At 42.1% G+C, this 144,179-nt stretch overlaps 1 protein-coding gene across 2 annotated transcripts; it reads right to left on the bottom strand.

Annotated features, from left to right (window-relative positions):
* Positions 1-38,602: 38,602 nt before the first annotated feature.
* Positions 38,603-128,483, bottom strand: LOC140727497 (calcipressin-1-like). Of its 2 annotated transcripts, none has more exons than XM_073044858.1 (4): positions 128,226-128,483; positions 44,185-44,358; positions 41,682-41,853; positions 38,603-40,293 (listed from the first exon to the last, which is right to left on the bottom strand). In XM_073044858.1, exons 1-4 carry the CDS (start codon positions 128,451-128,453, stop codon positions 40,118-40,120), a joined length of 750 nt encoding a protein of 249 aa, XP_072900959.1. In that variant the 5' UTR covers positions 128,454-128,483; the 3' UTR covers positions 38,603-40,117. The 2 variants fall into 2 exon arrangements, with proteins under 2 accessions (XP_072900959.1, XP_072900960.1); XM_073044859.1 differs by lacking the exon at positions 128,226-128,483 and adding an exon at positions 61,271-61,565.
* Between the last annotated feature and the right edge of the window lie 15,696 nt (positions 128,484-144,179).

Raw genomic sequence — 144,179 nt, 5'->3', positions numbered from 1 at the left:
TCCTACCCCAAGTAAATGGCACAGTGTCCCAAATAAATGAAAGGGTTCCTGGCTATTTTCTCAATTAGTCTTTGTTTTTTAAGAGTTCCAAAAATGAAGAAATACTCAAAGGGCAAAATAGTACAACCATGGCTGACATTGCACTGTATGTTTCAATGTACGTGTGACGAATAAAGCTAATCTTTAATCTTCTTTAAGTTCCAAATTATCGTCTCCATGCAGCTCACTAGGGAAGAGGAGCGAAGCTTGAGCTGCAACTGCCTGGAGATTAGACCTTGAAGAGAACCAGGCAGTGGGCCCATCTGAAGAGGAAACAGCTGATAGATAGAAACACTCACAAAAAATGCTGGCAGAACTCAGCAGGTTGGGCCACATCTGTGGAAAAGAATAAACAGTCGATGTCTTGGGCCGAGATCCTTCATCAGGACTTCTTGTTTTGCTCTGAATTTCTGGCACCTGCAGAATCTCTTGTGTTTATGGGATGATAGATTGGGTGTGTTGCATAGGACACAGAACAGTAGAGTGCAAGATCAGGCCCTTTAGCCTATGGTGGCTGTGTCAACCATGATACCCATTTAAGCTGAACATTTGCCTGCCCGTGGTCTACATTCCTTCATTCACTGCCTCATCACTCGCCAGTCCGAATACCTCTTAAATGTTACTACTATACTTTGCAGTATGGAGTGGGTATAAACCAGAAAAGAAAGATTCAGCTGAGGGTATCAACGCCTGGGTTACACACACAAATTGCTGGAGGAATTCAGCAAGTCAGGCAGCATCTATGTAGGGGAAAAAACAGTTGATGTTTCAGGCTGAGATCCTTGATCAGGGCACATCTTATATTTCCTTCTTTCTCTTTGATGCCCAAAAGCCTCAGATATTTACATTGGAAGGAAATTTTCATCTGTCTTATTCAGTATGCGAAAGATCATGCTAGAAAGTCAAAATGATTCTGATGAAGTATCTCAGCCCAAATCATCAACTGTTTATTCCCCTCCGCAAATGCTACCTGACTTGCTGAGTTCGTCCAGCATTTTGTGTGTCTTGCTCATGATTTCCAGCATCTGCAGAATTGCTTGTTTATGGGATGCTTGGGGTTAGTATTTTTTGGTCAAGGTCATGGATGGTGGCATCCATTAGCATTACTGTTCCCTCTAGCTCTACTCTCAGGGAATATTCTTTAAAAATCCACCTTTCCGCAGCCAAACTGCAGTAAATAGGCCATGCATAGACTACGGTTTGTTGAATACAATGGGAACTCACCTCAATTCTTTACAAATTCCACAACCTAAGGTCACACTTTCAAGGACCCTACAACTCATGTTTTTGTCTGTCCTAATGAAGGGTCTCAGCCTGAAATATTGACTCTTTAATTCTTTCCATTGATGTTGCCTGACCTGGTCAAATCCTCCAACATTTTGTGCTTTTATGTTCTCGGTATTATTTTTTAAAGTTGTTTATTTATATTATTATTTGATCTGTTTGTCTTCTTTTGCACGTTGGTTGTTTGTTAGTCTTTGCGTGCAGTTTTACACTGATTCTATTGTATTTCTCTGTACTACTGTGATTGTCTGCAAAAATTAATCTCAAGGTAGTATATGGTGACCTTTACGTACTTTGATAATAAATGTACTTTTAACTTTGAACTTCCACTGAATATCTCAATGTTACAGAGCTTTGTGTGGTGGGGTGGATGTAAAGATCTACCAAAGGAGGTGCAGGACACCCTTGGGCAAGGTGTGGCACACCCGATCAGGGTCATGTGAAGCCATGGGATTGGGTGGTGGATGGACGTATGAGCAGCTGGTGTATATCACGTCTTGATTATGCAACCACTGACATCAGACCGACAATCTCTGAAGAGCATTGATAATGACTGTGGTCACCCATTTTGTAAAGACACTGCTCAGAAGAAGGCAGTGGAAAGCCACTTCTGTAGAAAGTTTGCCAAGAACGATCATGGTCATGGAAAGACCATGATCGCCCAAGTCATATGACACAGCTCATAATGAACGACCGAACTGCAAAGCTGGCTTCAAAAAAGTAGCAGGCCTTAATTGCTAAAGCGTGAACAAATTCAGACCTACAGTACTTCTGTTTGCAGCTTTTACTTCTGCTTGAGGCATGAAGGGGTTACTTTCTAATGCTGCTGGTAAATTTCCAAAGAACTTTGCATTCTACCAAGCAGAGAAAGGAGGAGTCATCTTAACTGGCCAAACCTGTCATGGTTTAAGAAAATCCAGTCTGCTTTATAGAAATTATCTGGCTCTGTCAAATTGAAAAAGATTGAGTATATTAAATTAAGCCTGAAAGTGAAGCTTCAAGATTTGATCCATCATGTCTAAAGTTATGTCTCCATTTACCGATATTGTATTGGTTCTGTCATTTAGGAAGGAGATATCAATGAACCTTCAAAACAATGGTGACCCAAAGAGTCTATTGTGCTTTTAACACCTTATCCCTTACAAAACAAAATAGCAAAAAGAAACAATGAATCCCCCTGTGGATTTCATGTCTTGTTTTTGTGGTGAAAGTAATATTAGGGCAGTCAGAAATTACATATGAAACTGTAGACCGAAGAATGAAATGCTGAGAATTTCAGAGCTAAGAGTTGAGGAAGCCAGCGCATGGCTCCATAATGGAAGCAAGCCCTTCAGCCCACTAACACTACACTGACCATTCACCAGCTTGTAGCACTGACTCCTTCTGCCATCTTTTGCAGTGTCTCAGGGCCAAGGAAAGCCTGCCTCTACTCCAGTTCTCTAGATTGTGGTGGGACTAATGAGACTCACCCAGAACCCACATGTTCAAAGTTCAATGTAAAATTCAAAGTAAATTTATTATCGAAGTACATGTATATCACCATGTACCATGCTGAGATTCATTTCCTTGCAGGGATTTTCAATATGCAATAGAATTTATGAAAAATGACTCTTAAAGATAAACAACCAATGTGCAAAAATGACAATTAGTGTAAATAATTAAATAGATGAATAAATAATACTGAGAGCATGATTTGTAGAGTCCTTGAAATTGAATCTGTAGATTATGGAGTCAGTCAAAATTGAGCTGAGTGGTTCAGTAGCCTGACGATTGTAGGGTAATATTGGCATCTTCTGCTACAACGTTGGCAAGTTTAGCTTGAGAGGGCAAACAGGTGGACTACTGTTGCTGAGATTTCCTGGCAGAAAAACGCAAAGCAACAGTCAGTCTGCTGGAGGAACTCAGCAGCATCTGTGGAAGGAAAGGAACCATCATTGTTTGGAGCCAATGTCCTGCATCAGACAAATGCACTCAGTCTTTTTCCAGGGTTGGCGATTCAAGAACTAGCAAGTATAGGTTTAAGGTGAGAGGGTAAAGATTTAATAGGGACCTGAAGAAAACCATTTTTACACCATGTATGGTATCATTGTGAAGTAAACTGCCTGAGGAAGCAGTTGGGGCAGTTTGAGGTGGGATCTCTTTTGGGGAAGGAACCTGTACCAAAGGGACAGGTTACACATTTACCAGTGGGGACCAATATCCTTCAGGCAAGTTTGCTATAAGTAGTCAGAGGGTTTAAACTATTTTGGCAGTGGGATGGGAACCAGAGGGATAGAGCTGAAGATGGGGCAGTTGGTTTACAAACAGAGACAGTGTCTAATGAGACTGTCTGGAAGGACAGGCAATGATAGGATAAAATTGCAGTCAGTGGGATTAGTTGCACTGTAACAGGGTGACAAAATCAAAAAGGGTGTTAGATACAGGATTGAACACATTATATTTGAATGCACGCAGTATATGGAATAAGGCAGATGAACTTGTAGCGCAATTAGTGATTGACAGGTATGACATTGTGGGCATCACTGAAATGCTGAAAGAAGATCGTAGTTGGGAGCTTAACATCCAAGGATGCAGATTGTATCGAAGGGACAGGTAGCTAGGCAGAGGGAGTGGTGTGGCTCTTTTGGTAAAAATGAAATCAAATCCTTAGAAAGAGATGACTTGGGATTGAAAGACGTAGAATCCTTGTGGGTAGAGTTAAGAAGCTGTAAGAGTAAAAAGACCCTGATGGGAGTTATATACAGTCCTCCAAAAACAGTAGTCAGGATGTGTGCTACAAATTACAATGGGAGTTAGAAAAGGCATGTCAAAAGGACAATGTCACAATAGTCATGGGGGATTGTAATATGCAGGTAGATTGGGAAAATCAGCTTGGTGCTGGATCCCAAGAGAGAGAGATTGTAGAATGTCTACAAGATGGCTTTTTTAGAACAGCTTGTTGATGAGCTCACTAGAGGATCAGCTATTCTGGAATAGGTGTTGTGTAATGAACCGGATTAGGTGGTAGTGATCATAGTATGATAGAATTCACTCTGCAATGTGAGAGGGAGAAGTTAAAGCCCAATGTATCAGTATTACAGTGGAGTAAAGGGAATTACAGAAGCATTAGAGGGGAGCAGGCTGAAGTTGATTGGATGAGGACACAGCAGCAGTGGCTGGAGTTTCTAGAAGCATTTTGGAAGGTGCAGGATAGATACACCCAAATGAAGAAGAAGCATTCTAAAGACAGTATGATCCAACTCTGGCGGACAAGGGAAGTCAAAGCCAAAATAAAAGCAAAACGGAGGCATATAATAGAGCAAAAATTAATGGGAAGTTAGTGGATACCAAAAGCTTTTTCAGATATCTAATGAGTAAAAGAAAGTCAAGTATTGCTATCAGACCACTGGAAAATGACACCGGAGGACAAGGAAAGGGCAGACGAACTGAATGAGTAGTTTGCATCACTGGAATTTCAGAAGTTTCAGGGGGCAGAAAGCAAGTACTGTTGTTATTACTAAGGAGAAGTAAGTGCTTGGGGAGTTGAATGGTCCAATAGTAGATAGATCACCTGGACCAGATGGACTGGTCCCCAGGGTTCTAAAGAGACTGCAGAGGCATTAGTAATGATCTTTCAAGAATCAGTTCATTCTGGCATGGTTCTGGAGGAATGGAAATTTGCAGATGTCACTCCACTCTTAAACAAGTGAGGGAGGCAGAAGAAAGGAAATTATTGACCAGTTAGTCCAGCCTCAGTGGCTGGGCAGACATTGGAGTCGATTGTTAAGGATGTGGTTTCAGGCAACATGGAGGCACATGATAAAATAGGGCAAAGTCAGTATGGTTTTCCAAAGGGACAATCTTACATGTCAATTAAATTGGAACTCTTTGAGGAAAAAACAAGCAGGGAAAGTCAGTGGATGGCGTGTATTTCAATTTTCAGAAGGTCTTTGGCAAGGTCCTACACATGAGGTGCTTAGCAAGATAAGATCCCGTGATATTACCATGTCCGCTGATGACCTGTGGTTTTCCACAGGGCTCTGTGCTGGGACTGCTTCAATTTATATTGCATGTGAATGATTGGGATGGCTTTGTGGCCACATTTGTGGAAAATATGAAGATAGATGGAGGGGAGGGTAGTGTTGAGGAAGCGGGGAGGATGCAGAAGGACGTAGACGGGGTAGAAGAATGGACAAAGAAGTGTCAGGTGGAATATAGTGTTGGGAAGTGCATGGTCATGCACTTTCATAGAAGGAAGAAAAGTGTAGACTCTTTTCTAAATGGCCAGAAAATTCAATAATCAGAGGTGCAAAGAGACTTGAGAGGGTTCAGCAGGATTCCCCAAAAATCTGCATTGAGGAAGGCAGATTGAAACATTGAAACATGGAAAACCTACAGCACAGTACAGGCCCTTCGACCCACAATGCTGTGCCGAACATGTACTTACTTTAGAAATTACCTAGGGTTACCTATAGCCCTCTATTTTTATAAGCTCCATGTACCTAACCAGGAGTCTCTTAAAAGATCCTAACGTATCCGCCTCCACCACCGTTACTGACAGCCCATTCCACACACTTACCACCCTCTGCGTAAAAGACTTACCCCTGACATCTCCTCTGTACCTACTTCCAAACACCTTAAAATTGTACTCACTCGTGCAAGCCATTTCAGCCCTGGGAAAAAGCCTCTGACTATCCACACGATCAATGCCTCTCATCATCTTATGCACCTCTATCAGGTCACCTCTCATCCCCCGTCGCTCCAAGGAGAAAAGGCCAACTTCACTCAACCTATTCTCATAAGAGATGCTCCCCGATCCAGACAACATCCTTGTAAATCTCCTCGGCACCCTTTCTATGGTTTCCACATCCTTCCTGTAAATGAGGCGACCAGAACTGAGCACAGTACTCCAAGTGGGGTCTGACCAGGGTCCTATATAGCTGCAATATTACCTCTTGGCTCCTAGACTCAATCCACAATTGAGGAAGGCCAATGCACCGTATGCTTTCTTAACCACAGAGTCAACTTGCACAGCAGCTTTGAGTGTCCTATGGACTCGGACCCGAGATCCCTCTGATCCTCCACACTGCCTTACCACTAACTCTTGTCTTACCATTAATACTATATTCTGCCATCATATTTGACCTACCAAAGTGAACCACCTCACACTTAACTGGGTTGAACTCCATCTACCACTTCTCAGCCCAATTTTGCATCCTATCAATGTCCAGCTGTAACCTCTGACAGCCCTCCACACTATCCACAACACCCCCAACCTTTGTGTCATCAGCAAATTTACTAACACATCCCTCCAGTTCCTGATCCAGGTCATTTATAAAAATCATGGAAGAGAAGGTGTCCCAGAACAGATCCCTGAGGCACACCACTGGTCACTGAACTCCATGCAGATTATGACCCTTCTACAGCCACTCTTTGCCTTCTGTGGGCAAGCCAGTTCTGGATCAACAAAGCAATGTCTCCTTAGATCCCATGCCTCCTTACTTTCTCAATAAGCGTTGTATGGGGACCTTATCAAATGCTTTTCTGAAATCCATAAACACTACATCTACTGCTCTACCTTCATCAATGTGTCCTCAAAAAATTCTATCAGGCTTGTAAGGCACGACCTGCCTTTCACAAAACCATGCTGACTATTCCTAATCATATTATGCCTCTCCAAATGTTCATAAATCCTGCCTCTCAGGATCTTCTCCATCAACTTACCAACCACTAAAGTAAGACTCACTGGCCTATAGTTTCCTGGACTATGTCTACTCCCATTCTTGAATAAAGGAAACATATCCACAACTCTCAAATCCTCTGGAATTTCTCCAATCCCCATTGATGATGCAAAGTTCATTACCAGAGGCTCAGCAATCTCCACTCTCGCCTCCCACAGTAGCCTGGGGTATATCTTGTCGGGTCCTGGAGACTTATCCAACTTGACGCTTTCCAAAAGTTCCAGCTCATCTTCTTCCTCAATATCTACATGCTCAAGCTTTCCAGTCCACTGTAAATCATCCCTACAATCATCAAGATCATTTTCTGTAGTGAATACTGAAGCAAAGAATTCTTAAAGTACCTCTGCTATCTCCTCAGGTTCCATACACACTTTTCCACTGTCACACTCGATTGGTCCTATTCTCTCATGTCTTATCCTCTTGCTCTTCACATACTTGTAGAATGCCTTGGGGTTTTTTTCTTAATCCTGTCTGCCAAGGCCTTCTCATGGCCCCTTCTGGCTCTTCTAATTTCATTCTTAAGCTCTTTCCTGCTAGCCTTATAATTTTCTAGATCTCTATCATTACCTAGTTTTTTGAACCTTTCGTAAGCTCTTCTATATAAAACATCCAGTTGAATTATTGACTGGGGGTCTCCAGGACTTCCCACATCTGACACTGAACACAGAATACTGGCCTCACACACATACTTCCTGTCTGTATTCTACATAGGCAACCTACCTCGCCTCGACGCATTGTCACCGAAGCCCCGTTGAACCAAAGCCTTTCTACTCTGTCTCCCTCTACTCGGATGCCCGCTCTATAAAGCTGTCTCCTTTTAAGCTCTTCTCGCTGCTCTTACTGGCTTTTGTCCACGTGCTTGCACAGTTGTGCCTCGATCAAACTGCTGAAGAGATAATGTTAGCATGCATTTCAAGAAGACTAGAATATAAAAGCAAAGATGTAATACTGAACTTTATAAGGCACTGGTGAGGCCTCACTTGGATTATTGTGAGCAGTTTTGGATCTCTTATCTAAGAAAGGATGTGCTGACATTGGAGAGGGTTCACGGGAGGTTCGCAAGGATTATTCTAGGAATGAAAGACTTAACGTATGAGGAGTATTTGATGGCTCTAGGCCTGTACTCTCTGGAATTTAGAAGAATGAGGGGGAATCTCAATGAAACCTGTTGAATGTTGAAGGGCCTAGAGTGGATGTAGACAGAATGTTTCCTATAGTGGGGGAGTCTAGGACCAGAAGGCACAGCCTCAGAATAGAGGAACATTGATTTAAAATGGAGATGAGAAGGAATTTTTTTGGCCAAAGGGTGGTGAATTTATGGAAATTTGTTGCCACAGGTGTCTGTGGAGGCCAGGTCATTGGGTGTATTTAAGGCAGAGGTTGATAGATTCTTGATTGGTCAGGGTGTGAAAGGTTATGGGGGGAAGGTAGGATAGTGAAGTTGAGAAGGAAAATGGCTCAGCCCTAATGAAATGGTGGAGTAGATTAAATGGGCCAAATAGTCTAATTCTGCTGCCATATCTTATGAACTTCTGATAGCAAATTTTAAAAAACAGCTGTGCAGATGCATTCATGGTAAAGGTTTAGAAGTTCATGGGCCAATGCAACCTGCATGCATGGTCAGTTTGGTCCATATTGACCAGATGGGCTGAGAGGCCTGTTTCCATACTGTATGAATCTATGACTCCATGATGACTGTTCCCTCCCACATATACTAGTGGACTCACTGACTTCCTCCAGCAGGTTGTCTTTTCACTCTAGATATCAATGTCTGCAGTCTCTTGTCCCAGAAAAGCTCAAAGAACCCAGTGCTTTTCTGTCAGGCTGAGCACTCAGAAAAGCCTGGGATTCCATACCTCGATGATGATGTTGCAACCATTCAAGGAGGTTCCAAAGAAACTCTTGCACGTTTTCCCTCAACACTTGGAGATTTCTTGCTGTGGTGGAGTTTGAGGAATGTGCAGAAGTGAGTGTTGTTGTCCATCCACTGGAAATGGTTGAGTGTAATCAGAGTTTCGATGCTGACAATGTCGGCGTGCAAGATGATGCTGGAGTCCAAATCAAAGTCGGGTTTATTGTCACTGGCATATGGCATCAAATCTGTTGCTTTGTGGCATCAGTACAGTGGAATACATAACAATTAATATAAGTTAGAATAGGAAAAAATAAATAAGTTGTGCGAAAAGTGAGCAAAACGTAAGGTAGTGTCCATGGGTTCATGGTCTGTTCAGAAATCTGATGGCAGGGTGGAAGTGCTGTCCCTAAAACATTGAGTGGGTATCTTCAGGCTCTTGTACCTTCTCCCTGATAGTAGTAGTAAGAAGAAGGTCTGCCCTGGATGTTGAGGGTCCTTAGTGATGGACGCTGCCTTCTTGAGGCACTGCCTTTTGAAGATGTCCTCCTTGATAGTGGGGAGACTAGTGCCCATGATGGATCTGACTAAGTCTATAACCCTCTGCACCTTTTTCCAATCCCATGCATTGGCACCTACATACCAGATGGTAATGCAACCAGTCAGAATGCCTTCTATAGTGCGTACACTTGTAGCAAATTTGCCAAAATCTTTGTTGACATACCAAGCAGCAAAATAATGGTGTGCTTCCCTTTTTATATTTCCTTAGAACATGGAGGGAGATGATTCAGCCCACTGAGTTTATACCTGACCACAAAATAAGTCCACCAATCCTATTCCACCACCTTTTCTCTCAGATTTCCATAATCTATTGCCAGATTTCCATTGTCTGCTGCCAGATTCCCATACTACCAACCTAGAGAAGGGGTAAATTATAGTGGCAAATTAAACAATCAACCAGCACGACTTTGGGATGACCTGAGCACCAAAATAAAGCTTTCAGAGTCATCCAAACACAACTCTCAGAGTTCATGTACACATACTACAGTACATGTACAGTACATGTACAGGCTCCTTGGCCCCATGACTTTATTTGATGTCTCTATTTTATATTTCCAGTATGCAGCTGTTATTTTTTAATCTTCATTTACTGTAACATTCTGACTGATTACAACCATCCATTCTGAATTGAGACCCTCCATCTCAACAGAAGGATAGAGCGATGATAGTCAGCATAAAGGGACAAAGCAAAGGGCTGAAGCAAGAGCTGGTAAGTCCTAAACACAAGAGATTTTGTAGATGATGGAAATCCAAAGCAAGATACAAAATGTCGGAGGAACTTAGTAAGCCGGGCAGAGGAATATGGAGAGGAAGGACAGAAGCCAGAGTAAGAAGATGGGGAAGTGGAAGGAGTACATGCTGGCAAGTGGTAGGTGAAACCACATGAGGAGGGAGATAGATGGGTGGCAGAGGAGGATGAAGTGAGAAACTGGGAGGTGATGGCTGTGGTGGCCAAGTCATTGGGTATATTTTAAGTGGAGGTTCATAGGCTCTTGATTAATAAGGGCATCATAGGTTACAGAGAGAAGGCAGGATAATGGGATTCAGAGGCATAATAAGTCAGCCATGATGGAATGGCAGAGCAGACTCAATGGGCTGAATGGACAATTTCTTCTCCTATGAGAGAATGGAAAAGAGGAAGGGCACCAGAGGGATGTGATGGCCAGGTGAGGAGAAGAGAGGGGGTAAGAGGGCAGCTAGAGTGGGGAACGAAAAAGGAGAGAAGGAGGAAGTGGGAGAAATTACTGGACATTAGCTGCTAAGTGATGGGTGGTTCCAGGTGAGGAGGGACTAAAGGCATATGGAACAGTGGAAATACCCACAGAGCAACACACACAAAATGCTGGAGGAACTCAGCAAGTCAGTCGGTATCTATGGAGGAGATTGAACAGTCAATGTTTACTCCCCTCTATGGATGCTGTCTGACTTGCTGAATCCTGATCAAGGGCCTGGGCCCAGATGCCAACTATTTACTCTCCTCCGTACTTGCTGCCTGATCTGCTGAGTTACTACAGCATTGCATGTGTGTTGCTCAAGATTTCCAGCATCTACAGAATATCTTGTGTTTAAAAATAATGACAAAGACTGGGTGGTGATAGTAAAATTAAATTAATGTTACCTCCCTTTATCCATGCTGAATTATGAGGGAAGTTGTGATTATCTAGTGTAGAAAAGTAGTTTGGTGAGAAAGGACAAGCTTGTGCTATTACACGCACTTTGAGCCTGGCAGTTACCCAGGTGTGGAAGTACCTATTAATATGAGACAGGTGAAAGGATTCTGTGAAGTGAGTTAGATTGACAGACAGTAAAGAGTCACCAGCATGAAGTAGAATGGAGACAAGCCAAAATTTAAGAAGTTACACATAAGGTGCAGAGATTAGTACAGTGACACTGCTGTCTTTCTTCTCTGTATGATAGTTGTCAGATAACATCCAACTTCCTGTGAGCCAGCCCTTCCATAACACTGAAAGACTAAAGGGAATGATGGGTCTCCAAACATACAGAATTCACATACATTTTACCAATGTAATTCCAAAAGCTTTGCCTGCTTGTGATTCTGTTGCCAACAGAGCTGGTTCCTGCACAGAATTGCCATGCATTCAATAGTTGTGGAGACTCTTGGTTTCGCAATCAGTCTCATCCGGACCACTTGACACTGCCTTTGCCAGCTGTGCTTTCTGTCAGCCAGACAGCAATCCGACCATTGACTGCTACGTTGGAAGCAAAACAAGAAACTCACTACCTCAGAAGAGCTTTCCAATTGCCTAACAACTATTCCTGGAAAGTTGACAATCACGATCCAAGGTAAAGGTTGAGATTAAGATGTCACTGGAATTTGCCCCTTATAACTTGCACATTGTACTCTGTTTGTGAAAGTGAAGTCAAAACAGCTGTATCAGGATCGAAGTACAAAGCAAGGCTGAGACTTTATCAGGCCAGGCTTGGAGTATTGTGAGCAGATTTTTGTCCCTTATCTAAGGAAGGGTCTTGAGAAGGTTCATGAGAGTGATCCTGACATGAATGTATAAAGAGCATTTTATGGCTCTCTGGGCCTGTACTCACTGGAGTTTAGAAGAATCAGGGGTGAACTCATTGAAACCTACTAAATATTGAAAGGCCTAGATAGAGTGGGTGTGGAGAGGATCTTCCCAGTCATAGAAGAATCTAGGAACAGAGGACCTCAGAATACAAAGATATCCCTATAGAACAGAGATGAGGAGGAATTTCTATAGCCAGAGGGTGGTGAGTCAGTGGAATTCATTGCCACAGATGGCTGTGGAGGCCAAGTCATTGTGTATATTTTAAGTGGAGGTTGATAGGCTCTCAATTAATAAAGGCATCATAGGTTACGGGGAGAGGGCAGGATAATGGGATTCAGAGGCATAATAAGTCAGCCATGATGAAATAACAGAGCAGACTCAATGGGCTAAAAGGACTAAATCTGCTCCTATTTCTTATGGTCTGCCATTCCTTTCATATTTCACATCAAGGATGGGTAATGAAGGATATGTTCTCTCTTATAATCTGGGAAGATCTTCTGTGATTCTATCAGCTCGCTTGTGGTGTAGTGGATAAGTTACAGCAACATCAGCACTCTGGAGACACAAGTTCAAATGCCACCATGGAAACCTGGATTGGGTTTGCTGTCTGTGACATTCTGAACTCAAACGAAGATATTAAGCCTTATTTGATATAAATAGCTATAGGCACCCACACTAAAGAGAGGTTATACTGTAACCACCTACTCGTCAAGATAGTTCACTTCTCCGTGAGTCCTCCATGGTGAGTTTGGCTGCCAATACCCATTATTTGCGATATGGGTACCCCCTTCATACCAAGGAGGAGATACTTACAGCTATCAAAGTAGTTTAAACACAGTTAATTTATTTTTAGTGATATACATTCAAAGTTAGATAAAATTCTTAAAACATATTTAAAACTCATAGAAGATTTCTATCTTGTAAAAGATTTCCAAATTTTAAATGATTTCTAACACAAAGGATTTCCAAAACACAGGTACAATTCCTATAAGCTAAGACATACCAATGAGTTGCAGACAAACAAGTCAACCATCACAGAAATTGAGGAATAGATTCAAGTCATTCATCTTTCGGACATTCTTCTTATCATTCCTTGTCCATTCCTAAAAAGCCTGACTTTTATACTGTCTTTTTTCTCTCTGTTATTTGGTGACTTCACATGAATGTGGTATTTTTCAGATACCTTCCTAAGAAATTCACACAGGTAGTCTAAAAGATTCTGGGGACAGAGATCCCAGACACCCAAAATTAATGGTCTCTGAGTACACAAATCTCCCAAATATTGATAGATAAGCTATTTGATGTGCTAAGTGATAGTATCAGTTTGGTCTGCAAGCTTCCTTGAACTAAATAAATCAGACAGTGTTGTCTGGTTTGGCATACACAGAATTAACATAACCTCACTGTTTTACACTACATCTCTTGAGCAGCAGGCCCCATTCTGTGGGCAAACAGCCTGGGTTCTATAGACAGTTCTGTTTGTTTGCAAAGCTATCCCTTTATCTTCAGACTGATATTGCTTGCAATTTACATTAAGAACTGAAGACTGGCTTTTGTTTACAAAAAGAAACCAAATAAATAATATTTTTTCAAAGTTTAATTTACTCAAAAAGCAATCAGCATAACCAGAGACACCACACACCCCGGCCACTCCCTGTTTCACCCGCTGCCATCCAGCAAAAGGTTCAGGATACTAAAAGTCAGAACAAATAGACTGAGGAACAGCTTCTACCCCAGAGCTGTGGCCTCCATCACACCACTCCCACAGAGCAATGACTGAAACTGTGAGCACACACATGGACTCAAATACTTGCACTAACGGCACTTTGTGCATTACTGTGATATTCTGGTGCTGCTGCAACTTATTTTCTGCTACTTATCTATTTAATTCTGTTTTTCTATTACTGTCTTGTTTTATCTACCGCTTTGTTTGACTGCCTGAGAGGAAGCCAACCAGAGTTTCATTGTACCTATGTACAAAAAGATCATTCAATTAAATTCAAAACAACTCTTTGGCCCCTGGAAGTGTCAGCTGCTGTCTTAGAAGACCAAGTTTGGCAAAAGATCCCTCCCCACCAGTGATGAACAGTGAATATCCATCACAAACAAAGGAATTAAATTTAAGCTGAGTATATAAATCTAATGTTATGATCAAATGACAGTGACTGGAGCTGTGAAAATGCATCAGGGTTTCTGGAGTAGTGTGCATAGTTCTGGTCACCTTCCTACAGGAAAGATGTCAATAATATTGAAAGAGTGGAGAGAAAACTTTCAAAGATCTTGCTGGGATTTTGAGGACCTGACATATAGGGAAAAGTTGAATACTTTAGGACTTTATTCCCTGGAGTGCAGGAGAATGACAGTCAAGATTCCAAATTCTAATTTCTTTAACACGTGTACATCCAAACATACAATGAAAAATGTTGTTTGTGTTAACAGCCAACACAACCTAAGAATGTGCTGAGGGCAGCCTGAAAGTGGCGCCACACATTCCTGCGGCAACATAGAATGTCCAGAATTCTTGGCAAAATGACACAGGACATAACCATGGACGTCCCGGGAAGAGACGTCACCTTGATGGGAACATATGTCTCTCTAAAATCCTAATATACGCCTCAGAGTCAATGGTACCTTCACATACATGCAACTCACCCATGCCGTGGGCACTGATGCACCCCCATACCATCACAGATGCTGGCTTTTGCACCTTTCGCTGATAACAATCAGGATGGTCATTTTCATCTTTGGCATGGAGAACTCGACGCCCGTTTTTTCCGAAAACTAGATGAAATGTGGACTCACCTGACCACAGCACATGGTTCCACAGTTTTTTGGTCCATCTGAGATGAGCTCGGGCCCAGAGAACTCGCCGGCGTTTCTGTATAGACTTGATGTATGGCTTTCTCCTTGCGTAATACAGTTTCAAGTTGCATTTCTGGATGCAGCGACGGACTGTGTTAAGTGACAATGGTTTTCTGAAGTACTCCCGAGCCCAGGTGGCTATAATTGTCACAGTAGCATGACGGTTTCTTAGGCAGTGCCACCTGAGGGCTCGAAGATCACGCGCATTCAACAGCAGTTTCCGACCTTGCCCTTTACGCACTGAGATGTCTCTGAATTCTCTGAATCTTTTCACAATATTATGTACTGTAGATGTTGAAAGACCTAAATTCTCTGCAATCTTGCATTGGGAAATGTTCCTTTCGAACTGACTAACAATTCTCTCACGAATTTTGGCACAAAGGGGTGAGCCACGACCCATCCTTGCTTGCAAAGACTGAGCCTTTGATGGACGCTACTTTTATACCCAGTTATGGTACCTCACCTGCTACCAATTAGCCTGCTTAATGTGGAGTCTTCCAAACCGGTGTTACTTGAATATTCTGTGCACTTTTCAATCTTATTTTAACTCTGTCCCAACTTTTGTTGAGTGTGTTGCAGCCATCAAATTCTGAATTTGTGTATATTTACAAAATACAATTAATTTGGTCAGTAAAACTATTGAAAATCTTTTCTTTGTACTTTTGTCAGTTAAATAAGGGTTCATGTGAATTAACATATCACAGATTTTTGTTTTTATTGCATTTTAGAAAATATCCCAACTTTTCTGGAAATGGGGTTTGTAATAAAGGACAAGCTAATATTAGAGAGGTTTCAAAGGAGGTTCATGAGGATACTTCTGGGAATTGCAGGGTTACCATATGAGAAGCACTTAATAGTTCTGGACCTGTACCCACTGGAATTTGGAAGAATGAGGGGGGTATCACTGAAACCTATTTCTTATGGTTTTATGGAATTTTACAATAGGAAATAACAGCAGAAATTGGCTATTTGGCCTCCATGAGTAATTGCCATATTTATGCTATCTCCCTGTCCTTGTTGATGCCTTTTGTTTCTAGAAATCTCCTTGTTCAGTATATCTAATAACCTTGTCTCCACCATCTCTGTAGTTGAGAAGGTTCATCACTCTGAGTGATGAAATTTCCCCTCATCTCATTTGTAAATATCCTGATTCCAGAACCCCCACAGCCAACACAACACCTTCCCTCTATTCAGCTTCAATGAGACCATCAACAAAGGTGTTGATGTTGAGGAGCTTGAGAGCTTCAAGCTCCTAGGTGTAAGTATCACCACCAGCCTGTCCTGGCCCAACCACGTTTGGAATGCTCAGTATGCTCACAATTGCCCTGCCTTCAGGGGGCTGAAGAATTTTATCACTGCTCCATAGAAATTATTTTGTGTGGGTACATAACTACTTGATATGTCAATAGCCCTACCCATGACCACAAAAAAATTGCAGAATTGTGGATGTAGCTCAGCACACCACAGGAACCAGCCTCCCCTCTATCGTCTCTCTCTGTATTTGTCACTGCCTCAGTAAAGCCGCCACCCTGGATATTTGCTCTTCTCCCCTCTCCTGTCAGGCAGAAAATACAACCGCTTGAAAGCACATAACCAGGCTCAAAAACAACTTCTATGCCACTGTTATCAGATGCTTGAACGGACCTCTTGCATGATACGAAAGACTACTGGTCTCACAATCTACACTCTATCTCTATGTGACCCTGCACTTACTTTTTATTCTGCCTTCTGTTATGGTTTTACCTTCAAAGTCCAAAGTGAAGCAAAGTACATCGATGTCACCATATACAACCCTGAGATTCATTTTCCTGTGGGCATACGCAGCAAATCTATAGAATAGTAACTATAACAGGATCAATGAAAGATCAACCAGAGTGCAGAAAACAACAATTTGTGCAAATGCAAATATAAGTAGATAGCAATAAATAATGACGCCATGAGATAATCAAAGGTTCAAAAAGGAACATCTCTATGGATGGGCAAATGAGGGGTAGTAACTGTTCTTGAACCTGGTGGTGTGAGTCCTGAGGCTCTTGTACCTTCTGTCTGATGGCAGCAGCGAGAAAAGAGTATGGCCTGGGTGGTGGAGATTTCTGACGATGGATGCTGCTTTTCATGTTGATGAGCTCAATAGTTGAGAAGGCTTTATCCATGACGTTTTAGGTGGAATCCTCTAGCTTTTGTAGGATATTCTGTTCAAAACCATTGGTGTTTCCATTCCAGGCTGTGATGCAGCCAGTCAATACACTCTCTGCTACACAGCTACAGAAGTTTATCGTTGCATTGTGTAGTGATCTGACCTGTCTGAACAGTAAGCAAGACAAACTTTTCACTGTATCTTAGTATAAGACAGACAGACAGACAGACATACTTTATTGATCCTGAGAGAAATTGGGTTTCATTACAGTCACACCAACCAAGAATGGTGTAGAAATATAGCAATATAAAACCATAAATAATTAAATAATAATAGGTAAATTATGCCAAGTGGAAATAAGTCCAGGACCAGCCTATTGGTTCAGGTATCTGACACTCGGAGGGAGGAGTTGTAAAGTTTGATGGCCACAGGCAGGAATGACTTCCTATGATGCTCAGTGTTGCATCTTGGTGGAATGAGTCTCTGGCTGAATGTACTCCTGTGCCTAACCAGTACATTATGGAGTGGATGGGAGACATTGTCCAAGATGGCATGCAACTTGGACAGCATCCTCTTTTCAGACACCACCGTCAGAGAGTCCAGTTCCAGCCCCACAACATCACTGGCCTTATGAAAGAGTTTGTTGATTCTGTTGATGTCTGCTACCCTCAGCCTGCTGCCCCAGCACACAACAGCAAACATGATAGCACTGGCCACCACAGACTCGTAGAACATCCTTAGCATCGTCCGGCAGATGTTAAAGGACCTCAGTCTCCTCAGGAAGTAGAGATGGCTCTGACCCTTCTTGTAGACAGCCTCAGTGTTCTTTGACCAGTCCAGTTTATTGTCAATTCGTATAAGTGACAATAATAAACCAGTACCAAGACTCTCCTAATAGCATGATACCAGCATGTAGACGTGCAGGAAACTGACTGGAAACTCTGTGAAAGGACAATGTTGTGAAACTGCTTCTGTAAGTTGTTCATGTAGAAAAATGAGGTGAAGAGAACTGGGTTGACATTGAAGCCATTGTAAACATCTTCTATTGTGTCAGTTACCACAGAAATATTTCTGTTATTCAGCTCCACCCATCGCTATGGGAGCAAACTGTGGTGTTTACTTTCAACCTTTATTCTACCTGATTCTCAATGTCCTTCATATTTGCCTGGACTCTCACTTTATATCTGAAAAATATGCTTTTCACACAAAATGACCATGAATTTAGATTTCAGCACTAAAGATATGGAGTGAAATACATAGTTATAAGACATTGGTGCAGAATTAGACCATTCGGGCCATTGAGTCTGCTCCACTATTCTATCCTGGTTGATTTATAATCTGCTTCAACCCCATTCTCCTGCCTTCTCCCTGTATCTTTGACACCCTTACTAATCAAGAACCTATCAAATTCCGCTTTAAATAAACTCAATGACTTGTCATCCACAGCCATTTGTGGCAATGAATTCCACAGATTCAGCAAACTTTGGCTAAATAAATTCCTCCTCATCTCTGTTTCAAATGGACATCCTTGTATTCCATATCCACTCTATCTAGGACTTTCAATATTCAGTAGGAAATCCAAGCAACACACACAAAATGCTGGAGGAACTCAGCAGGCCAAGCAGTGTCTATGGAAAAGAGTACAGTCGATGTTTCAGGCCGAGACCCTTCAACAGGACTGGAGAAAAAAAGATGAGGGGTGGAGTTAAAAGGTGGGGGGAGGGGAGGGAGAAACACAAGGAGATAGGTGGAACCAGGAGGGGGATGATGAAGTAAAGAGCTGGGATGTTGAATGGTGAAAGAGAAATGGTGAAAGAGGGCTGGCAGGAGAGGACAGAAGGTCATAGAAGAAAGAAAAGTGGGGGAGGAACAGCAGCAGAGGGAAGTGATGGGTAGGTAAGGAGATAAGTTGAGAGAGGGAAAAGGGAATGGGAAATAGTGAAGGAGAGGGAGGGGGTGTACTACCAGAAGTTTGAGAAATTGATGTTTGTGCCATCAGGCTAGAGGCTACCCAGACGAAATATAAGGCGTTGTTCTTCCAACCTGAGTGTGGCCTCATCACAACAGTGAAGGAGGCCATTGATAGATGCATCAGAGTGGGAATGGGAAGTGAATTAAAATGAATGGACACTGGGAGATCCCACTTTTTCCAGCAAATGGAGCGTAGATGCTTGGTGAAGTGGTCTCCCAATCTGCATCAGGTCTCACCAATATAAACTAGGCTGCACTGGGAGCACTGGACGCAGTATATGACCTCAACAGACTCACAGGTGAAGTTTCGCCTCACCTGGAAGGATTGTTTGGGGCCCTGATGTGTTTGGTAGTGGGATCCCATTGGAGGTGGCGGAAGTTTCGGAGAATTTTGTGCTGGGCACAGAGGCTTGTGGGGTGGTAGGTGAGGACAAGAGGAACCCTACTCTGGTAGGGTGATGAGAGGATGGGGTGAGGGCAGACATGTGTGAAATGGAAGAGATGCAGTTGAGAGCAGCGTTAATGGTGGAGGAAAGAAAACCCCTTTCTTTAAAGAAGGAGGACACTTCCTTCATTCTGGAATGAAAAGCCTTATCCTGAGAGCAGATGCAGTGGAGACAGAGGAATTGAGAGAAGGGGATGGCATTTTGACAAGTAACAGGGTGGGAGGAGGGTGTAGTCCATGTAGCTGTGAAAATCCATGGGTTTGTAATGGACATCGGTAGGTAAGCTGTCTCCAGGGAAGGAGACAGAGATTGAGAAAGGGAAGGGAGGTGTCATAAATGTGAGGGTGGGGTGGAAGTTGGAGGCAAAGTGGATGAAGTCGACGAGTTCCACGTGGGTGCAAGAAGAAGCACCAATGCAGTCGTCGATGTAGCGTAGGAAAAGTGGGGACGGGCACCAGAGTAGGCTTGCAACATAGACTGTTCCACATGGCTGACAAGCAGGCAGGCATAGCTGGGACCCATACGGGTGCCCAGGGCTACACCTTTTGTTAGAAGGAAGTGGAAGGAGCCAAAGGAGAAATTATTAAGAATGAGGACAAGTTCTGCTAGGCGGAGGAGAGTGGTGGTGGACGGGAACTGATTGGCACTGGTGTCCAGAAAGAAACAGAGAGCTTTGAGGCCTTCCTGGTGGGGGATGAATGCGTATAGGGACTGGACACCAATAGTGAAAATAAGATGTTAGGGTCCAGGGAACTAGAAATTATTGAAAAGATCCAGAGTGTGTGAAATGTCACGGATGTAGGTCGGAAGGGACTGAACCAGGGGAGATAAGACAGAGTCGAGGTTTGCCGATGTGAGTTCAGTGGGGCAGCAACAAACTGAAATAATGGGTCTACCTGGACAAGTGGGTTGTGGATCTCAGGTAGGAGTTAGAAATGGAGATGCAGGCTGTGAGAACTATGAGGTTAGTGGCAGTGGATAGAAGATCCTCAGAGTTAATAAGGTTGGTGATGGTGTGGGAGACAATGGCCTGGTGCTCCTTAGTGGGGTCCTGTTTGACGGGTAAGTAAGGGAAAGTGTCTGAGAGTTGCTGCTAGGCCACAGCAAGGTAGAGGTCAGTACGCCAGACTACTACAGCACCCCTCTTCACTGCGACTTCGATGGTGAGGCTAGGATTGGTGCAGAGGGATTAGAGAGTAGAGTGTTTGGAAGGAGTGAGGTGGAATTGGAGGGAGGAGTGGTGAACTCGAGATGGTATTACAACAGTATGATAAATGAATGAATGAAACTGAGCAGATAGAAATGGTTCACATAGTTAGAGGGACCAAAAACTAGGGGACATCAAATCAAGGTTTAAGGCTTCTGTAACTGCATGATTTTAAATACAATGTAGTAAATGTCTTGTAATAACTTGTGCCAAGATGGGTAAATGCAGACTTTGCAATAACATGGCAGTATTGAGTCTCAACTCAAGGCACAGAAACATTTCATGTAACTCTGAAAAGACACCAGCATTGTTGTGATTGAATTCAGCCTAACTGGTCAATGCCAGCATTGATGTTCTGCATGACTTGCCCTCCAAACTTTCTTCAAGATTCAAGATGTTTAATGTCATTTCCAGTATACATGAGTAAAGGAGAACAAAATAATTATAATTCCGGATCCAATGCAGCATAGAAAGAAACATACTATGATAAGGAACACAATAAACATAAATATATAAGATAGCTTATATACATAGACTGATCATACGTACATAAAGTGATGCTAGGTACAGGAGAGTTTGTACCTAAGGTGACTCTGACAGGACCAGACCTGAAAGGTTGGGTATAGGCTGAATCGAGGCAACCCGGCCTGGGCCGAGGAGCGTAGTGAAGTGGCAGGGCTCAGGTCCGATAGCAAGGAATGGCCTGAGGTTTGGACGATTTAGGCGCTGGGCCAGATTGAAAAGGTCAGGGTGTTGAGGCCAGAGCTGAGGGATGGGCCAGTTCATCTCACTGCTCCACGTGGTTTACTCGTCTCTGTGCTGAACGGAGGTTGTGGCCTGCAACTGATGGGCTCCTGGATCATCTGCAATGATGACTGGTCTTATGACTCTGGACTCACTTTTGTGTTTTTTGGTTGTTTGCACGATTCGGTTTTTTATCTTGCACAATGGTCTTTCTTTAATGGGTTTATTTGTTTGTGGCTGCCTATAATGAGATGAATCTCAAGGCTGTGTAATGTATCCATAGTTTGATAGTAAATGTTCTTTGACCGTGACTTTGAAATGATAAGGTAGTGGTGGTGAGGGGTATTGTGAGATGGATTAGTGAGTGGAGGTGTTGATCAGCATTACTGTTTGGAGAAAGTAACTGTTTTTGCATCTGGTGGTCCTGTTGTGGCTGCTACGTAGCTTCCTCCCTGATGGGAGTGGGACACGTCCATGAGCAGGGTGGGTGGGATCCTTCATGATGTTACTGGACTTTCACCCAGGTGTACTGGCATATGCTCCTCTCAATTAACTAACCTACTTAGGGTTGTTTTAGCCGGGGGTGGTAATGGGGACAAGCTCCCGTCACCTATTAAATGCTCCCAATGGCGTGTGCTCAAATAGCCTCTGACAGCTAGGTCCAGCTCCCGGCCTTCACGTGTGGCTTAGCTACCGAGCCTTGCAGAACTGTTTCTACTGACAGGAGAAGGGGCAGAGGGGCGTTACTGGCACCTTAAAACCAGTCACTTCGGGCAGATGGGGCTCATCCGCTGTGGCTGGCAGCTTATCTAGTAGGAGGAAAATTCTGATCTCAATCCTCCACTGCCTTGCAGCTATACCAACTCATGCGGAAGGTGTCAGGAGTAAACCCCGAGGGAAAAATCCAGAGCTGGAGTCCCTATATTGAGTTCAGTGCTGACTGGCAACTCCTGCAACGCTGCTGGCTTCAAACTGTGTCGGTCTATGCAGTTCCTTTGGGTTCATCAGATCTGTGGAGAGGGAGAACTTGCTATACGGACAACAGCTTGCTGTCCATATTGTACTGCCCAGGCTTGTGTATCTAGTCAGCTAGGATGAATTACCCATGTCTGACTCTGACCGACGGAGGCCCGCGTCTCACTCACGCTCTGAATTGGTTTATTATTGCCACATGTACTGAGTAGAACACAAATCTTGTCTTTCAGACTGTCGAACACAAAGAAGGCTCAGCAGATGTTTGTGTAGATCCGACATGTTAACTGAAACGTTGACAAACTTCTGTAGATGCATGGTTGAGAATATCCTAAGCAGCTGCATCACGGCCTGGCATGGAAACGCCGATGTTCAGGAACAGGAAAGTCTGCAGAGGATGGTAGATACATCCGAATGCATTGCAGACAATGCCCTCCCCTCCACTGGGCGCATTTGCAAGGAGAACTGCCACAAGAAAGCAGCATTCATCATCAAGAGCCCCCCACCATCTAGGACATGCTCTCTTCCCACTACTGCCATCAAGCAGGAGGGACAGGTACACACATCACCAGGCTCAGGAACAGTTGTTATTCTATCTCAGGCTCCTGACGCAGAATCAGAACGAGGTTTAATATCACCGGCATATTTTGTGAAATTTGTTCTTTTGTAACAGCAGTACAATGCAATACCTGATAATACAGAAAAAAAGGTAAGTCAATTACAGTGATTATATATTTGTATTTTAAATAGTTAAAATAAATATTGTGCAAAAACAGCAACAATATAAAAACCAAAAAAAAGAGAGGTGGTGTTCATGGGCTCAATGTCCATTTAGCAAATCGGATGGCAGAGGGGAAGTAGCTGTTCCTGAATCACTGAGTGTGTGTCTTCAGGCTTCTGTGCCTCCTCCCTGATGATAGCAATGAGAAGATGGCATGTCCTGGGTGATTCAAGTCCTTAATAATGGATGCTGCCTTTCTGAGGCACCGCACCTTGAAGATGTCTTGGATACCACGGAAGCTGGTACACGTGATGTAGCGACTGATTTTACAAATTTCTGCAGCTTCTTCACCAGTGTGGATAATGTCACTCACCTCAAAACTGAACTTATTTCACGACCGATGAAATCCTCCACCTCCTACAGGATCCCACCACTAGCCACATCTTCCCCTCCCCCCCACTCTCAGCTTTCCGCAGGGATCGCTCCCTACATGACTCCCTTGTCCATTTATCCCCCCCATCCCTCCCCACCGACCTCCCTCCAGGCATTTATCCCTGAAAACGGAAGAAGTGCTACACCTGCCCCCACACTTCTTCCCTCACCACCATCCTAGGCCCCAGACAGTCCTTTCAGGTGAGGCACCACTTCACCTGCAAGTCAACTGGGGTGATATACTGTATCCGGTGCTCCTGATGTGGCCATTTATACATTGGGGAGACCCGCCGCAGACTGGGAGACCGTTTCGCCGAACACCGGCGCTCGGTCCTCCAGCAGTGGCGGGATCTCCCTGTGGCCACACACTTCAATTCCACAGACCACTCCCACTCCGACATGTCTGTCCATGGCCTCCTCTACCGTCAAGATGAGGCCACATGCAGGTCGATGGAGCAATACCTTATCTCCCGCCTAGGTAGCCTCCTACCTGCCGGCATGAATATTCAACTCACAGACCTCCGTTGATACCCCTGCCCCCCCTTACCCCATCCCTATCTATTATTTTAGTCTGGTTCTCTTTCTCTCTCTTTTTCCCCCTCACTATAATCTCCCCCCAGCCCTACCTTTCTTTCTCTTTTATTTCCCATAATTCTCCACCTTCCCCCTAGCCCATTTCCCTTCAGCCTATCACTTCCCAGCTCTCTACTTCATCCCTCCCCCCACTTCTTATCCACCCTCGACCATCCCATGTTACTTCACTCCAGATGAAAGGTTTCGGCCCGAAACGTCGTCACTACCTCCTCCCATAGATGCTGTCTGGCCTGCCGAGTTCTGCCAGCATTTTGTGTTTTTATTTATTTCCAGCATCTGCAGATTCACTCGTGTTGTCTCATGACCGATGGACTCACTTTCAAGGCTCTATAACTGATATAACCCTATAACAATTACAGCATGGAAACAGACCATCTCAGCCCTTCTAGTCCATGCCAAACACTTACTCTCATCTAGTCCCACTGACCCGCACTCAGCCCATAACCCTCCATTCCTTTCCTGTCTATATACCTATTCAATTTTTTTTTAAATGACAAAATAAGTTACAGGGAAAGGTTGAACAAGTTAGGTCTTTATTCTTTGGAGCGTAGATGGTTGAGGGGGGACTTGATGAAGGTATTTAAAATAATGAGGGGGATAGATCGAGTTGATGTGGATAAACTTTTTCTATTGAGAATAGGGGAGATTCAAACAAGAGGACATGATTTGAGAGTTAGGGGGCAAAAGTTTAAGGGTAACACGAGAGGGAATTTCTTTACTCAGAGAGTGGTAGCTGTGTGGAGTGAGCTTCCAGTGGAAGTGGTGGAAGCAGGTTCGGTATTGTTCTTTCTTTCTTTTTCAATCTTTTTATTATTATTATTAATATCAACATAATAAGATTGATACATAGATAATGGGATTACAAACATACACATTTCAACTGAACATGAGAGAATACATAAACAATAGTTACAGTATAAATGAGTCTTCCCAAATCATGGACGATACAAGTAACCAATAAACAAGGCAAACCTAGGTATATCGTAATATGTATTAAAAAAAACAGAAAACAGAAAAAGAAAAAAAAATTTATGCAAAAAAACTAATCTAACAATCTAATAACTAAAAAGAAAAAAAGAACGAAAAAAGAAAAAAGGGAAAAAGAAAAAATGAAAAAAAGGCTGTTTATAGTATCTAACAAAGATACAAAATCATCAGTGTCGTCAACTCCGATCCTCTCAACATATAACCATATAACCATATAACAATCACAGCACGGAAACAGGCCATTCCGGCCCTCCTAGTCCGTGCCGAACTCTTAATCTCACCTAGTCCCACCTACCCGCACTCAGCCCATAACCCTCCACTCCTTTCCTGTCCATATACCTATCCAATTTTACCTTAAATGACACAACTGAACTGGCCTCTACTACTTCTACAGGAAGCTCATTCCACACAGCTATCACTCTCTGAGTAAAGAAATACCCCCTCGTGTTTCCCTTAAACTTTTGCCCCCTAACTCTCAAATCATGTCCTCTCATTTGAATCTCCCCTACTCTCAATGGAAACAGCCTATTCACGTCAACTCTATCTATCCCTCTCAAAATTTTAAATACCTCGATCAAATCCCCCCTCAACCTTCTACGCTCCAATGAATAGAGACCTAACTTGTTCAACCTTTCTCTGTAACTTAAGTGCTGAAACCCAGGTAACATCCTAGTAAATCGTCTCTGCACTCTCTCTAATTTATTGATATCTTTCCTATAATTCGGTGACCAGAACTGTACACAATATTCCAAATTTGGCCTTACCAATGCCTTGTACAATTTTAACATTACATCCCAACTTCTGTACTCAATGCTCTGATTTATAAAGGCCAGCATTCCAAAAGCCTTCTTTACCACCCTATCTACATGAGACTCCACCTTCAGGGAACTATGCACTGTTATTCCTAGATCTCTCTGTTCCACTGCATTCCTCAATGCCCTACCATTTACCCTGTATGTTCTATTTGGATTATTCCTGCCAAAATGTAGAACCTCACACTTCTCAGCATTAAACTCCATCTGCCAACGTTCAGCCCATTCTTCTAACCGGCATAAATCTCCCTGCAAGCTTTGAAAACCCACCTCATTATCCACAACACCTCCTACCTTAGTATCATCAGCATACTTACTAATCCAATTTACCACCCCATCATCCAGATCATTTATGTATATTACAAACAACATTGGGCCCAAAACAGATCCCTGAGGCACCCCGCTAGTCACCGGCCTCCATCCCGATAAACAATTATCCACCACTACTCTCTGGCATCTCCCATCTAGCCACTGTTGAATCCATTTTATTACTCCAGCATTAATACCTAACGACTGAACCTTCTTAACTAACCTTCCATGTGGAACTTTGTCAAAGGCCTTGCTGAAGTCCATATAGACCTCATCCACTGCCTTACCCTCGTCAACATTCCTCGTAACTACTTCAAAAAATTCAATAAGGTTTCCGTGACGTGCTGAGCTGTGTCCATAACTCTCTCTCTCCGGATAGGATACACTCTTACCTGAATGTTCGGCCGGGAATATTAGTGTGGAATGTCTATCCTCTTGAAACATCTGTGGGAAAACAATCACAAGAAGTTCTGAACTGAAGCAGTCGTCAGGTCTGATGAATATCTGCAGAATAATCAGTAATGGTCCTGTCATTGGGATGACTGGTGGCAGTCTGAGTCAAACACTATCTTGACATGCACTAACCCAGTCCACTTCACTGCCATCAGTGTCGACCTTGTCCTTGTCATTCTGAGATCCTGATTCCGATGGTTAGCAAGCATGTAGATTTCAATGTTTTCCTGTTACTTTTTCACACTGACAATTCAAATTCATTCCAGGAGAAGGTTAAGGTCACCTGTGGGTTACATTGCAGAATGTGGATTTAGAGCATAGGCTACTCAAAATTATGAGCCTTTCTCATCATTTCTCAAGATCAAAATCAAGTTTATTATCACTGATATACACCCAGCATCCACGTCATTGAGTACAGGAGGTACCTAATAAAGCGACCACTGAGTATATGTTCATGGTCTTCTGCTGCTGTACCCATCCAGTTCAAGATTCGACATGTTGTGCATTCAGAGATGCTGCTTTGCACACCATTGTTGTAATGTGTGGTTGCTTGAGTTACCGTCGCCTTCCTGTCAGCTGGAACCAGTCTGGCCACTCTCTTCTGACTTCTCTCATTAACAAGGCTTTATTTTCCAACAGAGCTGCTGCTCACTGCATGTCTTTTTGTTTTTCACACCATCCTCTGTAAACTCTAGAGACATTTGTGCACGAAAATCAAAGGAGATCAGCAGTTTCTGAGATACTCAAACCACGCTCTCTGGTACCAACAATTGTTCCACGGTCAAAGTCACCTAGATTGCATTTCTTTCCCATGCTGTTATTTGGTCTGAACAGCAACTCATCCTCTTGACCATGTCTGCATGCTCTTATGCATTGAGTTTCTGACACATGCTTGGCTGATTAGATATTTGCATTAAAGAGTAGATGTACAAGTGTACCTAATAGAGTGGCCAGATTGTATATTGTGATGTTTGTTGCTCAGTGCAATACGGTGGTAGGTTAATTGGTCATTGTAAATTGTTCCGTGATTAGGTAAATCGAGGGATTTCTGTGCGGCGTGGCTCAAAGGGCCTATTCCATGCTGCATGCCAATCAATCAATCAATAAATAACACAGTCCTCTGACTAATGAAGGTAAACTTCTTAACCACCCTGGCAATTTGAGTGGCAACTTTGACAGATCTATGGACATTCACCCCAAGATCCTCCTGTTCCCCTACACGGCTGGACAGCCAAAGGCTTCTCACAGTGGCTGCATCCAGCTCTCCGAACGAGGAGAGGGCATCCAGTCAGTGACAAGAATGAAGGAAGTAGGTCAACAAGAGGCGTACGGTCTGGGAGCAAGTTCCAAGGGTAGGGCATGCGACATCTTATCTCAGGAACGAGACAAGGAAAACTGTATGCAATAGGCACGTGGATCAAGGACAGTGTGCTTGTGGATGCTACATGGCAAAGTACATGATAAAACGTTATTTTGATGCTTGTTTATCTCTGGATTTATTGGCATTGTCTCGTACATCGATCGAATGTGACTTGAGTTTTTTATTACACCTGATAACAAGATCACTCAGTGCTAATCAAAGAAATCTGTCCACTGTCCTCTTTTTCACATTGGTAAATAAATAAGAGCACAGTATCGTCAGAATCTCAGCTTGTGGTGATATGAGTCTGAAAGGCGATGTGAATGAGAGGCATTGTGTTGAAGCAAATCACAAAGTTCAGTTTGGCTCAGTGTATGACTCATAATCAAAGTCATCTAAACGGATCAGGGCATGGCTTTCAACAGCTTTTTATTTTATCTCTGTTCACGCTCTTTTTATTAATCACCAGCACTTCATCAACGGTGGCATGAATTTAATTATGTAAGAACTCTTCATCGTCGGTGCAAGTGTGTCAGGCACCAGAACACTCCACCCCTTTCAAGACAATATTGTCAGCACTGTTTCTGAATGTACAAACAGTTCAGTATGTTAAAAAGAAATCTTTGTAACGTATGTTTTTAATTTTGCCCTTTACAAGGTTTGCACACAGACTACCTACAACAATGGAACTTGGAATGGTTGTGTTACAATAGAATCTCTTTGTTGTAATTAAACCCATACCAAGCTATTTTATCTAGGTCTTGCAAAAAAAAAGTTGTTTGTTCTGGGAAGTGACATTTGGGGCAAATCCCATTTGTACAACATATCATTACCCCAGGAGTGCTGCACAAAAACCCCCCCGCAGATTTGGATATGATTCTGAAAATCATCATTCTGTAACTGTAACACTATCTTCTACACTTTGCTATTGCCTTTCCTGTTGCAATACTTGTGGTTTGAAATGATCTGTATGAATGGCATGCAAAGTTTTTCAGTACATGAGAATAATAAACCAATCACATTCCTCAATGATAGCAGGGACTTTTTGCTTTGTCACATGTACAGTAAAAAGCTTGTCTTGCATATTGTTCATACAAGTCATTACATAGTATTTTGAGCTTGAACAAGATAAAACAATAACAATGCAGAATAGAATCTAAGAACTGCAGAGGAAGTGTCTTTCAAGAGAACTGCAACCTTGTTGTTGGTTTTGAAGGCTTTTGTGCCTCAATGACCTGGAGAGCCATGTTGGTTGGAGTCAGGGCTTTGTGCTTTGACTCTTGGTAGAGTCACCCATGCCAAGCGGTCAAAGGGTAGAGACCAGACTAAGAGTGGTGTTCAGCTCAGGGCTAACAACAGGCAGTGAAGGAAGCTAATGGCATGTTGGCCTTCATAACAAGGGGAATTGAGTATAGGAGCAAAGAGGTTCTTCTGCAGTTGTACAGGGCCCTGGTGAGACCACACCTGGAGTATTATGTTCAGTTTTGGTCTCCAAATCTGAGGAAGGACATTCTTCTATTGAGGGAGTGCAACGCAGGTTCACGAGGTTAATACCCGGGATGGTGGGACTGTCATATGTTGAAAGATTGGAGCAACTGGGCTTGTATACACTGGAATTTAGAAGGATGAGAGGGGATCTGATTGAAACATATAAGATTATTAAGGGATTGGACATGCTAGAGGCAGAAAACATGTTCCCGATGTTGGGGGAGTCCGGAACCAGAGGCCACAGTTTAAGAATAAGGGGTAGGCCATTTAGAACGGAGTTCAGGAAAAACTTTTTCACCCAGAGAGCTTAGGATCTGTGGAATGCTCTGCCTCAGAAGGCAGTGGAGGCCAATTCTCTGGATGCTTTCAAGAAAAGAGATAGATAGAGCTCTTAAAGATAGCGGAGTCAAGGGATATGGGGAGAAGGCAGGAACGGGGTACTGATTGTGGATAATCAGCCACGATCACTGTGAATGGCGGTGCTGGCTCAGAGGGCCGAATGGCCTACTCCTGCACCTATTGTCCATTGACTGGTCAAAAAAATTGTTATGGAAACAGCAGTGAAGAATCTGTCTACATCTATGAGAAAAAAACACCGAGGAAGTGTAGTGCAGGTAAGTAATAAAGTGCAAGATCATAATGAGGTAGACTGGGAACTCAGGTGTCCACCTAATAGTATTAGGGAACCATTTAGTACATAAATTACAATGGTGTAGACGCTGTCCTTGAGCCCGATGGTATGTGCTTTCGGACTTTTGTATCTTCTGCCTAATGGAAGGGGGAGAAGGAGGAATACCTGGGGTGGGTGGGGTCTTTAATTATGCTGCCCGCACTACTAAGGCAGTGAGAAGTGTCAGCAGAGCTCTTTAATCTTTAATCCGCTGAAATATGTCCACAATTTGCTGCAGTTTCTTGCAGTCACATACAGAGCAGTTGCTGTACTAATCTGCGATGCTCTCTGTGGTGCATAATCCCCAGGGGCATGCTAAAAATCTTTGGCATCTTGAGAAAGTCGAGGGCTTTGGTGAGTTTTCTTGGCCATGCATCTATGTGCTTGGACCGGGACAGGCTAATTGGCAAGGTTTCCTCCTAGGAACTTGGAGCTTTCAGCCTCAACACTGTTGACGTGGACATGTTGAGCATGTGCCCTGTCCACCTATCTTTCACATCCTGCAGAAAAACTCCAGATTCAGTTGCTGCTTTGTACGGATCTGCTCTCACGTGACAGTCAACAGTTAGTAGTCTACTAAATAAATAAAAAGTCTGCTTATCTGCTTCTGGTTCCTGTCCAGTGCCTACATTTCAGAAGAGTACCCCAGAATTTTAGCTGGCTGGTGGCGTAGAGGCATCAGTGCTGGACTTTGGGGCGGAAGGTCCCGAGTTCGAATCCAGCCAGTTCCCGGGCACGCTTTCCATCCGTTCTGGGTTGAGCACCGAGCTAGCAACTCCACCGTGTAAAAAAGAAATTGCCTGCTACAGAAACATGAACAGCAAAAAGTTGATGGCCTATGCTCTCTCATGAGTTGAAAGACAATTTCATTCACTTCACCCCGGAATTTAAGGACTCAGTTTTTCTTGAACGGTATGCTGACAGACTTGGGGTGAAATCTAGAATACAAAAGATGCTGATTTGGTGAGTTCATACCGGCACCTTTTACCCACCCAAAGCTTGCATCTCAAGGAGAGATTAGCACATTCAGTATAATCGGCAGGGAACAGAAGATCACAATAAAAAAAATACTGCAGATGTTGGAAATCTGAAACAAAAATGGTAAATGTAAACACTCAGCAGGTCAGGCAGTATCTGTGCAGAGGCAGAAACAAAAACTTCGTCAGAACAGGGCATTCAAGGACAATGAGACAAGAAAAACTTGTCTCAGTTTTACTCACGCATTTGCTTTGTATTAGGAGGGTTAATTTCTGTTTTGTAATGCTAACATTGTAGGAGATTCATGACTGGTTTTGAAACCTTTCTAAAGGTCATGTTACAATTGCGGAGAAATCACAGAGCGTTGTTTTCTTGTAAGACCTTGCTGATTCAAATGATGTGAAACAGTAAAGGGATTCTCAACAATTTATTGCTAGATGTGCTACAAAATTCATGGCAGTATCTCACCTCAGAAGGGGCTCTTACCAACAGTACTTTGCTGAAGTCACTTTCATATGGTATGCTTGACTTCACTCATACCAGCATAAGAAATTTGAGTTTATTTATTTGTTTATTGAGATACAGCACAGAATAAGCCCTTCTGGCCACTTGAGCCAAGCTGCCCAATAAAATCCCGACTTAACCCTAGTCCAATCACAGGACAATTTACAATGATCAATTAACCTATCAACTGGTATGTCTTTAGTATGTGGGAGGAAATTGGAGCACCCAGAGGAAACCCATGCAGTCACGGGAAGAACGTACAAAGCCCTTACAGACAGTGGCGGGAATTGAACCCAGGCCAGCTGTACTGTAAAGCGTTGTGCTATCCATTACCCTCCCGTGACACCGAGGCTGAGAAAAAGTAATGTTAGAATTTCCAAAATCAGGTCTATTCTCACTGATTATAGGTAGCAAAATTTCTTGTTTTGCAACAGCAGTACCGTGCAATACATGACTAAATTACAGTAAGACAATGTATTTAAATAAATGAAGGAATGAATGAATAGCGCATATAGAGAAGGAAATAGTGAGGTAACCTTCATGAACCATTCAGAAACCTGATAGAGTATTTACCAAAATTAATACATATGGATCAAACAGGCTTTATTAAAAATAGACAATCGGCAGATAATGTAACTCGGTTACTTAGCATAATTCATCTGGCACAAAAGGAGGACGAAACGAGTGTGGCAGTTGCTTTGGATGCAGAAAAAGCATTTGATAGATTGGAATGGGACTTTTTATTTAAGGTATTGGAAAAATATGGGTTAGGAAAATCTTTTATAAAATGGATTAAAACCTTAAATACTAGTCCCAAAGCTAAAGTAGTGACAAATGGTCAAATTTCAACATCATTCCAGTTAACAAGGTCAACTAGACAAGGCTGTCCATTATCACCTGCCCTATTTGTATTGGCGATAGAACCATTAGCTGAATTAATTAGAACTGATCCAGATATTGTGGGCTTCAGAGTTAACCAGGAGGAATATAAGATTAATTTATTTGCTGATGATGCTCTGATTTATTTAACAAACCCATTGCATAAATTATCTTTTAGATTGGAAGAATATGGGAAAATATCAGGGTATAAAGTAAACTGGGATAAAAGTGAAATTTTATCCCTTACTAAAGGAGATTATAGTCAATGTCGATTAGTAACTCAATTTAGATGGCCAACAAATGGTATAAAATATTTAGGTATAAGAGTCGATAATGATATAAAGAATTTATATAAATTAAATTATTTGCCATTATTGAAAAAAATACAAGAAGATCTTGATAAATGGATGATGTTACCAATAACATTAGTAGGTAGTTAATGCTGTAAAAATGAATATATTTCCTAGATTACAATATTTATTCCAAACATTACCAATACAACTGCCCTAGAAATTTTTTCAAGAGTTGAATAAATGTGTGAGGAAGTTTCTTTGGAAAGGTAAGATGTCAAGAATATCGTTGTAAAAATTGACATGTAAATTTGACCTAGGAGGGTTACAACTCCCAAATTTTAATTATTATAAAGCAAATCAACTTAGATTTATTGCATCTTTTTTTGATGAAGAAAAACCGGCATGGATTAGAATAGAGTTAGATAAGATAGGAGAAAATTATACCAGAAGGTTTTATATATAAATGGGGATACGGGAAAAGAAAGAATCTCTTATATTAAAACATTTGATCGATTTATGGAATAAGGTAAATGTGGATGATGAGATAAAGAAATCTTTATTAGCAAAGAGAACCCTAATTCAAAATAGACTTATTCCTTTTACAATGGATAATCAACTTTTATATAACTGGTTTCAAAAAGGGATCAGACATATAGGTGACTGTTTTGAAGGAGGTATATTGAAGTTGTTTGATCAATTAAAGAATAAATATAAAATATCAAATAACACTCTTTTCTGTTATTTTCAATTAAAGGCCTATTTAAGAGATAAATTGGGTCAAACAATGTTAATGCCAAAACCTAATGAAATAGAAAATTTAATTCGAAAAGGAAAAATTAAAAAATTTACATCTTGTATGTATAATTTGATTCAAAAACAGACAATTAAACCAAGAATTCATAAGTCAAGACAAAAATGGGAAACTGATTTGAATATTAAAATTGATGAAAAAAATTGGTCAAGACTATGTCTTGATAGTATGACAAATACAATAAATGTCCAACTTAGATTAGTACAATACAATTTTTTACATCAATTATATATTACACCACAAAAAATAGATTAAACCCAAATTTACCTGACCAATGTTTCTGATGTAATCAAGAAATTGGTACTTTTTTACACTCTTGTGTTAAGTCTTGTTTTAAAGTTCAACCTTTTTGGATAAATCTAAGACTTTTACTGGAACAAATTATTGGAATACAACCACATAGCCCAATATTATTATTATTAGGCGATATTGAAGGGATAATAGCGAAACCTAAACTGAATAAATATCAGAAACAAATAATAAAAATTGCATTGGCAGTAGCCAAAAAAGCTATTGCAGTTACTTGGAAATCAGATTCATACTTAACTATGGACCGTTGGAATAATGAAATATATAGCTGCATTCCACTTGAAAAAATTACTTGTAATTTAAGAAATGAATATGATATATTTTAAAAAATTTGGCACCCCTATCTACAAAAGATAGGATTAAATATATAGGTCCTTTGAAGATAATTAGTTATTTGGGGGGAAAAAAGATATATACTAAAGTTATTTTGAACTCCATGGAGCATGTGGGGATCCTCCGATATCCAGGCAATCCTTCTTTTTCTTTTTTTTTTACAGGGATGTTAAGGGGGAAGGGTTAAGGGGAGGAGGAGGGCTAATAATAATTTTCATTACTCTATTATTCAATTCATTTTATGTAATTCTCTTAAAAATTTAATAAAAAATATATTTTAATAAAAACCTGATGGGGGGGGGGGGGGAAGCTGTTTCTGAAACATTGAGCGTATATCTTCTGGCTCGTCTACCTCCTCCCTGATGGCGAGACATGAAAAGAGAGCATGTCCTGGGTGGCAAGGGTCTTTAATAATGGGTGCAGCCTTTTTGAGGCTTTGCCTTTTGATAGATAGATAGATAGATACTTTATTCATCCCCATGGGGAAATTCAACATTTTTTCCAATGTCCCATACACTTGTTGTAGATGTCCTTACAACCCTCTGCAGTGACCCTTCCGGATCAGTGATAAACCCAGTTAGAAAGCTCTTCATGGTCCATCTATATAACTGCTGGCATCTTCAGTGACGTACAAGATGTCCTGAAACTCAAATGTAATGAAATATAGCCATTGTGTGCCTTCTTTGTAATTGCATCAATATGTTGGGCCCAAGATAGATCTTTACAGATGATGGCACCCAGGAACTTGAAGTCATACTTTCTCATTGCAAACCCCAGGATCAGAATTTCTCCTTCATGACATCCACAATCAATTTCTCAGTCTACACTCATCTCACTTTATTCCCTGATCATTCCCATCAACTCCTCAGTATTCTGCCACTCACTCACACATGGACAATTTACAGGTGGTCAAATATCTGACCAACCCTTTTGTCTTTTGGGATTTAGGAAGACTGTGCAGGCACAGTGAGAAGGTGCAAACTCCATACAAGGAACACTGGAGGTCAGGATTGAAGCAAAGTTGCCGGAGATGAGAGGCAGCAGCTCTACTATTGGTTCTGTTGTGGCACCCACAGCTTCGCGGTAAAACTCCACGTTCTATGTACGAGCTGCTTTAGGGAAGCAGAGACTCATTCCCTTGGGCAAACCCAGTTACACGTGCAAATAAATTTAATTCTGTCCATGGCCGAAATGTTTGACTTCTTCAGATTTCCCAGCCCACTCAATTATCTGAAACCTGTGAACTAGGTTAGTGTCTGGCAGGGTAATTCACAAAATGTCCTTCGACTGTGTTCCCACCCAGACTTACTACCATCACCTTTTAGGTTTTCTTCTTCACCCTCCACCCCACTTCTTATTCTGGCTTGTTACGAAAACCCCGTAACCAGGTAACTTACCAGCAAAGATAGATGGATCAGCTGAGTCGGATGCTACTATTTTCAAACGTTTTATTCAATAAGGGCACAAACGTATGGTTAATACAAAACATTCAAATCGTCAAAACTCAATCTAAAACACCGGTGTAACCATAATCAATCAGAAATAAGCTCTTTCGTTGTCTAGGGTATATAATACTGAGTCCAATTGGAAATATAAAGAGTCACTCTGAAGTCTGCAGGCTTTTCCCTTTTTGGTTTCACGTGTTGGAGAGAGAGAGAGATTGTTAGGAAAAGATAACACTTGCCGTTGTCTTTATGAATCAAATCCTCAGCCTCAGGGGATTTGGCTTCCCTGGTGTTAAATAAAGCGATCTTCCGTTGGTTCCAGCCACAAACCCCGCATTCGGAATTTAACGCACGTGGCTTATTTCAAAATGGCTTCCCGTTCCCACGGGAAGCGTTATCGTGCTTCTTGGTGTCTCCTTGGTGCGTCTGAGGGTCGTCCTCTTTCAGACCCTTCTTTATACTGCCTCACGGGATCTCAGGTGTCAATCAGGTTGCAGGTGGTGCAATCTCTCTCTCAACCAGCCCACTTTGCCCGAGGGCTTTACAATGTCCCTGCGAGTTGGCACGTCTGCAGTCCCCAGGTGTCTCCTGAGAACAATGCCACAGTCACCAGCTTTTGTCCCAGTGGAATGTCTTTCCATTTCCTGTGTCCATTCAGCCTGTCTCTCTCTCTCTCTCTTGGGTCGTTGACCCCCCTTTTACTAGGGCTCTTGCAATTCTCACAAAGGAGGGGGCTGGTATCATAACAGGCTTCTTCCACCCCCCCTTCTTTTCCAGTCCTGATGAAGAGCATTGGCCCGAAATGTCGACTCTTTATTCTATTGCACTGACATATTTAAAGGGGCCAGTGAAGTGCTTCAAAGTTCAAAGTACAAAGTATGTATACATTATACAAACTGGAGTAGTCTCCTTACAGGCAGCCACTAAACAAAGAAACCCAAAAGACCAATTAAAAAAAAACCTTCAAACACCCAACATGCAGAAAGGAAAAAAAATAGTGCAAACAATAAAAGTAAGCAAATAGCATTCTGAACAAAACAGAAACAAAAGCTTGCAGAGGGATCTGGACCAGCTGGAAAAATAGCAGATGGGAGTTTAATACAGACAAGTGTGATGTATTGCACTTTGGAAGGAAAAACCAAGATAGAACATACAAGGTAAATGGTAGGGCACTGAGGAGTGCAGTAGAACAGAGGAATCTGGGAATACAGATACACAATTCCCTAAAAGTGGCGTCACAGGTGGATGGGGTCGTAAAGTGAGCTTTTGGTACATTGGCCTTTATAAATCAAAATATTGAGTATAAGAGTTGTAATGTTATGGTGAGGTTGTATAAGACATTGGTGAGGCCGAATTTGGAGTATTGTGTGCAGTTTTGGTCACCGAATTACAGGAAGGATATTAATAAGGTTGAAAGAGTGTAGAGGAGGTTTACAAGGATGTTGCTGGGACTTGAGAAACTGAGTTACAGAGAACAGTTGAATAGGTTAGGACTTTATTCCCTGGAGTGTAGAAGAATGAAGGGAGACTTGATAGAGGTATATAAAATTATGATGGGTATAGATAGAATGAATGCAAGCAGGCTTTTCCCACTGAAGCCAGGGGGAAAAAAAAAACCAGAGGACATGGGTTAAGGGGAAAAGTTTAAAGGGGACATTGGGGGGCTTCTTCACACAGAGAGTGGTGGGAGTGTGGAATGAGCTGCTCGATGAAGTGGTGAATGCGGGCTCACTTTTACATTTAAGTAAAACTTGTACAGGTAACATGGATGAGAGGTGTATGGAGAGATATGGTCCAGGTGCAGGTCAGTGGGACTAGGCAGAAAAATGGTTTGGCACAGCCAAGAAGGGCCAAAAGGCCTGTTTCTGTGCTATAATGTTCTATGGTTCTATGGAGTCCACAGAAACGTAGCCATAGCCTCAGCCGTAGTTCAATGCAGGGCCAAGTAAACTTCATGGAGCAGTGAGCAGAACTGGCCTGACCCTTGCCTCTGGTCCTGGTGCTTAAATTAATCAAACCTTGGTTGAGGTGGACTGTCCTCTATTCTGCCTCCCACCCATTCACTTTGACCCTTGACTCAACCTCACCTCTCCATTGTCTGCAGTGATCGTTTGCCATAAATGGTACCAGTAAAAAAAGTGTTTATTGATAAAGTATTTAGCTAAATTGTTTGCTGCTGATAAGTAGTTGCTGAGCTTCACCACACCATCTTAAACCGGATGCTACAATAACTATGCAGAGCACCTTCCTATTTCTCTCTGCAACTAAACACTTTCAGATTGATGAGCTTCCTGTAGGCAAAACAAAAACTCAATTGGTTATCAAATACAACTTTGGTTTAAAAGCCTACAAAAATACAGCACAAAAGGTAAAACACAGAAAATCTACAGCACAGTACAGGCCATTCAGCCCACAAAGCTGTGCCGAACATGTCCTTACCTTAGAAATTACCTAGGGTTACCCATAGCCCTCTATTTTTCTAAGCTCCGTGTACTTATCCAGGAGTTAGGGAAAGTAATACAATTCAGTTGTGACTATGTAGAGATTTCAACACACTTATGCAACCATTGTGGGCACCTTCTTTCTGTCTGCTGACTGATAACAGGGCAAGGAAAGATTAACAAGACTTGAGATTCTGCAGATGTTGCAAATCCAGAGCAACACACACGAAATGCTGGAAGAACTCAGCAGGTCAGGCAGCATCTATGGAGAGGAATAAAGAATAGTTTCATGCTGTGACCCTTTATTGGGACTTGAAGGGCCCAGGTCTAAAATGTCACCACTTTGTTTTAAAAAAATAATAAGGTGGGATACTTTCTTAACTAGCATGCTGATGAGGACTCACAATGGGTTTGACACAGTTCAATCTATTTTATAAAAACAAAACACTTTGTACTTAAAGCAAATGTATTTATTTGTAAACATCCCATCTGCCCAATTATTCCAATCTGTACAAATATGAACAATATGTACAGCAGACAGATAATAATTTAATTTTACTGATATTACACTTCTAGAGAAACAGCTCAAAATGTTCTAACATTACATAGGATGAATACACTCTGACGAGACATCATAAATCAGAAATTTGGTACTTTCACATCAACATAAATAATCTACGTTTAGCTCAAGTAACCAGTATTTCAGGCCAGGAAGCAAAGTTATATGGAATCAGACTGACTGTAACTTACATTTTACTCCTGCAATCAACAAAATGACTGGTCTTATACTTCTGAATACACAATTATTGATTTGACAATATAGCCACGTGTCTTTTATTCACAAACAAATGTCCACTCCAAAAGTCAAATTGATAGGCAGGAGTATTTGGGCACAAACAATACTATATTCAGACTTGATTTTTATACCATTCTATCTAATAATTGTCTCTGAGAGTTGATCTTCATTCTGTATTATGAAGTGCAATAACTATTCTCATAATCAACAGCTCTTCATGAGGTGATGGCACTTTGCAGTGCTCTCCCTTTCTGCACAAGTAAACCAGCCAGAAAGAGAAACATACCACTGGTATCCAAATCTAACTCAGACATTAGAAGGATAAACTAAAGTGGAATTGGTCATGCCTGATTAATAATGAAATAAACGATGAGTCAGTTAACTTAGAAACCATAAATGCACTTCTAAGAATTGCCATACAATATTATGTGTTTTACGACATATGATTAGTGCATGGGTATAGGTAGCTACGTTGCGGAAGATATGCAGAAAGATAAAGTGCAAGCAAGACTGTTGCCAATTATCTTTATAACCATTGTGACGCAGTTTGTTAAGAGAATGCTTACAGTATGTCACGAAGCAGATAAAAGTTTCAAAGTTAAAAAAAAACTGATCCTGGTAAGTGGTTGAATTAACTTGTGAAACAGCTACTGTTTGCAATTCAGTTTCCCTGCTTAAGTCTTGAATATGTCACAATTCACACGCTGGGCTCTGCTAGAAGGGACTATTTTAAATATTGTAGCAGGCCACTCTAATAACACCACAAATAACTACAATTTTGCAACAATATGCAAATAAAGTATAACAGCAAGAACATGGTAGACACCAAGATGACAAGATAGACAACGGAAAAAAAAAATCAGTGCCAACTGCTGGCGCTACATTGTCGTGTGTGCCATTACCACTGCTGCTTACTCAGCTGATCTACCTGTCCTCATTCAATACCTTTGCAGTTTAGACGGTTACAGCAGAAAATAATGCAAAAGCATTGATACAGTACAAATTTCCCATAGTCTTTCTGCCTATCAACACACATAGTTATGCATTTGGGAATTTTATCTTTTCCACAAGTTATACTGCAGTCCAGTATCCCCATTATAACTCAGTAGTGTGGTCATTCTCTGTATGAGGAATCCAAATGCAAAGAAATGGATAAAGTTCAAAATTTCACTTCGAATGGCTGGCAGTATAGTCTGGCCGTCTAGTTTGAATGATTTTTGGTTTGGGTCGATTCTTCCCATCGTCCTCCTCCTGTTCTTGCTCCAGCTCAGGGTCACTTTCACAGACATGAACAACAACACTTGGCGTGGTATCAGTGCCAGCATGCAATTCATATTTCTCCCCTGTAAGGAATACATAAAGAGCGGATCTTAAAAGACAAAGTGCCTTATTTCTTTTCAACTTGAATTTAGATTATATCCATAGTATATCCCAATGTGTTTTAACAGGTCTAACTTGAATTAAATTCTGCTTGAATTAAAAAAACTTGGAACTTTGTTCTCCTGCCCTTTGCAAGACATAGGTTCCAAAATTGAAAATATTTGGTGGTCACCAACTATTTTTAAATTTAAATTGATCTTGCCTCCTCTTCTTTTCAATCTTCACACATTTTGCATTATAGTACTAAGTAATTTCAGCTTTATCCAGCAGTTTTGAGTATTCTTTATACATCTGTATTCTAATCTACACCTGGGAAATTGAGACCAGAAGAGAAGGGAGCAAAATTAGGCTGTTCAGCCCTTCAAGTCTGCCCTGCCATTTGATCATGCCCGATTTATTCTCTCTCACACAACCTCATTCACATACCTTTGACACCCTTATGAAACAAGAATCTTTCAACTTCTGTTTTATTAATACCTAATGGCTCACAATACTCCAAGTGCAGTCTGACCAATGCCTTATACCTTTGTTTTTACATTCCAGTCCTGCAGAAATGAAATCTTCACATTGCACTTGCCTTCCTTGCCACTGGCTCAACCAACAAGTTACCGTAATCCTTAGGGAACCCTGCGCAAGGACTCTCAATTCCCTTTGCACCCCATTTCTGTATTTACCCTGTTTGGAAAATAGTCTTACACCTTTATTCCTTCTACCAAAGTGCATGACCGTACACTTCCCTACACTGTGTTCCATCTGCCGCTACTGGACATGTTTCTTCATCATGCTTCTTGTGAATAAATAGGGAAAGAGACTTGGGACTGGTTAGTAATTGATGAGGGCTCACCAGAGCTTGCTGTCTGGGAGGGGAAATCAGATAATCCAAGCAGCAGTATGAATTTTTATTCCATCAATCTCAACTCATCTTCTTTCTACTTTTAAGGTTCTCATAAATCTCTCTCCATTTCCCCTTAACTGTTTCCAGACCAGAACCAACTGTATCCTGTCTGGATCAATTAGAACCTCAAATATTACTAACGATCTAGCCCAGCCATCTCACCTTGTAAGAATGATCCTCTGTGACAAAGCATTCCCCTTTGCACAAGCACAGAAAACTGGCTCTACTGAAAAAGCCCTATATATTTGCATTTTACACAAAGGAAACACTTACAAAAAAATTCAGACTATAAATAGAAATATTTGATATATACTGTACACCAGCTTATTACAAGTCAATTTAAAACACCATCATGATTGTAGAAAATCTTTAAATTGGAACATCACAATAGAAAATACTTAATGAGAGAAGGAAGCTTCATTTTTGACAATCACTACAATGTTTCATTGAAATTACCTGGTCCCAGTTTGGAAATTGCATACAACAAGTCATAGTTTATAACTGGAGTGGCATCTTCTGCTTGCTTCCATCCAACGGGTGGAGATGCTGGTGGGGAAATGAGGAACTGCTTTTCTGGATGAGGTGGAGCTAGGTGTGGGCTACCTTTACTGAAAGCTTTGTTCTGGATCTGAAAAACAAACTACCTGTTTAAAAATGCAGCCTTTATACATAAAAATAAATTATACTGTATTTATCTTAAAAGTGTAGAGCTCCAACTTAATATATTGAAAAATGTACCCAAGGGCTCAAAGTGCCTGAAGTAAACTGTGAAGTAAAGTGGGTGTTTATTAATTACAGAGGTTTAGGCTAAAATTTCTATTCCATCGCCATGCTGGTTGTCAGACAGTCTGGTCTGCATAATAAGATGCAAACAGCAGTAACATTGATGTGATGTATAAAAGACCCTGTTAACCATAATGCTGGCATTTTCTCAGATGGAAATGTATCGCTAAGTCATGATAGAAAAACAGTGGATTCCGGTTAATTGGGACACATTGGGACCAACGCATTTAGGTCCAATTAAGCAGCTGCCCTATTAGCTGATGTTTCATGAAAATAGCTAAAAAGGTATATTAAAAAAAGACGCTATCAATTATCTGAGTAACAAATTATGTATTTAAATGAAATACATAACAAATTATAGAGCACAACAAATACTACTGCAGTACTATAAAAATGTATTAGTTCCTAATAGTTATCGATGGAGGAATTCATCCAGTGTATGCTGCTGTGTTCTTTTGATTGACTATAAATGAATAAAGTTAGCACAGGTAATGGATAATGGACCACAATGCTTTTGATGATTGCAACCCCCAAAACTTCACTTTCATTGCAGCATTCAAAATGATTGTCGATACCATCAAATTATTTGCAGTCCCTAACTTAAAGTGGTTTCATTTTCACTCCTGGCCATTTCTCTGAGCCTGAATGCTTAAAACCACAGTGAGCAAAACAGTTCTGAATTGTCTTACTGCTTATTTCTCCCTAACTATCAGTGACAAAATCACTGCTTTTTGAACACAAACACACAAATGACACTATTTGAAAACTGCCCATTCTAAACACAGTGTAGTGTCTAACAGCCACACAAGTGCCCATGACTGACGCCAACTGGAAACTGCTTGGCAACAGTCTCCTGTCCTAATTAAGCAACATAGCGTCCCAAATAAACAAAGGCAATCCTAGCTATTTTTGTGATTAGTTTTTGTTAAAGAGCTATCCTAAATAAGCAGCTGCGCCGATTAACCGATGGCCCAAATAACCAGGGTCCACGGTACATTGTCAATCCTTCACCAATCACTGGGTCCACCTCCCTGATAGCAATGTGGGTCTACCCACATCTCTGAGACAGCAGTGGTTCAAGAAGGCAGCTGACCAACTACTTTCTCTAGGGCAATTTGCAATGGGCAGTTAAATGCTGGTTCAGCCTGCAAAGGCCAGATCCCTTGAATGAAAAAAGAAAGCCGAGTGGCACGTTCGTTGATACTGAATTTGAAGCATTGCTGCTTCAAATATCATTGCGTTCAATCACTAGGCAGGAAATCTATCCATTTACTTGCAGGCTCCATGCCTTTCATGTCTATTTACCACTCACTTCACTCTGACCGATCTTCCTCACTGCTCTTTCGCTGCAGTCCTACTTGAAGTGCCTCATAATCTGTCCAAAGAAGTTCATTGTATTTCTCTTTAATTCCACAACTTCCTTAGTTCTGCACCCAAAGACTGTTTTCCTTCCCCAGGGCTAAAGATACACATGTACCAAAGAGTAATTATGCAGAAAATTGTGCGCAATAAGCATGCTTTAGTGCTGACTTGACAGTAATTAACAGTTAGCCACTCTAGCTAGTCTATAAAATTCATTATAAGAGTCTCAGAAATCCTTCTAAACTCTACCAACTCTAGGAAGACTCATTATCATCATTAGATGCTGTGTTATATGACACGGCAATCATTATTTTTGACCATGATTGTTCTTGGCAAGTTTTCTACAGAAGTGATTTGCCATTACCTTCTTCTGGGGCAGTGTCTTTACAAGATGGGTGACCCCAGCCATTATCAATACTCTTCAGAGACTGTCTGCCTGGCGTCAGTTGCATAACCAGCACGTGATAGGCATCAGCTACTTATACAACCATCTACCTGCTCCCATGACTTCATGTGACCCTGATCGGGGTGCTACACCTAGCCCAAGGGTGACCTGCAGGCTAGCGGAGGGTAAGCGTGCCTTATACCCCTGTTTGGTAGAGACACATCTCTACCTCACCACCCAAACAGGAAAACAATTGTATCCAAAAACTGCACCTCCACTTCAGTTAACCTCCAAATGCAATTTAATCGCAACCTAAATATAGTTTAATTTAGAACAGTGCCCTCAATAAAGTACAAGGAAATGGAGGTTCGTCCGATGCATTTTATCAATTACTTTGTTTAAAAAAATCATAACTGCAGAAAGGAGTACCTGTGCAAAGTACAGTTTCATTTTCTTCCCGTTAAATTCAGTTTCGTGAAGTTGAATTCTGGCCTCTGTTGCAGCAATGGGATTGCTGAAGTTGATTCGAACTCGCCTGAAGCTCTTAAAAAACTGGAAAGTCACATTCTTGTCATAGACCCTGAATAACGTCTCAAAGTCATCCTGCAGAAAGATATAGTCAAAGATCTATCAGTTTGCAAGAACTTGATGGAAAACTGTGCAACTTGAAATTTACTTTTAAAACTACTAGGTCCATTTTGGTACTAAGTTCCCCTCACAGAAATCTGAAGGTGAAGTAGGTTTTTAAACAAAAGTGTTGCACAATTGCAAGACTGACTCAATCATTCCACAGATGCTGGAAATCCAGAGCAAAACACACACACACAGACACAAAGTGTTAGAGGACTTAGCAGGTCAGGCAGCATCCATGAAGAATAAACACATTGACATTTTGTGCCAAGACTCTTCATTAGGACTCAATTTTGTGCATGTTACTCTGATTTATTCAAATAGAGATTGAATCTTCTTACTGCCCTGCTTGCTCCCGCCTATGTTTGGTGCAGTTTTTGCTGGCTGTTTCCAAAAAGACCATATAAATCTTATAGGGAAGGGGGGAGAACAAGCTCGCATTGATAGATCCATTTAATGTCATTCTGTACCATTGTTCTAAATGTGTCCAATATAGAAGTACACAGAAATCAGAGATACTTCAAGATTTGGCTAGGACAGAACTCCATTTGAGCAGATATAGCTGGCATTCCCCTCTGTGGAGGTGGAGAGACTGGGCCATGGCCACGGACTCTAATGACACCCAATGTATAGGAACAACTCCCAAGCTCAACTGGTGGCTTTGGCTATTGATGAAAGTGGCACCATGACAAGGGTGAAAATTGAGGAAGTGAGGCCAGGAGCCAAAACACTGATTGTCAAGAGACTGTGACATCAAAGAAGTTCATTAAAAAGGCAATGACTCAAGTATTTTCAGGGTAAAATATTTAGCATCTTGTATCAATTGTTAGTATCAAGTCTTAGTACCTTGAAGGCAAAAATAGAACAATGTGATGCATACACAAGTGCTGTTCCCTTCCTGGATTATGATGTATTACATCTCCAGGAGGGGAAAAAATTAAACTCATCTAATTTAAACACTATTAAGGATAATATTCAAAAAGTGCCATTAAAGTTTATTAAAACAAGTAATTCTACTTTATCAGGCAAAAGTTGATACCAATTGTATTGGGATTCATGACTAAGATCTTGATCAAAGCAGTAGGTCTCAAAGAATGTTTTTACAAACCTTTAGAGGGAATATTAAACCCTAGAAGTCAAGAGACTTGAGGTATTGTTGCTATGGTAAACCTAATGGGGATGTCTCAAGAAGTTTATGGAATTAAAAGGGAGTAGATGTGAAGGGATTCAAACACAAGGTCGATAATTTTATTGAAAAGGGAAATGTTGTGAAAGGAGACAATGCATTTTGGTAAATATCTGGATTAATATAAGCTGTGGTCTGGGCAAGAGCTCTGGGTGGACTGTGGAAGGACACCAAGGAAGGTAGTGGATTAACTGGGGAAGGGGGTGCACAAATACAATACAAAAGTAGCCAGAGTAGGAGTGGCCCAATATTCTGATGCTCACTATTTTTTTAAAAAAAAGTTGCTGGCCAGAACATCTTCAGTAAATATCAGAGATTCATGTCAATTCTGGAACATCGCTTTTTGCAAGGGATATTAACCAATTGTGAATGCCATAATTGGGGCCAACTCAACCCAAATTAAACCTTTGTTTGCTGCCATTAAACCTGTTAGTGCAGGGGTTAGCACATTACAGTGCCAGTGACTGACCATAAGGAGTTTGTATGTTCTCCCTATGACCAAGTAGATTTTCTCCCACATCCCAAAGACCTTCCCGTTAGGTAGGTTAGTTGGTCATTGTAAATTGTCCTGTGTTAAATAGGTAGGTTGCTGGGCACTGCAGCTCATTGGACTGGAAGGGTAGCATCTCTGATAAATAAAAATTAATCTGCTGTGTCTTGAAAGTGAAGTACTGATTTAGCAAGTTTTTTTTAAAATTAGAGATAAAATGTAACAGAAATACAAGCTACTAAGTCGCAATTCAGTCTATTCTGCCCATTCATTTTATAAGCAATCACGGAGGTCTCAAAACTCAGCATCCAAGACTCATAGAGTTAAATACTTCCTCACTAAACCAACCCTAAGCTTCACTGGCAACAACAATTAAGCCACACTTCTGACCCTGTATCCTGCATTACATCAACACAGTGACCAGACGCCTCCCTACTACGACAAACACAAGACCATAAGATATAGGAGCAGAAATCGGCCATTTGGCCCATTGAGTCTGCTCCACCATTTCATCATTGCTGATCCGCTTTCCCTCTCCGCTCCCATCTCCTGCCCTCCCTCACATATCCCTTCATGCCCTGACTAATCAGGAATCTATCGACCTCTGCCTTAAATATATGTAAATACTTGGCCTCCACAGCCACCTATGACAATGAATTCTGGATAAGGAAATTCCTCATCACTATTCTAAAAGGGCACTGCTTTGTTCTGAGGCTGTGCCCTCTGGTTAAAGACTCCCTCCACTATACAAAATGTCCTATAGGGAAAAAATAACATCTGTTTTTTTTAAATTTAGAGATATAGCATGGGACAGGCCCTTCCAGTCCAACATGCCACGATGCTCAGAGACCCACCTATTTAACACTAGCCTAACCACAGGAGAGTTTACAATGACCTACTAACAGGTATATCTTTGGAATGTGTGAGGAATCCCACATACTTACAGACAGCACTGGAGTTGAACACCCAGAGTTGTAATAGGATTGTGCTAACTACTGTGGTGCCCTCTTCTTCTTACATTACCAAATGGGATCTGCAGGAATATATAGTTGGGTCAATGGTTTGAAGAGAAGACAAAACAAAAAATCATTTGTGCATCCAAACTGCAAATCCACTCCCAGGCAAAACTGTGAATGGAACTTTCCTCTTTGGCTCAGAATCCAAATTGAGATGAATTCCTTTAAGTACTGTTTCTCCCCCCCAAAAATCTGTAGTTTGTTAAAAGCTTGGCTGTAAACGAGCAGCAGCAGCATTGTGCCAAAAAAAAATTCAAACCACATACTTCCCTGTAACTGGTATGACATTAGCAAAATTGTGCATGTACTGCAGCTCAGTTTATACAGTACAATAGTTGACAGCGTTAGCTGTTAATGTCGCCAGTTCCTATTTGGGAACCTTATCTAAAAGACGTGGTGGCACTGGGAGGGGGCCCAGAGAAGGTTTACTAGAATGATTTTGGAAATTAAAGGGTTAATGTATGAGGAGCATTTTATGGGCTTGTTCTGGTTGGAGTTTAGAAGAATAAGGTGAGATCTCAATGAGACCTGTCAAATATTGGAAGGCCTAGATACAGTGGATGTGCAGAGGATGTTTTCTATAGTGGGAGGGTCTCATATTAGAGAGCAAAGCCTCAGAACAAAGGGACGTTTATTTAAAACGGAAATGAGGAGGAATTTCATTAGCCAGAGGGTTGGGAATCTGTGGAATTCACTGCTGCAGAAGGCTGCGGAGGCAAAGTCATTGGGCGCATTTAAAGCAGTGGTTGATAAATTTTGGATTAATCAGGGCATCAAAATTTACAGGATAGCAGGAGAATGGGGTTGAGAGGGATGATAAATCAGCTATGATAGAATGGCAGAGCAGACTCAATGGCTGAATGGCCTAATTCTTTTCCCACCTGTATGTATTATGGACTTAATGCTCCTGTTCCAATTTATCCCATGTCCACTGTGGCACAGATTCAAAGGCAAATAGCAAAACAACTTCAGGAAATGTGCACACACACAAGTTTTTGCCATGACTTCACAGATCTCTCATCTCATTAGAGATCAGAACACTGGAAGATAGTCTTCAAATAGCATTGATTAGTCTTGCTGCCAGCACTGGTTTGCACCACAAACTGGAATGGATTCCACTAAACTAATACAATCAGTTGTCACTTTAATAGATACAAGAATGGAACCTGGTGTGATTTTTTGCTGGGGCAGCCCACCCACTTCAAGGTTTAACATATTGCCTGGTCAGAGATGGTCTTCTCCACACCAACGTTATAACATGTGACTATCCGAGTTACTGTCACCTTGTCAGCTTAAACCAGTGTGGCCATTCTCCTTAACATTTCATTAACCCCTTTCATTAACAAAGCATTTTCACCCACAGAACTGCCACTTTCTGGCCGTTTTTTTGTTTACCGCCCATTCTCTGTAAACTCTTTCTTTTTACAATATTTTTATTCAGAAGAAAAAAAAAGATTTATAGAGTGCAACACATATACATCTCAACATAAATTGTGTACATTCATATATTGTAATAAAATTGATCAAAATGTTATAGCATATCACATAAAGGTATACCACTCTGTAATCAAAAATTTAAAGATAGGTCATACATCATAAAAGAAATTTTTTATATAAAAAAAGTCAACCCCCTACCAACTACCAAAGAAAAAAGCTGATGGATGATAATGGATAATTAGAAAAAAAAACATTCTCTTAAGAGAAGATAAAAATATACATAAAAGTCTGTGCACTGTTAAACTTTATAAATTGGGAAAGTAATTTAGGAAAAGTCCCCAGATATCATAAAAAGATTGTTTCGAATTTAAGACTGAGCAGCTGATCTTTTCTAAATTTAAATGGAAGGAGTCTACCCCTCCTACACATCTTCAATGGCTACGTGATATTCTCTGTAAACTCTAGTGACTGCTGTGTGTGAAAATCCTAGGAGATCAGCAGTTTCTGAGATACTCAAACCACTCCACTTGCCACCAAACATCATTCCACAGTCAAAGTCACTTAGCTTACATTTGTTCCTCATTCTGATATTTGGTGTGGACAACTAAATTCTTGACCATGCTTGAGTTGCTGCCACACGATTGGCTGATTAGATATTTGCATTAACAAGCAGGTATATAGGTGTATCCAATAAAGCATCTAGGAGCAATACGGGGGGGGGGGGGGAGAAGAAGAGAGAACACACCTGTGTTCTATCTTCATCTAGAGTACCACGAGACTGGAGTGTAGCAGTCAGCACAACGCTTTACAGCATTCACTGGAAGACTAGGGTTTGATTACTGTCACCATCTGCACGGAATTTGCACGAGTGGATTTTCTCCAGGAGTTCTGGTTTCCTCTCACATTCTAAAGGCACGTGGGTTAAGGCTAGTGAGTTATGGGTGTGTCATGAAGATGGAAGCCCAGCAACTTAGTTTTGCTGTTTAAAATATACTCTATTTGACTAGGCTTTAGCTCAGCTATCATGATATCGGATGAAAGGTCTTGGCCCAAAATATCGATCCTTTACCACAAAATGCTGGAGGAACTCAGCAGGTCAGGCAGCATGTAGAGAAAGGGATACAGAATCGACAGAATCTCGTGTGTTTCTGATATCAACTCCTTTAGTTTGGTATTGAAATTTGACTTCCATTGTCCTTGTGAAGGACAATCCCACACTTTCTCCCGGTTTCAACATGGAATCGGTTTAAAATTCAGTTTTGGTGTAGTGATTGGTATTTGTGATTAGCAGAAACCTAGTGAATGATATTCCTGTAATGGTAAGTGACCCTAAAAGCTTGTAAAGGGGGCAATATAATTAGTGGAATGGTCTGAATGGCCTAATTCTGCTCCTACGTTTTACGGACTTAGAATGTAGTACAAAAATACCACAGCATTTTGGGAACTCAAAGCGTCCTCAAGTAGTTTGTAGCCAAAGTACTGTTCTGAAGTTGAATTGCTGCTGGACTGTCAGAAATACAAAAGATATTTTCATTACAATGAGGCTACACAAAAAGAATAAGATCATAAGATATAGGAGCAGAAGTAGGCTATTCAGCCCATCAAGTGTGCTCCACCATTCAATCATGGGCTGATCCAATTCTTCCAGTCATCCTCCACTCCCCTGCCTTCTCCCCAAACCCTTTCATGCCCTGGCTAATTAAGAGCCCATCTATCTCTGCCTTAAATGCACCCAATGACTTGGACTCCATGGCTGCTTTGGAACAAATTTAGATTGGTAAATCCAGGTTTACCACCCACTGACTAAAATAATTTCTCCACACCTCTGTCCTAAATGGACGTCCTTCAATCCTGAAGTCATGCCCTCTTGTCTTAAAATCCCCTACCATGGGAAATAACTTTGCCATATCTAATCTGTTCAGGCCTTTTAACATTTGGAATGTTTCTAAGAGATCCCCCTCATTCTCCTGAACTCCAAGGAATACAGCCCAAGAGCTGCCAGACGGTCCTCAACCTGATGATACTAAGTTAATCTGGCATAGCATGAGAGGTAAATATCAGCCACATTCCTCAAGGTTGTTATAGGAGGAGGGGAGGTAGTGGGGATAAGCACTGACTACCTAATGGTGTGCATCTCAAATTTCCTCTCAGCTCCAGGCCTTCCCATGTGACTTACCTACTGAGCCATTTCCACTCACAGGAGGAGCAAAGGTGGGCTACTGGTGCCTTAAAACTCGCAGCTTTGGGCTGATGGGGCTCCTCAGCTGTGGTTGGCAGCTCACCTTGAAGAAAGAAAACGCTGATCTCAAACCTCTGCTTCCTTGCGGTTATACCCACGCATGGGGAAGGCTTCAGGAGTAAACCACAAGGAAACATTCTGGAGCTTTAGTCCCTAAGACAGTCCTACATTGAATTCACGGCTCACTGGAAACTCCTGTCAGTGCCAAACTGTATAGGTCTCTGCCATTCCTTTGTATTCATCATCTGCATAGGCAACAGCATCCTCTCCATATCATAGTGCCTTGGCTTGGGCATCAGGTAAACAGCCAGGGTACAACACCCATGGTCGACTCTGACTAACGGAAGGCCCTAGAAATATTAGCCAACACACAGGGAAGTTGGTCTGACCTTTCTCCGGTCCTGTACTTTGCAGCAAGTCAAACAGAAAATGGCACAAGGTTTCCGTTTGTGTCTGCACTAACTTTTGAACAAAGTCTGTCGGAAAAATGTCATGTGAAGGTAAACAGCTTGTGCAAATAAAAACAGCTGACTCAGGAGGTCATTACAAGTCCAATCTGTCAGAACACCAGCACACCTCAGGGATAATTTCAACAAAGATATGTCGCAACCTCTTTCCCCCACTGCTGACACTGCACTCTGGGTATTAGGATGGCAATAAGACCTAAACACACAAGTGATTACATCTGTCATTCATCCAGGCTAATAGAGGTTTAAACATCTCGTCAATACAAATGCATATAAAGCTTCTCAATGTTACTCTACACACTTGAGGCAATGCCCACTGTTATTTTTAATATATCAAATGGATGTCAAACCAAGTGTGAAACAATGTAATGGCAAATAGTATAAAGAGATTAGCTTTATTTCTTACATGTTCATTGAAACTAAGTGAAATGCTTCATCTTTTTTGAATTAAACCAGCGAGGACAGCCCACAAGTATCACCATGTTTTTCAACGCTAGCATGCCCAAAACTCACAAGGAGGAGCAGGCACTCAGCTGATGTGAGGAAGACCCTAACCAGGATCAACCCGCGTAAAGCTGCGGTGTCTGGAAACATACCTGGTCGGGTGCTGAGGGATCTGACAGAGATCTTCAGCATCTCTGGAACAGTCCCTATCCCGTAGGCCTCAAGGCAGCCACCATCATCTTGGTACCCAAGAGGGTAACGGTAATCTGCCTTTAATGACAACTGTTCTGTGACACTGACCTCAACAATAATGAAGTGCTTTGAGCAGCCAGCAATGGATCACATTAAACTCTCATGCTGCTGCTACCTTGGACCCTTTCCAGTTCACTTATCGCTCAAATTGGTCCATTGCCAATGTTATAACCTCTGGCCTCCACTCCATCCTGTCCCACCCTGGCAAATGGTACCTCATACACCAGGATGCTCTTCATAGACTTCAGCTCAGTGTTTAGTGCAATCATCCCTCTGAAGCTGGCGAGCAAACTGTCCTGATTGGGTCTCAGTACCTCTCTCTGTAACTGGATCCTGGATTTCTTGACAGAGAAACCGTCGTCAGTCTGTCGTGGCAGAAACACGTCTAGCCCCATCACACTGAGCACCCCAGGGTTATGTGCTAAGCTCACTGCCAGTCATGCTGCTGATGGAAGACTGCACTGCTAGCTCCAAATCAAACTGAATCAAGTTTGCTGATGGCAACACAGTGGTTGGCCTCATCAACAACAGTGTATAGAGAGACGGAGCAGCTGCCTGTAGAATGGTGCAACCACAACTTGAGGCTCGATGTGGACAAAACCAAAGACACGACTGTGGACTTTAAGGTGGTGCAGGTTGACCACTGCGCATACACAGCTAGTAGCACCAAGTTTCTGGGAGTGCACAATAACAGATGATCTCACCTGGTCCCTCAACACCACCTTTTTAGTCAAGAAAGCAGAGACAAGTCTCCACTGCAAGGAGATCGAAATGAACGAGCTTCTTTGCCCCCATTATAACCACTTTTTAAAGGAGTACCATTGAGAGCGTTCTGACCGGCTGCAACAATCCGCAAAACGCTGAAAAGGATTGTGAGAACTGCTGAGAGGATTATCAGGTATTCTCTTCCACCCATTTGAGATATTTATCAGGAGCGCTGCATATGCAGGGCCCGTAGCATTGTCAAGGATCCCTCTGACCCATTCCACAATCTCTTTGACCGCAACCACCAGGCAGGAGGTACCGTAGCACTAGCACAAGAACTGTTAGGATGGGAAATACTTCTTCCCTCAGGGTGAGGGACTACTGAACTCCCTGCTGCCATCGAGGTCTCATTTATGGAGCACAAGTGGTGTTACACTGCTTACTTTTAAAGTTTGTCATAAATGCACCTTAAGTTAAATGTTAATCTTCCAGAATGTATATTATTATTTGTTAATTTATTTGTGGTAATATTACTTGGTGTTGTGTGTGAATTATACACCTTGTGTTGTGCATCACAGTTTAGAACTCCATTGTTTCATCTGGTGGTATCATGCACAGTTGGAAGACAATAAACTGGAACTACCTGTAACCTCTACGTCTTTGGAATGTGGGAGGAAACCGACGCAGGAAGAACGTATAAATCCTTACAGTCAGCAGTGGAAATTGGCGACAGTAGTGCTGTAAAGTGATACGCTAACCACTCTGCTATTGTGCTGCTCATACGGAAACAAAATGATAAAAAAATATTCTCACAATAACCAGGTCAGAGAATATTTAGTGAATATAATCTCTCCCTACCACTAAGACTATGTTAAATATCTAGACCATTATTTTTATAGAAATATGTAGGCTGATCTGATTGACAATTTAATATGGAATCATGGAAGGTTTTTACTTCAATGAACAAAAGAAGTTATACTCCTTGTGTTGTGCACCGATCAACACTGGTGCACCTCAGGGGTGTGTGCTTAGCCCACTGCTCTACTCACTCTACACACGACTGTGTAGCTAGGCATAGCTCAAATACCATCTAGAAATTTGCTGACGATACAACCATTGTTGGTAGAATCTCAGATGGTGACGAGAGGGCGTACAGGAGTGAGATATGCCAACTAGTGGAGTGGTGTTGCAGCAACAACCTGGCACTCAACGTCAGTAAGATAGAAAGAGCTGATTGTGGACTTCAGGAAGGGTAAGACGAAGGAACACATCATACCCATCCTCAGAGGAATCAAAAGTGGAGACAGTGCGCAGTTTCAAGATCAGAGGATCTAACCTGGTCCCAACATGCAGATATAAAAAAGGCAAGACAGTGGCTATCCTTCATTAGGAGCTTGATGAGATTTGGTATGTCAACAAATACACTCAAAAACTTCTATAGATGTACCGCGGACAGCATTCTGACAGGCTGCATCACTATCTGGTATGGGGGTGGGGGCTACTGCACAGAACTGAAAGAAGCTGTAGAAGGTTGTAAATCTAGTCAGCTCCATCTTGGGCACTAGCCTACAAAGTACCCAGGACATCTTTAGGGAGCGGTGTCTCAGAAAGGCAGCGTCCATTAGTAAGGACCTCCAGCACCCAGGACATGCCCTTTTCTCACTGTTACCATCAGGTAGGAGGTACAGAAGCCTGAAGGCACACACTCAGTGATTCAGGAACAGCTTCTTCCCCTCTGTCATCCAAATGGACACTGAACCCTTGAACACTACCTCACTTTTTAAAAATATATAGTATTTCTATTTTTTTGCATGATTAATTTTTATTCGATATGTATACGGCAATTGATTTATTATTATTTTAGTTAGTTTTGTTTTCTGCTAGATTATGTATTGCATTGAACTCCTGCTAAGTTAACAAATTTCACATCACACGCTACTGATAATAAACCTGATTCTGAAACTAGTTTTAAAAATTTTGAGTAATAAATTGGTGCTGTTCGCAATGAACTAATTATCTTCCTATGCAAATCAACAAAAGCTAACTTACATGTATGACACAAAATTATTGAAACATAGAAAACCTACAGCATAATACAGGTCCTTCGGCCCACAAAGTTGTGCCAAACATGTCCCTACCTTAGAAATTACTATGCTTACCCAAAGCCCTCTATTTTTCTAAGTCCAGACATCTTACCAAAGCTGTATGCAGCAAAGGTGAGACTCTAAGATAGAGTGAACAGGTCTGGTCTCATAAGAATCAGCAGGATAAAGCCATTCATTCAGTTTTTCACTCCTTCTCTGCCATTCAATATCACGGCCAAATCCTGATACTCATTGAATCTCAATGATACTTTGCTGCATTAGCACGAGATCCTTCCATTCCCTTAAATATCTCTACCCCTCTTTGCATCTTTCTCTCCCCTCCCCCCTTGTATCTTTCTGTCCTTGCCTCCCCCCCCCATAACATTCGCCCTGTATCCCTCCTCCCCTCTCTCGCTAGCTTACTCAGTAACTGAGTTTCAACTGTCCACCGACTTAAAAGATTTCAAAGATTTCCCATTCTTTTGGGCAAAAACATTTCTGCTCATTTCAGATGGCCCCTTATTTTGATCCTACAGAACTTGCTTCCAGATATCCCTTCAGAGAAATATCACCTACATCTAACCCTGTCTAGAACCACAAGAATTTAGTATGTTTCAAAGAGGTCACCTTCTATTCCTCCAAACTAGAATCAATAAGCCCATGTTGGTAAATATTCCCTCAAAGGTCAAAAAGTGTTGTCATAAATGGTGTTTTCTGTTTTTTTTTTACATATTACTCATTGTTAGCTTAATATTACATCTTTTGAGGTTGCTGCTCAGTCTACTTAGGCAACTCTTCATCTCATACCTTCACAATTTGCTTAGTTTCAAAGATTAGCTTTATTTGTTAAAACATAACAGTTGAATGCATTGTTTGCATCAAATCAGCGAGGACATGCTGGGTGTCCCACAGGTGTTGCCACACTTCCAGCGCCAACATAGCCTGCCCACAACTTCACTAATCCCAACGTGTACGTCTTTGGAATGTGGGAGGAATTCTGAGCACTCAGAGGAAACACGTGCAGTCGCGGGGAGAACGTAGAAACTCCTTACAGTCTGCAGTGGGAACTGAACACCAATCAGCGATTGTGGCAACTACTATGCCACCCAAATAGTAAGAAACTAGTATCTGGTTGGATTAACTTAACTCACCAACTCACGTGCTTGGAATATGGATGAAAATTGAGAGGAAACCGACTCAGTCACAGAGAGAATGTGCCAATTTCACATAAGTATCGCTGGAGATCAGGACTGAACCCGGGTCAATGGAGTCACGAAATAGATATTCAATGATCCGCACCATTGTGCCTTACATGATGGCACATTTGAGGCAGGACTAAACTTTTCTTCGGAGTGGTGGAGGTCCAGTGCAAATCTGAGAGAGGTTTATGAGATGATGAGAGGCATAGATAGAGTAGACAGGGAGCATCTTTATCCCGAGGGTACATATGTCTAATACAGGAGGGCATGAATTGAAGGCGAGAGGGGATGTGAGGGGCAAGTTGTTTCTCCTCCCCCCACAGAGTGGTGGATGTCTGGAATGCACTACCTGGCATGGTGGTAGAGGCTTTTAAGAGACGTTTAGATCGGCACATAAATATGAGGAAGATGGAGGGATATGGACATCATACACGTAGGAGGGATTAGTTTTTTTGGGATTTTTAATTTAAGTTTTAGCTGGTTCAGCATAACATTATGGGCCGAAATCCTGTTCCTGTGCTGTACTGTTCAATGTTCTAAATTATGACATCCTGACACTTTCTGAAATGATTAACAGACATCTATTGGCACAAATATACGTACATTTAAAAATGGTATTTTATTATTTTTTCTCTGCTCCCTCCAACAGGAGTTACACTATTGTTTGTTTCTGATAAACTGATTATTGTCAATGTCCCTACACTGCACTATAATTTCCCGTTAACATTCTAAAATTCCCCTGAAGAGAACACCCCCCCCCCACTCCTTTTCCACCACTACACCTACCCAGATTCCAGTGAAACCTCTGCAACACAAAAGCCACCTCTTTCCCCCAGCATTGGTCCCAAAAAACGAAAACCATTTTCCCGTCAATCTTTGACTTCAGCATTAAAACTCTGACGCTATGCTACTTTGCAAGTGGCTTAAGCAGTGATCCCATGATAATTACCTTTGTGATTTCTCTTTTTAAAAAAATTGAGAAGTTGCTCATTTTCCTTCAGCAGGACTTTACCCCATGCCTGTGGTTTCCCCACAGCACACAGAAATATATACATCTTCACAAAGTACACTGCAGATGCTGTGGTCAAATCAAGACGTACAAAAAAGCTAGATGAACTCAGCAGGTCGGGCAGCATCCGTTGAAAGAAGCAGTCAACGTTTCAGGTCGAGACCCTTCGTCAGGACTGAGTCTCGACCCGAAATGTTGACTGCTTCTTTCAACGGATGCTGCCCAACCTGCTGAATTCATCCAGCTTTTTTGTACGTCTTGATATATACATCTTCTACTGCTGCGGTGTTGGCCAGCCCAGAGATGCCCTAGCACTGGGCAAACACAGTCTTCAGGCTATATAGTTCCCCATCATTACGAGATTCCTTGTCATTCCCAAGTCAAATCGTCTACCACATCATGGTGAGGTCGTCATTCACTCACCCCCCCTTGCAATCTCTGTCCACTTATGTTATAAGAACCCTGTATGCACTGGACAAGTGCAACAGGGTTCTCATCTTTTGTATCCCCATATCATTCACTTAGTCATATCTCTTCTATCATTCCTGACCACCCAGTTCTACTGCACTTTATCCAAGGGGTTGATCAGTCTCTTGAAACAAAGTGCACTGACTGCTTCCTCCCTCCCTTGTGCATTATGGCATCCAGATTTCTAACTGAGCCGAGTTACTCTAGTTGTAGGTATTCCTTGCAGTTGTAAGCACATGAATTATAAAAATTTCCATCAGCTCTCAGTTACTGCAGCTAAAACATCTCGCCTGCTCCCAACACCTTAAGCTCTTTAAATATCTAGTCAGCTTGTTGCCCCCGTCTCACGGAATGTCTTTACTCAAAGTTCACAGTAAATTTAGTATCAAAGAACATGCATCACCACATATGTCACCATGAGATATTTTGCATTCACATGAATCAAAATACAAAATTTATTAAAAACTATACATAAAGACCGACTAACAATGTGCAAAAGACAAATTGCGCAAAAAAAATACTGAGGATGAGTTATCGGGCCTTGAAAGTGAGTCTGTAGATTGTTGAATCAATTCAGAGTGGAGGAGAATGAAGTTATCCAGGCTGGTACGGGTGCTTGATGGTTGTAGAGTAATAATTGTTCCTGAACCTGGTGGTGTGGGTCTCAAGACTCCTGTAAGTCCTTCCCAGTGGAAGCAGTGAGAAGAGAGCATGGCCTGGATGCTCAACAAATACACGCTGTGTAAATACTGCTCTCTCCCTCTCTAAAGGATATTTGTGATCAAGGGCATACGACAAAAGCTCCATCAGATTGATTCAGTTCTTGGTTGCAATCGGGGGGACGGGGAGGGAGGTTCATCCCATGAGGAACGATGGGTGCACACTCACAAGTTCAGCAGAATTACAGGTCATTGCACAGAAACACTCCGAATATTTTTTTTTTGAGAACTTGAAAGAGTAGATGAAATGATGGTTTTTTCCTCCAGCTGGTGGTTTTGAACCAGGAGTTGCAGTCTCAGAATACTGGATCAGTTTTTAGAAACAGAAAACCTACAGCACAATATAGGCCCTTCAGCCCACAATACTGTGCTGAACATGTATTTATTTTAGAAATTACCTAGGGTTACCCATAGCCCTTTATTTTTCTAAACTTTTCTCTTGATGAAGTTGGGGGGGAAAATTGGCTGTACCCAAAAGGATAATGAGCTACCCATGAGTGCTGTGGAGGTTTAGTCACTGTGTATATATGTCCTTTCTTATAAAAACAGTATAATTTATGCTCAGTTTACATTGCCTTTTGAATACTGTTGAGTACATGATGTGGCTGCAAATAAGCTTTCCATTGTACCTATACATACATGTTGTGGACATGACACTAAACTCAAACGTGACTAGACAGTTATCGGGAGGGGGGGGAAGGGGGGTTGTTACTGGATATTATGAAAATTCAGGGGAATTGGTTAGTGTAACAAAGCACATTGAAATAAAAGATTAGCCACGGTCTTACTGACGTAGGCACAGGGCCTGTATGGCCTGATCTTCTTTTAATGTTCTAGAGTTATTTCGCCCATCACTATTAAATGAATATTACTTAGATTGGTGGTGTTGTGGATGGCATAGACGGACTAAGAATACATCAGGATACAGATCCATTGCAGATATGATTCAAAGATTTAAAGTACATTTATTATCAAAGTATTTATGCAGAATACAACCCTGTGATATGTCTTCCCACAGACAGGCAAAATACAGAGAAAATCCTGGAATGCATTTAAAGAAAAACATCAAACCATTCCCCCGATCTGCAAAAAAAGTCAAGAAACACAGAATATAAAACAAATCGAAAGAATCCAGGCATATTCAGTTCAATTTAAATTATGGGCTGAGTGCGGGCCAGTGGGACTAGGTGAGAGTAAGCGTTGGCATGGACTAGAAGGGCCGAGATGGCCTGTTTCCGTGCTGTAATTGTTATATGGTTAATTCAATCTACCTCTGTCATTTGTTATCTGCAGACCGCCCTGGACGGCAGATGGAGTTTAACCTGGCCAAATGAGAAGGGTTGCACCTTGCTAGGTCAAATGCAAAGAGACTGTACACTATTACGGGCAAGATCATTATCAGTGTTGATCAACAGACTGAACTTGGGGTCCAAGGTCATAGCTCCCTGAAAGTGGCTCCACGGGTATTTGATAGGGTGGTTAAGAAAGCACAGAGCATGCTTGCCTTTATTAGTTGAGCATCTGAGATCAAAAGTTAGGATGATAAATTCCAGCTTATAAAACTCTAGTTAGGCCGTATCTGGAGTACTGCATACAGTTTTGGTCATCCCATTACAGGAAGGATGTCAAAGTTTGGAGAGGGTGCAGAAAAGGCTTACCAGGATGTTGCCTGGATTGGAAGGCATGTCTAGTAACAGCTTGGACGAACTTGGGTTGCTTTCTCTGGAGGTGTGGAGGCTGAGGGGAGACCTGATAGCAGTTTATAGGATTATGAGAAGCATAGATAGAGTAGACAGAGATTACCTTTTTAGTTCCCTCCCCCCCCACCCCCAGGGGATGAAATGCCAAATACCAGACTATATTTATTTAAGGTGAGAGGGAGTAATTTCAAAGGAGATGTGAGGAACAGGCTTTTACAGAGTGGTGGGGGTAGTAGCAGAGGCAGAAATGGACTTTAAAGAGTTAATTAGATGGGCACATGAATGAGAGAAATGGAAGAATATGGATGTGTAGGCAGAAGGGATTCATTGTCTTTCGATTACTAATTAATTGGTTTGGCATAACAGTAGGCTGAAGGGCCTGTTCTTGTGCTGTACTCCATGCTTTAGGAATGATTTACCCAGCGTGTACACAAGTAAATAAAGTTGGTTATTTCCTAATGGACATTTTGGCTTCATGTACACCAGTGTTAAGTTCCAATTGTCAGATTTAGTCATGATAACTTTTAACTTCACTTTCAAATGGAAAATATTCCTTTCACAAGTACAAAATAATAAAATCTGTTCACATTTCTGATGTATCATAATCAACATCAATACACACTACAAAATAGATGCAACACATGAAATTAAAAGTCAAACTGTAACAAGGTTAAACCAGCATTAAGTTTATACCCCTCAGGACATTTTTAAATGTAAAATAATTTTTAAGCCAATGTACATAAATCTTCAAGCTAATTTTAGATTTACTGAGGGGAACCTATTCATAATTTTTTTTAACTGGCAAATATCTTCAGCTACATTAACAATTCCAGTACTGATGGTTTTAGTTTGAATGGCTAATTTAATGAAGCAAGCTTCTTCCCGGGGAGTCTCAAGGTGCAGCTACATCAGTCTGTGAACAATTTTAAACAGGATATTCCTATTTTCTTGTCATCTCCTCGCAAACAGTTAATATTCCAACAATCACTATTCTGCACTTGTAGTATAGCCTCATTTCCACGGTCAGTACATGACCTAAACCCAACGGACAGTTTACAATCCATTGTAACCTTCTGCCTGAATTTCACAAAAAGATACTACTTTGTTTGCACATAATAAACACCACCAACAGCATCAAGACAAAATCTGCCATCTTCGTGCACAATCCCATCTTTTCCCTAAAATGGACTAAACTCACAGGAACACAAGAATTTTGCAACAGAGGATCAAATTGTCCTTCATTCCACATCAGTGATGTGCGGAGTATTAAGAAGTCAATGCAAGATATTCCTAACATCAGTTTCCAACGGGAGTACACACTGAATTAGCGCGTGGCGTACAGGTTAAATTCCAAACATTCTCACTGCCACTTGCATCTATCAGGTCCAGTTCCGGATCAGCATGATAAGTTGAAACTAGACTGTCAACGCCGAGTTGTTCTCTTGAAATATAGTTAAGCCCGCTCCTTACCCGTAAATCACCATCTGTGAAAACTTCATTGTCAGGCAAACAAGCAATCAGAATCCTGTTGCATTTAAGGCTCTGCAGATGCATGGTTTCGCTGGTCACAGCTTGAACAACTGCAAAGGAGTTTCAAGGCTGCTGATCCAATGTGATCGTTATGACTTACAAGCTGCCGTGCACTGCTCTGGCTTATATAGAATTGAGTGATTACTCTCCGGAGATTTCCACTGTGAGACAGCAAATTCTTGAACAAAACCAGCAAGTTCCAACTGGGACAAAATGAACTTCGAATGGAAAGTAGTGACATCAGCACACGGTCAGATATCTATGCTAATCAGCTTGGCTTTGCACGGGAAGATGGAAAAAACAGCTGATGCTGCCCGGCAGCTGTGTTATCATTGGTTCTGCACATAGTTTCCATCAGCAGTAATTCCATTTAACACCCACTTGATTTCAATGGCTTGCCTGAGATGGAAAATTTTACACTGTGAAAGGAACTGTTAAATAGTAACAGAACTGACTCATTAAACTGTGTGAAGATATTAGGGAATGATAGAGGAGGTAAAAAGGAACCCTTTGATCTCCTCTGCTCTCCCTTGCCATTCACACCACCACTTGAATTTAGCCACCTCTACCAAAACCGAAAATAAGCCGTTACCAACATTGCCTGTTCCATTTATAAATTTCACAGAATTGATTGGCCAAAACAGAATCACGCAAAGGCACTATTATGTTACTGTTAGTGCATACCTACCGGCGATCTGCTGCATGTGAAGGTGTCAGCAGATCCCAGCTATTCTGCCAGCTCCAAATCACGTTTCAGCCAAGGAATATTAAACTCTTTTTTGGTGCCTTTGGGTGGAGGCCAGCAACATCATGAAGAAACCCACCCACCCTGCTCACCATCTGCTTGTCCTACTTGCAGCGGGGACGAGAACCCAGGTAGCATCCATACCAGGACCACTAGACTCAACCAGAAATGTTAACTGCTCCTTTCTCTCCACTGATGCTTCTTGACTGCCTGAGCTCCTCCAACACTGGGGGAGGCGAGAAGTGGCACGGTAGCGTTGTGGTTAGCACGACATTTTACAGGGGCCAGGGTTCAATTCCTGCCGTTGCCTCTAAGGAGTTTGTACCTTTTCCCCATGACTGTGTGGGTTTCCTCCCACAGTCCAAAGACATACCGATTGGTAGATTAATTTGTTATTGCAAACTGCCCCAGAACTTGGCTAAGATGAACTTGGGGGATTTGCTGGGAGGACAGTTTGAAGGGCTGAAGGGCCTATTTCATGCTATAGCAATGAAATAAAAATATTGCTTTCCCCAAGCAGTATGGCTGATCAGCACCTTCACTTACTAACTCACCCCTCCATATACCCCACCACCACTACTTCATAATTTCCTGTCAGTCACCTATATACAGACACTCCTGTGCCTAGCATCACTTTATGGATATACAATCAACGCATACAAGCTATCTTATGTATTTATTATTTATTGTTTTTTATTATTGTGTTCTTTATCTGTTTTTTTTGGTGGTGAACTGCATCTAGAGTAATAACTACCGTATTTTGTTCTCCTTTACACTTGCATACTGGAAACGACATAAAATAATCCTGAACCTCATTTCAAAGTCTCCAAGCACAAAACAAGCAAAGGGCACGTGGGAAGGGGGAGGTGATGAGGGAGAATTACAACTGGAACTAAGCAAGCTTACTGACACACACAGAAGTGACTCCAAATGATGAAATCGGGAGCAAAGTTGCAAACTGTTGGAGCTCTGTGGGTCAAGAAGTGTCCGTGGAGACAAAGAAATGGTTGACATTCCAGGTTGAGGACAGAGAGTGGAGGGAAGATGGCCAGTACAAGGTGATGAGAGGGAGTGGGGGGTGGGTGGTGTGGCAGAGACTGGTGTTGGTGACAGGTGGAATCAGGAATGGAGGGGGTGAATGATGAGCACATTTATTGATCGAGGTTGGTGGGTGAGAGGTGTAAACAAATAAGGGAAAATATGGGGCAGATGTTGCCAGGTGGGAAGAAGTGAAGAGGTGGGGGTGTGAGATTGTAAAGTGGCAAGTGGAGACAGATAGAAAAGAGATGATCTGCAGTTGGGAGACTGGAAAGGAAGGGGAGGACAAGGAAGAAGCAACCCAGGTGGATGAGTAGGTGGGAACCAGATGGGGGAGGGTGACAAATCTAGTCAGTGTTAGCAAAATGGAATTGACAGTGTATTATTATCACATGTACAATGAAAAGTTTATACTGCATACTGTTCATATAGATCAGATCATCACACAGTAAATCAAAGTAAAACAATAACAATGCAGAATAAAATTTAACAGCTACAGAGATAGTGCAGTGCAAGTAAACAATCAGGTACAACATCCCAGTGAGACAGATAGTGATGCCAAGTTTCCACCTGATCATACTAGTGAACCATTTAATAGCTCTACTGGGGTGGGGTAGAAGTTATCCTTATGCATGATGGTACTGGTTTTCAGGCTTTTGCATTTTCTGCCCAATGGAAGGTGGTAAAGGATGAGGAGTCTGGAAAGAAATGACGAATGAAAAATGGAATTTCTAGTGGAGGAGAGGGAAAAAAGTACTAGGTGGGATGGCCAACTTCAACAACTTTGCACAAATCGACATTGTCTGTAAAGCTACAATGTGCCTACTAGGTGCTGTCCCTTACAGTTACTATGGAGTTTAGTTGGATCAGTATGGTTTAGTTGGAGGCCCAAAATCAGCCCAAAGACAAGTCAGAGCGGGAGTGAGCGAGCGATAGAAAACAAACTTTAGGGAGTTGGAAGGGTCAACTCTCGCGAGCTGGGCAGAAGTGTTCAGCGAAATGACAATCCAATCTTCAATTGCAGTAGATAACCAGGCAAGGGCCCTATGGAATTGAGAATACCAGATACTCACCACATTCTGTGAGTAGTGCCTATAACCACACTAATGGAATCATCACGATATTGTCACCCAAGAAGTTGACAAATATTCGCCACCAAATCAACAGATGCCGCGTGACCTGCCAAATTCCTCCAGCAGGGTTGTTACCCGAGTTCAGTATCTGCAGTCTTCTCGTCTCCACTGACGCCACCATGCCCCTAAAAAGGACTTTATATGCATTAATAAGATTGCTCCTCATTCCTATAAACACTAAAGTGCTTATAGTTCATTTAACTGCTTGTGACAAGACAGACCTCTCAGCCTGGAATTAGCCCACCAGAGCCATTTTGGATTACTTCCAATATGCCAGGTATCTTCCAACAAATTGCTGCACTTGTCTGCCAGCTAATATTTTGCAATTCACGTACAAGAACACCTATGTGTCTCTGTACTGTGTGCGCGCCCTTAAATCTCGGTGAAGTTGTCGGGTGTCGTCATGACAAGCTTTTTGCACCGATCTTTTTGGTGATTGCTCATCATACGGCGTGTCTTGGGCATCAGAAACCTGATCATCCCATCCCTCTCCAGGTTTTTCTTTTTGAGGTCGAGTTGACACTCAACCCAGGCATGGATGGAGAGCGTGCAAGGGAGCTGGCTGGATTCGAACTCGGGACCTCTCGCCCCAAACCTCCAGCACTGATACCACTATGCCACCAGTCTACAATTGCTCTCCATTTACATAACAGATAGCTGTTTGATTCCTTTCAAAAATGAACCATTGTGGTTGTTGAAAATCAGAAAGGAAACCCAAGAAAATCGTGATCAGGAAGAATAAAGGTCCCTCTTTGACTTAACATCTTCCAAGATGACCACAACCTTGTCGTGGTTTGGAGTTTGTGTGCCTTAATGACCCAAAGAGTTATGCTGACTGGAGTAAGGGCTTTTTGCTTTAGCTCTTGGTAGGCTCACTAAGTCAAACAGGTCAAGGGTTGAGGGACAGACAAAGAGTGATCCACCAGTCCTACAGGTTCGAGTGTTCAACTTAGGGCTAAAAACCCTGATTGGTAAAACAAAATTATTATGGAAACAACAATAAAGAATCCTTCTACATCTGAGTGCGACGGTATTCCTGAGTCTTCACCAGGGCTTGCATGGCTGACAGTTGTGAAAACTGAGAGGAAGTTACTGGTACAATGAAGGAAGTCCTAAACACGACTAAGACCATTTGAGGAACCTCATTTCTGCCCTAAACCTCATTAGCACAACAGGGAAGTAAGTTTAACTTAAGACAAGTGCCAAATTAGATCTGTCAGGCTAAATAAACAAAGTTCAGAGACATGCCATGCAATTTATTGTTTTGAGGCAGCAGTACAGTGCAATACACAAACTATAAATTACAATATATTAAAAATAAAATTAAGTATTGCAAAACAAGAGCAAAAACATTGAGGTAGAGTTCATGGTTCACTGTCTTCTTCCCCTTTCCCACCTTCTTATTTTGGTTTTCCCCTGTCCCTTCCTATCCAGTGCTGAGAAAGGGTCTTGGCCCCAAGTTCAAACACTTATTCATTTCCATTAATGCCTCCTGACTTGTTGAGATCCTCCTACATTCTGAGTACATTGCTCTGGATTTCTAGTAACTGCAAAATCTCGTGTTTTTTGCCCATTCAGAAATCTGATGGTGAAGGAGAAGGTGTTCCTAAAACTTGTGTCTTTAAGGACTTGTACCTCCTCCCTGATTGCATGGGATAATGGCCACAACCCCGGTACACCACTTCGAAAGACAGGCTAAACCAGGTGAGGGCTGCTGGTGGCCTCATACCCTGGTACGAGAGACACTTCTTCCCTTCCACCATCAGATTTCTGAACAGACAGGTGGCATTAATGGAAACAAATAAACATTGGCATTTGGGCTGAGACCCTTTATCATGACTGGAAAGGAAGAGTGAAAAAACAAAATAAGGTTCGCTGGGAAGTGGGGGAGGCAGAAAGAAAGGGGAAAATGACCATGAACCCTAGCATGTGAAGCCAGCTCTAGCAGACTGGGCAAATGGAATCCAGTGAGATCCCCAGTTTGTGATGCTTGTTCATACCACTGGACCTGGATTTTTGAAGTCAAGAGAGTGGAACTGCCCCAGTTGAAAGGCTTTTCCACTTTAAAAACTCACCCACACAGGTTTCCTGTCATTGTGAGACACAATGGACAACCAGCACCTCCTCCCTGACAGTAGCAATGAGAAGATGGCTTGTCTTGGGTGGTGGGGGGGGGGGGGGGTCCTTAATGGTGGATGCCACATTTCTGAGGCAATCACCTTTTAAAGACTTCCTCTATGCTGTGGAGGCTGGCATCCATGACAGAACTGGCTGAGCTTGCAACCTTCTGCAGCTTTTTCCAATCCTTCGCAGTGGTGTCTCCATACCAAACAGTTTTGCAAATCAGTCGGAATGCTCTCCATGGAATAGGATGGCCTGCCACTTTAATAAAGGCAGCATCGTCAATATAAACACTGGCTAGATTTGAAGGAATTAAATACAGCAATCACATTGGTATGCAGGGCATATGTATATGCATACTTGTGGGGTGAGATAAAAAAATCATGAAATTGATCTTGTCACGTTTCACAAATTAAGAAGGAAATGTAAATGCACAGAGGAACAAGCTCAAAAATATGCTCGACCTTGCCAGTAGACAAGCTTCTATTTGACTCACTTCAATAAAAATATGGAGCTGTATGTTAGTCATGCTTCCTGGTGGTGATAATTTCCCAAATATGACACTTCAAGTAACAAACGCTGTTCTAAAGATATCACTGACTTTTGTGGCAGACCCTGCTTTGAAAGTTATTGGAAAAGAGTATCCAGTAATGCTTTCCCATGAAATCCTCTGATCACTGACACATCAACGCCAAGTTGGTGTGGTCTTTCACTGATTCTATTGTGGTTATTATTCTATTATGGAATTAATGGGCATCCTCGCAAGAAAACGAACCTCAGGGTTGTGTACGGTGACATGTACTTTGATAATAAATTTGCTTTGAACGCCACTTTTTGTAGAGAAACCAGCGGCTTTGTTTCCAGAATCTCTACAAGACGTTTGTATGTTCTCCCCATGGGTTTCCTCTGGACGCTCGTTTCCTCACACAGACCGAAGACGTACCAGTTGGTGGGTTAACTGGTCATTGTAAATTGTCCTGTGATTAGGCTGGGATTGAACTGGGGGTTTGCTGGGCTGTGCAGCTCGAAGGGCCAGACGGGCCTATTCCATGCCCTTCAGAGGAACTCTGCTCCCACATGCCTCAGTGCTGTTGTTTGTTCCTCAGAACGACGAATATTGTACATCAAGAGTAACATACACAAAATGCTGGAGGAACCCAGGTTAGGCAACATGCTAGGAGGGTTCTGATGAAGGGTCTCAGGCTGAAACATCGACCCTTCATTCCTCTCCATAGATCAGGGGCCCCCAACCTGGGGTCCATGGTCCCCTAGAATTTGAGAACCCTGTCACAGATGCTGCTTAACATGTTGAGTTCCTCCAGCATTCTGTCTCGGTTACTCTGGATTGTCAGCATCTGCAGAATCTTGTGTTGATCGAAACATGATTTTATAGAACAAAAATGGATTTTGCTTAGATGGACCCATTCTGCCTGGAGCTCTTTCCGTTCTTCAGCACATAGCTGGTCTGGTAACTACACAGCACGACAACTTAGTAAATAATATGGCTTCAAGACTAATTGGCTTGATGACTTCTTTCAACATTTACCAATTCAGTGCTGTGCTGTTGCCTGCTCTGTGGTAAACTCCTGATTATCACCGCCACATTTTTAGAGAAACATTCAATGCCCGTTTGTAATTTAATTCCTTATTTGATAAGATGCAAGACTACCTGCAGGTTTCATTCAGCTTCAACAGGGCTGAAAATACATGATGTGAGTGAAAACAGAAGGATTTCATGACTTTGATATTTGGCAGGGGCACTGGTGAGACCACGTGAAGTGTGATATGTTCATTTCTCCCCCCACTGTTTACTGATTTTGTGAAGGATTATGGTGTTATGCTAACTGAATAGGAAAATGATGTTTGCCATCGCTGGCAACCCAGATAGAGTAATAAGATTACTATTCTGTCTAGAAATCAAACTTCAATCCACCACTTCCACTGGCAGCTTCTTCCACACTCCCACTGTCCTGTGAGGAAAGAGGTTACCCCTCGTGCTTCCCTTAAATATTTCATCTTCCACTCTTAACCCATGACCTTTAGTTCTTGTCTCACCCAACTTCAGAGGAAAAAATCCTGCCTGCATTTACCCTAGCTATCCCTCATAATTTTCAATAGCTCTATCAAATCTTCCCTCAATCTTGTACGGTCCAAGAAATAAAGTCCTAGCCTATTGAACCTTTCCCTGTAACTTAGGTCCACAAGTCCCAGCAACATCCTCTGCGGTCTTTCAATCTTATTGATATCTTTGGCCCATCTAGTCCATATGGACTGTTATTCTGCAATAGCCCTCCATAACCCTCCCATCCATGTACTTATCCAAATTTCTCTTAAGTGTTGTAATCAAACCCACATCTACCACTTTCGCTGGCAGCCGATTCCACACATTGAGTGAAGAAGTTCCTCCCTCATGTTCCCCTTAAATGAGTGCTTTGAGTTATCATTCAGCATTGAGCTGGGCAATGGCAAGATGGCTTTAAAACAAAACACTGTAGAAATTCAGTGGGTCAGGTAACTCTGTGGAGGCAAAGGAAGTTGCTGGTTCAGGTCAAGACTCTGCATCGGATGTACATAGTGCTCCAGATTCCATCATCTGCAATCTCTTGTCACCATGGTAACACCTGTTCCACACTTATGCATGGTTAATATCCCATCTACAGCAGAGGCAAATAAATCCCAACTTGGGCTTGCTAGTTCATGGATCAGGGCAATCCTCATCTTCTGTCTTGTTGGTGACATTTAGATGGATTCCAAAATGCTTCATACTTACCTAGTTTTGACCTAGGAGGCCACATATGCTGGTTTAGACCCTGAACAGTTCAACGGGTCACACAATTGGATCAGAGCAAGCCCAGCCCACAAACTTGGCACAGAACCTCTAACATGTCAAAGTTATTCAACTGTTAGAATTGCCTGTTAAACACTATTGTGTGTTTTGAGTGAACAGTTTTCTAAATAGTGTCAGTTGAGTGTTTGTCTTCAAAAAAGAGTGCTTTTTGTTGCTGATAGTTGCCGAGAAATAAATTTCATGACATATGCTGGTGATAATAAATCCGATTCTGATTCTGAAGACAATTCCAAACTCTTTTGCTCACTGTGATTTCAAGCATTCAGGCCTGTAGATACCAGAAATAGTTGGGAATAATTTTACTACTTCAAGTTAAGCATGACAAAGAATTTGAAGATATTGACAATCATCATGAATGTTACAATTAAAAAGATATGGAGGATCCAATTGCCGATAGCATTGCATGAAGGCTGAAAATTATCTACACTAGATGTTTGCGCTGATTTTGTTCACTTTACAGTCAGAAGAATGCGACGTAGATGAATTCTTCCATTTACGAGTATTAAGAACTAAAACAGCTTTATAGTACTGTATCAGTAATGGTAGTGTTACAATTTGTTCGGCATTTCATTTAATTACATAATTTATTACCGTTTGTCTTTATGCCTCAAACATACTGGGGTAGCTGCTTAATTGGGCCAAAATGTACCAGTCCCGATCTGTCCCAATTAACTTAAGTCCAGAGTATCTGCAAATGGCATCAAAGGATCTGGATCAATGCTGGATAAATGGAATGGATATACAAATCAACCATGATGTAACTCCATAAGCTAAATGACAGAACCTGTTCAAAAAGCTCAATATCCTGGTAATGTAGAACTTCTCTGGGTACATCTACCCAGCATGTTTATCCTAATATTCAACCTGAAAAAGTGTGCAGTGATTCACTTTGGAGGATTGAATTTGAAGGTGAAATACAGGGTTAATGCCAGACTTTAAGGAAAAGAGGGATCTTGAGGTCAACAAGATGCCATGCAAGTTGACAACATTGTTAAGAAGGGCTTGAGGTGTGCTTCCTTCATTAGTCGGGGGACTGAGTTCAAGAGCTGCAAAGTAATGTTGCAATTCTATAAAACTGGTTGGACCACACCTGGAATATTCTGTTCAGTTCTGTTCACCTCATTGTAGGAAAGATATGGAAGCTTTAGAGAGGGTACAGAGGAGATTAACCAGGATGCTGCCTGGATTTAAAAACATGTCTTATTAGGATAGGTTGAATGAGGTACGCTTATCTCTTTGGAGCAGAGGATGATGAGAGGTCATTATCAAAGGTGCACAAGACGAGAGCACAGATTGAGTAGATAGTCAGACTCCCCCCCCCCCCACCCCCCCCAGAGCAGAAGTAGCTAATTCAAGAGCATAATTTTACAGTGATTGGAGGGAAGTATGGGGGAGGATGTCAGAAGCAAGTGATTTTTTAAACTGAGCGGTGGATGTCTGAAGCATTTTGCCAGAGGCAGATACATTAAGGACATACAAGAAACCTTTAGACAGGATCAAGAATGGTTGGAAAATGGAGGTCTGCAAGAAGGGGTTAGATTGATCTTAAAGTTAAGGTTGGCACAACACCATGGACCAAACGGTTTGTACTGTAATGTAATGTTTTATGTTCTAACAGTTGCTCCATAGTAGAGAGAGTGGGAAGGAAATAAGTGGATATGCTGATGGAATATTTGATCAAACAAGGTTAACCAGGCAGCATTTGGTCTGTAAACTTGGACATCCAACACACTTGACTTGTGTTTGGGACATCCAACACACTTGACTTGTGTTTGGGACATCCAACACACTTGACTTGTGTTTGGGACATCCAACACACTTGACATGTGTTTGGGACATCCAACACACTTGACATGTGTTTGGGACATCCAACACACTTGACATGTGTTTGGGACATCCAACACACTTGACATGTGTTTGGGACATCCAACACACTTGACATGTGTTTGGGACATCCAACACACTTGACATGTGTTTGGGACATCCAACACACTTGACATGTGTTTGGGACATCCAACACACTTGACATGTGTTTGGGACATCCAACACACTTGACATGTGTTTGGGACATCCAACACACTTGACATGTGTTTGGGACATCCAACACACTTGACATGTGTTTGGGACACAAGTCAAAACTGGTTGACCAACTCAGAAAGCAACTCTAGCACAGAAATGGAAAAGGTCTCCTTTCTGTAATACAACCATGTCCACACTGCAAAGGTTGTTCAGCAGTTGTGAATTCGTTTGGGAGATCCAGGGCCCTGAAAAATGCCTTACAATGTGTGTGCTCTCTTCCTTAACCATTGGATAGTTAAGGAAAAACATTACATAGACATGGACAGGAATTTTTCTGTAATCTTATAGGAGGGGGATAAAATCATGAAGGTCATGGATAAGGTGGATTTAGCACTGCCTTTTGCCCAGAATAAAAGTCTAAAACTGAGGTGCATACATTTAACGTGAGACAGGAAGGATTTAAAAAGCGGCCGGACCAGTGGTGGGGGGGGGGGGGGCAACTTTTACTACAGTGGGTGGTGGGTGCATGCAACAAAACTGGCAGAAGCTATGGAGGCAGGTAGAACTACAATGTTTTAATGGGTGCATGGATAGAAAATGGTTTAGACCAGGGGTTCCCAACCATTTTTAAAAAAATTATTAATGCCATGGATTCCTACCATTAACTGATGGGTCCATGGACCCCATGTTGGCAATGCCTGCTAGAGGAATACAGATGGAATACAAGCAAATGGGATCTGCTCAGATAGACACCTTGGATGTCATGAATGAGCCGGACTGACAAGCCTGTTTCTGTGCTGTATATCTGACCCTGGAAACGAGGTTCACAATCCATTAAAAAACACACAATTTATCTTTGGAAACTCGATTTGTTGAATGAAACGGATGTCACATTCACATTCTGATTCTGAATTTGCACACATTGTCCCACTATCAACAGAAGAAAAGTAGGGGTACAAAACTGAAACAAACAATTGCTGCCTCTTTCCATGCTAAATGCTGATGCGAGAGTGAGAGAAGCCACTATGAAAGTGAAAGACCAGCTCCTACATTTCTGCCCTTCATTTATAAGCACAATTTTCCTACAGGATTATCGCTAGAGACATTATATATTATGGAAAAATCCAATCTGTTTACAGATATCTACACAGCCAAGTTTTACATTTTCTTTGTTCAGTTGTCAACTCTTTAGAAAGGGTGTTAACTGATAAAGGTGGTTAACTTCAGATGAGATTTAAGTGGTGTGTAGGAGAGAGGGAGGGGAGTTCTGATGTGATGACACCGAACTAAACTGATCTGTGATTTGTACTTTGACACTCCTACTGATCAACGCAAATCTGTCAAGAGATGATACAAAGACCAGTCTATTAATAATTGGCTTTCAACCAGACTGATACAATACCATTTTCCACTCCTCGTGTTAGCTACTACTGTAAATGGGTTTACATTAACCCAGAGATGGCCATTAAAAAAAAAATCAACACAAAATAATAGGTCAAACATAAAATCATGTTAAACTAATGGTGGCAAGGAAACTGCATCTGGAAGGAGTCACTTCTGCTGTTAAATGATGAAAGGGTATTTCCAAATAAAAATCTAACGCACAAGTAATACTACATTTATAGTATCAAATATCCTTTCCAAAAATAATTTTTGACAAAGGAACATGTATCTGGGTGATTTATGGAAAGAGTGGAATCACAATGTTGACCTGGGTGTTATGATTATATTCACTGATAGTAATGCACAATTGAGAAAATGGAAAAAGTTTCCCAAGGCTCAGAACAAAAAGGAGTTGACTGATGAGAGCTACCAAAACATTCAAATTTTAAACTAATGAGAATTACTTTGATAATGTTGCAAGTTATCTTACAGACAACAATATATGCAGGTTACTTTCCAATTTCCCATATCCAATGGAAACAAAAGCACAAGAGAAATCCCAGCAAACCTAGTAAAGGCGCAAGTTAAACACTGATGAAAACTCACTCTTTTTTCAAAAATATTCTGATGAAGCACCGTTTCTCTCCTTGCAGAAACTGCCTGACATTAGCATTTCCAGTACAGTGGATTCCAACTGATTGGGATACATCACGACCAGTACATTTTAGCCCAATTAAGCGGCTTCCCTCGTTAGTCAAAAGTTTCATGGAAATAGTTAAGGACATAAGAGGCAAACTGAGTAACAAACACGAGGAAATCTGCAGATGCTGGAAATTCAAACAACACACACAAAATGCTGGTAGAACACAGCAGGCCAGGCAGCATCTATAAGAAGAAGCACTGTCGACGTTTTGGGCCCAGACCCTTCGTCAGGACTAACCGAAAGGAAAGATAGTAAGAGATTTGAAAGTAGTGGGGGGAGGGGGAAATGTGAAATGATAGAAGACCGGAGGGGGTGGGGTGAAGCTAAGAGCTGGAAAGGCGATTGGCGAAAGTGATACAGAGCTGGAGAAGGGAAAGGATCATGGGACGGGAGGCCTCGGGAGAAATAAAGGGGGAGGGGGGGTAAGCACCAGAGGGAGATGGAGAATAGGCAGTGTGATGGGCAGAGAGAGAGAAAAAAAACAACTAAATATGTCAGGGTTGGGGTAAGAAGAGAAGGAGGGGCATTAATGGAAGTTAGAGAAGTCAATGTTCATGCCATCAGGTTGGAGGCTACCCAGCCGGTATATAAGGTGTTGTTCCTCCAACCTGATTTTGGATTCATCTTGACAGTAGAGGAGGCCATGGATAGACATATCAGAATGGGAATGGGACATGGAATTAAAATGTGTGGCCACTGGGAGATCCTGCTTTTTCTGGCGGACCGAGCGTAGGTGTTCAGCGAAACAGTCTCCCAGTCTGCATCGTGTCTCACCAATATACAAAAGGCCACACCGGGAGCACCGGATGCAGTATACCACACCAGTCAACTCACAGGTGAAGTGTTGCCTCACCTGGAAGGACTGTCTGGGGCCCTGAATGGTGGTGAGGGAGGAAGTATAAGGGCAGGTGTAGCACTTGTTCCAGGTGAGGCGACACTTCACCTGTGAGTCGGCTGGTGTGGTATACTGCGTCCGGTGCTCCCGGTGTGGCCTTTTATATATTGGTGAGACACGATGCAGACTGGGAGACTGTTTCGCTGAACACCTACGCTCGGTCCGCCAGAAAAAGCAGGATCTCCCAGTGGCCACACATTTTAATTCCACGTCTCATTCCCATTCTGATATGTCTATCCATGGCCTCCTCTATTGTCAAAATGAATCCAAACTCAGGTTGGAGGAACAACACCTTATATACCGGCTGGGTAGCCTCCAACCTGATGGCATGAACATTGACTTCACTAACTTCCGTTAATGCCCCTCCTCCCCTTCTTACCCCATCCCTGACATATTTAGTTGTTTGTCTGTTCTCCATCTCCCTCTGGTGCATCCCCCCCACCCCCTTTCTTTCTCCTGAGGCCTCCCGTTCCATGATCCTTTCCCTTCCCCAGCTCTGTATCACTTTCGCCAATCACCTTTCCAGCTCTTAGCTTCATCCCACCCCCTCGGTCTTCTCCTATCATTTTGCATTTCCCCCTCCCCCCACTACTTTCAAATCTCTTACTATCTTTCCTTTCGGTTAGTCCTGATGAAGGGTCTCGGCCCGAAACATCAACAGTGCTTCTCCCTATAGAAACTGAGTAACAAATTGTGTTTTAAAATATAGAATAAATTACAGCACTACCAGTACTAAAGTACTATAAAACTGTTTTAGCTCCTGATAATTAGGTGAGGAATTCATCCAATGTATGCTAGCATGTTCTTATTACTGACTGTAAACAAACAAAATCGGTGCAGATATCTAGTGCAGATAATGGACTCTCTTCAAAGTGCTTTCATGCTCCAAATCCACATTTTTGTTGTAACATTTAAAATGATTTTCGATACCTTCAAATTGTTTCATTTTCACTCCCAGCTTCTTCTGGAATATCAAAGCCAGAATCTTGAAACCAGTGAGCAAAACAGTTTTGAATTGTCTTACCATTATTTCTCACCACTGACAAAAATAATTGATCGTTGAACATAAACACATACAAATGACGCCATTTAAAATCTGTTCACTCTGAGCACAGTGTAGTCTAACATCCACACAAATGCACAACAGTGGTGTTAGTTAGAAACTGTTTGGCAACAATCTCCTGTCCCAATTATGTGACATAATGTCCCAAATAAATGAAGGGAATCATGACCATTTTCGTGATTAGTTTTTGTTTGTTGAGTTGTCCCAAATAAGCAGCTGCCCAATTAATCAATGGTCCAATAAACCAGAATCCACCGTATTTGTTGGCTCATTTTGTGTTTTACTTTCAAGACCCATTTTCTAATTTTATTTCTAGACTCATTAATTTATTGAGTAACGCCATTAATAAAATATTTAAAAGGCAACGTCCCCAATTTCCCTGGAGAAAATGACAATGAATGGGAACTACTGCACAAAGTGGATCAATAAAGGAACAGTGGAAAATTCCCACAGGAGGGTGGAACAAAAGTGTGAATGTATTGGAATTGGTTTATTGGTGTCACGTGTACCAAGATACAATGAAAAGCTTGTCTTGCATATTGTTCATACAGTTCAGATCATTACACAGTGCAGTGAATTTGAATAAGGCAAAACAACAATTATGTGTAAAAGCTACCAAATAATTTCAGTGCAGATAAACTAGAAAGTGCAAGGTCATAACAAGGAAGGTTGTAAAGCTAAGCGTTCTTTGTGACATACAAGTAGTCCATTCATGACTCTGACAACAGAGGGATAGAAGTTGTCCTTGAAAATGTTGCTTTCATCTCCTGCACAATGGGAGAGAGAAGAAGAGTACTTCTGGAGTGAGTAAGGTCTTTGATTATGCTAGCTACTTTATTTAGGCAAAGTAAGGTATAGAGATGAATGACATAGATAGTCCATTGGTGGGGGGTGGGGCGGAGAGAGAAAGAGGCTGGTCTCTGTGATGTGCTAAGCCAGGGGTGTCAAACTCATTTTAGGTCACGGGCCGGATTGAGCAAAATGCAGCTTTCGTTGCCTCCGTTTTTTCAGCCTGCTCTCATGTGTCTCAGTCTCTGCTATAACTACAAAGTGTTTCACTTTACAAATTCCGTTTCTTATGAAGAAGACTGCCGAGCAAGACTGCCGAATAAACACTAAAAACCCTGAAAACCTGGTACCTGAATAAACTCAGCATTAGCCATATCATACGCCATAGGCGCTTCGATTACTCGGGCCAGCTTTAATAGTAATTAGATATTATCTCGCGGGCCAAAGATAATTCCACCGCGGGCCGGATTTGGCCCGCGGGCCTTGAGTTTGACATATATGTGGTAAGCTGCGCCCATAACCTTCTGCAGTTTCTTTCAGTCACGCACTGTTGTCATACCAAGCCATGATCCATTGAGACAGGACGTTTTCTATAGTGGATTAATAAGAACTAGTAAGGGTTGATTGCCAAATTTCCTTAGCTTTCTGATTAAGTAGAGGCTCTGGGAAGCTTTCTTGGTCTTGACATCAATATGGATGGAACAGAACAGGCTTTTAGTGATGTTCACAAATAGGAACAAAGCTCTCAGGTTGTGTTTGTTCACGTAGACCTCAGAGTGCTGTGGAACTGTACTAATATAGGAAAGCAGTATTCTTCTATACTTTGAACTTGTGCCTTGCAGCCGGTGGAAAAGCTTAAGGAAAACAAGATGGTGGATTATTGACCTGGATTACACAGGTTACCTGCTCTTGTAAATCACAGCATTTATGGTTGGTCCAAATACATTTCTGGTCAATGGTGACCCTCCATATCAATAGTGCACTTGAAGACCAAGATCAAGTTTATTTATCATCATCTGACTATGCATATATATCAAATGAAACAACGATCTGCCAGATCATAGTGCACCCACAAAATACATAGCACTTAAATAGTACCATAAATAAGTTAATAAAATATACCTCAAAAATGTATGTAGTGCGCAGCACAAATGAACAGTTCGCTGTCTCAGTGATGACAGTAATGAATAGTGGCAGGGTATTCATTAGTCTCACAGCCTGAGGGAAGAAGCTGTGACCATCTGGCAGTCGTGGTCCTGATGTTCTTGTACCCCCTTCCTGACAGTACTGGGTCAAAGAGATGGTGGGATGGGTTGTAGGGATCCTCAACAATGAAAATGCCATTGCATTTGATGTGAGAGATTGACTCATTCCTTATTGGAAATGGTCAATGTATTGTGAGAAAATTACTCACCACTGATTACTGAAGAATTGTTGCAGCAAGGTTTTAATGTAGACATAAGACTGTTTTATCTGAGCTAAGAATGCAATTGGATTTTGCACACTTGACCTCATTAGACCATAAGATACAAGAGCAGAATTAGGCCATTTGGCCCATCTAGTTTGCTCCACCATTTCGTCTTGGCTAATCAATTTTTCCTCAGCCTCAATTTCCCCTGCATCGCTTCATGCCCTGAACAATGACGAATCTATCAACCACTGAAAATACATGAAGACCTGGCCTCCACTGAATGGCCTAATTCTGCCCCATGTCTTATGGAAGGAAGTTCATTGGTAATCCAGTTGATTACCTTCAGTCCAAGTCAATTCCTGGAGCTTGGTCGGCATTTATCTTATGGGACTCACACAACCGTGTTCTGGGGTTGGGAAGATTCCTAACAAGTACAATGTTCTTGCTTGTTATACTTGAGCTCAAACGTCCTCAGGATTTCCTAACACCACAGTCAGGTAACTGGGCACCCTGGTAGAGGAGCGGTTAGTGCAATGCTATTACAGCTCGGGGGAAATCGGAGTTTGGAGTTCAATTCCGATGTTATCTGTATGAGATCTCTAAGCCCTCCCCATGGAATGCTCCACACGGCTTTCTCCATGTGCTCCTGTCTCCTTCACACAATCTAAAGATGTACCAGTTAGTAGGTTAATTAGTCATTGTAAATTGTCCTGTAATTAGGCTAGGGTTAAAAAAAAATTGGGAGTTTACTGGGTGGAGTGGCCCAAAGGACTAATTCTGTGCTGTATCTCAATAAATAAATGTTGCCTTGATGACAAGAGCAGCCATTCTCTCCTTCTGAAATTGCAGTCACAATCATATTTAGACCAAGGATAGATTGTGGCCTGGACCACCACGGCAGACCCAAAATTAAACACTGACAAATGCAGATACTGTAATGGGTAAGAAAGTGCTGCCCAATAGCAATGGGACAACCCCACCCTCCCGTGACTTTTCTGAGATAAAAGCTAATTTGATTGATTGAATGGGTTTGGTCCATTTCTTGTGAACAAATCTAATCTGGGAAATTCTCCATTCTGTTGGTATCTGATGTACTGGTGGCTTGAGGCAATGTTGGTACTAAAGCACAAGTCTGCAACACCAAAGCTAGGATTACATTATGTTGCTCAACAAAGCAAAAACCGTTTCGTGATTAAACATGTGAAAACCCAAATGACTGATGATAGGTTTCTGTAACACTGGGACTCTAGGACAAGGCCCAGATGGATCATCCACTCAGCTCTTCTAGCTAAATGTACTTGTAAGTGTTTACACACAAGAAGCCAAAGCCATCATTTATGGTAATTGCTCAACATTAATTGCCTTCAAAGTGATAGCGGCAAGACTTTTTCCCTAAACATTTGCAAATTCCTGTGGTGATATTTCCATAGTGCTGACTCATTATTTAAAGCCACTGGAAATGAAGAAAAAGCTATACCATCAAATCTAAATGTTCAGCAATTTGGGAGATGACTTTGATACCCCCATGCACTTGCTGTCCTTGTTCTTCTAGATTGCAGAGGTTACATAATTGGTAACTGGTTTATCATTGTCCTAAGTATCAAGACACAGTGAAAAGCTTTAGCTTAAATGACATCCAGGAAAACCATTCCAAACATCATGGTAGAAAACAAAACTGTATAGAATATAGTGTCATAATTACAAAGTGCAGGAGCATTAAGTTTAGTATACAAAAGGTCTATTCAAGAGTATTATAGAGAGATAGAAGCTGCCCTTGAGCCTGGGATTTTGGATGTGCTCTCAAGCCCAATGCGGGTAGTAGAATGACCAGGGTAGGAGTCCTTGATAAAGTTGGTTGCCATGCAAGGAGAACTCAGTGAGAGGCTAAAGATATTTCTGATGCCTCCTCCTTCTGTTAGATTAATTGTACACTTACATTTATGACTATAGGCCTGACCATAAACCAATGACCCAGTTACCCATGTTGCTCAATATGCTATCTTCCATTGCAAGGTAAAGAGACAAGTCAGGAGAAAATTTAATCTCAGCTTTTCCAAAAAAAAATCAATAGAGACAATATATGTTTAAAATATCAAAAAACCACCAAACATCAGAATAGACAACTGGAATCAAAGGAATGCAATTTGCAAATCATGATGATAACTTGCTGAAATCCCTATGATTTTAACAACTGCTATTTCTGCACAAAAGGAAAAGTTTGGAAAGACCAACTTCAGATGGGAGTGACAATGGAAACTAGTATTGTTCAAATATGCTTCTTGTTTAGAACCTCAGATTAACTGAAACAAGTCTGGAAATTTAATGGCCTGTGAAATAGACATGGACACTTCACAACTAAGTTCGGGATTTACTGAAGTCCCAAGCTACAGATATTGAAATTAAAGAAATGCATCGAAATATCACTTTCACTTGTCCCATCTCTGGTTTATCCTGTTCAGAAATTCTTCATGTCCATCTCAAGAGACAGGTGCGATCTTCCTATCATCATGTGCCATATTGTATGATGTAGGCGACCATGGCTTTTGACCAAGCTTGTTTTCAGCAAATTTTCCTAAGGAAGTGGTTTGTCATCGCCTCTTTCTGGCAATGTATTTACAAAACTGATAACCCCAGCTATATTCAACACTCTTCAAAGACTGCTTGGCGTCAGTGGTTGCCCTACTTCAAGGAAAACAGTGGACCATAGAAGGGTTTAAAAAAAAAAGGGGTGAGGGTTAACCAGAATGGGGAATGGAAAGGGGGTGGGAAGAAAAAGAAATGGAGAAATCAATGTTCCTCTCCTATTAGAAGTCCACTGCCCCCTCCCATTAGGTTCCTCCTTCTTCCACTCTACCTCTTCAACATCAAATCATTTCCCAACTTCTTACTTCATCCTCACCTCCTACACCCCTTTCCTCTCAGTTGGTCTCAACTATCGCTGGCCAGCTTGCACTGCTTCCCCTCCTCCCACCACCTTATTGTGACTACTACCCCCTTCATTTCCAGTCCTGATGAAGGGCCTCAGTCCAAAATGTCGACTGTCCATTCCTTTCTACAGATGCTGCCTGACCTACTGAGTTTTCCAGCATTTTGTGTTCCTCAAGTATTCCAGCATCTGCAGAATCTTTTGCGTTTACATTACAAAGCTTGTTTGTTGGCTATGAAACTTGGGACACTGTGGCAATAAAAGCACTTTCTTATTTCAACCATTCATGTTTACTTGTCTTGCCTCATATTTACAGAAAATACTGAACTGTACAACACGTTCACCAGCACGTGGCTGGAGTAATGATTAAAAAATGATGCATTAAAGCCAAACAGCAAAGTCTGGTGAAATCTAGTCATCAACTGTCCATTAGCCTCTCCATAGACAGGACATGACTGTCCATAAATAAATGTCCATAGACAGGGCACAATTTCCAACTCGCTGTGTACATAGTTTGATAAGCTATTGATGCTCGATGTCATTAAAAAGGCACAAGATCCTTTGCAGATGTTCCACGCACTTCTTATTTTGCCCGGATTCACTCCAGTTGTGGAGAGAGTTGTATTTGACAATAGCAGACGAGGAACCAGGCAGAGTGGATAACAAACCAAACAGAAATTAGTTTGGAGAGATTGTCCCCAAGGCTGGTAAATGAATAGTGCTTCATTACAGTGCCATTCACATTTGCAATACATTGATGAGTTTTATTACAGCTGTGAAATTTTGATACTAGAAACCCATAGAAAATACTGAGAAGGATTTGTTAATAAAAAAAAACTTTTTCATTAAAAAATGACTCCAGTAGAATTTCTGGGGATAAAAACAAAGGAAGCGTATCACAATGAAGCCATGCAACTAAATCAACAAGCCCATCAACTCACTTCAAGGACACCTGGCAGCCATTCAGTTCAGATAGAAAGTTTAATATAACTCATTGGTGAAGTTATATTTAGAATTGTGTGCGCAACTCTGGGCATCTAAATCTGAATACATTGGTACATAGGTAGTTCCAGAGAAGAACTTTACCCAAGACTATTAATGTTACAAGGCATCGATTACACCAGCTATATAATCTGATGAACCTACATAAGGCATAGGAGCAGAACTAGGCCATTCAGCCCAACGTGTGAAGGCTGATTTATTATTCCTCTAAGCCCCATTCTTATGCCTGCTCCCCCATAACTTTTGATGTCCTGACTAAACAAGAACATATCAACCACTGCTTTAAAGATAATCAATGACTTGGCCTCCACAGCCATCTGTGGCAGTGAACTGAACAGATTCATACCATCTAAAGAAATTCCACATCTCTATTCCAAGTGCATGCCCCTCCATATGAGGCTGTGGCCGCTGGTCCAAGACTCCCTTCACCATAGGAAACATCCTGATGGTCTGAAACCAGAGGGTAAAAATATACATAATAGGCAAGCTTCATGCTGGACAAAATTTTCTCCATTCACTCTCCTAGATCTACACCAATGGCAGAGTTGATAAGGTTCAGCAAGAATCTGCCTGAATAGCAGATATTAATTTTTTTTATTTTTTTTTTAAACAGAAGTCCAATTTCAGTCCTGTTGATAATAGAAAATCAATGCATTTATTGACAAAGATTAATAAAGTAATGACTATTCTAGGAATTTCACACTACCCAAACTTTATTTTCATCAAGCAAATCATAACGATATTTTAGTACTGTGATAATTGAGATTTCTTAAAGCCAAAGGCAGTGACGAGAACAATACCAATAAAAGCACAGCTCGCCAGCTTAGATTTCTTCCACTGAGAGAGAAAGAAGTTTACCTCCTAGTTATTGAAATCGGAACTCCATCCAGTAACATATTACTTTGCATCAATACCTTGGCATTATCAATCAGAGGATCTGTCCAGGGACCAGCACGGAAGTGCCATCAAACGGCAGCACAACAGCATCTCTACTTTCCTAGATGTTTGCACACATTTGGTACGCAATCTAAACGTTGATGAACTTCTATAGATGCATCGTGGCGAATGTACAGCCAGCTAGTGGTGTACTGGCAAGTTTAAATCCGGCCAGCTCCATGCACGCTTTCCAACAGTGCTCGGTTGAGCATCATGCTAGCAACCTGGCCTTGTTAAAAAAAAGGAAATGCTATGGAAATGGAAAAATTGCTGCCCGATGGGCAACAAGGTGTGTAAAGGAATAACAGTGTTGAGTATCCTGACTGGTTGCATCACGGCCTGGTATGGAAACACCAATGTCCAAGAACAGAAATGTCTATAAAGAGCAGGCTATCACAAGCAAAGCTCTCCCCACCACTGAGCACATCAACAAGGGGCAGCACCATAAGAAAGCAATTGCCATCATCAAGGACCCCCACAATCCATGCTATATTCTCTTCTCACTGCTACCACCAGGAATGAGATACAAGAGCTTTAGGTCCGACAACACCAGGTTCAGGAATAGTCATTACCCTACGACCATCAAGCTACTAAACCAACGTGAACATCTTCACTCACCTCAACTGTGAACTAATTCCACAACTTATGGACATACTTTCTAAGATTCAACAACTCATGTTCTCAGTATTATTTTTTGCAGTACGACTTTTGCATATTGGCTGTCAGTCTTTGTGTAGTTTTCCGTTGATTCTGTTATATTTTTCAGTTCTATTGCAAATGCCTGAAAAAATGAATCTCAAGGTAGTATATGGTGACATACATGTACTTTGCTAATAAATTTACTTTGAACTTTCAGTGCAAAAAAGTTGTAGCTCACTTACAATGATTATGTCTACTTCACACAGCACTATGTGGGATAGTTTTAAGAAATGGGATTTAAAAATACTGGTCAGATCCATAACAGAGGCACTACTGAATTCCAAAAGACAGCATGAATGAACTAAATCTTAAAAAAAAGTACACCATTAATTTTCAAAATAAAAGGAAGTCTTCAAAAGTTACGTTCCAAACAAAAAGCTCTAGAAAATAAAAAACTGTGCATAATGACATTTACTTTCAAAGTGTGAGTAAAGCTGCATTTTTTTTTGCCACAGGGCTATTTTAAAGGATAGTCAGATGAAAATCTTATGGATGAGTTAGTGTTCCTTTAAATATTAACTTCTAACAGTACTGCTTTCAGCCGCACACGGCACCTTAAAATCTCATTAAACAAATTTCATTCTCTGATTATTTTAAGCCATCGGCATTATAAGTGATCTATTATGGGGAAAAATGGTAATGTTCTCTGTAATGCAAACAGCAAATGCAGGATTTAAAGTGGTTTTATGATGTTAACAGTGTTTTCCATTCACAAAACAAGAATCTGACTAATAGTGCTGGGGCTGGAAAACTATTCAGCTCTACAAGCACTTTTTCCTGCTTCTCGGTAAGAGAGTTCACTTCCGTAGGAAAATCAAGGCATAACTATGACCAAAAATACTGCTAACAGATTAGCTCATGCTCAACAATGGAAGTGTGTGACCCAATATGCCTCAAAATACTTGCATACTGGAAAAAGAAAAACAACTTCTGTGAAGGTGTTGGATTCTGATGTTTTTAATCCAAGGTTCTTTCAGAAGTCAGGAAAGAGGCACAAAACTTGTTGCTTCATGATTGTTTTAAGTGTTAATAGAACAAAGAAAAATCAAAAATAAACAGTGATTGAGGGCTAGTAAGTGGAGGCAAAATAAAGATGGCACAGCGTTCTAAGAAAAATTCATTCAAATTTTCAGATAAGAGTCAGTCAATCAGAAAGCCCCTATTGAAATAATGCAGCAGCAGAGAAACTTCCAGAGTTTTCCAGAATCACACAAGTGTAACCACTAGGAGACACACTGAACAACTGCCTATACACACTGTGGCCACTAGGAAACATACAAAACAGGCAAGTTTCTAAGTAATTATACAAAACCTGAAACTTTATAAAGCACTAGGGCCTCACTTGGAGTATTGTGGAAGACACACAAAGTGCTGGAGGAACTCAGCAGGCCAGGCAGCATCTATGGAAAAGAGTACAGTCAATGTTTTGGGCCAAGTCCCTTCTGCAGGACCCTAATGGTCTCAGCCTGAAACATCAACTGTATTCCGAGGGGTCTCGGCCCGAAACATTGACTGCTCGTTTCCACGGATGCTGCCTGACCTGCTGAGTTCCTCCAGCGTGTTGTACGTGTTGCTTTGACCCCAGCATCTGCAGTGTACTTCGTGTTTCCTTTCCATAGATGCTGCCTGGCCTGCCGAGTTCCTCCAGCACTGTGTGTGTGTTGCTTGGATTTCCAGCATCTGTAGATTTTCTCGTTTGTAATTGGAGTATTGAGAGCCGACTTGGGCCCCTTATCTTAGAAAGGACATACTGAAACTACAGAGGGTTCAAAGGAGGTTCATGAAAATGATTCCAGGATTGAATGGTTTGTCATTTGATAGCTCTGTACCTGTATTTGCTGGAATGCAGAAAAATGAGGGGTGACCTCATTGAAACCTATCAAGTGGTGAAAGGCCTCGACAGAGTGGATGTGGAGAGGATGTTTCTATGGTGGGGGGTGGTCTAAAACCAGAGGACACAGCCTCAGAACAGAGGGGCACCCTTTTTAGAACAGAGCTGAAGAGGAGTTCTTTAGCTAAAGGATGGAGAACCTGTGGAATTCTTTACCAGAGGCAGATTTACAGGCCAAGTCTTATGCATATTTAAGGAAGAGCTTGATAGATTCTTGATTGAACATAGAATAGTACAGCACAGTACAGGCCCTTTGGCCCACAATGTTCTGCCAACCTTTAAACCCTGCCTCCCATATAACCCCCCACCTTAAATTCCTCCATATACCTGTCTAGTAGTCTCTTAAATTTCACTAGTGTATCTGCCTCCACCACTGACTCAGGCAGTGTATTCCACGTACCAACCACTCTCTGAGTAAAAAAAACCTTCCTCTAATATCCCCCTTGAACTTCCCTCCCCTTACCTTAAAGCCATGACCTCTTGTATTGAGCAGTGGTGCCCTGGGGAAGAGGTGCTGGCTGTCCACTCTATCTATTCCTCTTAATATTTTGTATACAAAATCTTTGTATCTTTGCATATTGGTCAGGACATGAAGGGATATAGGGAGAAGGCAGGCAATTGGGGCTGAGGGGAAAATTGAATCAGCCATGATGAAATGGCAGAGCAGATTCGATGGGCCAAATGGCCTAATTCTGCTCTTATATCTCATGGTCTCATAAAATACAAGCAACTAATTGTTAAACTTCAAAGAAATTACTAATTAAACTACCTAATCCAACAAAGGCATTTTATTCTTACTGGACTCATGTGGAAGTACAACATGGAAATAGGTTATTCAGCTCATTGAGTTTATGCAACTATTAACCACTCATTTTTATTAATCCTATATATTAATCTTTTTTAATTGTCTCATTATTCATTTAGAGACAAGTGTGGAACAGAACCTTCAAGTTGCACCACCCAGTGACCCCCGACAACCCCGATTTTAACCATATCTCATTGAAGCCTTTTGAATGTTGAACCCTAGACAGGGTAGATGTGAAAAGGATGCTTCCCATGGTGGGGAGGAGTCTAGAACAAGAGGGCACAGCCTCAGGATAGAGGGGCGTCCATTTAAAATAGTTGTGGAGAAATTTCTTTAGCAAGAGGGTGGTGAATTTGTTACCACAGGCAGCTGTGGAGGCCAGGTCATTGGGCGTATTTAAGGCAGAGCTTAATAGGTTCTTGACTGGACATGGCATCAAAGGTTACAGGGAGAAGGCTCGGAAATGGGGTTGAGGCAGGGAAAAGGATCAACTATGCTTGAATGGTGAAACAGACTCGAAGAGCTAAATGGCCTAATTCTCCTCCTATGTCTTATGGTCTAACCTAATCACAGGGCAACTTGCAATGACCAATTAACCTACCCCATATGTCTTTGAACTGTGGGAGGAATCCAGAACACCCAGAGAAACCCACCCATCCAAGGCGACGATGCATAGAAACTTCTTACAGAGGATGCCAAACTTGAACTCTGAAGCTCCCAGCTACAACAGCTTTGCACTGACCATTACGTTGCCACGACAGCATAGCGGTTAATAATTGATAATTATCAATGATCAACCACTACACTAACCAATTATCCCTAGGTTCATTCATTCAGTCACCCAAACACTAGCGGTAAATGATCTACACAGGAAGATCATGCAAACTCCACAATTACAACATTCGAGGTCAGGAGCAAACCCAGTTGTCCAGGGTAGTGAGACATTGGCTCCACCCAGCTGAAGTACTGTAGCTCCCTATTATAAATCCAGGATCTGATACTCAGTGTCCAATGCCAATGTGATAGCTTTGAACTTTGATAAGACAATATGGCTGAAATGCTCAATTAGCAAAGCATAAGCACGTACAATTCCATAACAATGTGTAATCGACCTTAACTGGCGTCTGATGTGGTTGAGTAAACCAAAGTCAGTTTCAGGGCAACTGCTGATGAGCAATAAATAATACTTTTGCCAACAATATCATATCCGGAGGGGAAAAAAAGAAAACTTGCCAACCACTTGATTCTATGGAGGCTGTCAATCGTAAGATCCGTTGGAAGCAGACCCATGGCAGGCCAGTTTAAAGTAACTGCGAATGTACCACGGATAAGTGTAGGAAAAAATTAGGAACCACTGTCCAATTCCAAGCACGAAATAATCTAACAATTTCTGAAAATATTTGTCGGTTTATGCACTGGAAATTTATCACTGCTGGCTTTAACCTTTCAAACAGAAACCTTAATTGCATTATTGAAAATTGTGTCAAATGTATTAGAGATTGAAGAAAACAGTTGCACCACTTGGGCTCCCTTCTCCTCACCTACCTAACAATTCCCCTGGTGCACATCCTCCTCCTCTCCTCCCATGGTCCACTCACCTATCAGATCCTTTCTTCTCTAACCCTTTAACTTTACACCCATTACCTACCAGCTTCTTACTTCATTTACCCTCCCCCAGCCATCTAGCTTCGCCTCACCTTCCAGCTTGTAATCCTTCCCCTCCACCCACCTTCTAATTCTGGATTCTTTCCCCTTTTTTCCCAGTCCTGATGAAGGGTCTCAGCCCAAAACACCAACTGTTTACTCTTTTCCATAGATGTGGCCTGACTTGCTGAGTTCCTCCAGCATTTGGGTGTGTTGGTGTGTTACTTGGAAACCCACGCAGTCATGGGTAGAACTTACAAGTTCCTTCGACAAGTATTGAATCATGAACTTCACCCCCCCCCCTTTGCAATTTCAAAATTGTTTGCTCATTCTTCTCAGTTTGGCAAATGCTGATCTAGCTGAAAATATTAACCATTTTTATTTTCATAGGTTCTGTCTGACCTGGTGAGTGTTTAAGTATTTTCTGCTTTTATTCCAGATTTTCAGAACTTCAGATTTTCCTTTTTACATTTCCAGTTCTAAATGTTGCAAATTTACAATTTTTAAGCTTGTCTGCAGTCATATTTTTCCACAAACTGGAGGAGATTGCAGTTGTCCAACAGACAGTCTCCCACAGTGCAAGGTTAGTTATAACAAGGGCAGTATCAGCAGTTAAAAGATGAGAGTAGATGTGCAAGTTTCAATTCACAACAGTGCCTGTGTGCATAATGAAACTACGGGTGAGTAATGTACTGGATTAAAGAGTACAGGAAGAACAGTAACTGCTTGTTCTAATTTCCAAACAAACTCTGATCCTCCCCATTTACATGTAGTGTAAGAAAGTATCCTGAGAAAGACAGTTACTCATTCCAATTACCGGTAAATGGAGACACAAGAGATTAACAAGATTAGCTTTATGTTTCAACGTATACGTGACAAATTTAGTGAAACGTCATTTTGCATCAGTGACCAACACAGTCCGAGGATTGTGCTGGGGACAGCCTGCGAGTCGCCATGCTCCTAGCGTCAAGATACCATGCCTGCAACTTGCTAACCCTAACTGGACGTCTTTGGAATGCGGGACGAAACTGAAGCACTTGGAAGGGAGAACGTACAAGTTCCTTACAGACAACGGTATGAAGTGAAATTTGATCGGAGATTGCTGGCACTGTAAAGTGATGCACTAACGACTTGCGCTGCTAGACTACAGATGCTGGAATCTGGAGCAACACAAAAGGCTCTGGAGGAACTCTGTGGGTCAGGTAGCATCTATGGAATGAAAAAGATAGTCTGAAATCTGGACCTGAAATTTTGACTGTCCATTTTGACTGTCAGCTGGCACTTGACACGTTGAGTTCCTCCAACATCCTTTGCATTGATTATTGCCTTTATCTATGATTGGATTCTGAGCATGCTGGCCGAGAACATGAAGGATGCACCTTTTATACAGCAGGTACTTTTATACAGCAAAGGATGCACTTACTGGAAATGCAAAACGTTGCAGTGATCATTGATAAATATGCTATCATTTAAAAACACTTATGGGATGAGGCACAACTGCTATATAAAAAAATCTTTTCAGAAAGTGAATAATTTCCTTTGGGGAGATGTATCAAAAATGAAGACTTTATGGGGAAAAGATCTTGAGCTTTTCTCCCCTCTACAGTCAGTGATGAACTGAAAGAATCACTTGTTTTCCTATGGTGAAAATGTTGATAAAAATTACCTTACAAGGGCTTGAAATATTTCTGAAAGACTGGGCCTTCAGCCCTCAGAAATTCACTGAATTTAAAAAAAGTAAATGGATGTGGTCTGCAGGTTATACAAGGTGTTGTTCCTGAGAGCTGCTCATAAACTGATCTTTCCCCAAGTCAGAAACCTCCACTTTCTAAAGCAGGGGCTCCCAACCTTTTTTTATGTCATGGACCAATGCCATTAAGCAAGGATCCCAGGTTGGGAATCCCAGTTATAATGAAGCCCATTTCATTTTGCTATGCCTACATTTGTGACAATTGTTTCAACTCATTAAACACCTGTAATTAAACTGATGAAAGACATACTCTATCTAGTTATTAATGGATACCATAAAACATTACTACTACTTGAAACAACTTATGCAAATTAATGGGAGAAGTTGCACAAAGTCCAAGTCATTTTAGAATATAAAAGCAAGGAAATAATGCTGAGGCTTTAGAAGACACGAATTAGGCCACACTTTGAGTATTGTCAACAGTTTGGGCCCAATGTCTCAGAAAGGATGCGTTGTCATTGGCGAAAGTCTTGAGGTTCACAAAGATGATTCCAGGAATGAAGGAGTTAACTAGAATTAGAGGGAACAGCCTCAAAATTGAGGGGTGACCTTTTAGAACAGAGGTAAGGAGGACTAGTTTTCTCGCCAGAGTGTAGTGAATCTGTGGAATGTTCTTCCTGTAGTGGAGGCTAAGTTCATAGGTATATTTGAAGTTGATTGTTTCCTGCTCAGTCAGGGCATCACAAGATTTGATGAGAAGGCAGGTCAATAGGGTTGAGTAGGATCCAGGATCAGCCATGATGGAATAGTGGAGCAGAGTTGAGGGGCTGAATGGTCAAATTCTGCTCCTTTGTCTGGTCTTACATGGTCTTGTGTCTGATGCTCCAACACTGAAATCCTGCGACACAAGACTATTGGCAGGATAATCAGGTCGCTTTTGGGACCAGTCCATGTAAAGACCATTATCTACTTAAGAAAGTAATAGCCAAGGATTCTGAATGACAGCTCCAAACAGCTGCTGTACAAGCTGTGGAAACTTTGACCAGTGAGTGAGGGAGAGTTTAGATAAGAGCAACTGATTGTTCAGAGTGCAGGCACAGGGCAAGTTACTCTCCAAAAAAAAAAAAGTACAGGCCAAATGAGAGCAATCTGATTACGCAGTGGAAAATATGGGTTCAGGGAAAGTGGCAAAAGGCAATAAGATTCACCTGAATACATACATGACGCTGGAAGAACTCAGCAGGTCAGGCAGCATCTGTGAGAAAAGAGTTGCCAACGTTTCAGGCCGAGACCCTTCATCAGGAATGGGGGGGGAGGAGAGGGCCGAAGCCCAGTAATAGAGATAGGGGAGGGGGTAGGGCCTAGAGGCGCCAGGTGGAGAACCAATCAGAGGAAGGATAAAGGGGGGAGGGGATAAGCATGAAAGAACTGTAGAGATAAAGGAGCAGAAAGTTGAAAGGGGAGAGGGGCAGAGAGGGACCTGGGATAGGGGAAGGGGGAGGGGGAGGGAATTACCGGAAATTGGAGAATTCAATGTTCATACCACCAGGCTGGAGGCTACCCAGACGGTAGATGAGGTGTTGCTCCTCCAACCTGAGTTTGGCCTCATTATGGCAGTGGAGGAGGCCATGTATGGACATATCTAGATGGGAATGAGAGGCAGAGTTGAAGTGGGTGGCAACCGGAAGATCCTGTCTATTGTGATGTACGGAGCGGAGGTGCTCGACGAAGCAGTCCCCCAATCTGCGTCGGGTCTCGCCGATGTAGAGGAGGCCGCACCGGGAGCACCGGATGCAATAGACAACTCCAGCAGACTCGCAGGTGAAGTGTTGCCTCACCTGGAAGGACTGTTTGGGGCCTGGAATGGTGGTAAGGGGGGAGGTGTGGGGACAGGTGTAGCATTTGCGCTTACAGGGATAGGTGCCGGGTGAGAGTTCTGTGGGGCGGGACGTGTGGACCAGGTAGTCGCGGAGGGAACGATCCCTGTGAAAAGCTGAGAGGGGTAGGGAGGGAAAGATGTGCTGGGTGGTGGGGTCCTGTTGAAGGTGGCGGAAGTTGCGGAGGATAATGTGTTGGATCCGGAGGCTGGTGGGGTGGTAGGTGAGGACAAGGGGAACCCTGTCCCTGTTGTGGTGACGGGAGGATGGGTTAAGGGCTGAAGTGCGGGAGGTGGAGGAGATGCGGGCGAGGGCATCTTGGATGATAAGATTCACCCAACAAAAGTTGGAAGTAAATTTATTATTGAAGTACTACTACCCTGAGATTCATTTTCTTGTGGGCATTTCACAATAAATACAAATAAACAATAGATTCAATGAAAAGCTACACACAAAGACAACCAACCAATGCCCAAAAGACAACAAATTGGGCAAATACAAAAAGAAAAACAAAACAATGATAGATAATTTTAAAAAAATATTGAGAATACGAGTTGTAGTCCTCAAAAGTGAGGCCACAGGTTGCAGGATTAGTTTAGTGTTGGGTGAGTGAAATAATGCACTCTTGCTCAGGAGTCCAATGGGTGAGGGGTAATAACTGTTCCTGAACCTGGTGGTGTGGTACAAGGCTCCTGTATTTCCTTCTCAATGGTACCAGTGAGAAGACAGCATGGCTTGGATGGCAACAAATAGATTTAATCTCAACTTTCTGGCATCCCCTTCCTAAATGTAACCTCAAAGTCCAGCCAGCACTTCGGGTATGGGCAGTGCCTGGAATACCACAGTTTTTCCCATTTCCTGGTTGTGCCTAGATTTCCTGAAAGATGGAAGAAACAACATTGCATGGAATATTAAACATGGTCAAATTTGAAACTGATTTCTTGCTCTGCCACACAGCTAGACAAAAGGAAAATCATTTGGTTTCTTTTTAAGAATCAGAGTACTACAGCACAGAAATAGGCCCCTCTGCACACCAAGTCTGTGTCAGTGTCACACTATCAATATGTCTAGTTCCAATATGTACATGGACTACAGCCCTCCATTCAATTCCCATATATGTACTGATCAAATTTTTTTAATATGTTCAAATTGGACCCATATCCCACACTTTCTTTGGCATTTCATTCCAGTCTCACCACTCTCACAGTGAAGTTTGCCTTCATGTTCATTTCAAACATTTCATGACCTCTAGTTCCTAGTCTCACCCAACCTCAGTGGAAGTGCTTGCATCTACCCTATCTTTACCCCTCGATTTTGTATAGCTCGATCAAATCTCCCCCTCATTTTCTATGCTCTCAGGAATAAAGTCACAACCTATTCAAACTGAATTATAGGGCAAGGTCCTCAAGTTCTGGTAACATCCTTGGAAATTTCCTTTGCATTCTTTCATCTTTCACTAACATCTTTCCCGTAGGTAGGTGACCAGAAGAGCTCACTGTTTTTTTTGGGGAAAAAAGGCGTGGCATACTCCCCAGATCCCTAACATCAACACCTCATTGACTGGGATGCTGTGTTATTTCATAATCCTCATTTCAAAGGCCATAAAACAAACTGACTGTGACCGTGCCAAAGAACTGCAACACAATCAAAATATTCCCTATGATCTCATGACTCCCCACCACCAACTACCAATTTATGGTTGTGAAACTTGGAATTTTTGCAGAGCAAATAAAAATGAAGCCCACTTCCCTTTCCAGGTTGCTTTGTGGGACTTTCCAAGTACAATTCCTGGCCAACAACATTAATAGGTGCATCAAAATGTACACCAGCGGCTTCAAGAGCCAGGATGCGCTCCAAGGAACAGGAATGCTAACTGAGTCAGCTCTATAAGGGGACATCACACAATATATCAAACACAAAATGCTGGAGGAACTCAACAGGTCAGGCAGCATCTATGGAGAAGAGTAAACATTTGATGTTTTGGGCTGAGACCATTCTTCAGGACTGAGGGGGAAGGGGGAAAGAATCCCAAATTAAAACATATGGGGAGGAAAGGAGGCCAGCTGGAAGGTGAAGCCAGGTAAGTGGGAAAGGTGGAGGGCTGGAAAAGAAAAAAAAACTGATAGGAGAGGGGAGTGGGCAACAGGAGAAACAGAAGGAGGAAACCCTAGGGGAGGTAACAGAAGTAACCCGCTGCTGCCTGTAAGGAGAGTACATTCCCCCGGTGACCTCGTGGGTTTCCTCTGGGTTATCTAGCTTCCTTCCCCAGTCCAAAGACGTAGCTGTTGGTAGGTTAAATGGTCATTGTAAACTTCCCGTGATTAGGCTTGGGGGATTGCTGGGCAATACAGCTTGAAGGGCATCTCAATGAAATTAAACAGGTCAGAGTAAGAAAGGGTAAACTTGGTTCACTGGAAGGAGAAATCTATGTCCATACCATCAGGCTACCCAGCTGAAATACAAAGCATTGCTCCTCCACCCCGAGGGTGGCCTCATCTTGGCTCAAGAGGTGGCCATAGACCGACATGTTGGAACACGAATCAGAATTAAAATGTTTGGCCACACAGATAATGTATTCTCTGAATGATGGAACAGCCCCGCTGCCCAAGAGGGAGTGAGCAATGCAGCTGCATTCAACAAACCACTAACACATTCCGTGAGCTGATACATTGACCTTTTCTCCCAGTTGCTTGTTTTTTCCCCCAGTGGAGAAAAATAGCTACTAACACATCAGGCAGGAAGTAATCAGCAGGTTGGGAAGGAACAAACAGAAATAATTTGTCCAAACCAAGAACTTGATCCCACCCAACAAGCTGCATTCAAGGAAATATCAAACACCAACCACACCCCCCCGCCCACACTTCACAATTTTGGAGATACAGCATGGTAACATGCCCTTCTGTCCTAATGAGCCCACTCAATTATACCCACTTGACCAATTCACCTACTAACCTGGAGTCACTGGGATGTGGTATGAAACCAGAGCACACGGTAACTAGGAGAACAGACAAACTTCTTACAGACAGTGGCGGAACTGAATCTGGGTTATGCTGCTGTTATAACATTACGCTAACTGCTATGGCACATTGCCACCCATTATACATAGAATCATCAAAACAAAAATTTTAAACTTACACGATCAAATAGCAATGAAATCATTGCCTATTTTGTGGGAACCAAACAAGATGTCTATTTTTTAAGTGCTTAGCATTCAGTACAAAGTAACAGAGTAGAAATGTTTAAATGCTTCTGTTCCTGAAAAAAATATTCGCGAGTCAGAAATCAACAGGGGCAGCTGTGACAGGAAAACGAGCAGATGGGCTAGCAAACGGTGGATGGGTGTGGAGGGAGAAGAAAAGGGAGTGGACAGGGCCACCAGCCAACCTTACTTACTTGGTGACTGAACACGTCCACTTAGTGCTCCCTGCTCTGCTTCATCCATGCGGCATCTGGGGGAGCATGGATAAATAGAAGGCACACAGAAATGTGCTATTCCCATCCGGAAGATGCTTGCAATCTCTAGAGCAGACTGCAAGCCCATCCACACCCATCCCTCTGGTCTCTCACAAACTCAGTCATAAGTCAGATGTTGAGGTAAGGAAGACTTGTATTCTGAACTTTTAGCACCGAACTCCCTGTGATACTGACAAAAGGGGTCAGAATCACACTTGGGTTCAACAACACTGACATGTCATGGAATTATTTGTTTTACAATAGCTGTATAGTACAATACAAAAAAAAGTTACTTAAGTTACAATAAGAAATACGAAAATAGAGCAAAAACAAAATAGTAAGGAAGTGTTCATGGGCCATTCCGAATTCTGATGGCAGAGGGGAAGAAGCTATTCCTAAAACATTGAGAGGTTCGCCTCAAGCTCCTGTACCTCGCCCCTAATGGTAGTAATAAGGGAGCATGTCCTGGGTGGTGGGAATCACTTCCCACAGTTGATATGATCTTTGTGCCCCTGATGGCTCTCCCTGAATCAAGTGAAGACAAATAAGACTTGACTCGTAAAAGAATATTCAACAGTCTGCTACAGTTCCTCAGTTAACTATCACAGGAGAATGAGAGAAAAAGTTAGAACAAGTGAACACTGCATTATGCATCCATACCCAAGCACTGAAAATCTGCAAGATCACTTCTAGTTTTCATCGAGAAGAAAAAACCCTATGGAACAAAGCCCACAAAGAAAAGCAACTTCTGTAATGCAGATCCACTCTCTGACAGTCAATGAAGTGTCAGTCACATCTGAGGAAAGCCTGCCCAAGCTAATGTAGGTTGACATCTATGACAGCAAATTTAGGAGACTTGTCACATACCAGATGTAGCAAGCAGATTTGGCACTCAATTCAAAAGACAGGTTTTGACCCAATAAACCCAAGATAGGGAGTTCAAATTCCACTAGAGGGACAGTCGAATTACACTCTTAAATAAATTGGAATTTAGAAATAAAGCAAGAACAGTTTATAGTGTCCTTCAGCTACAGGCAGTCCCCGGGTTAAGTACGAGTTCCATTCCTGAGTCCGTCTTTAAGTTGGATTTGTATGTAAATCGGAACAAGAACATCAGGTATTATTTAGCGTCAGTTAGTCAAACGTTTGTCTTAGTATATAGTATATACTTTACCTTTCTATGCATATAAAACACTTAAGAAACATACGTATTCCAATAATTAAACCACTGTGTTGCTTAGTAATAACTGTAGCTTTCATCAGGGCAGGGCCTTTTACACGCTCCATTATTCTCACTTTATCTGTTATCGTTTAAAATTGTTCCGATCGTTGATCGACCATAGCCTAACGCTTTTCCAATGACCGATGGCGTTTCACCTCTTTCCAAACACCTTATTATTTCCACTTTATTTTCAATCACGATTGCTTCCTGTCAATGGAACATAAACACTGCAGGCGGTGGGTCCCGAAGACCGCTGGGTCCTAAGAACCACCGCACTGAATTCCCCGGGTCTGAAAGTCCATCGCACTGAGACAGGTTAAATGGGACAAGTGGGGGCTGTGCTGCGCTTGGGTATTTGATCCTCCACAATATTCCGCGTGGGAATTTAAACTGGAGGTGGCAGTGTTTTTTTTTTTACAAGGTAGAGTTGCGAGCTTGACATCAACCCGGCACGGATGGTACAGGAGTCGCTGGATCAACATCAACCCGGCACGGGAGCGGTCTGTCAGTGGATCGAACTCGGAAACATCTGTTCCTGCGACACCAGCCGGCCGGAATGGGGGTGGGGGGGGGGTGGAAAAATTTAAGCCGAAATCAAAGTTAAACACTCAACACAGTATCAACGGCAACGATTTAAAATGGCGGACAGCTTCACGATCTGACTTAAAATGGCCGACGGCATTCTCCTTCCTCTGTTCACAAGTACGAGTTGTCCGTAAGTCAGACGTTCGTAACTCGGGAATTACCTGTATTCAGTTCTTGAACCAACCTACACAATTCTAAATCCCTACAGTTTAGCAACATTATGACTACTTATATCACTTTACATTAAAATTGACTGTTCTAATTGTGTCTAGTAAAATTGCATATGTTTTTCTTGCAAATGCTACTTATCTGAATCTATGAGCTTTGCGAAGCTGTTGGCAAGTTAGTTTTTCCAATGCACTTGTGCATATGACAATAGTCAATTTTGACTAATAAAACTTTCACATGCAGATTAGAAAAGGCAAGCAAAAAGATGTTATTAGGGTTCATAGATTTTCATAAACTTTTGAACCAAGGAAATTATTTAAAAAGCTGATGGAAACTTTCTTGGTTGAATTACACAACAAAAATTCAAACCACAAAAGAGTCATTAAGTAAAGAGTTTGGGAATGTATATATACAGTATTTGCACATAAGCCAGTGGAAAAAGGGTGTGCCTTTCATTACTGTAAAGGGTGTTTGAATCATGTACTAGGGGAAAAAGTTACAAATCAAATTTGTCACCAATAATTCAAATAATTGTAAACATTACTACTTCAAGCAACCTCACTGCATAAAGTTGAAATAATTTTAAGTTGAAAGGATTAGCTTTATTCGTCACGTATCTCACAAGAACGAAATGCGCCATTTGCATCAACAGTTTCAATGTGCTGGGCAGTCTTCTTGTCAACTTACCATGCACACAACTTACAAACCCTAACCTGGATGTCTTTGGTTCATGAGATGAAATCAAAATGGCTGGAGGAAACACATGCAGGTATAGGAGAATGTACAAACTCCTCACAGGAAGCATCAGTAATTGAACCCCTACCGCTGGTGCTATAATAATGTTATACTGCTGTCCCCGTGGTGCCCTGTGCATATTGTAATGTGTCACTTTTAAATTTAAACTTAATGAATCACTATTTTTGTGCTACAAATGCACAGGACATGTACTTGTTCTCACAGCAGGTTTTGCCTGCGGAACAAAAATTTGGATTAAATTGCCAGACTGATTTGTAACTCCTGGTGTCTGGGCGAGGTTGTGCATCTCAGTTACTCAGGGGCATCATGGTAGCGTAGTGATTAACATAACGCTTCACAGTACAGGTGACCCGGGTTCAATTCCCACTACTGCCTGTAAGGAGTTTGCACGTTCTCCCCGTGACCCTGTGGGTTTCCTCTGGGTGCTCCGGTTTCCTCCCACATCCAAAGGCATATTGGTTGGTAGGTTAATTGGTAATTATAAATCGGCCCATGATTGCTGGGTGGCATGGCTCAGAATGTGGAATTGGTCTTTCCAGCCCTAACTCAATAAATAGGTTACAGCAGTTGCAAAAGTGGATTCAGTGAACAAGTGAATGCAATAATCACAATTGCATTTTAAATATAAAAAACAAAACCTGTAATAGGACATCACAAGTTGTTTTGATGCTAATATACCCTCAGTGGCCTCTGTTAGGTATGCGAGTGGAACCGGTGTGGTCTTCTACTGCTGTAGCCCACCCATTTCAAGGTTCAACGTTTTGTGTGTTCACAGATAAACTTCTGCACACTACAGTTGTTACACCGCAGTTAGTTGAGTTACTGTTGCCTTCCTGGAATCTTGATCGAGTCGAGCCACTATCCTTTGATCTCTCCCATTAACAAAAACAAAATCTGCAGATGCTGGAAACTGAGCAACACACACAAAATGCTGGAGGAACTCAGCAGGCCAGGCAGTATCTAAGGAAAAGAGCACAGTCGCCATTTTGGGCTGAGACTCAAAGGTCATGTTTGGGTCATAGATGCACCCTGGCCTGCTGAATTCCTCCAGCATTGTGTGTGCCTTTCTCATTAACAAGGTTTTTGCCACCAGAACTGCTGCTCACTGGATGTTTTTTTGTAATATGGTACACTCTCTGTAAACTGTGTGGAGTCTGTTGTGTGAATATCATAGGAGATCAGCAGCTTCTGAGATACTCAAACCACCCATCTGGCACCAACAATCATTCCACAGTCAAAGGCACTGAAAAAAAATCACACTTCTTCCTCATTCTAATGTTACATCAGAACAACTGAGCCCCTTGACTATGCCTGCATGCTTTCATGCACTGAGTTGCTGCCACATGATTGGTTAATAAGATATTTGCATTACTCGTGTGTATAGATTTACCTAATGCAGTGACCAGTGTATATTTGGCAGTGTAGAGACTGCAGGAGAGGGCATATAAAGCAGGGTTGTGCACAATAACATCTCAAACAGCAGTACAATATAACCAGACATTTTATTAAAAGATACTTAAGAGATAAATGTTCAGTTGTCAGCGCCAGGATTTTCTATTCAAAGGATTGATTACAGGCAATGTCCATCACGCTGACAGAATTAGGACAATTTGGCCTAGATTTGCTCTCTTCCACAGAACCGTTCTTCTGATTTAGTTAGTTCCTTATAAGCACAGACAAGGAAGGACAAAGGATTTGCTTTAATTTTTAAAAGTAGAGAAACAGCACAGTAACAAGCCCTCCCAGCAAGTGAGGCCGCACTACCCAACCTACCAACCCAAACATCTTTGGAATGTGGGAGGGAACCAGGGCACGCAGAGGAAGCCTACGCAGTAATGGGGAGAACGTACAAACTCCTTACAGACAGCAGCAGGAATTGAACTCAGGTTGCTAGTGCTGCAAAAGTGTTATGCTAACCGCAATACGACAGTGTCATCCTCAGAGACCGTGCTGTATAACTCTGAGAAAGCCAGAGGTGGGTATCTGACTGTGAGCAACTCTTTTTTGATGCCACAGTTTCTGCCATCTAGAGCAGGGGTTCCCAATCTGGGGTCCACAGACCCTTGCTTTCTTGGTCCATGCATAAAGGTTGGGAACTCCTGATCTAGAGCATGCAAGGCAGGTGTGTTATGAAATAATTGCTGCACAAGTACAGCTTCATTGACACTCAAGAAGCTCTGCACTCTAACCTCGAGGTAGCCCATGTGGTTGGCATCCCACCCATCATCCTAAGCATGACCACCCATGTGGTCCATTCCAGGTCACACAGCACCCTGACTGGGAAATATCACTCAGTTCCTTCATCATGCAGACTAAATCTTGTAACTACTTAACCGATAGCTGCCTGATACAAACTTCACAGCAACCTACCCCACCTTAGTAGTTAGGTATTTCTTATTTATTATTCTATTTTATTATTTCTTATTTTCAGTGACATACCTGTCCTAGCATGAAAAGTCAGCTCCAGAGGATTGGGTGGATGAGATCTACAGTGAGATCCAATGGCCAGGAAAATGGTTCTGCAACACTCCGTGGAGAGCAAAGGTCATGACAAGGCACAGAGGACACCATGGTCATCTACCACAACCAAGGAAGACCCCAGTTTGTGACAACTGCTCGTACAAGTAGTCTCAGTCTTGAGGTCAAGAGAGTAGAACTGCCCCAGTGCAATGTCTTTTCCACTTTAGACACTCTCCCACACAGGTTTTCCTATCATCATTGTACATGATGGACAACCACCGTTTGCTCTTCCAACCCAACTACACCCATGTGACCAATTAGGAAACGCACACGGTGATGGGAAGAACATACCAAGGTCCCTGGTGTGGTAATGGCATTACATTACTGAGCTGCTCCTAGGACAATTAGGGATGGGAACAATCTGACCATTCAAGTTACAGATGCGTAATGGAAATCTTTTCCTGTGCCCAGGGCTATGACACACATTAATAGCAGGCTTTCTTGCAGTTATGCACATAACCAAAAAAAAATATAAAGCAATAATTGCTAATGCTGCAATAGGGAGCAACATGCAAAGTGCTGGAGGAACTCACACGGGTCAGGCAGCACATACAGAGGGAGATCAAGAGCTGACATTTCAAGTCGAAACCATTCCTCCGGGTCCACATGAATAGCCTTGACTCAAAACACTGGCTGTCCATTTCCCTCTGTAGATCCCTGACCCGCTGAGTTCCTCCAGTACTAAGAACATTACATTTGTAAGATTACTGTCTTTCTTTAAGAAAGAATTGCAAGATTAATACACCATCACAAATTAATGTTGCTGGTATTTTAAATTATCTGTTCTTTACACAAACATAATTATGTGATCACTCTGTACAGCATTCTAAATAAATGTTATAAATGTGATACAAATGTTATTAAAAGTTTGATTCCATTATAAAAAGATTTCTCCAAAATCCAACAATTTTGCTAATATGTCGATCTCAATTCCACTCCATAACTATTTATGCAGCAATTACTTATGGTCTGCTGAATTTTCAAGAATTAATGTGAATTAAAAGTAAGAACAGAAATGACCTTCATTCTATACTTGCAAGTGCAATATGCTGTTATTCTGCTAAAAACCAGAAACTGGAAGCTTTTCCTCTATTTTCTCATTCCTCCTTTTCGTTTTCCATTCTGGCTCCCCTTGTACCCCGTCACTTCCCTCTGGTGCACCTTCTTCCATGGTCAGCTCATCTCCCATCAGATCCTCCTTCAGCCCTTCACCCGCCAGCTTCTCACTTCACCCCACCCCCAACCACCTCACCTGTTTTCACCAATCACATTCTAGCCTGTACTCCTCTCCCCCCCCCCCCCCCACCTTTTTATTCTGGCTTCATCCCATTTGCTTTCCAAGGGTCTCGGCCTGAAATGTGGACTTTTTGTAGGTGCTGACTGACCTGCTGAGTTCCTTCTGCAATTTGTGTTATGCTGGGTTCAGCATCTACAGAAAGTCTCCGGTTTCAAAAATACTATTTTTGCATATTTCCAATTGATGGGGTAAAATGGGAAACAAGATTTAATGTCACTTAACCCGTATATCATTTAACTGCAATGGAAAATCACCCTTGCAGCCAGCACAGTGCTGCAACTGGTACAGCTGATGTGCTGTCTGAGCAGTTGGCACTTTCCCTCTGTGACCAAATTGAGGATTCCTCTCAAATTCCAAAGATGTGTGGGTTGGTAAGTTACTTGGGAACTGTACATTAATGCTGTGGGGGGAGAATAATGTGCAGATAGTGTAAATGTTCTTAGTTGGTATTAACTTGGGTCAAATGCCCTTTTTTGAGCTGCGCATCCACATTTCTACAGATGTACCGTGGATAGCATTCTAACTGGCTCTATCACCGCTTGGTATGGGTGTGTGTGTGTGTGTGTGTGGGGGGGGGGGGTTGTAGGAGAGAAAAAGGGCATGGCACAGGATCGAAATAAGCTGCAGAACACTGTAAAATCAGTCAGCGCCATCCTGGGCACTAGGACATTTTCAAGTAACTATGCGTCAAAAAAAGCTCCATTAATCATTAAGGAACCAACCCCCACAATCACCCAGGACATGCTACCATCAGGGAGCAGGTACAGAAGCCTGAAGGCACACACTCAGCGATTCAGGAACAGCTTCTTCCCCTCAGCCGTCAGATTTCCGAATGGACATTGAACCCATCCATAAATGCTACCTCACTAACAAGAGAAAATCTGCAAAGGCTGGAAATCCTAGCAGTATGCCGCATGCCACCCACACACATGATGCTTGAGGAACTCAGCAGGCCAGGCAGCATCCATGGGGGAAAAAAAAACAGTAGAGTCAACATTTCCGCTCGAAACATTGATTGACTATACTTGTTTTCCATTGATGCTGCCTGGCCTGCTGAGTTCCTCCAATGTTTTGTGAATGCTACCTCACTACTCTCCCCCCCCCCCCCCCCCCCGCCTTTACACTACTTATTTAAGTTTCAAAAAATATATATACTTCAGCAATTTAGTTTTTATTATGTACTGCATAATAAATTTCAAGAGATGCGCTAGTGATATTAAACCTGATTTGGACCATATGCAGAGCAGTGAATCTGGCCTCATAAAAACAACATGGTTTAAGGTTAAAAACTTCGAACGATATGTTGCCACAGCGGTTAGAGTGACGCGATTACAGATTAGGGCATTGCAGTTTAATTCAGGCACTGTCCTTAAGGAGTTTGTACGCTCTCCTTGTGACCGCGTGGGTTTCCTCCCACACAGGAGAAAGACGAATCGGTCAGTAGGTTAATTGGTGTTGCAGATTGTCCTGTGATTAGGCCATTTTGAATAGGTGGATTGCTGAGTGGTAGGTCATTGGGCTGGAAAGGCTGGCTCTTTGTTCCATCTCTAACAGAATAAACTATAGTATCCATTATATAGACCAGCTTCTTTTAAAAAGTGACCATTTCCAAACGCATGAGTTCATTACCACCTGAAGTTTACATTACTTTATGGAGATAATAATGTAACCATATGGAAGGTGGTCCATCCTGCCACATTGGACTTTAATGGAACAATTATTATTTTATTGCAGAGTAGCCTTATCCAAATGTCACTGCACATTTATTTTCCAGTGTTAAGACCTCTAGGCTAGACTGTGACTCACACTGAACTAACGTCAGTCAGGAATATAGAACAGACACTCTCATAGAGGTACCCTCACAAATGCTGTAGAATCCATACGACCGCAAGACACAGAAGCAGAAAGAGGCCATACGACCCCATCTAGTTGTCTCTAGAATTCCATCACGACTGATTTATTATCCGTCTCAACCCCACTCCCCTGCCTTCTCCCTGTAACTTTTGATGTCCTGACTAATCTAGCTTTAAAAATGCCCAATGACTTGGTCTCCACAGCTGTCGGCTGCAATGAATTCCAAAGATCCACAGCCCTCCAGCTGAAGAAATTCCCCTTCATCTCTGTTCTAAGTAGATGTCCCTCTATGCTGAGCCGTGCCCTCCGGTCCCCACTACATGAAACATCCTCTCGATATCCACTATCTAGGTCTTTCAAATACTCAACAGGTTTCAATGAGATTCCCTTCGTTCTTCTAAATTCCTGTGAAAACAGGCCCAGAACCATCAAACATCTCATTCATTAACCATTTCATTCCCATAATCATTCTCATGAAACTTCTCTGGACCTTCTCCAATGCCAGCACATCTTTTCTTTGATAAGGGGCCAAAAACTACTAGTACTCCATGAGTGGTCTGACCAGTGCCTATAAAACATCAGCATTGTATCCTTGCACTTATATTCTAGTCCTCTCAAATTGAATACTAACATTACATTTGCCTTCCTTACCACTGACTCAACTTGTAAATTAACCTTTAGGAAATCCTGCACAAAAGTTCCCAAGACCCTTTGCACCTGATTTCTAAATCTTCTGTATCTGTATCCAGTGCTCCCGATGTGGCCATTTATACATTGGGGAGACCCGCCGCAGACTGGGAGACCGTTTCGCCGAACACCGGCGCTGAGTCCTACAGCAGTGGTGGAATCTCCCTGTGGCCACACACTTCAATTCCACAGACCACTCCCACTCCGACATGTCTGTCCATGGCCTCCTCTACCGTCAAGATGAGGCCGCACGCAGGTCGATGGAACAATACCTTATCTCCCGCCTAGGTAGCCTCCTACCTGCCGGCATGAACATCCAACTCACTGACCTCCGTTGATACCCCTGCCCCCCCCCCCCCTTACCCCCATCCCTATTATTTCAGTCTGGTTCTCTTTCTCTCTCTTTTTCCCCCCCTCAATAGATCTCCCCCCAGCCCTACCTTTCTTTCTCTTTTATTTCCCATAATTCTCCACCTTCCCCCTAGCCCATTTCCCTCCAACCTATCACTTCTTAGCTCTCTACTTTATCCCTCCCCCCCACTTCTTATCGCCCCTTGACCATCCCATGTTACTTCACTCCTGATGAAGGGTTTTGGCCCGAAACGTTGTCACTACCTCCTCCCATAGATGCTGTCTGGCCTGCTGAGTTCTGCCAGCATTTTGTGTTTTTATTTATTTCTAGCATCTGCAGATTCACTTGTGTTGCTTCTAAATCTTCTCCCTGTTTAGAAAATAGTCCATGCCTTTATCCTTCTACCAAAGTGAATGACTGTACACTTCCCTACACTACATTTCTTCTGATATCCAACGCTGTTGCTGAAAATTTAGCCGCAGTATTGCAGAATTGCTGACTCACACTATTTCTAACCAAACATTGCCTTAAAAAAATGACTACAAGCTTAACGTGCTCAGTTCACTATAATTATGACATAGAATCTGATTTACTACAAGCTTAAATATGCCATATTTCTCCTTTCCCCTGTTAACTTTCTGTTTCCACTTTTGTGAAGTTGCCAACTTGTTGCAGCAACAGTTCATAACCAACCACAAAATGTGGCTCTTTGTGTGTAGCTCCAAAGGGAATCAGATACCTATTCCCATTTAGGACCACAGCTGAAATCCACAGTGCTTCTCATTTTGCACTACTTAATTTTAAAAAAATATTTCTTATTGTAATTTATAGTTTTATTTTGTACTGCTGTCGCAGTACAAGTTATTTATATGCCAGTGAGATTAAACCAGGCTCTGATTCCAAGCATAATTCATTAGGCAGCAGGTACCAGTCCTGAATAAAGGATGACATCTGGTGGCTAAATAATGATTAGCTTTATTTGTCACGTACATCGAAACATACAGTGAAATGTGTTGCTTACATTGGGGAAGTGCAGGGGTAGGTCACCCAGAGCCACCACAAATTCGAGGGCAACATAGCATGTCCACAACTTGCTAACCTTAGCTCAAGCATTTTTTGGAATGTGGAGCACAAGAGATTAAAGAGACACAAGATTATAAACGTGAGCTTTATTTGTCACATGCACATTAAGTCACTGAAAGATAGAGTAATGCATCATTTTGCACTGACTAGCAAAGACAGACTATCGTGCGGGGACAGTCCACAAGTGCCAGCATAGCACCCTCACAACTCACTAGCCCTAACCATGCATCTTTGGAATGTGGGAGGAAACCGGAGCACCTGGAGGAAATCCACGCAGTCCATGGAGTACGCACAAACTCCTTACAGACAGCAGCAGGAATCGAACCACAAGCTTGAGGCTGACACTAAAGCGCTGCACTAACCGCTGAGCCACAGCAGCACTCCAAGGAAGCACAGGGAAAAGAGCTGGCTTTATATCCCAAGAAGACATTGATAAGAATTTAAAATAAAAGACCCAATTCCAAGTAAATCACAATTTCAGTTTAATCATTGCAAGTTGAGAATAGGTTGCCATAAGTATTGCAGTTTCTAGTCAACTTTGGTCAAAAGTAGAGCACATCATATTATTGAGGCAATACTTGGCTTGAGGTTGCTGGTATTTTTATTTCATTTAGAGACAGCGCAGAGTAGGCCCTCCTAGGCTTTTAAGCTGCAATGTCTAGCAACCCACTGATTCAACACGAGCCTTATCATGGGACAATTTATAATGACCAACTAACCTACTAATCGGTACGTCTTTTGATTGTGGGAGGAAGCCAGAGCACTCGGAGGAAACCGATGTGCACACAGGTCTGAAAGTACAAAGTTGCTTAGAGGACACTGGACTTGAACTCCGACGCACTAAGCTGCAATAGCCTCACACCAACTGCTACACAACTGTGGTATGCATCTTGCCAGGATGCTGAGGATGTTCTATGAGTCTGTGGTGGCCAATGCTATCATGTTTGCTGTTGTGTGCTGGGGCAGCAGGCTGAGGGTAGCAGACACCAACAGAATCAACAAACTCATTCATAAGGCCAGTGATGTTGTGGGGGTGGAACTGGACTCTCTGACGGTGGTGTCTGAAAAGAGGATGCTGTCCAAGTTGCATGCCATCTTGGACAACAACTCCCATCCACTCCATAATGTACTGGTTAGGCACAGGAGTACATTCAGCCAGAGACTCATTCCACCGAGATGTAACACTGAGTGTCATAGGAAGCTATTCCTGCCTGTGGCCATCAAACTTTACAACTCCTCCCTCGGAATGTCAGACACCCTGAGCCAATAGGCTGGTCCTGGACTTGGAATGATTAACTTATTATTACTTAATTATTTATGGTTTTATATTGCTATATTTCTTCACTATTCTTGGTGCGGCTGTAATGAAACCCAATTTCCCTCGGGATCAATAAAGTATATCTGTCTGTCTGGAACTTACCTTGGGAGGAAAAAAGGCATAGCTGTTTTTCCAAGAGGATGATATCCAAAGATTTTTTTTATGTATAAAGTGCTTCAGTTAAGCAACTGTGCCGCTTGCCCACACTCGACTTACAAAACTGTACAAGCTGCTGGGTTTATTTGAGATTCACTGATTGGCTCATTTTTGTTTTACCATACACTACGAGGTCAATCATTTCAACCATCTCCATCAACCATGCAGCTGGGTAGAAGCTCTCTAGAATATTTAGTGGCACACATGGGCTACTGGGGAGCTCAGCAGTTTGGGCAGCATCTGTGGAGGGGATCGGAGGGCCTGCATTTTGAGCAGAGACTCTTCTTCAGGGCTGGGAGGGAGGCAGAAAGTGGCTGGAGTGCAAGGGTGGGAGTTGAAGAGAGTGAAGGGAAGGGTCGGTGGATGGGGTAGGGAATGGGTGAGGGGCTGAGAGGCGATGGTGGCAAGAGCAAAGAAGGAAACAGCCTTCTCCTTTTACTTTTACACCCAAATTATGTACACCTCCACATAACCAACAGTAACATCAAATTCAAAGGTCTGAAAAATGTGCATATGCCTGCTTCTATGAATAGAACTACACTCAGCAGTCACTTTATTAGCTGCAGGAGTGGAACCCAATGTTGTCTTCTGCTGCTCTAACCCTTCCACTTCAAGGTTCAACATGTTGTGTGTTCAGAGATGTACTTCTCTGCACACCACTGTTGCAACACACAACTATTTGAGTTCCTGTCAGCTTGAACCAGTTATGCCGTTCTCCTCTGATCTCTCATTTACAAGCATTTTCATCCCCAGAACTGCTGCTCACTGGATGTTTCTTATCGTTTTCTCACCATTCTCGGTAAGCTCTGGAGACAGCTGTGCGTGAAAATCCCAGCAGATAGGCAGTTTCTGAGATACACAAACCACCCCCTTTGGCAACAATCATTCACAGGTCAAAGTATTTAGATCATATTCCTTACCCATTCTGCTGTTTGGTCAGACAAAAAAAAAAATGAACCTCTTGACTATGTCTGCATGCTTTTATACATTGAGTTGTTGCCACCTGATTGGTGGATTAGATATTTGCATTTACAGTTGCTGTATCCCATAAAGAGCCCACTGAGTGTAGCTTCCATTCTCTTCCTCTCCAATCTCACACTCAGGCTTGTGTTTGATGCTGTTCATTACAGTACTATGGAAGAGTAGCCACTATTCTGTGATCTTTGTACATTTTCCGACTTAGAGCAGAATTAGGCTATTCGGCCTTCAAGCCTGCTCCACAAATCCATCGTGTCTAATGTGTTATCTCTAAACTCCATCCTTTTGCCTTCTCACTGCAATCGTTGACACCCTTACTGACCAAGAACCTGTCAAACTCCACTTCAAATATATACAATGAATTGGCATTCTGTGGCAATGAGCAAAGCCAACCTCTGGATGTCTGTGAAAACAGAATCCATTCATCACTGAGATACAGCCCATTACGCTGTCACGTTCAGAAGTCCGATTGAAAGGCTACTCGTTTTCACTAAATCATTTCCAATGATAGCTGTAAACTTTTCTAAGCACAAATAGATTTTATTTCTAGTATCAATGAAGGATTATAATGGTTAATTTGCCATTCCTTTATAGAGACACTGACAAGGTTTTCGTTCAGATGTTTAACACCTTTTAAGAAGTATAAGAATATCTCACCCCATTTCCACCAAGACCCAGGGAAGCCAAACTAGAAGAAAAGCTATACTGTATGCAAATAGAGCAGATTTTTGTTTAACATTGCAATAGAAATTAGTGCCAAATCTCAGAGTTCAAAAGTTCTCATGATCAAGAAAAAAACAAATCAGAATCAGGATTAAACAATGTTAATCATGTTAACCATTAGAATCTCAATTACAGAAACCCATGCTAAACCTACTGCATTCTTCCTGCATTTCCACCAACTCTCCAGCAAGCTACCATTCACTTGCACACCAGGAACAATGATATGTGGAGAGTTAACTTTCCAACCTACACATCTTCAGTCTGTGAACAGATACCTGAGCAGCCAAAACAGGGAGAGTGTGTAAAGTTCACACTGTAAGGAGAGTTCAGGACTGAACAGTGTTGGCAGTGCACATGAGGCCATGACTCTACCAGATGTGCCAGTCTGTTCTCTCCAGACTGGCAGGAAAACATTTAGAATCAGAGTCACAGAACACTGCAGCACAGAAACAGGCCCTTTGGCCCATCTAGATTGTACCAAGCTATTAATCTGCCCTGCCCCATCAACCTGCACTCAGATCGTAGCCCTCCATACCTCTCCCATCCATGTACCAATCCAAACGTCTCAAAAATTGAAATCAAACCTGCATTGACCACTTCTTTTGGCAGCTCATTTCATAATCTGACTACAGCCTGTGCTCCTCAGCTTTCCTTTAACATTTCACCTTTTACCTCTAGTTGTCTCACCCAACCTCAGTGGAGAAAGCCCGCCTGCATTTACCCTATCAATACCCTTCAATCTTGTATAACTATCAAATCTTCTCTCATTCTTCGATGCTCCAGGGAGAAGTCCCAACCTATTCGACTTTTCCTTATAACTCAGATCCTCACGCCCTGGCACCATTGTTGTTAACTTTCTCTGCACTCTTCAATCTTATTGACATCTTTCCTTTAGACAGGCAAACAAAACTGCACACAATACTCCAAATTAGGCCTCACGAACATCTTGTACAACTTCAACATAACTCCCAACTCCTGTACTCAAAACATTGATTTAATAAGGCCAATGTACCAAAAGCCTTTTTCTTCTTTAAAATAACCGATGATGCTACTTTCAAGGAATTGTGGATCTGTATTCCCGGATTCCTGTGTTTTACCACACTCCGCAGTGCCCTGCTGCTCACCGTGCAGGTCCTTACCTAGTTTGTCCACCCAAAGTGCATCACCTCACAAATGTTTGCATTAAATTCCATCAGCCATTTTTCCCAGCTGATCCAGATCCCTCTGCAAGCCATGATAGCCTTCCTTGTTGTCCAAAACACTCCCAGTCTTGGTCTCATCTGCAAATTTACTAATCCAGTTAACCACATCAACTATCACTCTCTGGCTTCTTCCCCAAAGCCAATTTGCTACCACAACCTTAACGCCTGAATCTTCTTGACCAACACCCCACCATGCGGGACCTTATCAAAGGCCTTGCTAGAGTCCACGTAGACAACATACACAGACTTGCTATCATCAACTTTCCTGATAAACTTCCTCAAAAAACTAGGATTGGTTAGACATGAGCTAACATGCACAAAGCCATGTTGACTATCCCTAAATCAGTCCCTAACTATCCAAATACTCTAAGGAAATGGATATACAAGTACCTTCCAACAGCTTACCCATTATTGCTGTTGGGCTCACTGGTTTATAACTTCCCAGGTTATTCTTAGAGCCCTTCAATCGAACAATATTAGCAATCCTCCAATCTTCTGGCATCTCATCTGAGCCCAAGGACATTGTAAATATCTCTGCTGGTGTCTATGTAATTTCTGCACTAGCCTCCCACAGGGTCTAGGAGAACACCTTGTCAGATGCTGGAGACTTATCCACCCTAATTTTCCTTAAGACAGCATGCACCCCCTCATTTGTAATCTGTACAGGATCCATGACCTCACTGCTGTTGTTTTGCCTCACTTCTTATAGACTGTGTAAATTCCAAGTAAATACAGATGCAGAAGATCTAATTAAGACCACAGAAGGCAGTCCAAATCCAATCCAGTTCAAAGCCCATTGCCTTCAGTAAGATTTAATATAGACTGGAATTTGGACCTCTGGGTTACTTCTGATTGTCCAGCATCAGTACCAGTTGAAACCCCTCAGGAGTGACTGAGGGGGAACTTCTTCACTCAGAGGGTGTTGTGAGTGTGGAAAGAGCTGCCAGAAGTGGTGAGTGTGGGTTCAACTGCAACATTTAAGAGATGATTGGATAAATACATGGATGGGAGGGGTACGGATGTGGGTCGATGAGACTCGGCAGAATAAGAGTCCAACATGGACAAGTTTGATCAAAGGACCCATTTCTGTGCTGTAACATTCCATGACTAAAGCAATTGGCCCATGGAAGTTTGATTAATATTAGTGACATTACAGCAACCACATCAATTCTATTGTTTACTAAACCTCCAAAAAACGTGTAACTAGTTGCTATTTGGAAATAGGTACCTTCATGCACATCACTGAACGGCAGCCAGAACAAGTAATCTGTCATCATACCAAAAAAGAAACAAAAGGACAACTTGACCAGCATTAAATTTAAATTCAATTTTTGCTTGCAACATGAGCTGATGAACTACTTCAGGTCAGTACAGACCTGAACTGACTTTCTCTGACCTTCAGGGGAAAGACAACTGTAGCAGGACATTTCAAAACAGTGCTGTCATTAGGTTTATTTAGTATATTAGCTTAAATAAAAGTTTTAAGTCAACAGGCTGTTGAGCTCCATGCTTCTTACATAATATCCTTAATTCATTTCATATCGCAGGCATTGCCAGCAACAGATCATCACCAGCGGCATTCACTTCTCATTGCCAGAGCAGGAGATCAGTATGATATCTGCAACTGCCAAGAATTCCTCCTTACAAAACTCTTTTCTCGTTAACAACTAGATGAAGTTGATGGAGTTATCAACTAGATGGGCGCCAGAGTAGCGTATCAGTTAGTGCTATGCTATTACAGCTCGGGGCAGAGTTCAGAGTTCAATTCTGGCATCCTCTGTAAGGAGTCTGTATATACTCCTCGTGGAATGCCTGGACTTCCTCCGGGTGCTCTGGTTTCTTCCCACATTCCAAGAGGATTTAGGATGGTAAATTGCAGGTATTCTATGTGGGTGCTGGACTCTTGTGGACTATCCTTAGCATATCCTTGGACCGTGTTGATTATTGATGTGATGCAAACAAAGCATTTCACTGTGTGCTCTGATGTACACTTAATATAGTTAATCTAGTTTCAAATTTAAGAGGCTTATAGAAACCAATAGGGGGATAAATTAGCCATAATCAAATGGCAGAACAGACTCAATGGGCCGAATTGCCTAATTCTGCCCCTATGCATCAATGGCCTTAGAAAGGCAACTCAAGCCCTGTAACCCCCACCCAGATAGAGGCAGTTTACCATTTGGTGTGCTAACATTCCTGATATTAGGACATCAAGAAGTCACCCAGTAAAACCCTAGCCAAAAATATTAACTCCCTTCTCCCCCACCATTAACTACCCCTAAACAATGACATTGCTGCAGTGGAACACTGCACATTTTCAAATATCACTGCATTTAGAATTATCCAACGCATTTAGAACCAAATCACTTCACTTCAAAAAGTCTGTTTTTGTCTCTAGGATTTAATCTTAAATCTTCATGAAAATTACCTCATGTAAACCAGATGTAAAATTCTTTCATTTAATTCAAAGAAAATGAAAGTGAGGCCCCCCCCCCCCAAGGGGTTGGATGAGACGAACTCAAGGTCGTAGGTTAAGGGTGAAACCTGAAGGGGAAGTTTTTCCACACAGAGTGGCACGAGTGTGAAACGAGCTGCCAGTGGAAGTGGTGGATGTGGGTTTGATTGCAATATTTGAGAGATGTTTCTGTAAGTACAGAATGGAAGGAGTACAAGGGCTTTGATCCAAGTGAGGGTCGATGGAACTAGGGAGAATAACAACTCAACACATACACATTAAGTGTTCAATCTTTGTTGGTCATGCACAGGCATGCAGGTTTCTTTTTTTGTTTACACAAATGAAAACTTGCAGAAAAACAAGCTAAGTGTATTGTGCATAGTACCAGTCCTACAGTGATGTTGCTTCTGCTATAGACAGTGGCGTGTGGAAATGTACTGATTTGCAGGGCCTCAAAGTAGTGTTAATTTTGAATTTGCTACACCATGAAGATGATCAAGCATCATGTGCTGTCAATATTGGTTTTTAAACTTGCTACTCTCAGTACTGAGATTGCTGGAAAGATGTCAGCAGAAACTAACCTTGAAAGACTTTGGTTCTGAAAGTCAACAGGATTTAATCCTATAAAATGTAGAGCATGGTTCAATGTCAAAGTTAAAACCAAATCTACACAGTTCCTAAAATTGAAACAGAACTCTTAAAAAGAAACTTATTTCACACAAAAACTATATTAAAGTATTAAAGAGTGAGAGGCTTTCTTTTTAAATCTAGTTGTCTGGAGATTATGTTTATCTATCAGAAACAGGTCAATACACCTTTATTTCACAATATTCCTCCTGATAAACTGTTGCAGCATCAGTAGCAGAGAGGTGACCCAATAAATATAACACGAGAGACATGGCCACAATCGCCATGAGGAATTGTTGGAGATGGACTGGGTACATAAGAGAAGCCTACTCCATCAAGACAGCACTTCACTGGACTGCTGAAGGGCAGAGGAAATGTTTCAGACCAAAGACAACTTGGCGCTGTACAATGGAGGCAGAAATAAAGACCCTGAACCGCACCTGGGACACAATAGAGATGGTCAAGGATAGACAGATGGAGGACCTTGTCTGCTGCCCTAAATGCCAACGGTGTAATGGGCAATAAGCAAAAGAAAAACAGAGTAAATCGTCCCTCGAGCTTGTCTTCTCAAGTGTAATAGCTGAGCAGTATTGCAATGCCAGCCTGGGTTCCATATCAATTGATGGTTTATGAAAAACTGCAATTTGACAAACTTTCCTTTTGCGGTGGGGGGTGGGTTGGTGTGTTAGGGTGGGAAAAGGAGGGGGGTAGAGGAGAATTTGAGATAAGCACTTATTTCAGGGCTACTAGGGGGTGGTACAGTAGCAGAGCAGTTAGTGCAACCACTTTACAGCAGCAATCACCAATCAGAGCCCAATTGCTGCCCGCCTTTGAGTTAGTACATACTTCCTGTGATCACGTGGGTTTTCTCTGGTTCCCTCCCACAGATACGGTTAGGGTTAGAGAGTTATGGGCATGCAATACTGGTGCCAGAAGTATGACGACACTCGTAGGCTGCCCTAGCCTCAATGATTTGATACAAATGGCACATTTCACTGTATATTTCATATTACCTGTGATAAACAAAGCTCATCTTTATAACACCCCTGCTCCAAATTTTCCGACTCCTTGTTCTAGACATCCTCAAGAAATAGTTCTCCACCTTGCTCAATAAATTAGCACTCATCTTAAAAATTCCACTTAAATCATCCCGTAAGATATTATTTGTGGAAAACAATCAATTTCTATGCAGAGTTGTCATATTGAATAAACCACAAGCATGACACGGTAGCGTAACTGTTAGCATACCGTAATTCCATCACAACACCAGCGACCTGGGTTCAATTCCTGCTGCTGCCTGCAAGGAGTTTGTATATTCTCCCCATGAACGGCTGGGTTTCCACCGGGCTTTCTCCAACATTCCAACGACATATGGGTTAGTTGGTTATTGGCCACATGGGTGTACTTGCAGGGCATGTTTTGTTAGGCTGGAAGGACCAAATTCTGTGAAAAAAGGCATTTACCTGCCAAAATACATCTTTGAAGGGGTCATGAATAGGATGGCGATCTTTCTCTTTATGACACATAAAGACTGGCACTTGCTTCAGTGTAACAAACACAAAATGCTGGAAGAACTCATCAAGTCAGGCAGCATCTATGGAGAGGACTAAACTGTCAATGTTGTGAGCAAATACCCTTCTTGGCCTGAAATAAAGAATCAACCTTTTGGATTGAAACCCTCAGCATTTCAGGCTCAGAAGGGTATTGGCCCAGAGACATCATTTCTGATGTTTCCCCTCCCCATAAATGCTACCTGTCCCGCTGAATTCCTGAAGCATTTTGAGCGTGTTGCTCTGGATCTTCAGTGTCTACAGAATCCCTTTTAATTACTTATTTCAGTGTAATGATCTGCCCACATGGTCAGGAAAAGGCCAGGACAGCAAGCAGGAAAGCACCCCCACCACCCAGGACATGCTCTCTTCTCAGTACTGCTATCAGAAAGTATGCACAGGTGCCTCCGAACTCACACCACTAGGGTATCTCCCTCAAGCAAGCGTCAATCAGGCTTTTGAACCAAAGAGGACTACTTCACTCACCCCCATCACTGACAGGTTCCCACAACCTATGGATTCATTTCCCAGGACTCACCGTCTCACATTCTCAATATTTATTGCTAATCTACTTCATTATCATTTCTTTTTCATATTTGCACAATTTATTGTCTTTTGCATACTGCTTGAACACTCAGCTGGTGCTGTCTTACACTGATACTATTATGATTAAGATTCTATTATGGATTTATTGAGTATGTCCAAAAAAGTGAACATCACGATTGTATATGGTAAAATACATGTACTTGGGTGATAAAAATTTACTTTGAACTTTGGTACAAAAACATTCCACAGGTAAGTACTAGGATTATTTGTTCCTTTCTCAGGAGTAAAGTGTAATTCTAACATAGTTGTCGTGGTTTTAGTGAAGCAGTGTTGCATTAGATCATTTAAAATTCTTAGAAACAAGAATTTCCAACATTTTCCTGTGGATGAATAATATGACTGTTTTCCCTGAAATGCCAATTTTTTGGCTATAAAAAGGCAGGTCTGCTTGAAGCAATTAATTTGACATTCACAAAACAATGGCCATTTGTGTTACCTCCCTAATGGGGTGGGGGGGGGGGGGGGAGAAGAAGAGGACAGGAAGAAAACAAGTATTTGACTGTATGTACAAAAATCCTGTTTTCATAAACATGGATTGGAATCATATGTGCTCCCATCTCAGGGCGTGAAGGAAACAAAAAGTCGACATTGATACAGAGTCCCATTTCAAGTAAATCCTCCCCCCCCCCCCCCCCCCCAGAGGAAACTGCCTGCCGACATAGGCACAAAAGAAGGGATGAAATGTGCCTTAGCTCAGAGGACTGGGGGGAATCAGATTTCAAGCCCTCAATCCATTCCAAAATGTTTCACAACCAAATGAGTACTTTTTCCATTACATAAATGACCCCATGTATTACAGCAGTACAAGTGCAAACTCAAGAAAATCCCACCACCAGCAAGGTGGCAAAAGACAAAATAACCCATTTTTGATCATGTTTGACAGCTATTTGCTAACTAGAGCCTTTGGACAACATCCCAACTCTTCTGTTAAGGATCTCATGCCCGCACAGGAACTTTAATGCAACCACCAAATGCACAGCAACTTGACTTCAGTGAGGTACCAGCCAGGGTTATGCACTCTCCTCTCAGGAATCAACAGACTACAGACAGAGCACGTGGACGACCCTTGAAATTCTGGAGCAATTCCCATAACAACTCATCCACATTCTATGGAAAAGGAATTAAGCAGCTGAAATGATTACTGGAAGATGGCATCAGCAAACGATGATGGGTGGCATCCTATAGACGGCTCACAAAACTACTTTCACTTTCTTTCAAATGTTGGAGCCTGTGATCCACGTTTTTTTTTAAATTAATTTTTTATGAATTTCTACAATGCGACAAAACAAAAAAAACAGTATTGCCTACTACCTAATCTATAATATTTTTACACATCAAAAAAACCCATAAATCTTAACCATAAGAATCTGTTCGTAAGGGATTTAAATGCAAAAGAAAAAAAAAAGGGAGGGATGCACCCTTAATCTAAATGGGAATTATGAAAATATTCAAGGTCCCCACACCTTTTGGAATTTTGGGATTCAATTCTCAAGTCAGTTAATTCAACTTCTCGATGTGCTCGCCACTGCCTTTTACAGTTTGAGGTGGTACACAGGGCTCATATGTCTAAAACCAAATTATCACGGTTCTATCCTGATATTAGCCCCTGTTGCGATGTGTAAAAGGGGGCGAGGCTTCTCTTATTCATATATATTGGGCTTGTCCTAGCTTGGAGAAACTCTGGAGAGATTTTTTTTTAAACTTTATCTCATATACTTAATTGCTATTTGGAACCAAACCCTCCGATTGCTCTTTTCAGTACTTTGGGAGAAGTTGACATGCATTTGACTCCGACTAAGCGTCGTATATTGCCTTTCGCCTTGTTTGGCCAGATGTGCAGTCCTTCTTAGGTGCAGAGATGCTGCCCCACCCACTCATGCTCAATGGCTCAGAGATATTATGTCCTGCTCAGACCTTGAAAAGATTCATTATTCACTTCTTAATTCAGACATGAAGTGATCGACATTTTGGAGGAGACTTTTTCATGCCAAATGAGTGAACTGACGCTTTGCTGTCTCAGAGGAAGTTTCAAGCACACTGTGCAGCCTTGAGGCCAAGAAGTCTGGAGCCCATGATGGACTCCATTTTGCACTGATCAACATGTTGAGGAAGAGTGAAAACATTGAGGTGAGTGTGGAAGGCAAGGGGATGTTAAGTGCCATCTACCAGCCTCTCGTTTGCTGCTGCCGGAGGAAGGCCTCTGCCTGTGATGGTCTCTCTCTTGCTTGCTGATCCCGAAGGAAGATCCCTGCGTTCAGATGGTACCAACAACATAGGTAGGAAAAGGGAAGAGGTTCTGAAAACAGACTACAGGGAGTTAGGTAGGAAGTTGAGAAGCAGGACCTCAAAGGTAGTCATCTTGGGATTACTGCCTGTGCCACATGATAGTGAGTATAGGAATAAAGTGAGGTGGAGGATAAATGTGTGGCTGAGGGATTGGAGCAGGAGTCAAGGATTCAGACTTCTGGATCATTGGGACCTCTTTTGGGGCAGGCGTGACCTGTACAAAAAGGACAGGTTGCACTTGAATCCAAGAGGAACCAACATCCTGGCAGAGAGATTTGCTAAAGCTATTGGGGAGAGATTAAACTAGAATTGCTGGGGGTCGAGAACTGAACTGAAGAGACAGAAAAAGGGGTGATTGGCACACAAATAAAGAAAGCTTGGAGACAGTGCGAGAAGGAAAATAGGCAGGTGATAGAGAAGGGATACGCTTAGACTGATGGTTTGAGATGTGTATTTTAATGCAAGAAGCATTATGAACAAAGCGGATGAGCTTAGAGCATGGATCAGTACTTGGAGCTATGATGTTGTGGCCATTACAGAGACTCGGATGGCTCAGGGGCAGAAATGGTTACTTTGCTTCAGAACCGACAGGGAGGGAGGCAAAAGAGGTGGGGGCGTGGCACTGCTGATCAGAGATAGTGTCATGGCTGCAGAAAAGGATGAAGTCATGGAGGGATTGTCTACAGAGCCTGTGGGTGGAAGTCAGAAACAGGAGGGGGGTCAAGAACGCAACTGGGTGTTTTTATAGACCACCCAATAGCAACAGGGACATCGAGAAGCAGATAGAGACACAGATTCTGGAAAGGTGTAATAATTTCTCAAATATCAATTAGCATCTCCCTAGAGCGAGGGGTTTAGATGGGGTGGAATTTGTTAGTTGTGTTCAGGAAGGTTTCCTGACACAATATGTAGATAAGCCTACAAGAGGAAAGGCTGTACTTGATCTGGTATTGGGAAATGAACCTGGTCAGATGCCAGGTCTCTCAGTGGGAGAGCATTTTGGAGATTGTGATCACAATTCTATTTCCTTTACATAGCATTGGAGAGGGTTAGGAACAGACAAGTTAGGAAAGCGTTTAATTGGAGTAAGGGAAATATGAAGCTATCAGGCAGGAACTTGGAAGCTTAAATTGGGAACAGATGTTCTCAGGAAAATGTATGGCAGAAATGTGGCAAATGTTCGGGAGATAGTTGCATGGCATTCTGCATAGGTACTTTCCAATAAAACAGGGAAAGGATGGTAGGGTACAGGAACCGTGGTGTGCAAAGGCTGCTGAAAATCTAGGTAAGAAGGAAAGCTTATGAAAGGTTCAAAAAAACTAGGTCATGATAGAGATCTAGAAGATTATAAGGCTGGCAGGAAGGAGTTTAAGAATGAAATTATGAGAGCCAGAAGGAGCCATGAGAAGGCCTTGTCAAGCAGGAATAAAGAAAACCCCAAGGCATTCTACATATGTGAAGAGCAAGAGGATAAGACGCAAGAGAATAGGGCCAAACAAGTGTGACAGTGGGGAAGCGTGTATGGAACCTGACGAGATAGCAGAGGTACTTAGTGAATACTTTACATCAGTATTCACTATGGAAAAGGATCTTGGCAATTGTAGGGATGATTTACAGCGGATTGAAAGCTTGAATATACAGGCATTAAGAAAGAGGATATGCTGGAGCTTTTGGAAAGCATCAAGTTGGATAAGTCTCTGGGACCGGATGGGAGGTACCCAAGCTATTGTGGGAGGCGAGGGAGGAGATTGTTGAGCCTCTGGCAATGATCTTTGCATCATCAATGGGGACGGAAGAGTTTCCAATGGATTGGAGGGTTGCAGATGTTGTTCCCTTATTCAAGAAAGGGAGTAGAAATAGTCCAGGAAATTATAGACCAATGAGTCTTACTTCAGTGGTTGGTAAGTTGATGGAAAAGATCTTGAGAGGCAGGATTTATGAACATTTGGAGAGGCATAATATGATTAGGAATAGTTAACATGGCTTTGACAGAGGCACATTTTGCCTTACGAGCCTGATTGAATTTGTTGAGGATGTGACTAAACACATTGATGAAGGTAGAGCAGTAGGTGTAGTGTATATGGATTTCAGTAAGGCATTTGATAAGGTACCCCATGCAAGGCTTATTGAGAAAGTAAGGAAGCATGGGATACAAGGGGATATTGCTTTGTGGATCCAGAACTGCCTTGCCCACAAAAGGCAAAGAGTGGTGTAGATGGGTCATATTCTGCATGGAGCTGACCAGTGGTGTGCCTCAGGGATATGTTGTGGGACCCCCTCTCTTCGTGATTTTTATAAATGACCTGGATGAGGAAGTGGAGGGATGGGTTAGTAAATCTGCTGATGACACAAAGGTTGGGGGTGTTGTGGATAGTGTGGAGGGCTGTCAGAGGTTACAGCGTGACATTGACAGAATGCAAAACTGGGCTGAGAAGTGGCAGGTGGAGTTCAACCCATTTAAGTGTGAGGTGGTTCATTTTGGTAGGTCAAATATGATGGCAGAATATAGTATTAATGGTAAGACTCTTGGCAGTGTGGAGGATTAGAGGGATCTTGGGGTCCGAGTCCATAAGACACTCAAAGCTGTTGCACAGGTTGACTATGGTTAAGAAGGCATATGGTGTATTGGCCTTCACGAAACGTGGAATTGAGTTTTGGAGCCAAGAGGTAACGTTGCAGCTGTATAGGACCTTGGTCAGACCCCACTTGGAGTACTGTGCTCAGTTCTGGTCACCTCACTACAGGAAGGACATGGAAACCATAGAAAGGGTGCAGAGGAGATTTGCAAGGCTGTTGCCTGGATTGGGGAGAATGGCTTATGAGAATAGGTTGAGTGAACTCAGCCTTTTCTCCTTGGAGTGACAGAGGATGAGAGGTGACCTGATAGAACTGTTCAAGATGATGAGAGGCATTGGCCGTGTGGATAGTCGGAGGCTTTTTCCCAGGGCTGAAATGGCTAGCACGAGAGGGCACAGTTTAAAGCACAGCTTGGAAGTAGATACAGAGATGTCAGGGGTAAGTTTTTTAAAAAAAAATGCAGAGAGTGGTGAGTGCGTGGAATGGGCTGCCAGCGACGGTGGTGGAGGCGGATACGATAGGGTCTTTTTAGAGACTCCTTGATAGGTACATGAAGCTTAGAAAAATAGAGAGCTATGGGTGACACTAGGTGATTTCTAAAATAAGTAGATGTTCGGCACAGCATTCTGGGCCGAAGGGATTGTATTGTGCTGTAGGTTTTCTATGTTTCTATGGTCCCTGCATTCAGATGATCTCTCTCTCCACCCGCCCCCCACCTTCTCTCACTGCTCCCGATGAAAGATCCCTGCAATCAGATAATCTCTCAATTCTGTCGGAGGATGGTACCACAGTTCTGGGTCTTGGGCAAGGTTTAATCAGTGCGGTTTGTGCATTGGACTCTGTGGTTCACATTACTATGCGTTTCTGATTGCTCCTGTCTTTGTTGCTATTTAGATGTGATTTTGAATCTGGACAGCCTGCAGATGAAGAACACTGAGCTGAACAGAATATGCCTCAATTCTTTCTTTGATTGCCCGTTTTATATTGTGTTTTTCACATTTTTTGTTGCCATACGCACGATTTTTTTTTGCACATAGGTGGGGGTTGATGTTTATTCTTTGAATGGGTTCCATTGTTTTTTTGTTTCGTGGCTGTCTGTGGGAACATGAATCTCAGGGTTGTATACTACAACATACTTTGATAATAAATGTGCTTTGACTCTTGGAATGTACCTTCAAATATTCATCACAAGACCACAGGAGATAGGAGCAGAATTAGTCCATGTGGCCCATCAACTCTGCTCCACCATTCGATCATTGTCAATTTTTCCTGCCTTAATCACATAACCTCTGACATCCTTACTAATCAAGAATCTATCAACCGTTTTAAGTATACTCGGTGACTTGGCCTCCACAGCCACCTGTGGCAATGAATTCCACAGATTCACCACCCTTTGGCTGAAGAAATTCTGAAATTTGGCAGCCGTGCTTGGTGCTTTAATCAAAGGGTCACAACACAGGTCTGCAGTGCAGTAGAGGTTGCAGCAAATTGGATGACACACAGGTCCTTTGGGGGATGTGGGGACAGCGAGTGCAAGATGTCACTCTATAATGCACAGCACAGCTTTAATGATTCCAGGGATGCTCTCCATTCCTGTACAATTCCATTCCAGGTGCCAGCAGAACCTCTTGGCTTCAATCCTAAATTCTTCTTTTCTGAACCAGTCTCTGTGACTCCACTTAGCTTGGAGCACTGTTCTAAAAACAAACATTTATTAGCCTGTACTGGAATTGCTAATACTCCACTGTTCTCCAGGCACAAGCTGGATGTTGGTTCTCCTGGTACTGCTTCTGCTCATCAAATATGGGCAAATGTTTGCTGGGTCATTTAAAATTTCCTGAACTCACCAGTTTTGAACTTCATGTGCAAACCACTTTGGAACACATTACAGAATCTATACACACTTGCCACACAGTTTGGATGAACTGGTATCGAGGTACAGCAGGAGTTTAGGGAATCCAGGGAACACTCTACAATCTATTACAGACTATTTGAGACAACACCCACAAAACACTGGAAGATTTCAGCAGCTCAGTCAGCGTCTACGGAGGGGAATAAATCATCAACAGTTCGGGCTGAGACCCTTCATCAGGACTGGAAAAGGGGTCAGAAGCCAGAATGAGATAGTGGGGGGGGGGGGGGGGGGGGAGGAGAACAAGTGGCAGGCAAGGAGGAATGTGAGTAAATGGGGTGGGGGAGGGATGAAGGAAAAAGTTGGAGGGGATAGTTAAAAGTAAAGTGCTGAAGGAATCCAATAGAAGAGAACAGTGGACCGTGGAAGAAAGGGAAAGAGGGGGGATCCTATGGTGGTGATGGGCAGGAGAGAAGAGATGGGGTGAGAGGATAACCAGGGCAAAGAATGGAAAAAGAGAAGTGGGAGGTGTGCTTGGGGGGGGGGGGGGGGGGGGGTGCAGGAGAGAATTGATATCCAAACTGAATTTGGCCTCAAAGTAACCTTTTGATGGGATTAACTAGTTATAATTATTTTATTATCAGCAAGAAAGTGAGAACATTGACTTTACAAAGTGAATACATCAGATATTTGAAATAAAGTTACTTTGAAGTAATTATCAAACTACCATTAACATTAAATGACAACCATTGAATTTCCTTTAAGGAACTTGGGACCATGTCGCTCAGGTTCTGCCATCAGCTCAACACTTCTTTATGAGTTGGGCTTGCAAGTTCAACACCTGATTTAGTGACTGTTAATCCACTATGATTTAACCTACTGACCACCAAGTTTATCAAAGCTCCCCAATTCTCTTCCCAACTTCAAGGACGTTACTGAAATGGGCTGGAATAAAGATGAAATATTAATGGTCTTCAAAATGTATAACATAAAATGGATAAATGCAAGTCTTGGATTTCAACAGGGATGAGGGACAAATTCTTCAGCCAATCATGGCTTTAATTAGTCATGGGCTTAAATAGGGTTAAAAAAACAAGGTCAGGCTGTATCATATTGGCATACATTCCTTAAACTTAAATAGTGGAGGGATAATACAATTGAGTTAAGATTTTAAGATACAGTACCTTGCAAAAATCTAAGACATAAATATAGCTAGGGTGCTGGTAGTAGTAAGTTACTTCTGGTAGTAACTTTACGTATTGCATTGCACTGCTGCCACAAAAAAATTATGACGTGAGTGATGATAAACCCGATTCTGATAAGGGTCTCTATTGTGAACTAAGCGTTGAAAGGGCGCAGCGAGAGGGGAATCATGGTTGGCAAAAGGGGAAGGGAGAGGGGAGGGAGTGGGAAGCACCAGAGACAGTCTGTGGTGATCAATAAACTAATAGTTTGGAATCAAATGACTTTGCCTGATTTCTCAGGGTTGAGTGGGGTTGCACCCACGCCACTCCCTATTCCTGACACTCCTTTACCAACTACACCACACCCTACGCTTGGCACTCCGCCCTTGCCACTCCCAACATCCTTTGCTTGCCACCAGATTTACAAACTCGCTCTCCGCTCCTTGTTGACAAATACAGTACTGTACAAAAGTCTCTGGCACCCAGCTATATACAAGATTTTTGCACAGTACTGTATCTGATGTGGAGAGAACCAATTTCCCCAAGTGAGACAGAAGAGTTTAAAAAAAAATTCAATCTTAAAATCAGAGCAAGGCTGTTTAAGAGTTGGACCAGTAAGCATGCTTACACATCTTGGGTACTGAAAATCTGCACCTCACTACTCCATAAATCTATTAACAGTCATTCAATTAATCTGACTGAGACTTGAGGACAAAAGGATTGTTAGATCATGAACAGGTTTCAGAAAATTCATTCTTGGATTCTGGGCATCACTGCAAAACTAACATGTATTTCACAACTCTAATTGCCTTTGAGAAGGTAGAGGCGAACTGCCTCCTTGAACCGCTACACTGCTTCTTGTGAAGATGCTCCCACTGTGTCGTTAGAGGTAGTTTCAGTTGTCCATTTCCAAAGCAGGGGAGTGTACACATTATACCGGAATCTGCAAATGGTGGTGCTCCCATGGATCTGTGTCTGATGTCCTTATTGGTGATAAACAACCTGGTTTGGAAGCACTGATGGCATTGCATTCGTCTAGGCAATTAGACAATATTCCATCATGCTCCTTCCTTGTGCAAAGGGCCTGGAGGTCAGGTGAGTCACCCAGCCTTTAACCTGTTCTTGGAGTCATGGGATTAACATGACTGGCCCAGTTTTGTTTCTGGTCAAAGGTGACCATCAGGATGTTAATGGAGAGGATCCAGTCAATAGCAACATCATTGAACATTAATGGTATGCGATTAAACTCTGCTTTGTTGAACATGGTCACTGCCTGTCACTCTTATAGCAAGAGTATCACTTGCCAGTTTTCAGTCCATGCCCAAATGTCATCTTGATTTTAGGGAGCTTAATTTGTTATGGTATTGCAATGGAATTGAACACTGAGCCGTAATCAGTGAACTTGCCTCCTTAGGACACAGGGAGGGCCATTGATGGAAAGCCAGCATTCCGCAGATGCTGCAAGTCTCAAGCAATGCAAACAAAATGCTGGAGGAACTCAAGTCAGGATGGAAATCAGTGCTGAAGGGTCTCGGCCCCAAACACTGATTCCACACATGTTGCCTGACTTACTAGAATTCCTCCAGCATTGTTTCTGTGTTGAAAACTAGTATATGATGATTGAGCCTGGGACACTAACCTGAGGAACTTCTGCTGCTCTAAGATTGGGATGGTTGCCCTTTGACAAATACAACCATCTATCGAGTATATGGAGCAAGGATGGTAAAATAAACTTATGTTCAATTTTGCAGCCATTAAACTTTGAGAGAGTAGTAAACCAAGTGCAAATAATTGTGTGCGTGCAGTACATTTCCAGATTTAAAAGATAATTGGCCTTCATCTTTACATTTTTTTGTTCCCAAGCAGAATTAATCTACCTTTCCTCATACCACCAGTGGGCAGCACAGTAGCATAGCGGCTAGCACAAAGCTTTACTGGGCTGACTTTAAGATTATGGATTCAACCCCCGTTGCTGTCTGCAAGAAGTTTGCATGCTCTCTCCATGACCATGTGGGTTTCCTGCCACAATCCACTGATGTAGTTAGCATTCCCACAGCTCACTAATCCTTTATTGTCACTAGAAGCATGGTGATACTTGGGGTTTGTCCTCAGTACAATCTTCGCATTTACATGTAGGTTTTAATGTACATGTAAATAAAGCTAATCTAATCTTCATCAAATGGGAATTGACTTTCTTACTTCAGTTCATTAATATATACTCAGGGGCCACTTATATTGAGTACACTGCTCGTTAATGCAAATATCTACTCAACCAATCATGTGGCAGCAACTCTATGCATAGAAGCATGCAGACATGGTCAAGATGTTTGGTTGCAGTTCAGACCAAACATCAGAATGGTGAAGAAATGTGATCCAAGTGACTTTGACCACGGAATTTTTGTTGGTACCAGACTGTGGTTTTTGAGTATCTCCGAAACTGCTGATCCCCTAGGATTTTCACAAACAAGTCTCTAGAGTTTACAGAGAATGGTGCGAGCAGCAGAAACATACTGTGAGCACGACAGTTCTATGGGCAACAATGCCTTGGGGGCAGGGGGAGGTCAGGTCAGAGGAGAATGGCCAGACTGGTTACAGCTGAAAGGAAGGTGACAGTAACTCAAATAACCACATATTAAAACAACTGTGTATAGAAGAATATCTCTGAACACTCGTGTCAAAACAGGAGAACACAAACATGCACTCAGTGGCCACTTAAATTAGGCCTTTCCCCGAGGAAACCTATGACCTCTAGTTCTAGTTAAGGGTGAAAGGTGAAATACACAAGGAGAACATGAGGGGGAATTTCTTCACTCAATGGGTGGGTGAGAGTGTGGAATGAGGAGCCAGAAGTGGTGGTTGCGGTTTCAATTTCAACATTTAAGAGAAAATTGGTTAAGTACATGGAGGGCTAAGGTCCAGGTATAACAGCAGAATAACAGTTCACCACATACTGGATCGACCAAAGGGCCTGTTTCTGTTCTGTAGTGCCCTATGACTATCTACAAAGTACTCAACCTCAATAGAGCAAAGGAGCTTTCACACATACACCGAATTTTAACTAGTGCAAAACACAAGAAAATGGGCAAAATAACATTTCCCATAGGATGTTGAACCTGAACAATAAACTGTCTACCTCCACACTTGCTGACTGTTTTCATCACGTTCTGCCTTTAGTCTTGACCTTTCTTAGGCCAGCAATGCAAGATTGCAAAAAAACAGAAAATGTGAAGCAGTCAATAGATTAAAAAAAGGCGAGGTAGGAAGAGTGTGTTGACTGAACCTAGTAGCATCCAATTTTTCTGTAAGAGTGAAGCAAGATCTATGGGAGGAAATTTGCTTTACAACTACACATAGCCAATGTAAGCATTACAAATAAACTTTAATAGGCTCATCAATAACCTTTTTGATGATGACAAACAGCATATTGCCTATAAACTTTCCATCATTAAAATTTAACTAGCACTTACGACTTTGATGAGCTGAGCTTTACAAATTCCTGGTTTTATTTCTGGTTTATAGATTTGGTCTCGAAATACAGATTGAAGGGGCCTTACTGACAAAGTACGCCTGGCATCCATGCTTTTTCCCCCCTTCAAGTATATGCAAGTCTGAAAGTTGTGTGCTGTAGAATTTAAGTAAATGAGTTGAGCAAACTTGAGAATTAGGATTATCACTGGCATATGTTGTGCAGCAGCAGTAAAATGCAATATACAAAATACATTATAATTTATAAGAAAAAATTTAAAAGTAACTAAAATAAATAATAAAAAGAGCAAAAACAGTGAGCAACGCAAACTGCTGGAGGAACTCAGAAGGCCAGACAACAGTCAACATTTCAGGTCGATACCCTTCTTCAGGATTGGAAGAAAAGATGCAAAGTCTTCTTTTAAAAAAAAGAACTAAAATAGCTAGCGTTCATGGGTTCATTTTCTGTTCAGAAATCTGGTGGTGGAGGGAAGAAGCAACGCTTCCTCAGGCTCGTGCACTTCCTTCCTGAGAGTAGGAATGAGAAGAGGTCATGCCTCGGGTGGTGGGGTTCCTTAATGATGGATGTCACCCTTTAGGGGTAGAGCTTTTTTGAGATTGCCTCAATGGTGGGGAGGCTGATGCCCACGATGGAGCAAAATTGTCAAGTTTTTCAAAGGAAGTCAACTGTGGTAACAGCATTGTGGTTGTTATATCGGTGAATGAACAGACAAAAGAGTCAAAAATCACCCTATCTTGCAACTGCATTCAGATATGCTTCATTGATGCTTATCAAAGAATTTCCAATAAAGTGTAAAGGTACGCAAATCAAGTTGTAAAATTCAACCCAAGGAACAACTGCAGATTATGCATTTCCAGCTTTAGTGCTGACAGATATAGACCATCGGTGGCTTTTATGATGGGAACATAATTAAGCTTTTGGCATAACTGTAAAACACGCCAGTACAGACACAGTTTAAATAATATGTACAGTACCTGATTCCGTGGATTGGCAAACTACTAAAGTAGATGTTCAAGTCACTGATGTAGGTATATGCACTAAATTTACCTTTCAACCGTCTGGCTCCAAAACCAACTTCATTCACCTCAACACTGAACTGACTCCACAACCTATAGACTCACCGCCAAGGACTCAAAAATTCATGTTCTCAAGTCAGGAGTTTCAAACCTGGGGTCCACAGACCCCTTGCCTCATGGTATTTGGTCCCTAGAGCACGAAAAAGATTGGGAACCCATATTACTCAGCATTATGTTTTTTGTGTATTTGCATAGTTCATCTTCTTTCACATATTGGTTGCGTGTCCGTCTTTGCATGTAATAATGTTTCATTTCTTTATTCTACCGTGACTGCCTCAATAACCTATCGACTCGCTTTCAATGACTCTTCAACTCATGTTCTCAATATTATTTATTATTGGCTTTTTGTATTTGCAGCGTCTTTTGCACATTGGTTGTCAGTCTGTGTGTAGTCTTTCATTAAGTCTATCAGTACTTCTTTATTCTGCTATGAATGCCTGCAAGAAAATTAATCTCAGGAGTTTATGGTGACATACAGGTACTTTGATAATAAATTTACTTGGAACTTAAAAATTAGGAACTCATTTTATTTTTGGCTAATATGGTCATTAATGAAATATTTTGGGCAAAGTGACCTGCGCAATAAGAAACCACTGAACCCTTAAACACACTTCAGTTTTACAGTTCCCATACTTAAACTACTTGGATGGAAAACTCCCCAAAGCACCTACAACAGTAACATTTGAAATGCCATACGACTCCTAAACAGAAAACTGTGATCGACACCAAAGGAATCCAGACAGGAAAAATAATTATCTTATCACCAATCAATGTGTACCTTCTTCTGCATATCATTTTGATTGCACAGGCTTCAGACTACATGACAATATTGACCACATTTATTCAATAAACATTACCAGATAGTCATTTGCTTCTTTGCATTCCAGTGCAACAAATAATCTGAGATACATTATCCCCGGACAGTTGGACATTTGCACTCAAACGTTAAAGAATGGGGGATAAAACAATTACTGTTTGTCAAATAAGGCCAATCCAAATGTCACTCCTCAAAGACAAACGATGCATTGCAAGCTCTCAATGCACCAGTCCAACTTCATTTAATTTCTCAAAAATTAAACAACTTAATTTTTAGTAAAGGTTGGCACGGTGACAGCATCGAGTGTGGAGATGGGGCCGGGCCTCCCTCACCCTCCAGGGGCCTGGTACCAGAGCCGCACCGAGATACCCTCCAAACACCCGTCCCTAACGAGAAGGAGCTTTACCCGGTACAGGGCGTCCACAAACACCCGCTCGTCCACGTTGCAAGCGATAGTGGAGGTGGGCAAGTCGTCGAGCTGCGAGCCCAGTTGCCCCTGCAGGCGCTGCCCGTCCGCCTGCAGCCCGCCGCTGCATTCACCGTCCGCCGCCGGATACACCTCGTTCTCCCTCTCCATGTCGTCCGCATTCACCGGGCTTCTCTTCTCGCTCTCGCCGTTGTTCGCCACCGTCATTATTTTTCTTCCCCCCCCTACACCCCACCCTCCCCGAGCAGAAGGACGGGCTCTGCGGACAGTTTGTCGCTACACTTCCCCCCAGTGCTCGCAGCCACTCGTTCGCCGCCCGCCCGCCCGATACTTTGTTGCCAGGACACGACGCAACTCGCTACCACCTCTGACGTCAGCGCTGGCAACACGATACAAACATGTTGCCATTTTTAACCCGCCGTAAGCCAATCATTCGTCAGGCGGAGATGCTGGCAATTGGGCTCTTCCACCATTCATTAAGTTCAAAGCTCCTCTGCGTAGTCTCACCTCCCTCACCCTGATGCATACAGCCTCTGATTCCACCGCAGTACCACCAGAAGATCCGAGAATAACACACACAAGGTCAGGCAGCATCTATGGAGGGGAATAAACAGTCGACTCTTCGGGCCGAGACACCAGGGCCTTGGCCTAAAACGTCGACTATTTATTCCCCTCCGTAGCTGCTGAGTTCCTCCCGTATTTTGTGTGTGTTACCCTGAGTCTCCAGCACCTTTTCTGTTTAAGCAGCTCACAGACCTTATGACTCAGTATCTGCAGCTCTCTGGGACAAGCCCAAATGGAAAACAAAATTCCCACTCGTCCTGGACTTAGACTTGCTGACCCCTTACCCTGCAAATCATTCTAGATCCCACCACCACCATCCTTTCTAAGAGCCCAAGTCGAAGTCAAAGTACAGCGTGATGCTAAATTAAACTAAACTGAACACTTCTGGACTCCTTGTTTGATCTTTGATATCCTATGTGTTGTTCATTCGCTCTTTGCTGTTTGTGCAGTTTGTTCTTTATTTTGCGCTTTGGGTGTTTAATGTTTTCCTGAACAGGTTCCATGTTTTGTGGCAGCCTGTGGGGGAGGGGGACACATCTCAGAGCTGTGTTCTGTATACACACTTCGCCAATAAACGTAGAATATGTTACCATATACTACCTTGAGATTCATTTACTTGCAGACATTACAGGAAAATAAAGATATGCAATAGAATTTATGAAAAAATGTACATAAAGTCCGACAAATTAACCATGTGCAAAAGAAGATAAATTTTGAAAATAAAAGAAAAATAGAATGAGTTACAGAGTCCTTGGAAGTGAGTTTGTAGGTAGTGGAATTCGTTCAGAGTAATGGTAATTAAAGTTATCCACAACAGTTCAGAAGCCTGCTGGTTGAAGGGCAATAACTGTTTCTGGTGGAATGGGACCTCCTGCCGGATGATAATACAGACAAGAGACCATGCCCTGGATGGTGGGGGCCCTTGAGGATAGGTGTTGCTTTCCACGTAAATGAACTCAATGGTGCGGAGGGTTTTGCCTGTGATGGACTGGGCAGTATCCACCACTTTCTGTAGACTTTTCCATTCCTGGGCTTTGGTGCCTCCATACCAGGCCGTGATGTAAAGTTAGGATACTCTCCACTGTGCATCTATAGAAGTTCATCAAAGTTTTTGATGATATGCCAAATCTACACAGGCTTCTAAGAAAGTAGAGGCCCTGCAGTGCCTTCTTTGTGATGGTGCATGCATTCTTAAGAAAACTGGCCTTTTGGCCCAGCCAGTCATAATTCCCGTCTAAACTACTCCCATTTGCTTGCAACAGGCCTATATTCCATTTAAAACTTTCCTATCCATGTTGCTGTTCAAGCCCCTTTTAAATGTTGTTAATATATCTTCTTCACTCACTTTCTCTGGCAGCTCGTTCCAGACACTGACCACTCTCTGAGTGGAAAAGTTGCCCCTCAGGTTCCTATTAAACCTCTTCTCTCATCTCAAACTCATGAAAAAATATATCCATTGTCCCTATCTATGACACATAATTTTTACGTTTGTAAGATTACCCCTCATTCTCCTGTGCTCCAGTGAAAACCCACCTGTGCATAACTCAGTCCCTCATCTCCCAGCAACATCCTCACAAATCTCCTCTGCACTCTTTCCATCTTAATGGCATTGTTCCAAAAGCAGGGTGATCAAAATGGAGCACAATCCCCACCAGCATCTTCTACAACTGCAACATAACATACCAATTTCTATATCCAGTGCTCAGACCGATGAAGGTCAGCATTCCAAAGACTTATTCATCACCCTATCTACTTGAGACACTACTTTTAGGGAACCATGTATTTGTACTCCTGGCTTCCCTGAGACCCAGTTTTTTTCCCTCAGGATTTGAACACTCCTGTTAGAGAGGGATCAGGATACGTAGGGCGTGACCAGGGCAGGAACCTTTCAGGAGAGTGTGTAGGCCTCCATTAGTCGTGATAGACCATGGATTTGCACCTTGGAAAGTTTCCAGGGCGCAAGCCTGGGCAAGGTTTTTTTTTAATGGAAGACTGGCAGTTGCCCAAGCTGCAAGCCTCCTCTCTCCACGCCACTGATGTTGTCCAAGGGAAGGGCATTAGGACCCATACAGCTTGGCACTGGTGTCGTCGCAGAGCAATGTGTGGTTAAGTGCCTTGCTCAAGGACACACACGCAGCCTCAGCCAAGGCTCGAACTAGCGACCTTCAGATCACTAGACGAACCCCTTTAAGGAGTAAACCTTATCCAAACTGATGCTTGGAGTAGGGTGGATTTACTGTAGGTTTGGACTTGATGGATACTTTATTTATTTATATTTATTTGGCGATACTGCGCAGAACAGGTCCTTCCGGCCCTTTGAGATGTGCCACCTAGCAACCCACCTATTTAACATCAGCCTAATCACAGGTCAATTTACATTGACCAACTAACTTAGCAACCAGTACGTCTTTGGAATGTGGGAAGAAACTGAAGCAACTAAAGGAAACCTATGTGGGGCACCCACCGAAAACTGTATATTGATCTCAAGCATTCGGGCTTGGATGCAAAAATGGCTGGGAGTGAAGGTAAAATGATTTCACTACTTCAACAAGTTAGGAGCTATGAAGAACTTGCAGGTATCGACAATCATCTTGAATGTTACAATGAAAATGAAGATTTGGAGGATGCAATCGTTGAAAGCATTTTAGAAGGGCAGTCTAGGTGTCTGCACTGATTTTGTTCACTTATAATCAATCAAAAGAACACGGCAGCATACACTGGAGTACTTAATGTGCAGCTTCACAAGAACCCCATGCACTTGTAGCAGGACTTCCTTATTCTTAAACTTCATTATCCTTGCAATAATTGCCAACATTCCAGTCTAATGAGCAAGACTGCATCCACACAAGAGAATAATCAGAATCAGGTTTAATATCACCAGCACGTGCCCTGAAATTTGTTAACTTGGCAGCAGCAGTTCAATGCAATACATAATATAGAAGGAAAAGATAATAATAAATATATCAATTACGTTGTACGTATGTTGAATAAATTAAATTTCGTACAAAAAACCCAAAAATAATATATATTAAAAAAGTGTGATAGTGCTCAAGGGTTCAATGTCCATTTAGAAATTAAATGACAGAGGGGAAGAAGCTGTTCCTGAATCACTGAGTGTGTGCCTCCAGGCTTCTGTACCTCCTACCTGATGGTAACAGTGAAAAAAGGAATGTCCTGGGTGCTGAGGATCCTTAATAATGGACGCTGCCTTTCTGAGACACCACTCCTTGAAGATGTCCTGGGTACTTTGTAGGCTAGTATCCAAGATGGAGCCAACTAAATTTACAACCATCTACAACTTCTTTTGGTCCTGTGCAGAAGACACCCCCCCCCCCCCCCCCACATACCAGACAGCGATGCAGCCTGTCAGAAGACTCTCCATAATACATCCATAGAAGTTTCTGAGTGTATTTGTTGACATACTAAATCTCTTCAAACTCCTAATGAATTATTCGCTGTCTTGCCTTCTTTATAACTGCATCGATATGTTGGGACCAGGTTAGGTCCTCAGAGATCTTGACACCCAGGAGCTTGAAGATGCTCACTCTCTCCACTTCTGATCCCTCTATGAGGATTGGTATGTGTTCCTTCGTCTTACCCTTCCTTAAGTCTACAATCAGCCCTTTTATCTTACTGACATTGAGTGCCAGGTTGTTGCTGTGACACCACTCCACTAGTTGGCATATCTCTTTCCTGTACGCCCTCTCGTCACCACCTGAGATTCTACCAACAATGGTTGTATCATTGGCAAATTTATATATGGTATTTGAGCTCTGTCTAGTCACACCGTCATGGGTATATAGAGAGTAGAGTAGTGGGCTAAGCACACACCCCTGAGGTGCACCAGTATTGATCATCAGCGAGGAGGATATGCTATCACCAATCTGTACAGATTGTGACCTTGTAGGTGATAGCATAGTTCTTAGTTTGTTAGACTAGTAATTGAGATTTAAAGACAAAAATGCAGGGAGCTTTCAGCAGGCCAGGCAACCTTCAGGTAAAGAGAAATAGACTTAAGTTTTTAGGCCAAAGACCCATTATATGAAGTAACAGTAATTCAAAATATTGACATTAATACCTGCAGGTATCAGAACAAATCCCAACCAAGTGGAATTTAAATAATTCAATAAAATAAATCACTTAACTTCAATTTAAAAAGCAATCATCTTAAAAAATTAATTTATTTTAAAAATCCTTCTGGTTTACTCATGTCCTTTAAGGAAGGAAGATTGCCAGTGTTATTCATTATGGCATGTATCAGTCTATAAGAACGTGGCTCAGCAATTGGCCCAGTGGGAAATGGAATGCATTCTCGACTAGGAGAAAAGGGTTTCAATTGTTCCTTATGTGGAACAACATTATAAAAGAAGAAACCTTCAGTAAACAAAAACAGAGCTGCAGTAGCCTTGCACATCGCTCTGTTCAAGTGTGGGGAACATTAAGACTGGTCTTGCTGGTGCTTACTTCTCCTGGTGAAAGAAAACATTTGCAACTTAAAATCAGCAAAATTTATTAATCTGAACAAAAAAAAAATCCAAAATTCTGTAATCTGAGCTAAATAAAAATTGAAAATGTTGGGACTGAGCAGGTCAGTTGACATCTTGTAGAAGGAAATAGACAGCTGACACTTCAGGTCAAACCCCTCCGATTTTTTTTCATTATGTTGAGACACATTTTATTTCCAGAATTCAAAATGAACAACGTATGTTATGCTGTTAATACCTTATAAGCAGTATATAACTTCACTCACTTTAACTTTGAACTGATTTCACAACTCACTTTTAAGGAACTCTACAATTCACGTTCTCAGCATGTATTCATTGCACAATTTGTCTTCTTTTGCATTGTTTGTTCGTCATTCTTTGGTCATGCATAGTTTTACACAAATTCTATTGTATTTCTTTGTTTTTCTGTGAATGCCAGCAAGTAAATTAACCTCACGGTTGCATATGGTGACATGTACGTGTGGCCCTCCGTTGGTTGAGATTGACCGTGGATGTTGCGTCCTAGCTAGCTACTTTGTTGGTTTAGCACCGTCTGTGGCTGATGAGGCCCAAGCGAGAGTGGCAGACTCTGCTGCAAAGGTCACATCAGTTAATTGGTCTCAGCCCTGCTGAAGCTGCAGCATTCCTTTCTATGGGCCCGTTTGCCTTCTTCCGCTACCAGGAATTTTTCCTCGCCTGACTGAAGGTCTCAAACCGGGGCAGTACAATATGGAGAGCAAGTTGCGGATTTTCCCTCTCCACGAAGCTGACGAATCCAAAGAAACGACATATACACATTGTATGTTATAAATTTAGTTTGAGTATTATTTTGTGGTAGTACCCTTACACCTAAGCTTGAAGGATCAGAGTGCTGAGTACAAGTACTTCAATGCACTGCTAAAGGTGAAATACGCATTCACAAGTGCCACCTATCACATGGAGTTTAAAGCTGAGGCCCTTTCACCCACCCAGTGGGTGGTAAAAATACTTTAAACCAGTGCACAGGTGATTTGCTCCCTGATGCCCTGATTAATAAATCGGACTACCTTTCCATTATCACTTTGCAGTTTGAAAATGTTTTATATGTGTAAATTGGCTGCTACCTTTACTTTATACCAATGCTGTAACATGAACAAAGTCACTCGAGAGACACTGAAGATAGTGGATACAGAAGTGTTTTATTCAACAATATGAGACACTCTTGGAGGATGAAGCCTGTTCAACACAATACTACACGACAGTTTATATGATAAAGATCAAACGTAACAGCATGGTAATTCTAGAGTTAAAAATGTATCCACAATGCTTCCTTTGAATTACATATAATTTTCACAACCTTCTTCTCCACACCCACACTCCAGATACCCAACATGAATATTAATAAGCATTGTCTGGTTTTCAATTAATTGGTGTCCACAGCTCCAGGAAAACTATTGTTCTGAGCTGCATATTAAATTTAATCTACAATCTACATTCATGTCTGAAGAATGGCTGCTGTTGAATTTAGTTATTTGTTATATACCCTAACTCCAGAATACGCCCTAACAACATCAGTAGCATTATCCACTATCAAAAATTGCATTTAGAGACGTGAGTCTTTTTTAACTAGAAATTGTTATGTATGCATGTAGCACAAATGATCGCAGAATAGAGTTAAACTTTTTTACTGTGTCATGTGAGCCAAAGCAAATGTAGGCAAATGTCAATTCAATAACGGCATGCATGTGGGCGATGGCTTTAACTGGTGTTTTCACGAGAGAGAGAGAGAGAGAGAGAGAGAGAGAGAGCGAGAGAGAGAGAGAGATTAATGCACAGGAGTAGACAACAGATCATACGCAGTGCTAGGGGGAGTCATTGCTCTAAAAGCAATGGATCCATGCATTATATTACTCACTGTGGGAGTGATGAACTGCACCCGCCAAGACGAGAGCATGCGCACTCAAAAGCCCATACAGAAAGAGAGAAGGAGGCTCAATCGATTCAACACATGATCTGTCGGCTACATGCACACTCACCACATGCTCACAATCAATCCAATATGGTGCAGGAATCAACAGCAATAACATTAGTACAATTTATACATCTATCTCCCTCCACTGGTGCTGCCTGACACACAGAGTTTTTCTAGCTCCTTTGTGTGTTGTATCATTTCCGTCATACCTTTGATGCAGTAAACCCCTCAAAGCTCTTCCGAGGAGGATTTTTAAAAAACTTTCTAAGGAGACTTTAGGGCTGATGACTGCATATTTGGTCAAGCAAATAGGTTTTTAGGAACGCTATAAAGGAGGATTGACAAAGAGGTTTAAGGAGGGAATTCTGAACTTTAGGCCTGATAACAAAAGATACTGCTCCCAAATCAACATTTCAAAAAATTACATTTGTTAAGAGAAGTTTGGATGTGGCTTTAAAATTAATTTGGCAGGTGCTGTGCAATTTGTGGAAAGGCACTTTGCATAGAGTCTATAATTCAATAGTTATTACTACTTCAAAGTAATTTCAGGAAGGTCTATCAGCAAAGTACATGATAATTTAGTAGAGTTCAGGCTAGAATATTTTATAAATACTGTACTGTTGTTAAGTCATATCACAAATGATTGTGTAGCAGTTAGCGTAACACTATTGTAGCGGCAGTGACCAGGGATTAATTCTTGTCGCAGTCTGTGAGGAGGTTGTGCATTCTTCCCATGACTGCATGGATTTCCTCTGGGTGAAAATTACAACTGAGAAGGTGCTCAGGAAACTTAATGGTCTGAGGGTGGATAAATCTCCTGCACCTTGGGTTCTAAAGGAAGTAGCTAGAGAGATTGTGGAGGCATTAACAATGATCTTTCAAGAATTGATACATTCTGGCATTGTACTGGATGACTGGAAAATTGCAAATGTTACTCCGCTATTTAAGAAGGGTGGGAGAAATCAGAAAGGAAATTATAGACCTGTTAGCCTGACATCAGTGGTTGGGAAGTTCTTGGAATCGATCGTCAGGGATGAGATAACTCATCAGTTAATAACTCATCAGGGGTGGTTGATAAGTTCGTGGCCTAAGGTAGCAGGAGATGAGTTCTTAACTTCAAACTTTCCGCATAATCACTCAAAGAGTTGAACAGCATGTGTATGTAATAAGAGCTGTATAACTCAACTCCTTCTATCTTAGGCCACAAATTTATCAATCACCCATCTGTGGACACTTTCTGGAGGTCCAAGATCTGTATGCTCCACAACTGCTGGACTAAGTGTGTAAATGTAGGAGGGGACTATGTTGAAAAATAAATGTGCTAGGCTTTCTAAAATTGACTCCTTCTACCTTAGGCCATGAACTTATCAATCACCCCTTGTAGACAGGTTCTTGATTAGCCAGGGCATCAAAGGTTATGGGGAGAAGGCAGGGGAGTGTGGATGACTGGAAAAATTGGATCAGCCCATGATTGAATGGTAGAGCAGACTCAATGGACTGAATGGCCTACTTCTGCTCCTATATCTTATGGTCTTATGGGTACTCTGGTTATTTCCCAGCTTCCAAAGACATATGGGTTAGTAGGTAAATTGGACACATGAATGTAATTGGGCAGCATCGGCTTGGGTCAGAAGGGCCTGTTACTGTGTTGCATCTCTAAATAAATAAATATTTAACTCCTTTATCAGTGACACTACTTCTTTAGGAATTAGTCAGGACTCGGCATGTCACTAAAGACTTGCAAGTTTTATAGATGTCTGGTGCACAGCATTCGGACTGGAAACATCTAAAAATAATTGCAGATACCGGTATATCTGCCTTGCCTGTAAAACCACCAGGCTTGGCATAATCTGCATTTGAAACAGGTTAGCTAAACGTGTGACAATTTCTGCTCTAAGCACTCAAAAAGAGTACTCATTTGAAATTTAAGGTGATAAACAAGGTTTATTTTTGAAATTTGTAGGTCTTAGTGGTTTGTGCCTAACTGAGCATTGACAAGTCAAATTATTCCAAAAATATCTTTCTAAGTGCAAGGTGAAGAATTGATGAGAGGAGAGGGGATTGGGTGTGTGTATGTTGGGGAGAGGTGTGGTGAGGGGTAAGGGGAAGACTATTAAAGCTCACCGGAATTCCTCCTTTTGTAGAGAATATTGCTTCTGAAATTGGGACAAAATTTTAGATACTTTATAATAATGGACAGTTTTGGAATATTCTGATAAGCTGAAGACATGAATGGTCCAGCCCCTGTGGTAACGATTAAATGCTACCATACTGTCTACATTTGCATTCAAGGTAGTAATTGAGGATATTAGGGGTGGAAATATGGATGTTACATCACAAGCCGGAATTATTGTTCTTGGCAATTGCAGATGCATAATGAAGCTGAGAGTAGACATGTAACTGTATCCATGAATAACATTCAAGTACCTGGGCATAAGTCATCAAAATAAAACAATTTGGCAGCAAGCAACATTAGCCATGGGTATCACCTCAGCTGTTATTGACACTTCTGTTTCCAAATTTCTATCAATTTCAGTATTTTGATTTTGGATTTTTTTTGTTGTTATCGGGACTCTCACCACCAGGTTCAGGAACAGTTAATAGCCCTCAACTATCAGGCTCTTGAATAAAAGGGGATACTTACACTCATCATTGAAATATTCCTACAAACAATCCTGAGTCCTGATGAAGGGTCCGGCCCGAAACATCGACAGTGCTTCTCCCTATAGATGCTGCCTGGCCTGCTGTGTTCCACCAGCATTCTGTGTGTTGTTGTTTGAATTTCCAGCATCTGCAGATTTCCTCGTGTTTGCTCTACAACCAATGATCTCACTTTAAGGACTCGTTATCTCATCTCATGTTCTTGCTATTTATTGCTGTTTATTTATAGTTGCATTTGCACAGTTTGTTGTCTTCTACACACTGGTTGATCTTTCATTGATCCTGTTATAGTTGCTATTCTATAGATTTGCTGAGTATGCCCACAGGAAAATTAATATCAGTGTTGTATATGGTGACATAAATGTACTTCAATAATAAAATTTTACCTTAAACTTTAAAACTGAACTTTGATCTCTCTATACGAGGGCTGATTGATAAGTTCATGGTCTAAAGTAGAAGGAGTCAATTTTAGAAAACCTAGCACATTTATTTTTCCTACATTTACACACTTAGTCCAGCAGTCGTGGAGCATACGGATCCCTTCTTTGTAGAAGTCAGCATCTTGGACCTCCAGAAGTGGTCCACAGCATGGGGTGATTGATAAGTTCGTGGCCTAGGGCAGAAGGAGATGAGTTATCAACTTCGAACTTTCTGCATTTTCATTCAAAGAGTTGAATTGCATGTGCATGTAACGAGAGTTTCTTGGACCTCCAGGTGGTCCACAGCAGGGGTGATTGATAAGTTTGAGGCCTAAGGTAGAAAGTGATGGGTTATACAGCTCTCTTTACATGCACGTGCAGTTCAACTCTTTGAGTGAAAATAACTCATCTCCTTCTACCTTAGGCCACAAACTTATCAGTCACCCCTGCTGTGGACCACTTCTACAAAGAAGGGATCCATATGTTCCATGACCACTGGACTAAGTGTGTACATGTAGGAGGGGACTATGCTGAAAAATAAATGTGCTAGGTTTTCTAAAATTGACTCCTTCTACCTTAGGCCACGAATTTATCAATCACCCCTCATACTAATCCACTTCAAAGAACTCAGCTTTATTTGTAACATGTACATTGAAACATACAATGAAATGCATTGTTTGCATCAAACCAGATCAGTGAGGTCACACGTCTTTTGCCAACATAGCATTTTCATAATTCGCTAATCCTAACCTGAACCGCTCATCCGCAAGAAAAACCAAATTTCATGACATAATATGAGTGATGATAAACCTGATTCTGATATGGGTTTCTATTGTGGACTGAGAGTAGGTAGGGGACAGGGTGAGGGGAATCTTGTTTGGGAAAAGGGATAGGGAGGTAAGAGGAAGCACGAAACACCAGAGAGACATTCTGTAATAATCAATAAACCAATTGTTTGGAATCAAATAACCTTGCCTGGTGTCCCACTGTTGGGCATGTCTGCACCTGTGCCACCCCTTGGAATTCCCTCTGTACCACCTGTCTCAAACCCCTCCCGCAGCTCTCCACCCTCACCATTCCCAAACCTTTGTTCCCCCCAGACTTACAGACTTGCCCTCTGCTCCACATTGACAAATATGGTACTGTGCAAAATCTTAGGCACCCTATATAGCTAGGGTGCCTAGGACATTTTCACAGTACAGTAGAAATTCTTTACAGGCGATTGGTATTCCCCTATTGGTATTCACTGACACTGTAATGTAATAGCGAAAAACACCATGCTACCTGCTGCTCCCTCGTTTATCATCCTAGTTCTAGAAAGTTAACCAATCATTGCTGTCATTATTATTATTATTATTAATATCTCTGACAAGTTTTTTTTGATGCTGTGTATTCTCTCACAGCAGATCAGAATTTTTAAGCCTCTGTAATATATGGAGAGTTCACATAGTTCTTTAACTCCCATGATGCCCAACAGACGTCAACAGACCAAGAATGAGATAATTTGACAAAGAAATACTTTATTCAAGGAATTGATCCACAGATCAATACAGATTAAGCAAATGAGATGTACCAAGAAGTTCACCAAAGTGTGTGCTGAAATGCAGTTGAAGGAAATCTGTAAAGGTGATGTTTGGAGATTTTCTCCTATGGCTAGGTTGACTACAGACTTAAGGGTGGGGATCAGGAAGTTGGTTACAGACCTAAAGATGGTGTTCACAGGTTGATCACAGACCTAAAATGGGGTTTAGGAGGTTGATCACAGACCTAAAATGGGGTTCAGGAAGTTGATCACAGACCTAAGGTTGGAGCCCAGAGCTTAACCACTGACCTAAAGGTGAGTGGGGTTCAGAGTTTGACCACTGACCTAAGGACAGGGTTCCAGAGATTGACCACAAACTTAAGGACATGGTTCAGGTTTTTTCCATTAGGTGGGTCCTGTCATTTATTGCTCTCGTCTTTTACAGACAGGCACCATTACATTTGCTCACCTCTCGGCCTTTGGCAGCATCTCCATCTGTAAGGAGGCTGACTCCAGGGCCTCCATAATTTTTGTCCTCACTCTTCCTTTTCCATCTTAAGTGCTTTCAACCTTTCATTTCCTGGGTCTAAGATTCTCAGTGCACTGAAATGATCACTGGCAGATAACAAGATTAAAGGAGGCAGGATAATGACCAGATCAATGGGGCAACCTGTTGCGACAAATTTCAATACCACCAGAGACTTGCTTTGTAATCCTGATGTTTAAAGTTGGTTCCGGATGCTCGAGGAGGGGAGAGGGCAGGAGCCATAGGCTGAAGACCTGGGCAAGTGGAGACAAGCCCAGAATGTGGTGTAATGCACAAGATGCTGGAGGAACTCAGCAGTTCAGGCAGCATCTGGGGAGTGAACAGACAGTCAACATTTCAGGTCAGGGCCTATCATCTGGACTGTCTTAATCAAGTCAAGTCACTTTTATTGTCATTTCGACCATAACTGCTGGTACAGTGCATAGTAAAAATGAGACGACGTTTTTCAGGACCATGGTGTTACATGACACAGTACAAAAACTAGACTGAACTAAGTAAAAAAAAAACCAACACAGAGAAAGCTACACTAGATTACAGACCTACACAGGACTGCATAAAGTGCACAAAAACAGTGCAGGCGTTACAATAGATAATAAACAGGTCAATAGGGCAAGGTGTCAGTCCAGGCTTCGATTTGGCAAATTTGCCTTCAGGTGTCTCCTGGTACAGGGGTTCCCAACCTTTTATATGCCGTGGACCAATATCATTAAGCAAGGGGTCCATGAACCACAGGTTGGGTACCACTGTCCTAGAACACCTTGCATGATAGAGAAACAGAGGGCTAAGTATGAGGGAAAGGTTAGATTAATTTTTGAGTAGGTTACAAGGTTGGCACAACAACGTGGACCGAAGGCAAATTTGTGAAATGGGGGCCTGAAGATGTAGGGGGAGAGAGAAAAAAGGGGCCAGAAGCTACCAATGCATGGAGGAGAGGGTCGATTGTGGGAGGTGGAGGGAAAACCATTGGCTGAAGCAATGAAGGGAGAGTAAATAGTCAGGATCTCAGATGGAACCAAACTGGCAGGCTTGGAAATTGAGCCAGAAGCCACACAGGGCAGGATGGCAGTGAGAACAAGTATTGAGGGAGGGCACGTAGCTGTGGGAGTGAATCGTGGTGAAAGAGCAAGAGAGCAGCAGAAATTATAGGGGGACCGTAAGAGAGGGTCTCACAGAACCCCTTCAAAGTGGACAAACTTTGGAGAGACTTCACCAGTGGATTAGGTGAACCACTGCAGGTGCTGGAATCTGGTGAGGTAGAGCCTGCAGGGATTATTGCAGCCAAGGAGGTGGCAGGGGATAGAAGACAGCCTATGGAGAACAAAGACTCCACTGTCCTGAGTCTTGTTGGCAGTGAGTTAAGAAGGAGAATGAGGGGAGATCCTATAGCGATATACAAAATTATAAGGCGTATACATACGGGTCCCCCCCCCCCCCCCCCCCCCAGGTTGGGTGAGACTAGAACTAGGGTCATACGTTAAGGGTTAAAGGTTAAATATTTAAGGGGAACCTAAAGGGGAATCTTCTTCACACAGAGGGCAGTGCAAGTGTGGAACAAGCTGCCAGCAGAAGTTGGAAATACAGGTTCAGTTGTAACATTTAAAAGATGTTTTGGATAGGTACAAGGATGGGTGGGGTTTGGATCTGGTCCAGGTGTGGGTCGATGGGAGTAGACAGAAAAATAGGTTGGCACAGACCAGGTGGGATAAGAGGACTGCTTCTGTGCTGTAGTACTCTCTGACTCTAAGACAGGAGTGACAGTGAGGGTTGGGGCCTGGTTGGGACATCTGGTGTTTGTCTTAAACAGGTGCGGTGGGGATCAGAGAGAGACTGAAGGGTCTAGGCCTTATGGGGTTGAATGCAAGTCTGAATGTGGGAAGTGGGCAAAGGATCAAAGATTTATGTACCTTACAGTGGTCCTGACACAGCAGTGTATTGTAATAGCTCTGTTGTCCCGCAAGATCCCAATGACAGGTGTCTCCTGGTACGGGGGTTCCCAACCTTTTATATGCCGTGGACCAATATCATTAAGCAAGCGGTCCATGAACCACAGGTTGGGTACCCCTGTCCTAGAACAACTTGCATGATAGTAAAATAGAAGGCTATGTATGAGGGAAAGGTTAGATTGATTTTTGAGTAGGTTACAAGGTTGGCACAACTGGACCAAAGGGCCTGTACTGTACTACAATGTTCTATGTTCTATTAACTTGCATGGTAAATGAAGCCGTCTAGTACACAACTGATACATTACCCACATCCACCTGGGACTACCTGTCCAAAGTTCCAGAATGAAGCAAACCCATCTGGTATGTTTCACCACAGGGAAACTGATTCTCAGTTGTGTAATTCTGTTAAATCCCAGGTTGATGCAATTAAATTTCCCAGTACTTATCATAATTTATTTTTGTCCTTCTCAGCTTATCATTGACAGTTTGTGCTTCCTTGAGACAGATAGCAGCAAAGTACTAATTTCATGGACTTTTATTGTTCCCTTATTGACCCCATCCTTCCTTTGGAAACTGCCTCTCTATTTTCATATTTATGTTACTAATTATACAGTATAACTATATATTTATATTACTATTGACATGCTGCATTCCTCCAGTATTTTGTGTATATTGTTATTTATAAATAAACTTCATTTCTATTTCCACTCTTTTTCACTGAATTAATCTGTTCACTTTGTTCCCTAATTCTCTGTATGACTCGCCTTTGTGCTTCTTCTGTCAGCTTGGTTTCTAACTTAGTTAAAAACTCTTTCACAAGTGGGCTCTGAGGGGGAACTTGCTTCCTTGAGAGGATAGTGGGAGTGTGGAGTGAGCCGCCAGTGGAAGTGTTGGATGAGGGTTCAAGTGTAACACTTAAGAGAAGTTTGGATAGGTACATGGATGGGAGGGGTATGGAGGGCTGTGAGCCAGGTGCAGGTGAATGGGACTAGGCGTAAAATGAGACTAGATGGGACAAAGGTCCTGCTTCTGTGCTGTATGACTTGAAGCCTCCTTTTACCTCACGTCATTTTCCTTGCTACATTCACCAGTACCAGCAGTAACTTGAGCTTTGGAAACACAGGAGCTACTGCAGAGGCTGATAATCCAGAGCAGCACACACAAAATGATGGAGGAACTCAGCTTGTCAGGCAGCATCTACGGAAGTGAATAAACAGTCGACAGTTCAGGCCAAGACTCTTCCTTAGGACTGGAAAGGAAGGAGGCTTCTCTAGTTTGGAAGCCTTTTCGTCTGCCACCCCTCACCCCATGGGAGAGTTGGGGAGGGGGAGGTGGGAAGTATTTCCCAATTTCTTTCCAAATGAAGTACATTATGTATGGCGCTACATATCTCCAGCATTTTGAAATAACAGTATCCTGAAACAATAGACTCATCGCTAAAAGTATCCTGACAGAGTTGTATAGGATTATAAGAGGCATAGATAGAGTGGACAGCCAGCACGTTATCCATGGGCAGCTGTGGCTAATACCAGATGCCATCCTTTTTAAGGTGAGTGGATGAATGTTTAGTGGAGATATCCGAGGTAGGTTTTTACACAGACTGGTAGTGTCTAGAATGCACTGCTGGGAATGGTGATAGAGGAAAATACTTTAGGGACACTTTAGTGATTCTTCAGTCAGTACATGGGTGAAATAAAAATGGAGGTTTATGGGCTATAAAAGATGAAAGGATTAGATTGACTGTGAAGTGGGTAAAAAGGACAGCACAACATTGTGGGCTGAAGGGCCTGTACTGTACTGCACTGTTCTATGTTCTACATTTGCCCACAGTGCGTTGCTTCA

Source organism: Hemitrygon akajei, chromosome 5 (assembly GCF_048418815.1).
Source record: "Hemitrygon akajei chromosome 5, sHemAka1.3, whole genome shotgun sequence".
Classification (NCBI taxonomy): domain Eukaryota; kingdom Metazoa; phylum Chordata; class Chondrichthyes; order Myliobatiformes; family Dasyatidae; genus Hemitrygon; species Hemitrygon akajei.
This window is presented reverse-complemented; position numbering and strand designations above follow the sequence as displayed.

Coding starts and splice junctions, on each gene's coding strand:
- LOC140727497 (XM_073044858.1), bottom strand. CDS start 128,453: ATGACGGTGGCGAACAACGGCGAGAGCGAGAAGAGAAGCCCGGTGAAT. Junction 44,359..128,225: donor TTGTGGACGCCCTGTACCGG/GTAAAGCTCCTT, acceptor ATCTTTCTGCAG/GATGACTTTGAGACGTTATT. Junction 41,854..44,184: donor TGAAACTGTACTTTGCACAG/GTACTCCTTTCT, acceptor TTTGTTTTTCAG/ATCCAGAACAAAGCTTTCAG.